Source organism: Arabidopsis lyrata, assembly GCF_000004255.2.
Source record: "Arabidopsis lyrata subsp. lyrata unplaced genomic scaffold ARALYscaffold_2, whole genome shotgun sequence".
Taxonomy (NCBI): Eukaryota; Viridiplantae; Streptophyta; class Magnoliopsida; order Brassicales; family Brassicaceae; genus Arabidopsis; species Arabidopsis lyrata.
In genome coordinates, this window is record NW_003302554.1 from 13,170,594 (window position 1) to 13,308,231 (window position 137,638).

The following is a 137,638-nucleotide window of genomic DNA, read 5'->3' on the forward strand; positions in this document are numbered from 1 at the left end:
AAGAAAATTTGTTATCCGATTGTTAATGAACTACATTGAATGATTACATATGATGCACACTCTATGCTATCTCTTTGCTAAGCTAATCGATTCGATATTGTGGGGTTGGGATAATCCTTGTAAAAAGATAATGTTATTTTCCTTTGATCTTTGTGCTTAAAACGGATTTAGAGGGTTGCGAGATTTTGCTCTATCTTATGCAGAGCAGAGCGATTTCAAACTATCTGCTTAATCTTCAGTGGGCTTCAATAAGTGTAGTTAATGTTATTGGATATCAGTTGAGCTTGCTAGTTTGTATAGCCAAATTAACTAACAAGTGTGTCCATGACCAAGATGATTCTTTGGGGATTTGATCTTAGGTTGTGTGTTAAGTATGCTCTGAAGAAGCATCTGAAATCACTTCCTTGATAACCCTCTTGCGTTGTTATTAACTGCTTAATTAAGTTAAATCCTTCCTATTCAACAGGCATCTTTCATGAAATCAGGTCTTAGTCATCATGCCATGGAAGCATGAATCCGACAAGGTTATCTGAGACGTGTGCCAACAAACTCCTCTGTTCTGCTTTGCACCTCCTTCTTTGGCATAATTTCTGATCATGTAACTGTTCATATATCATTTATTCCCATGTATTCTTTTGGAATGAACTTCCTTCGTTCGATTCTACTTGCTTCTACTACAAATTTTGAGACAGGGCCAAATAAACTACTTGTATCTTTTGATGTTTAGAGTCCATGAACTCAAAATTTTCAGGTGTTTTGTGGGTACTGTTAGTAAGTTACTCATAGTACTACATAAACCATTAAAGCTTAACGAATCTGATATCATCTCCATTTTGTTTTCATTGATCTCCTGATGTTGTAGTAGTTCTAGTTCCCAATTCTGGATTTGGAAGATTTTGTGTCCTCTGTGGTGAGTTAAAAGCGGGTTTGTAAGAAAGGATACATGATTTTGGAATCTATGTGTGAAGGAGAGTCCAAGATTTTTCATTCTAATCCATGATTGTCCCAGGGGACACAAACAAAAACAAATGCAAGTCATCCCAAAACGTCTCAAAACTTTTACATGTATGCAAACCACAGAAAAAGATATAGAAAATTTTATTTGTTCTCCATTACAACATTTTGCATCTATGTAGGCATGTAGCAACTAGCAACGTATCGAGCAAGTTACTGTATCTTGTCTTTTTCCCAAACCTTCCATAATCGTGGGCTCGTGGCGTTATTGCAATAGCCGATTTTGTCGTTTGGTTTTGCAAATGTTTGCTTTTCTTGGATTAGGAATCCACTACATTTTAACCCACACAAAGAAAATAGAGGTGAATGAAGAAAGCATACCTTTTTATGGGAAGATAACGAAATGAAAATTATCTTAAACGGTTAAAATGGTGTTGCTTGAGTTAAACCGGTGTGGGAGTCATTAAAATAAAATAAATGCCCTCATCTCTGAGAAACCAAATTCAAAATTAAAACTGGAAGAACCACCTTAAACCGGTATTGTTCGGTAAGCTTAAAATATTCACAATGGAGAATAATGCGGCCAATGTGTGTACAGCTGTGCAAAGCTAAATCTTCTTTTTCAAATTTTGAATTTCCTTTATAACGGAATCAAATGAACGTTTGAAGAAGAAGAAGAACGTAAAAAAATCTCTCTCATTTTCCTGAAACCCTAAATTTTTCATTTTGCATAATGTCTTTAGAAGTTGAGTACCGATACTTTTTTTTTCCGGCGGTCAAACACTAGAAAGGGCGTGTTCTCTCAGTTCGGCTACGGTTATCGATTCTAAGGTTAGTCAAACTCAATTTAGGGTTCCGGTAATTCTGGTTCTAACAATTGATCTGTTTATGAATTGGTTTTTATTGCTACACGAGCGATCAACACCCGGAACTAGGGTTTCGTCGAGGCAATTACGATAATCCTAAAATGTTTACGAATTGTGTTTCTCTGATTCGATTATTGTTACTATTACTTAATTTATCCCAATCTGTGTGTTAATCCTCCTGCTTTTATGAGTGGAGAGGTTGATCGATTTTGTTATTTGATCGATACCATCTCTATGTTATAGTTTTGTGATTTGTTTGATTTGGTTTTTACAGATCGCGAGAATTGGGGAATATCAAGGGGATTCTGATTCGTGATCTCCAAGGACAATAAATCCTCCATGTGATGCTATCAAAGAGATCATCGGGAAAGAACTTGATGGCCGTAGCTTCAACGTGAACGTGGTGGTTGGTAATGGAAGATAAAAAATGGTTTTGTGCTGCTCTGTTTTTGGTTTAGATTTGTTCTGCATCATTGTGGCTCCGGTTTGTTTCTTGTTCTTGTTCTTATGGTTTACTTTTTTGATGTTGCAGATCATTTAAAGTCTTCTTTGCTTGAAGAAAAGAGACATGTACTGATACACACATACCAAAATGCACACATGCATTCATGCATACATACATGGATTCTTTGATTACTTCATCACTTCTGCTTTCATTTCTTGCTTGCTTCTTGGTTTTCGTTCTTCATTCTTTGATTTGTTTTTATTTCCTAGTTCCTTCTTTGCTTACTTATTTTATGCTTTCTATGCTTGTACACATTCATATTTGCTTCTCTGTTTCTTTGATTTGTTGTTTACTCACTTGATTCCTTGATTCATTGTCTGATCCTTTGTTTACTTATTTTTTCTTTCGTTCCTTACTTACATGCTTACTCTTTTCTTCATTATTTGCTTATTGGTTTGTTTGTTACTTCCTTGTGTCCTTGTTTGGTTAATTAATTACTTGCTTCTGTATTTTCTTCCTTAATTCCTTGGCTAATTTGCTTCATTGTTTCCTATCTTACATGCTTAATTTCTCTGTCATTCTTCCTTAATTCCTTGGCTAATTTGCTTCATTGTTTCCTATCTTACATGCTTAATTTCTCTGTCATTCTTCCTTAATTCCTTAGTTAATTTGCTTCCTTGTTTCCTTGCTTACATACACGCATACATGGATTCTTTGTTTGATTTATCATTTCTACTTCCATTCCTTGCTTGCTTGTTCACTTTCTTCTCTGATTTGTTTTCTACATACATACATCTATGCATACTTGCTTGTACACATTCATATTTGCTTCTCTGTCTCTTTGATTTGTTGTTTGTTTACTCACTTGCTTCCTTGTTTACATACTTGTTACATGCATATATACATACATTTATGCATACTTGCTTGTACACATTCATATTTTCTTCTCTGTTTATGTGGTTTGTTGTTTGTTTACTCACTTGTTTCCTTAATTCATTGTTTGATCCTCTGTTTACTTCCTTGCGTCCTTGCCTGCTTCCTTAATTCTTTGCTTGCTTACTTACTTCTGTATTGTGGTCCTTAATTCATTGGTTATTTTGCTTCCTTGATTACACACTTACTTTCTTACATATTGTCTTTCTTCCTTAACTGTTGAACTATTTTTTTTTTTTACTTTACATTATATCCTTAAATTGCTTCCTTTCATTATACTCCCTGCTGTTATAAGCGTCTCTGACACTATAAGTGAGGATCGTTTTGATGTTAAACATGGAAGTGAAGAGTGGTACAAGAAATTGGATCTCCATTTTAAGTGACTTTTTTTTAGTATCGGATCAGTCCATACTTTTGCAAATGGGGTGAAGGCATGCGTGTCTTGACATACAACTCACCACGACCTGGTATTACAAACCGTCTTTTGATTTTTTATGCACCACCAATATATTTTTTGCGTTGTGTAAGCTGATCATTTTGCTTCACACTCTGAGTTCTTCATTCGCATTCCACTTATTTTTCATAGACGATCATCTGAAATCGGATGAATACATCTCTGATCCAAGGCTTGCGGATTATGAAGTACCATGTAGACAAGTTATAGCAGGGTAAGCATGTGTTGTCCCACTCAAGCTTTTGTAAGTGACGCATGTACCCAAACTAACTTTCTGTTGATGTGCAAGCAGGGATGATTCAAGGAAAGTTACATGTGGAAAGAAGTTAAGATATTGAGGAGTAAACCCCATAGGTACAAAGCTTACTTTTACTTTAGGATGAGGTATCTTAGTGCTTAAATCAATTTTTCATTAGTTTGTGGTAATAGGAAAATTCTAAGCCATTTTTATATCTCATGATCCATCCTTGGTGTAGTTGGTGTGTTGTTTTAGTTGAAATTACTTATTTACAGCTTCTTATAACAATTAGAACTTTTGGCAGCCACTGAATATGGATCACTTTGATAGCCTTCGCTAGATGGCCAATGAAAATTTTGCCTATTCAAGCATAACAAGGATACATAATGTAAGCACTGATGAATAATTTAAAGTTAGATAGCTATTGGTCAGTTCTCGGACTAGCGCTTTAAGTTGTGAATAAACTGCTTTTGAAATTTTTTTCAGTGGTACCAATTATTAGACCATGTTAATATAATGTGGTGTCATCTATCTCCCCTATTATTTGATTTTTTTTGTTTCTACAATGTACCTGGATTGACATTTAAACATAGATAGGAATCCATTTTCGGTCACAGTCGATGATTAGAAAATATCTATTCACTCAATCTGACTTGAGTATTTATATGCAGCAAGAGAGAGATACATTGAGTCCAAGCTTCAGGCCTAGAAACAGGAATCAGTTACCATTGATGCTTATCCCAATGTTTGTGGTAACCATAAAAGGTTTGTGTTTAAAACTGGACTGTTTCCATAGCCCCACCACCCCTTATGTTTGCGTGAATTCCAATATATTCTTGTCTTGCACTCAAAAGTGTAGTTCTGTTTTGCAGCAAATATAACATGGCAAGTGGTTTGCGTCAGATCAGATGTTTTAATCTTTTGAGGAGGTAGCACATGAATGTCATTTTTGTCATTGTTGCGAGCGCTCTTTTACAGCTGAAGAAGAGGATATAGCTTTGTTAATAAGGTTACACAATCTTCTCATGTTTTGCCTTACGATTCAAATTATTTTATGCTTTTGAAATATCGGAATGTCTCTTTATTTGAGTATGGAAATTTCTTTTCAAATACAGCAAAGGAATACCACAAAGGGTAAAGGCTTCAAGCACGGGGGAACATCTTAACGTATTAGCAGTGGAATCTTCCTATGCTCACTATGTATTTCAGCAGCTAGAAAAACTACAGGCAGTTTTTGAAGAATACTCTAAACTAACAAGGAAGTTATTCCTCTCGCTGAGAAAACTTTGCAAGACCTCTGAATGATGTGAGTTGAGGATCACTAGTAATTTTCTTGAATATAACTGATTTGCAGCCCCAAGTTCTATCAGTTTCTTTAGAAGTCTTATTGTTTTCTACTTGCTTTGTTTCCACTAAATCATGTTGTCATGCACACAACCTGGAAAATCTTAATTCCAGTTCATAGCATCTCAAATCATATATGTGTATGTCTACAGGTATTAGAAATCTCTGCCCAGACAAAAGCTGGCAAAGACTCAATTGAAGCACTGGTGCAACCCCTGGAAAATGCTGGCAGGATCTTACAGGAAATCGTATCCTACCAAAAGCAAATTGAAGATCTTGAATATAAGCTCGATTTCAGGGGTCTTTGGGCTAAAACTATGGAAGAAATCCAATCAGAACTAAGTACCCTCCATAGCAGCAAGTAAGTACTCTGAATTTATGCAGGGTATAACATATTTCTCTTCCTTGGATGTTTCTTAGTCTAGCAGACACATTTTTCCAATATTTTCTTCCTAATGTACCCTTAAACAGGGATAAACTGCACGATGAGATGACCAGATTTACATAGAACGTGATATATCATGCCTCTAGGGAAGGTGGCATGCAGTAAGGGAGGAGAAGGTTAAGGCTCGTGTTATGACTACATAATATTGTGGTATGATTCTCTTATTGTTGAATTCATATGTGCTAATTGATTCCCTTATAAATGGTTATTGTGATCGACTTTGTCCTTTTTCAGACTTTTGTGGTGTTAATATCTTATTCTTCTTTTCATTTTTAGCCTACCGAGATGGGTCTCGAAGAGATTGAAAACAGTAGGATCTACTGTAAAACAAGAAACTATATCTCAGTTAAAGAGCTCTGTATGGAAAGAAAAACTTGAAGGTTTGTTGAAGGGCTTGAAGACTCTTTTATTCTCAAATGCTGCTCTCTCCATCACTAGTGCTTACCTCCTTCTATGTTTATCTTTTTGCCTTTTGCTTAAGTGGTTAATCTTATTTTTAAGTGGTTCTTCATCAATTTTCATTACACATAGGATAAATCTGATGTACAAGGTTCCTGAATTTGATATGAAGAACCACTTAAAAATGAGATCAAATCTGCATAAGCATATGTCACATAAGGTCTTTTTTCTTAAGTATTTATCAGTTTGGTGATTATTCTGCATTAAATTGCCGTGCAGGAACTTTGGTTGTGAAAGAAGAGACATGAGGTTTACAAGAACTAGACAAGTCAATGGAAATCTTGTCCGGTTTATTGTGTTCAGTTCCTGGTGGGAAGGAGAAAAATGGGCAGGTATGCTTGTTATTCCGTCTGAAATCTTCTTATATATATTTCTAGAATTATACTCCCCAAAATAATTTAAAGTAGTACATGAGCATATTACTTGGAAATGCAGGTTCATCAACAAGTCATTGAAATCATCACTGACATATCTTCGACTGCGGAAAAGTTTCTAAGAAGTGTGTCGTACTTTGCATTACAGGTTAGGAATATGAAGAATGCTTCAGTTGATGAAAGCTGTCTTCTTACGTTAGTTATATTTTTTCTTGCATAATTAGTTCTTAGCTCATTTTCCCGAGTTTTTGTATTAATTTGCAGGCACTAGTGATCGAGATGAAGATATAAGACGCTAGCCTCTGCTATGAAGTGCCCTATTGCTTTCTGCAAAGCAGTTGGTCCTGATTTGTTTCGAGAGGGTATGTCCTGGTTCGGTAACTTTTCTTTGACTTTTATTTTAACTTGATCACAATGATGATCCATGGCTGTTGTTTGTAGCTTTACAAAATCATGAAAGAGAACAAGAATCCCAAGGTTTTTAGTGAAGGCTTGTTGTGGATGGCTTCGGTAATTGATGACTTTGGTGTCTCACTTCTAAAAACTTTAAGGTTTTGAATTTTTTCTACTCAGAAATTTCCACCCCCTGATTTCCGTGTTTATAAAAAATCTGTAGTATTTAAGTTATTTTCATTATATCTAAAGAGTTTTTTTTTGTCCATTTGATAGATATTAGGAAGGATGTTGTGATGCAATCTAATATAGCTGCCACCAGAAATTCTAGAATCAAACTTTTGGGTGCTTTAAACAAGTTTAATGGTTCAGGTGACTATGAATTCCGTAAGCTGCTTCTGCTTTGTCGAACTTTCGTTTTGTTAGAAGAACATATCTTAATAACTGAACTAAACTGTGTTATTTCTGTTTGCAGATAATGAAAGGTTCCGTAATGATGTCAAACATGCACTACTAAGTGAACTTGAAGCTAAATGTGAGAAAACCCCTTTGGATTGTCTAAATTTTTGGATTTCTTGTTGTACTTATATTCTTTTCGTCAGGGGACTGCGGCTCCAAATAGAGTTGTATTAAGACGTCTGTTTCAACATCAACTTATGCCGTGGAGGTCAGTAGCAAGATTAGCCTATTCCTCTTAAGGGATATGAGAGTCCTGATTGGAAGGTTCTGTACAAATTGGAAATCTTCATTTGTTGTCTAAACTTAAAAATTCTTTTGTGGAGTTTTATTTTAAGCTTTAGATTTGAAACTGAGTCTTGTAAACTTCTGTAGATGCGTTTGGAGTAAATCGAAGCCGTAAATATAATTCTACAGAAGCTAATAAACGTTGACTACCATTGGAGGTGTTGTAATAGCTATGGGACCAGCTATCGAGAAGGCGAGCAAGGTTGGTGATACATGTCAAGCATTAAAAATATTTTTTACACTATAAGATATCACTGCTTGCCAGATTTACCAAATACTTCAGTGATCTACTTCAGGAATGTCCCAGGGACAACTTGAGGCAGATGAGAGAATGCACCTTGACTGCTTGTGATTCATTTCTTGGTGTTGGTAATAATCTTCCTTAGACATGTCTTCTGTTTATCTTTTTTATTCTGTTAATGCATATTCGTAACAAATCGGAGAATGGGAGCAGATGGACGTAAAATATCTTTTTTTTATTGGTGATTGACGAAACAGCTTGCTGGATTAATTGACTTGGTGGACTGGATGCCAAACATTTCTGAAACCTGCAAGCACCGTAATGATGGTGACTTATCTAAAATTGTTATATCGCCTCATCAGCTTTAATCAGTAATGACATCTGTTTGTAATGATATCAATTTGTTATGCTTCTATGAATCTTTCAGGAAAAATCAGCAAATGTGTGAGAAAGAGCGGAATGATGCATGACAGAGATCTTGAGAGTCAGTGGACAAAAAACTGTATGTATTCCTGAGTTAGATTGTTCTATTCATTGGCTAGAATCTGATTAGTCGTGTGCATTTTTCTCAGATTGGAAAGAATATCAGAGATATCTCAGGCTTAGTACTAGCTCTTGTGCTTGACAAAGTAAGACCAAGATTTATTCACGGTAACTCTCCATGATCTGTTTGTCTGATTAACATGTTCTCTCCTCTCCATTCCCTTTTTATGTTCATGCTAATGATGTGTTTTTTTCCGAACCATTTTAACCATCAAAAGCTTTGGCAGGGCCAGAGTGTTAAAAGGTGTTTCAAAGATTTCAAAATCAACTTCTAATGGTAAACTGAAGCAAGGAAATAGGTCAGTAAGTTTCTGGCTCTTAACCTATATAATATATATATATATATTCATGTATTCAATTTGTGTTTTGTAATGTGTTGGCCAAAGATTAGAAAGGTTGATATTTGGTGGCTGAGTGATAGATTTGTTGGTAAAAAAGAAATTGGTATTCAATTCTCTAAATAATTTTGTTAAATCTCTATTGCAGAGGTATAACACTTAAAGATGCAAGAGATCAAATTCAAAGTATGGAATCGTATTCTCGAAGAGTTGGGAGAGGCAAGAATTTCTTTATGCTTCATTTTAAGGTAAGTTGTTCTTCATGTTTCTTTATCTCTAAGAGTGAAGTAATTTTCTCTTTATTTGCTCATAATTGATATTTCTCTTGCTTTATGCATATGTACAGGTCTTTGAAGAGTCAGGTAAAATCTATGTCTCTCTTCTCAGGGTAAAAAAGTTAACACAAACACCGAACACACAAACAACAACAACAACTCACGAAAACTCACAACACAATCACAGAAGAATCGACAAAAATTCCACAAACTAGAACTTCACATGCCACGAAACACAACACAAAAATCGACAGAAACTCCACAAACTAAAAACTTCGCATGCCACCAAACACAACACAAAAATAGACAAAAACAAACAAAACCCACACAAATTAAAATCTTCATATGCCACGAAATCCAACAAATTCACCATCACCTGAAACAAGAGTCTCAAGGGTAATAACGTCAAATATTTTCTTTCTAATTTACTAGAGTTTAATGCTGTCTATTTATAATGCCAATAACAATTCATAAAAATTTATGCATGATTTTAATGCTATATTGGCTCATTTTAATACATTTTTTCCTCCTAAGTACTTTACAACATGTCACAATATTACTTTATTTTTCTCGATGTGATTCAGTGTTTGTAACATTGTTATTATTATTTTTTTATTATTTTTGGTGATATTAGTTGATGAAACAGTTGTAAAATTAACTTCTCTGGATGTAGGATTTTTTTGTAATGTGATATTTGTTAATTAACAAAAACTTTTGTACAAAGAGGTTTATAGTACCTTATATGTTTTTCTTTATACTGCCATCTAAAGAAAATAGATGTCCACAATAAAATGGCAGCTGAAACTTGAAAGACGAATCCCAAAACAATAAATGCTTATTGAGAGGAAGAAATCGAGGTGTAATTTGGAAATCGGAGATGAGTGTAGACGAAGATGAATAAATTGAGAAGAAATTTTCTGATTTCTTATACTAACACACTTTTAAACTTAACCAGGTCTAGCATTACGTTCAAACCAGCTCGAAGCTAAAAAGTGTCTCTGGCAGCTCGAATCATATGACTTTATAAATAAGGACCACACATATTATTGCACAAACCCTTAACTTATTTTTCTTTTGATTCAAAATTGTCATCATTAATATGTCTAAACTCTAAAGGCTTTTTGCTCACTCAAACGACCGTATCCGTTTTTTTTCTATGATGTGACTCTTAAACATAGTGTAAACTTTGGAAATCGCGTTAGTGTTTGACCTCGTACTCGAGTTGTGTTAGCCGGGTTGGTCAAGAATTGAGCGGTACGGTTGTTGCGACGATTGTGGATTATACTCATTGAAGATAGATTGAGGCATTAGATTCGAAGACGAATCTATGTTAGTGGGGGCAGGGGGAGAATTGTAGAGATTCGAGGACGAATCTACTTAGGCATTAGGATATGTATTAGATATTTTGTATTGAATTGTAAAACCGATTGTCTGCAACTCCTTTTTAAGCAAGCTTTTTTCTCTCTTTCAGCCACACTCATCTTCTCTCTTTCTCTCCATGAAGATGGCCACAATATTATGATAAAGAACTAGGGTTTTAAGATTTTATGGTTAAAATAGACTTAAATTTATTTCTGATTCACTCAAATTAAACGAATTAGAATTACCAAAAATATTATATTTCTCCTTTGGTTTAATAATAAACCAATCAACTTATTAAATCAACTAGAATTAAACCGACTCTCCTCCACATCCCTACATAAAACTCAAATTTTTGTTTTCCGAAACACAGACGTTAAAGTGTGAAAACATTTTTGTTGGTTTTACATATATAGTTTAAATAGTAGGCTATATATTTAGTATATTTATACATGTAAATGAAAATTGAGATTTTTTGTACAACAGACAAAGGAAACGATAAAAAACGAAGAAGAAAACAAGAGAAATATTGATGGATTTAATAGTCCAAAATACACATATTTATAAGAGAAATTGGCAAATATAACCAACAAAAAAACTTTATTTAAGAAAGTAACCAAAAAAAAATCCCTTGTGATATAATGTGTGTAATATGTATTAAAGACACAATTACCCCCAAAGCATCTTTATCTCTTCTTTCTTCGTTTCTCCACCTCTTCTCTGTTCTTTCTCAGTTTCTTCCTCTCTCCTGGCCTCCTCCATTTTCTCTCCCTCTCACAAGTGTCATGGGGACTCCCATTTGATTGCTTAAGTGCCTAAACCAGAATCTCTCTAATTCGAATCGACAAGATATTGGTAACTGTAAAAACGTGAATTGGGTTTTGGGAAGTGAGGAACAGACAAGTGAATGACCGATATTGTTTCAATGATCTTTTTAACATTTTAGTTTGAAAACTTTAGTCAAGATATCGCCGTTGTTGGGGTCTATCGTTTGATCTGCAAATGAATTTCTCATTAGTTGATTACAAATAGTATAGATTTTTATGTACATAGTATACTATTTTTCCTTAACTGAAATTTACTATTCGACATCTTGATTCTCCATTATTTGATGTTAACTGGAAGCTTGTGATTCTGGAATTGAGTGTTTCTTCTCATCTCCTTACGCTGCAAATTAACATTGAAGATAAGTAGATAATGATGAACCTATTGGAGTTGAAGTCGCCGCCACCACCGCGACAAGCACCACCAACGCCACATCGTTGCCGCCATACCAACACAATCACCACCACTGTCATTAACACCACCACCACTACAACTCACTCCTTACGCGTACGTCCACAAACTGAAACGAAATCATTCGATCCAAATGCAACCACGAGTGTGTTACTCTCCTCTCATTACACGCGCGTCTTCATCGCTTACAAAATGAAAAGGAGTTTTTCGACTTTTTATCCTCCACTTGTGTTACTTCCTTCATTTGCCTCATTATAGTGCTATATATTTAATAATTTTATCTAGAATGGTTATTCATCTAATTCACCCTATTTATAATTGCATAATATAAAAATACAGCTATAACCAAATAAAAATCAGAAATACAAAAACACTACACAATTATATGATTTCGTCTTATCACTTTTTCTTTAAAAAATTATTATTTTCCATGCTTTTTTTTGTCGGTTATTATTTGCAGGCCCGGTTCTTTACCAATTTTTATGAAACATTTGTGTTGGGCCTCATACTTTTGAGGTCCATTTTGTTGAGAAATTTTTTTTTTTTTTTAAGGCCTCAAAATTAGTAAATAATCCCCAAAATTAGTAAAAGGCTCCATAATTAACAAAAAAAATACTCCATAATTAGTAGAAAATTCTAATAATTAACAAAAAAATGTCTAAAAATTAAGAAAAATTATGAATGTCTCATTTTTAGCAAAAAAAAAATCAAAATAACAGTTTTTAAATTTTTAAAAAGCCCAAAAAAAAAATTTCGTATTTGGCCCTGGATTTTACCGGACCGGCACTGATTATTTGCCATGCTAAGTCTTCTATTCAACTCTTTAAAAATTTCATAAAGGTATCTCCCGAGTAGGCCTGGGCGTTCGGATATTCGGGTCGGGTTCGGGTCGGGTTTTTCGGGTTTGGGTTTTTTGGGTTTAGAAAACTAAGACCCGTTCGGGTATTTTAAAACTTCGGGTTTGGATTGGGTTCGGATCGGGTATTTCGGGTTCGGATTCGGGTTTACCCGAAGTATCCAAATATTAGAAATTTTGTATCCGATTCTATGCAAAGTATTGAAAAATACTCAAAAAAATCTATAAAACCCAAGTATTTTAACCCATATCTAACCCAAAGTAGTTAAAACACCCGAAAATATCTTAACATCCGAATAATTTAGGCACTTAGAGCACCCACAATGGTGAATGTGTTAGTATGGGTGTAAATAATTTTTTAGTATTATAATTAGAGAGAGAGAAAAGAGAGAGATAGAGAGAGATAGAGACAAGAAAATTTTTTCCCTTTTTATAATGCCCACACCCAAATGCAACTCTGCATGTGGGTGTTGTTGAAAAGCCACTTTTTGCATTATTTTTCTATATTAAATTACATACACCCGACGTCTACATGTGCCACTGCGCTTGGTCTTAGGTTATTACAAGTATAAATATTACTAATATATTATAACTATGTATTTATATTTTGGGTATGTTCGGGTACTTGTTCGAGTTCGGGTCGGGTTCGGGTTCGGGTTTTCGGGTTGTGAAATTTAGAACCCGTTCGGGTATTTTAAAACTTCGGATTCGGGTTCGGATCGGATTTTTCGGGTCGGGTTCGGTTCGGTTCTTTGGGTTCGGATATTATGCCCAGACCTACTCCCGAGTCCCGATCAGTATTTTCCACTGTGACAATTCAATATATTGTTATTCTTTCTTCAAGTATCCCTCACCCGGTGTTAAACGAATTGTTCTAGACTATAAACTGAACTATTGTCATAGAAAACTAGTGTATGTTATTTATACCTGATGTGATATTTTGAGTAGAATTTGGATTAAAATCGTCAGATTCTTTGTTCTGGCTGGCGACAATTATATAAAATTATAAATCAATAAATATTTGATTGGGATATTTGAGTGGGATATTTGTGACATCCATATGACAGCATATTAATTACCAGCAATTAATCAAAATTCACGTTATATCAACTATATAGATCAGTGTTTACAAGATAGTCACATTTTTGGTGATATATGTACATACGTAGCTCACAAAAACGTGCAAAAATTCTCTTTGAATGCAGGAAAAAAGGCTAAAAATCACCAAAACTAGCAAAGCAAGAAGAGAGCAGAGTAATTAAATATCCATAACTAGTTTTCTTTAGAGAGCAACACCAATTGAAGATCTCTTCACGAACCTTCCTTTCATGCGAGGCCTTTTCTCTGCATTCAATTTACGTACCTCGTACCGTATCTTCTTGGAGAACAACCTTGTCCTCCTTTTCTCTCGGTATCTCGAAACCCTAGCCTCTCTTCCTCCATCCCCAGCCTCTCCCATGTGTAACCCTAGGCCGCGGAAGTGGTTGTGATGATGAGCTTCTCCACTTTCACCCTTAATATTCACAACACATATAAGTTTGTTAATTAGAGACAATGCTTTCTTCATATCAATATCAAATAGTAATAACAATGGTTGCGGTCCATTGGTAAAAATTTGTTGCTAGTTTGAGATATAGATAGAACAAGGCAAGGAGTGATAGACTTACCAAGGAATGGGTTGGGCAACAAACCATGTCGAGGTCAATTTCAGATGGCTCTCGGTCGGTCCATGGGATCCCTTGGCCATTCCAAGTGGAAATCACAGATTCGTAGTCCAATCTAAGCATAAGAGCCTTCTCCTTATTCTCTTCCTTAATCCTACCACTCATCTCATTCACTCCCACATCCATTCTATTCTTCATCACATCTTCTTTCTCATCTTCTTCTTCTTCTTCATATGTCGTCTTGTGTGCGTACTCGTAGTCAAAGCTTATTTCAAATGGAGATGTCTCCTCAGCCTCATCTAGATCATACACTTCTCTTGTCACAACTCCTTCCTCTTCCTCCACCTCCTCTTTTTCGATCTTTAACACCTCACCTAACCCTAGCTCTTCTATGGAATGAAACTCTCGCTCCATCCCTCCACCGAGTAGAGTCTCCACGTCAGCTGTGAACTGAGCCAGTTCCATGTCGGTTGGGAACAAACCATTCAGACAACTCTCAGCGTTGTCTTCATCTTCTTCGTCGCTGCATTTGAAACTTAAGGGCATCATCGGAAACTCAACCTTTGTCTCCACGGACTGGTGAAAGCATTGCTCCTTAACCATCGGGTTCATCACCGGCACCTCGAAGATGAGCTGCTCTTCCACTTCCACCTCGTAGCTCTCCGCCTGATTCTCTGTGCTCATCTCCGGCACAAGATCATGAAAAACCATCGTGTGGCTCTTCTTGCCACCACGTGGGGTCCGAGCTTTACGTGTAAATCCCTGATGCCACGTAGATTGGTGAGACGGTGAGGAGGAGGAAGCATGGCGATGCTTCCCGGAGCTAGCCGACTTCAAACGAACCCTCTCGTGCCTACGAGCAAGAGGGTTCGCCGAGTGGACCGAACCGTCACAAGCATGACAAAGGAAGGCATCATCAGCTGCGCAATACCAACGTGCCCGCCTCTTCACGCAGCTATCACATGCCCTCGCCGTCTTCCCTCCGACCGCACTAGCCAAACTTTTCATCATATTATACTTATCACCATCAACGAGAAGAAACCTTACTTTGAGTAAAACAAAGTTGCCAAGTCTCAGTTGCAAAAAGAATGTTTTATCGAACTATGAGTTCTCTCTACAAAGGTTTCAGTTTTCGAGAAGTGGTTATAAAAAGAGAGACTACATTTTCTTTTTATGAGGCACTGAAGAGTTAAGTTTAGAGGCGTTGTAGGCTAGTACATGTCCCACACGATGTGAGCTTTTTTTTTCTTGTATATCAAAGTTAAAAACTTGATGCACTTTTTTGTTGCTTATACCCCAAGAGGGCCATGAAGAGGTCTTATCTCGATTCTGATTGGCCGAGTTCTTCAAGTTGATCCTCTTCTTAGTGTTTTGATTGGCCAGCTTCTTAATCAGATGGATATCTTTATGGTCCACATGTCGTTTTCACGGGCCAAATCACTCCTTATTTTTGGATTTTGTTACCATTCATTTTTGCTAGATTTCATTATTTTCCATGGAAAAAGTCGATTAGTGTGAATTATTCTCGTGATTATGTGGAAAGCGAGGTTTTGATTGCTTGTGTCGGTTTACGTTTAAAGATAATGAGTAATGACATTAATTATGGTATGATATGTCTACATCTTTATTTTCTACATGTACATCTTAAAAATTTAGAGACAACGAAACTGTATTAATAACTTTACTGAATATTTTTAAGATATAGAGTAAAAAAGTCATTTGAATCCCCAATTATTAGGAAGCGTAAAAAGATTCAACAAAAACTTTTATTATCTTCTACTTTTGTGTTTTATCGATCCTAATTATACAGATATCTCTTACTATGTTTTTTTATTTGTTTAAAGTATGTTATATGGATACAATTTGGAGTACAATTTAAGCATTTAAGAAAAGAGGGCAGAAAGAGGAATGAAAAGTAGAAACGAAGTGGGCGATAAGTAGAAGTGATAAAACCAGAGGGATAGGAACGATAGTTGATCTCTTGCTATTTTACTTTATAACACCAACTAGACTCAAAATAAATTAAGGATTAAAACTTAATCGATCGATATCAAGATATCCGAAAACGTTTGGTTAAAGGATAAATAAAGACAAACTGGATAACTATGGTTTGTGCTGGACCACATCAATATGCAGAAAACTTCAAAAACAAAGGCATCAACCTTTTTCTTGAGAAGATAAGAGGCTCGATGGATAACATGTACCACTCTTGGCATTATTCGTGTACTTGGGAAATGATATTTATATTTTTTTCATCATTTGTAAACACTAAGATTTCGGAGACTGATTGAATTTGATAAAACATCATTAACCTTAAACTTTTGTCCTGTCTAGGAAATCATGTCTGTTGAGATGTCCTTAACACTACGAATTCATAGTGTTAATTTTGGGTTCAAAATTATCCTCAAAAATAAAAAGCAGAAAATAATTGCATACAATAGTGGTTCATTTTCAATATAAATAACGCGTCTATTTTTTTTATTAATATATACATATCTCATTATGAGTAAAGAGTTCAAGAGTTACAATTTTTTTTTTCTCTATCTTGATATGTCAATAAAAATTAAATAAAATAGAAATCATTAAACTTATAACGTTAAAACAGGATGCTAAAGACTATTAAACTTTTCATTCTATACGATCTATTGGGCCTAGGTCAGTACATTTCCTCGGACGGGAAACCAGAGTATTTTATTTGGTTTTCTCTGAAGCACTATTCGAACAAGCGAATGATCTATTAGCTTTGCATGAGATACTTTACTTATTTTTCTCAAGAGGCCATATGATGCGTTGGTTTGAAGATCAAATCTTTGTCGAAGTATTTCAGACTAATTAAGGCCATCATGTAGGCTGGAATTTCAGGATCACTAATTGATATAGGCCCAATACATTTTGTGGCAGTGTTGGAAAACATATGAATGTACTAGTACTTTAATATTATTCGATAAAATATATGCTCACATTTTTTTTATCATCATGACATCATCATACATTCATTACATATCAATATATCATCATGCAACACTTAGAGGCGAATAGGTCCAGATGATTCCACAACATACAATTTTACATGCACTACAAAATCCTAAAGAGACGCTATCAATGCACCACATTCATAGTATGGACATATTTACTGCGATAGGATATTTATGCAAATTGGATGGATGGTCAACCATTATATGTGTTCGTGTGTGTTCAACGTTCAGACACACACACATACTGTATATATAAATTTGTTGTGTTCAGATTTTTTTGCCTTTATAAACCACATTATTGACATTAAAACCAAATCAAAAGCAATATAGACGGCAGCGATGAAAACAAAGAAATTTATTCTCCAATTTAAAAATAATAAAACAGAGAGAAATATTCTTATTTGATACACCACAAGTTATTAATTACAGCACGAGAAACTAAAAAATACCCCAAATGAAAAGCAGAGATTTAAGTATATGCAGAGCAATTAAATACAAACATTTATGCTTCGCTCTAACTTCCATTTCTCAATCCCCCCTTTAAACCAAATCCCGAGACCAAATAAACCTAAACCGTAACACAAAATCAAACCATTACTAAACCGTTCAAAGACGTTTTCAGTTTAGAGTTTGACAACTTCGGGAATAAAGACAGGGTAACGGTCGATACAATCGGACCATGGTCCGTCCTTAGGTGTCTTAATCGTACGGTTACACTTCCACACGGCTGAGTTACACTTAAAACCGCTTCCAAACGCAATTTGCCAAACACGATCGCCTCTCCTCATTTTCCCTTTAGACTCGATGTAGCTAAGCTCGTACCACAACGATGACGATGACGTGTTACCAAACCGATGTAGTGTCATTCTCGAGGCCTCGACGTGTTCTCCTGATAGCTGTAGGTTCTTCTGGAGCTCGTCGATCACCGCTCTGCCTCCTGCGTGAATGCAGAAGTGTTCGAAGGCCAGTTTGAAATCCGGTATGTACGGTTTCCATTTCGGGTTGAAGATTTTACGTCCGATTAGGGACGTGAGGAAGAGAAGTTGTTCTGACGCCGGTAGTACCAAAGGACCTGTTTCATCAAATTCATATATCAAAACCAAACCGTAGCATAATTCCTAAAACCTAAGCCAAACTAAACTTTACTTTAAAACCAAATAAAATTTCAATCGAACAAAGCTAATTTAATGCAACCGAATTGAGTAACCTAAATTTTCATAGAAGTGAGACATATGCCAAGAAAGTACATTTAACCATAATAACAAAACATATAGAGTAATTATTCTTTTATTTAAAACGAAATTGAAGTCAAACCTAGCCGACCAATAATTATTTAATGCCCACCCCTTGATATAGTTTTCACCGTATATATATCATTGTTAGGGTATATATGTAGGTGAAATAAAATGATGTTTATTATAGTTACCTATTGTGGTGATGTTTGCCTTGAGGGCTTCACCGGCGATAGCCATGAGATCTTTGGACAAGTTGATGCCAACGTGTCCTTCTTTGTCTTCCTGCTCGTAGACACAGTAGAAAGACTTGTCATCAGCACCGCGGTGGGTCCGGACCAGATGGGAAAGCTTGTATTTGGCTCGCCACCGGTCAGACCGGCGGTTTGACATGTGTATAGCTGCCGCGCCCATGCGGAAGAGGCAATTGGGTAACAACATGGCTCTCTCGTTTCCTTGATAGTAATTAGGCGTTATAATCTCCGTGCTGACGATGATTGCATTTGAATTGGGATGAACTTGGAGCAAGTCGCGGGCTAGATCAACTGAGATCAGGCCCGCGCTGCAGCCCATCCCCGAGAGATTGAAGCTTTTGATATTACTCCTAAGCTTATATTTGTTGATGACCATAGCTGAGAGTGATGGTGTGGGAGAGAAAAGAGAGCAATTGACGATAAGGATGTCGACGTCTTTAGGTTTAAGACCAGTTTTCTTGAATAGATCGTCCATGGCCGTGAAGATAACCATCTGAGCCTCACTTCTAGCCGCGTCCATGGTTGGTGTCGGAGGAATATAATGAATAGCCGGAGGGAGACAAGTCTCTTCACCGAGGCCAGAACGTTCAAGAATTCTCATTTGGAACTCAACGCTCTTAGGGTTGTCCTTGAGGTTCAAACGAGAGTGTTCCATGAAAGTTGCGAAGGGGACACGACACGTGACAGGTGGCTTGTAACAAGAATAGTCAACGAGGTAGATGGTACGTGGCTTGGACATGAAGTAAACGGTGGAGATGAAGATGACAAAGAAGGAAGAACATAGAACCTGAACTAGGTCAAACTGAAGTGAGTTCCAAACATTAAGGATCTCTTCAGGACCCATCCGAAGAAGCTCAACGGCGACGATAGCCATGATCGGGATCAGAAGAAAACTCAAAAAATGATTAACCAAATATTGGTAACCAAGTTTCACGTACTTGAGCTTCACCGAGCTAGAGAACTCTGGCATCGGTGCCTGAGGCATCTCCGGAGAGTTTTAATGTGTAATTGTATTATTGTTACAAAATGTGATTAGGGTATTTTTGAAGATGAGTTAATGAAGAAGAGAGAGGGAAGGTGAAGGATATAAAGGCGAACAGAGGAAGGGGTAGATGAGAAGAGTTAATGAAGAGACCAACGTCACCCAACGCTCTTGCTTTGCTTTCTATTTAATTATTTTGTATTATTATGAGAAAAATGTTTTGTAATACTTCTCTTCGATTTCCAGTTGTAACTAGACAAAAGCAAGTGAGGGAGCAAATGATAAGGACTGTCCTCTTTCGATAAAAAATTTTCATCTCTTAAAATTGTCGTTGTAAGAGAAATAAATTAAGAAACAGCAAGACGTGTCAGCTTTTGGGTTTATCGAGATCAAAGCGTTTGGTAACTACTTTGATTTGATGATCACGTTCACGTTCCCCGGTAGGCGCAATATTGGGGCTGTTACTAGGGGTGGACATAAATACTTAGTACTTGTCACGTACCTGTAATTTATTTTATGGCTCTGAAAGAAAAATGGTCGTTATCATAGCAGTAACATAAATCGGATAGTCATAAGTTTGTGTCAAGTAACAAGATTTAAAAAGATTAATATCCGGTTTGTTTTACCCGTTAAAATTAGGAAGTGACATACTAATGATTTGCAAGTAATTGGTGAATAATTTTCAAGTAGCAAGTGGGTAAATAACCCGCAAATGAACTAGTTTTAGCAAAAACTTGAATTTGTTGGAATTCGTTTATATGAAGCAAAGACAAATAATTTTAGTACCCATATAAAGCGATTCAAATAGCAAATATATCTACCTTAAAAAGCATATATTACCTTGTGTCCACCCCTAAATATTGCATCAATTTAATATTTATCCAAGAAAACATATCAAAACTCTATATGCTTCTCTTGTTTGCCTTAACTCTGTCTAGTTCCATAAATGAAAGAATTAGTAATCCTTTTCGTACGCGTAAAATAAATGTACGTTTATACCCAAAAAGACGAATTCACTGTACGTAAACTTACTTTTGAGTTTGGACCTATCACCCATGTACGTGGCAGGTAGCGTGAAAATCAGAGAAATTATAGGTATACATATATATTCGGGTTTAAATGTCGATACATGAATATAGTATATCTACAAGAGTACATGTTTTGCTATTTACAATCGTAATTCATGAAGATTAAAATATAATCCGCATTCTTACCAAAAAAAATATATAATTCTCATTTGACTTAAAAAGTTTGATAATTGTTTATAACTATTGTTGTTTAAGAAACTTTAAATATCAAATAAAATTTAAATTTCACAGATGAGGTTTTGATTAATTGTATGTTTGACACTTTGACTATACCAAAATATAATGATTTTGTGATTTTTATGCTGTTTTGGTGATTCATGTAATAACCGGTCTCTGGTATCTTTTGAAATGGTATACTACCCCAACTGAGTATAGAGATTAGAGAACTAAAAACATAATATTCCATCTGATTCACAAAGAGTGTTATTCTACATTTTTTCACACATATTAAGAAAAGTATTAAAATTTCTATTATATTCCTTATCAATACACTAAACAAAATTATCTTTCTTATTAATACAATTTAGAAATAAGAGTTAAAATTGGATTTTTATTCAAAAAATTTCATTGAAAATACAAAACGATACTCTTTGTGAAACAAAAATATAACTTTAAAACGACACTCTTTGTAAAACGGAGGGAATATTATTAATTTTCAGTTATATTTGTTTGTATCTTCTACCCAATGTTAAAAGATATTGCATAGTCGGAACTTGTAATCTAGTGGTTAATGCCGAAAATGTGCGTTTGTGAGGTATATATATGACAAAAAATTGCATTGAATTGTATCAAAAACGCATGAACAATTCTTTTTATTGTAGAAAGCATAAAAAATTTGTTTCCAAAAGAAAAGTAACATGTGATATTCCATTTATCCCACATGTGATATTCCATTTAACCAAACTAACAATAAATGTATATAAGAAAGAAAAAAAAAAAACTAAATGTTATCAAAATACGACGGTGGATTACCAATTAATCTTTTAATTTTACTATGAAATTCTTCTACTTGGTACTTGGGCCCAATAGTGTCATTTGAAAGAGGGAATACACGACGGAACATCAAACAGTAGTTACTTTATGTTTGACTTGGAAAGTGCAAGAAGACAAATCTTGAGATCCATGAAAATTGAAAAACATCGAGGGAAAATCAAACAGTAGTTACGATGTTTGACTTGGAAACTGAAAGCAGACAAATCTTGAGATCCCATGATTTCACATATAGACACAATCCACCAAAAGCTCAAATAAAGTCCAAATCTTTTCTACTATGATTCTTTTTTGCCAGACATAAGTTTTATTCCATGCTTTAATAAGTTTGTAAGATCCTTATGTAGCAAACATGTATAAAGAACCAGGCTAGTAAAAACTATACAGAAATTGAGATCAAAAGCTTTTAAAGCTATAATGAATCTGCATAATAATAAGAGGATTTGTTTCTAAACTGTAAATGAACATGGTTGAATATTTTTCGTGTTCCATAGTGAGATCATTAATGCCACAAAATTTGATGAAGAAGTTTAGTATGGAACTATCCACTAGATTGACATGTACATTTAATATGTATATAATGTGTCTGTATTTCATTAGCCACACCGATTTCGTAGTCTATGATACCGATCTTCCTTCATCTTCCAGGATAATTAAACATGTAAATGTATTTTCTATTCTTCCTTTGATAAAATGATCCTTTTATGGTTTCCCATTGTATGATAGAATAACATGAATATACTAGTGTGTTAATTTGACCTACTCGTCATTGTTTTTTTTTTTTTTTCTCATATCATTTGTAATAAAGATGTGGAATTGTGAATTTTCTCAAAGACATTCACACCCTAACATTCATTTAGCATTAAAATCGCTTTTATCAAATGTTTTAAAGAAAATTTCAGATTTCTTATGGATTACAATTCAATCATATTTTGCAAAATTTTCATTATATCTAATCCTGCCAGAAGTTCTGAGCATCAATATATTTAGATTCCATCGCTACAAAAAAAAAAGAAAAAGAAAAAAGGTTTTAGTACTTTGTACTTTGTAGTTATTCATAAGTTCTCACTTATTATATTTTCACTTATTTTGTGCAACCATATTATCACTTTTATATTAAATTTATAGTTATTTCGCATAACTACTTAATTACTTGAAATACAAATTATGCGTTAGTTAAAGGAATGTTGTAAGATTAAGGAATTTTGTGTAGAGGATGGTTGGGGCGGACGACTTTTCTCTATTAATGTTTAAAGAACTTTAATTTTGTTGCTTAGGCTTTATTTGACTTGCTCTGTGAGCCAGTCTTCATACATGGTGAACATTGATCATGCTCAATAAAACATGGGAATGGTGATCGATTCTTGATCACACTGATAATGTTGCCGAGATTCACTCTAATTTGGATGAATCAACATTGGCGAGGGGGTTCAGAAAGGACATCAAAATATGTTTTCAGTGTAAACCAAAAATCACATGTTGAGCATTTTGTATCGAAAGTGATATCGAAGTTTAGTCTTATACGATTTTGTATATCAACATTTTGATCAAGTTGTTGTGTTCCTTCCATTGCTTTTCGTTGATTTGGAGCATTAATAAATAATGCATCAATTATATTTTCTAAAATGATTGAAAGCTTTAAGAATTTCAAAGGCTAATACTATATACTTGAGTTAATTTCAATGTAATCAACAAATTTTACGTGAGTAAAACATTGAGAAAATATATAGAAGGCAAATATATAACTAAAGTCATTTTCCCTTGAAATTAACAATGAAATATACATAACATATAAAATCAAAGACATGTTCCCTTAATTTTGTTTTGTTCTGTTAAAAGTATGTTCCCATAATTCAATTGAAACTTTATTAACTCCTTACAATATAACGGTCCCGCACAAAGATAATGTGATGTGATAAAATCAATACACGGGTTGTCGAACCAACCAGCGGCCAACCAACTATTAAGACGTTTAACAAAAATAAATAAATGTATAATTATATGTTATCTCGAATTTTCAGATTGTAGGAATTCGTTGCAACTCTCAACTATTTTATAAGTTGTATTTATTGTGGGAATTGTCCTTATTTCATTGTAATGTCAGTCCACATGCCAGAAGTGTTGTTTCTTTCACTTAATTCATGTTACATGGTAAACTTCGCAATTCTCTTATAAACTTGACAAGCTGTTTTTTGTTTGCTATCTTAAGACAACCTATACAGGAATTACTTTGATTCTGCGCAATCAATTATTTCATCGGCCTGGCAGATTTAACAAAATATGCTTGGAATGGTAGAGCCGCCACAAGCAAGCATTTTTTATCACCATTCATAATTTTCTTATAAAACATAGAGGACATAGTAACTTCATTACTTCAAGTGGGTTAGGTTGTTCTGCAGGTTTTTAACAAATTTTATGTTATTGTATCTGATAACACACTAATTTACATAATATTATGATTTTTAATATGCTCGATAATATACAATTTTACGAAAATATCAGCTCTTGGCTTTACCTAATAAGCCCTAAAAGTAGTAAAAACTAGTTCGGAAATATGTTGGGTAGAAATGCGTTCACCAATACAATTATATTTGTAAGAAAATCATTACGAAAAATAAAAGTGTGCAAAAAAATTAATCTAGTTTGGCAGTTTGTTTTAGTACATTTGTTCCTCACTAACAACATTTTTAAGCATCTACAAACCACCTTTGAAACAGTATTTGTTCGTATAAATTTTACGTCAACTCCTTGTGGCGGTTCTATCACCTAATTATTCGAAGAGGATTAAATATTAGGGATAAAACAAGTGTAGGAAAAAAGTGAAATCCTCTAAGACATCGATGTGGTAGCTTTCGAAGATCCTCTATCTAATGCTTAAAATTCATGTGCTACTTATAGTTAGGGTGGTCAAACTTTTCAGAGGTTATCTTTGTGATTAATTAATATACATCGGATTCTGCTTATTATCATTGAGATTATGTTATAATAGCCTTCATCTTTTGCGGGTTGTTACAATTAATCTAATTGGATGTGGCTTTTAGTTAAAAGGAGCGTTTGAGTTCCTTGATGAACTCTAGAATGTCTTCTGGTCTTGCCGTTTTAGGTATTAGCGTTAGTGAGTTTTGATTTTGGTCTATATTTTAGTTTTATTGATAGAACTTAAGCATTTACTACAAAATCAAAGTTCATTTCCAAATCTTTAACAATTTTCCGAATCTTGAATTGAAAATAATGTTGATTTTTCGTTTGTCCCATTTTAGAGGAAAAATAAATAGTTTAAGTAGCAATGATGAAGTGACGTGTTATATAGTATTGGGTGGTATTTGATAAGATTGATCATTAAGGAGACCATCTTCCCAACTATCTTTATTAATTTTGATTTTGATTTTGATAATATTGTAGTAATATATTTGTGACTATTGGACCATAAGTATTCTCACTATCATATGTTATTTTCGAGTATCAATTATGCAAATGAGCTGAATGATTTGACTATAAGGTTTTGTCACCTGGTGCTAAAATTATGTTTTCACTTTTTTTGTTTTTTCGCAACCCTAGCTTTAATTAGGATGACTAAGAAAAAAACTCATTTGTGATTTTATAAAATTATTTGTTCACTTTCTCGCTTTCTCTTATTTCTCGTTTATGTAATGTTAAGGCGGACTGCTTAACCCGTTCTTCTAGACTGCAACCAATCATGGAGTTATTTTTTTAATGAATGTGTGGTTGATAAAAAAAATATATATATATTTGTTCACTTACACAAACTAGCATCTTCAACGGTAAGAGATTATATGAGTATCTCAAATATATTAATTGAATCTTTTATAATAAATGAGTTATTTATTTAAATTTTAAATAATAAAAAAAAAAGTTTAACCACTCATATGAAGCCAAGTATCAGAAACGTTTCTCAGCGGTTCTCAAACGAAAACCGTTTATGATTGTCTCTCTTACTTTTTTTTTTTTAATCTGTAGATACCCTATCAGAAACCTTCATTAAAAGTGCTCTAAATTTGAATTCGAGTTATGACACATCGACAACACTAATACAAATCATTAGCTATACAAAAATTGCGGAATCTCATTTTGGCGAGAATCACAAAATCAAATTTTCAACAGAAAATCGAAAAAAAAAAAAACGTTTTTACTTTCACAATCAAACTTAATTTATAAAACCCAACAATCTGATCGCAGTCGTTATACTGTACTTCGATCGATGTATAAAAATTGTTAAGAATTCATCTTAGAACTATATCATATTAAGTAGAATCGTTTATATCTTCTAGTTTGATAATCATCACAAACACATGCGACATGGGTGTGTTACATCCCATGCATATGTATTATGGACTTCTAGAATGCGGAAAAAAAAGTTTTGAAAGCTTTGAACCCAATGGGCTTTGAAAATCAACTGGAAAGACCAATGGGCTTTGAAAATCAACTCGAAAGCCCAATGACCTGCACTTCTTTGAAATAAAATAAAATAATTATCATATGTCCAACGTGATGATAGTGAGAGAACACGAATGTGATGAATCACCCACTCTGCTTTTACATCCACAAATTTCACTTTTATTAAACCTAATCACAATCTCTCTGCAATTTCAATATCAAATTTCGTTGCAGAGACAAAACATGTCTGAGTATTTGGTAACTGGAGGAACTGGTTTCATTGCTTCTTACATCATCAAATCACTTCTCGAACTCGGACACACCGTTCGAACCACTGTCCGAAACCCACGTAATTTCCCAATTCTCTAACACAAAAATCATTCAATTCAATCTCTGGGGTTTGATTTGATTTTGTTTGTATTGAAGGTGATGAAGAAAAGGTTGGTTTTTTATGGGAATTTCAAGGAGCAAAACAGAGGTTAAAGATTCTCCAAGCTGATCTAACGGTTGAAGGAAGTTTTGATGAAGCAGTGAACGGTGTTGATGGAGTTTTCCACACTGCTTCTCCTGTTCTTGTTCCACAGGATCATAACATTCAAGAGACTTTGGTTGATCCAATTATAAAAGGAACAACCAATGTGATGACCTCTTGTGCTAAGTCCAAAACAAGTCTCAAAAGGATTGTTCTTACGTCTTCTTGTTCTTCGATACGGTACCGTTTCGATGCCGCGGAAGCTTCTCCTCTCAATGAGTCTCATTGGAGTGATCCTGAATACTGCAAACGTTTCAATGTGAGAACCATTTTCTTCTCTCTACTCTGCTTGATATTGATTCTTTAATTGTAATTTTGGTGATTTGGTTGATTCACAGCTTTGGTATGGATATGCAAAGACTCTAGGTGAGAAAGAAGCTTGGAGGATAGCTGAAGAGAAAGGATTAGACTTGGTTGTAGTGAATCCTTCATTTGTGGTTGGTCCATTGCTTGGACCAAAACCAACAAGTACTCTACTTATGATTCTCGCCATTGCCAAAGGTCTCGCTGGAGAGTATCCGAATTTTACGGTAGGGTTTGTGCATATAGATGATGTGGTTGCTGCACATGTATTGGCTATGGAAGAGCCTAAAGCATCAGGGAGAATCATATGTTCGAGTTCGGTTGCTCATTGGTCTGAGATCATTGAGTTGATGAGAAACAAGTATCCTAATTACCCATTTGAGAACAAGTATAAATCTCACTCTCGTTACATTCACCAAGATTTCATTATTTGGTTGATTGATTCTTTGTGTTTTTTTTCAGGTGTAGTAACAAAGAAGGGGACAATAGTCCACATAGCATGGACACAAGGAAGATACATGAGTTGGGATTTGGTTCCTTCAAGTCACTACCTGAGATGTTTGATGACTGCATCATCAGTTTTCAGAAGAAGGGTCTGCTCTAAATATACACATTTTCATACATCGTATTGTCGATTAATGGATCGATATCAATGGATTGAACTCTGGCAAGTGATAACTGGTTTTTAATTCAATAAGCTGGTTTTAGTCAATAAGTTTGACCTAATTGGAATTACAACTTATACAAGCTCAGGACAGTACCTCAGAAAAGCAACCGTAAATCTCTAGCCTTTCACGATTCTACTAGATCACCCTGATCTTGTTACAGTTGGAATCATACCAGCACTACACTAGGTCTCTCAATTGTTATACTAGAAAAAACTGAAACCCTTTGGTTAAAAACTCTCTTATGCTATGTGATTTACAATGTGTGCGTCGACGCCTATTTATACCCTTAGGTTCAATGCCACAACCAAATCTCCATTCATAGTTATCAACAAAACTGCAACATTTTCATTCAGTTGTTGAATAATGGACACTTAAAATCAAGCAATAAATAATGAAAATGGCCCTCATGTGTCTTGTTTGTTTTCTTTGTCAACTACTACTTGTGAAACCGGCCTTTTAAGCTAGTGGGCTGAAACCTGAAAATCACCTCTTTCTTTTAACCCAAAATCCAATTCATTGAGATAAAAGCACTTGGATTCATTATGTGTATGAATATGAATATGAATATATTCTTATTATATAGTCTTTTGAGAGCTTATCACAAGATCCTCTAACTTCATGTGCATGTCCACCTCTCGTTCTTATAGTAAAGTATCACGGGCTTGAGACATGCTTACCCGTACGTACAGAAAAAAAAAAAAAAAAGAATACTACAAGAGCATGTGCAACCACAAAGCAGTGGGAGAGTGTTGTTACTAATACTATACACTATAACACTCTTCCTTTGACTTTTCCTCAATTCTCAATCACCAAGACACCACCAACCTTTCTTTATTATATAACACATTCAATTAAATTCCAAAATGCGATACAGCTGTTATAAATATTTGGGAGTTGATAAAATAATAAGTGTAAACCTGACAAAACCACACCCCTGACTTGTTGCCACTTCCGTGCAATCTCTTCTTTAATTCCCACTCTCTTTCACTACTAGTACTATTCAACCTTTCTTAAAACAAACAATAACGTAATTAACAAACGCATTATTGATTAAAATTTCATGAACTGCATTAAAAACGTCTGAAAACCATAAAATAAAAAACAATAATGGTGTTTTGTGATGGCGCGGCGAATCAGCAGAGAAACAGTGACCATACCAAATTCATGCATTTGTCATTTTCCATTAGATTCTTAGAATCGCAACACGTCAGAATCTAACGCCCAACTGGTAGGGGCTTAAATTGAAGGATGACAAAACTATAGCGATAAGAACAATGAACAAAAAAAAAACACAATCAAAATTTATAAATTAAACAACTTCTTCCATTAATATTTTGTTTTAACATTAACAAAAAATGAAAGTGGAGAATGATGTAATACAACTGACGATGGATTCATCATCAAGCTCTTTCACTTTGGACGGCTCTTAAAGCACAAAGAAAAAAACCCAAAGTTAAAAGAAACCAGACTCAGCAAAACATCATTCAATATAAACTAAAACTTGATAAAAACTCAACTCCTAATTGCAAAACCCGGCTTTATGTCTTAAGATCTTACTACTCCGGAACACACAGTTTTGTATGTCTTGAATACACTATAACATAAACGAAGTAAAAAAACACTCTTCTCACTTTAACATTAAGGAAAATCCTATGAAGCTGCAAAACTTTTTAATGGGCAAGAGATGTTGAGAGGGGCAAGTTGATCAAGGAAACCGAAACTAGAGTCAGCTAGTTGGAGCTCTTCAACATCTGCAAAGTCGAAATCCGGTAACTCGCTTGGACCGTTATCTTCGAATCCTTGAATGTCATCAAGCAAGCCAAAATCATCAAACTGATCAACAGAGAGGAAACAATCGAAGTCTAGGTCATGTTGCTCCTCTGCAAAGAAACCAAGATCAGGGATTTGTAGATCAGTAAAGTCGAAATCGAACAACACTTCCTTGTTTCCACCAGCAGGAGCATTTGGAGTCGGAGCAACAGAGACATCATCAGGGTTGACACAAGTGAGAGCTGAAGCTGAAGTGTCATCTTGCTCAACAGGAACAACAGGTGAAGAACGAGAGCATTGACTAGTCTCAGATGAAGAAACAACAGTTTTAGTCGACACATTTCCAGAAACAGAGAGAGAAGCAACAAGTGCATCAAACTCAATCTTCTTAGCATCATAAGCTTTAGCAGCTTCTTCAAGAGTATCAAAAGTACCCAACCAAGTCCTAGTTTTCTTAATAGGATGTCTAATCTCAGCAGCCCATTTCCCCCATTTCCTTTGCCTAACACCAACAGGCTTCTTAGTCAACAACCCAGGACAAGCAGGAGAAGCAGACACAGCTTTCTTACTAACAGTTTTAGTACTGTCCTGAGAAGAACTCTCAGAAGGCTGCTCAGAAACTTCCATAGATGGAAAGTTAATCTCACGAACGATACGTTTCATTTTCCGAACCTTAGAAACCTTAAGCTCTTCCTCATCACTAGAGGAATCATCAGTAGCATAAGGATCATTCACAATAATACGGACTTTTCTCAAAGGTTGGGTTTCTTGAGGAAGGGACGATGATACAGAGTTTCTCTTAGCTCTCTTCTTAATCTCGCTACTAGTACCACTCAAAGACTGTTCTTTTCTAACCTCAACCATTGTTGTTAAATAAACCCACTCCTCAAAATACCCAGATAAACAAAAAGAACAAAAATCACTCTCAAAGGTCAAAACTTTTTTGTATCAAGAACTCAAAACTCTCAGCGAACTATGAAAAAATAAAATTTTTGCTGCTTTATGTGAAAACCCCCAAAGACTTCAACACTAGAACAAGTCCTGTAACAAAAATCAAAATCTCAGATCAGAGAAGGTACAAAAATGGAAGATGAGTGAAAGATAAAGAAGAAAAAGATTATACCTTTTGGGTCTTAAGCGCATGGAAAGAGAAGGAGTCTCAAGAACAAGCCTCTGCTTATTAAAGCAGAAGTGAAGAGCGTTGAGAAGACCAGATTTCAAAGAAGACGATGATGATGAAATCGGAGAAGAGATATGAATCAAAGACAAAATCACAGTCGATTCAAATCCAGCCGACATAAATCAGAGCGTTAACAAACGCCTTTTTTCTTGTTGATATTTCAGATCGAAAACCCTAAAAACCGAACCTTTTCACACACTGTTCCTGTTCTTCGAAAAGACAAAACAAACAGTGAGAAACGAAACCAAGAGACGACCAAATAAAACCCAAACAGCTAAAACCCAGAACCCTAGAGACAGAGAAGAAGATAGATAGATGGGTAAGAAATCTGGGGTTGAGATAATTTTGTTATGAGTATATAAAAAAAAAAACGAAGGATCCGTGACAATTTCACAGGGAAAAAAACAGTAAACAAGTGTTGAAATAAATTATATATTAAAAAAAAAAGCTTTGGTTTTTACAAAATACTTCAGAGACGACGCAAATCTCTAGATGAGCAAAATTAAAAAAACATAAAACAAATCACAAGAAGAAGAAGAAGAAGAAGAAAATGACCTTGTTGGTGAGTTTCTTCTGATTCTCTTTCTCTCTTTTTTTTTTTTTTGCTTGTGAATAATAATAATAAAGCTTTCACGCTCTTTATATTCTGATTTTAACATACACTAGTACTGATTTTTTTGCCCTTTTTTCAATGACGGTCAAAAGTAAACAATTCAAAGAAAACGACTAACAAGGGAAATAAAATATACAGAATATAATCATGAACTTGTAACAGCCAATAAGAAACTGTAAATGGTGAAAATTGGGAAACAAATATAACCTTTTTTGCAAGTCATTCCTAATTTATAGCAAAATTCACATTTACTGACCCCAACTTTAAAGATTTAGTTACCATTCAATGTATTGAATTAAATAAATCTTCCGTTTTTAACAAAAATAACAGTATTTGACTGTAGTGGCTCTTTTTGACTTCAATTTTTCTTGCGTTACATAGTTAATTTGGTAGTATTAGAAAATTTTTTTAAAAAAATTTCCATTTGAAGAGACATATAAATAAATATTAGCTGGCATAAAGAAAGAAGTAGGGACAAATATACATTAATGGCGCATGACTCTCTCTTACTCATGCATCTATCATGGCCCGCCTAAGAATCCTAACGCGTGTACCTCACTCTCTTCTTTGCCTTAAAATAAATTATATAATGAAAGTGCAGGTTTTGAAAGAAAAAAAATTTACATGATTAATCCTTATTTTTGGGGTTCGGAATTTTAATTTTTCTGATTTTTTATATTTATTTAAGTTAAAAACTAAGTTGTATGGAAACTCTCTTCGAGGTCCGTTTCCCGTTTCCGAAACGTTTCGGAAACGGAAACTCTTCGGAAATACGAAAAACGTCACGGAAACGCATTTTCTAAAAATCTATGTTTGGAAACACGATGGAAACTCACGTTTCTAAAATGGAAACGCGACAAATCCTTTATATTGACTTTGGAAACTTAATAAATAAAAGTTGAAAAGATTAAGATTTATAATACATATAACTAATTTTGGAAGACTTTGAGTTTTAAGATCTTTTTATAGACAAACTAGATTTGGAGGCATCTTTATATGATCTACGATGAAACTAATGAAAATGAGAATGAAAATGTTGGTCTTAATTAAATATTTGAACTTGAACCTTTTAATTTTATTTTTTTTGAATTTTAGTTAACCTATTTAATATTTGATGTTTTGGACTTGTATTGTTTAATTAAACTATTTTTATAGTTTTATGTTAATGTTATATATATACATATATTATATATGTGTATACGTTTCCAAAACGTTTCCAATCTCTAATTTTAGAAAAAAATCGTTTTCCGTTTCCGAAACATTTCGCTTCCACGTTTCCGTTTCCGTTTCCATGCAACATAAGTTAAAAAGCTATGTTTTTTTAAATTGGGTAAATATCTTTTTATATGTGTGACCTTATTTGGATAAATATCTTTTATATATAACCATATTTGGATAAATATCTAGAAATATTTCAATTTTGATAAAGAATCTTAACTATATTTATAAATAATATCTCAGCCAAATTCATAAAAATCTAACTAAATCTAATTTTTTCCTAGATTTTAATATTATAAAAAAAAGATTGCCACAATTAGTTTTAGATTCTGGTTGAATTAAATTGAGCTAACCAGAAGTTGTTGTAATCTAAGCATAAATCTCACACGTTGAGGTGCTTACTGCTTAGATTGCAAGAATTCTCGCTAAACAAAAAAATATATAACTTTAGAAAATGGTTTAAATATGAATGTTATAATTTTTTAATAAAGAAATTGGTTATCTTTACTATAGTTGTACTGCTAAAATGTAGGTTTATTTACAAACTTCGAATAGTTCTGTTGTCCCGGATGGAACGGACAAGACAAACCAAATTTAGATTTTTTTTTTTTCCTCAACAAACCAAATTTAGATTCTCGACTTAAAAGAGGGACTTTGTAGTTATAATATTGACTAATTATTGAATAATTTTTCCATTTTCTTTTCAAGCAAAAATTTATTAACTTTTCAAATCGAATTGAGGAGATTTTTCTCAAAGTATAAAATTTAGAAAAAGTAAAAAAAAAAATTAGAATATATAAAATATTGAGCGTTGTCAAAAATAATCCAAAATAATGCATGATGTGAGGCTTGACTTTCACTCACTCTATTTTCAAATGTTTAAAATTGTTAATCTTTAAACAATATCAAAGTAGTGAAGTGGTCGTGGAATAAATATCAAAGTAAAAAAATAATCAATCAACAAGCTGTCGATTTAAGGAAGAACATTTAGAGGTGGAACGAAAGTGCTAATTTTATATAGTATTTTTGCTAAGATTTAGCAAAGAATGTTTATGACACATGCGACACGTGTATGAAAAAGATCCTTCCTAAGTTTGCTTCAATCTTACTAAAAGCGAGTTTTAGTATCAATCATCAATCATAACACAAACTCGTAACTGTAATCATAATACCCTTTTTTGTAAAAGTGATAGTGAAATCAGGAATTCACAAAAAAAAAAAAAATTGACTTATGTGTTAAAGTTGTATACAAAACAAATATCGGTAAATAATTGATACTTTCAGTTTCTTTTATTTTTACTGTAAACGTATGTGTATAACCGTGATTGGAAAAATGAATATGGTGATTTATGCCAGTTTTCATTTCATCTTATACAATGCAACAGGTATATATCATAAAACATAACATTGGGTCTTCTTCTTTCTTCCTCGTACTAAGGTATATATATATATATATAAACCTCTATTTACCAAATCATATACTTGTTTTACCAAGACAGAGATTTTAATTTCATATTGCATACACCATTGGTAAAGAGTATCTAGATGTGTGACAAAATTTAATAGGGCCACGAACACGACCCGGTGTGGGTAATAATAACTAGGCCTGGGCATAAAACCCGAAATCCGAAAACCGATCTGAAACCGATCCGAAAAATCCGGAACCGAATCCGAACCGAATAGTCACAAAATCCGAACGGATAATGAATTCTCCTATCCGAATTACCCGAACCGAACCCGATCCGAACCGAAAACTGAAAGGATATCCGAAAACCGGAAATAAAAATTATATATCCAAAAATATTAGTTATATTTAGTTGTAATTTTATAGCAAATAACAAAAATATCCTAAATATCCTAGATTTTGGAAAAAATTTAGTTATATTTGTTAAAATTATACATATTTTTGCAAAATTTAACCAAATTTTAGTAAGATTAAACCAATTTTTATTAACATTGAACTATTTTTAAGTTTTTTTTTTCCCAAAAACCGATCCGAATCCGACACCTATCCGAACCGAAACCGAACCGATGACTCATAAAATCCGAACGGATAATAAATTCTCTTACCCAAATTATCCGAACCGAAACCGAACCGAAAAATCATAAAATCCGAACGGATAATAAACTCTCATACCCGAATTATCCGAATCCGAATATATCCGATCCGAATCCGATTTAAAATCCGAATGCCCAGGCCTAATAATAACTAACAAATAAAGAAAAGTGTATATTTAAAACATGAAAAGGTTTAGGTATAGAATCTAATTGTCTGGCATGTGAGATGCACGTGAGATGAAGATATGGGTTCATGGGAAGACCACGTAGGTGAAAGAAGAAGCATCGGCTCTTCGCCACCTGCCAAGTTCGCAGAAGCAGAAATGTCCTCTAATGGTCCTGCAGCTCTATCACGTGAGCTCCATAAAAGTATTCCCCCACAATATTCATTCCCAAATCCAAACTATTAATATTTTATAACATGAACATGTTACCAAATGTTTTTTTTTGGTTTGGTCACGTTACCAAATGTTCCTTTGGTGCGTGATAAGCCGCTTTAACTAAGATGTGTTAGGTCAGAGCATGCATTCATGTGGACAACTCTATTTGTAGTAAATCAATCTAAGTTAAGCAACCGAGAGCGATTTTTTTCATAGTTCATATAATCTCTGCAATTAGTAATCACTAATCTCTTAAAATACTGCACGTACGTACGTACCTCAACTTTTATTTCAAAAGACGTCAAATCAAAAATATATTTATTTTTTCGACAATAAATAAAGATTCTGGTTCAACTAGTAAAAGACTAGTTCAGTGTAATGCCATAATTTTAGCCATTCTAATACATGATTAATTTTACTTCGAGTAACTTTCGTGTAATTATCTCTGCTCTAAATTTGCAAGACAATTACCATTACACTGAACTAGGTCTGATTGATTTAACACGTCTTGTTCACTATAGTAGCAGGTTTAGCCGATTAGTACACAAATTTTAGTATTTTCCCGTTTTGATGTTTAAAGTTTTTGTACATTAATTAATAAATTATTTATTATTTATTTAATTTTTAACTAAACCATCATTTATTATTTATTTAAACACGATTTAACCAATAATAAATAATTTGTATAGTATAAATCGTCAAAACTAATTTAAAAATTTAAAATAAATCTAATGTGATCAAATTTTTTTTTTAAACATCAAATAAATAAACTGACGATGTAATACATTTTTTTATTTTGTATAATTAAAAGCATGGATACATTTTTAAAAATTTTAATTATTTATATTTAATTCAATTGTTTTCTTTAATATAACATGTTTTTTACTATAATGTAGTAATGTACCATCACACCACTTTAACTTTAAAAATGAAGGCCGAAAATAAATGTTAAAAGTATCAATCACGAGCCCATATTTTTGCGGATAGGTCCAAAGTCGGCTTTGTATAAAGACCAAACTAAACAAATCATTAGTGAGTCATATAATTTTTTTTTTGTATATACTTTCTATTTTAGCATATATATTTTGAAATTTTTCTTCTCCAAAAAAAAAGAGAAAAAACAATAGAAATAAAGAGCTTGGACATAAAGCAAGAAGAAGGAAAGTGGGGCACGCAAGCGGTGGCGCGTGGCTCAAAGCAGCACTGTGCCTGTCCTCTGTTCTCTTTTTCCCGCCATTTAGCCGCCTCTGCTGGGTCCCCCTTTCCCGCCATTATTATTCTTCCCGCCCAAAAAAACTGTCACCACACCTAACCATCTCTCATCTCCTGCCACGTATTAACTCTCGCCACGTGCCCTTTTGTCCTCTGCGATGGTGTCTGTTTCTCCCGTTTCCCAACGTCACGACCTTTATTACAATATATCCTTTTTTTTTTTAACGCAATTACAATATTTTTATTATTGGTAATTTTGTTACTAATTTTTTTTCCTGGTCTTGTGTGAAGATCAAAACCTTAACAATAAAGAAAAAAATGTCTGCTGTGAAACATGGTCAAAACCTTAACAACAAAGAAAAAAAAACATATTTTAACTTGGCTATGGTTAAAAGGAAACTGTTACAATAGTATCTGAAATCAAATACTCTCTCTGTTCCATAAAGTTTGATGTTGTGTATTTTGCACACAAATTAAAGAAAGATAACTTTTATACTTTTTAATTACTATTTTGTTTGTTTAATATTTTCTCTGTTTCTTGAAGTTTGATTTTCTAATGTTTTGAGTTTGATTCACAAAGATTGATTTTCTAGATTTTTTTTATTTTTAATTAATTGATTTTCATAAATTGTAAATTTCAAGATGTATTGATTAACTTTTTCAGATTACTATTGGTTCATAATTTATTAAAAAAATATTTAATAAAAGTAAATAATTAAACAATGATTGTTTTTTAAGAAATGTAAAATCTCTAAAAAAATCAATTTTTTAGAAACAGAAAAAATAATATTAATTTTATTTCTCTCCTCTCTCTATTAACCATACATAAAAAATAATAATAAAATTGATACAAAACATCAATCTTTTGGAGAACAAGAAAGAAATCCAAGTCATCAATCTTTTGTGGAACAGAGGGAATAATATTAGTTTACAAAGTGTGAAATATCTAACAATAATAACGAAGTGTGAAGTATAAAGCCGACAAGTTGAATAAATACACTAGTTTACAAAAGTTGTTGGAGAGTGGAAACTTCTTTCCCATCTCTCACCACGACTATGTACAGTCACTTGTTCTTAAGTAAAAAGGTTTCGCAATTTAATTATTCGTAAATTAACCACAACAACGATTTGTCAGAATAAATTATTGTTTTTCTATAGAATAATTGAAGTTTTTGGATGTGTGTGAGTGAGAATAATTAAAGTCGTAGGGCTTTGAATATTGGATCTTCTGGGCTGGACTTTTCTTCATCTACTAGGCTTTTCGGAATTAGTTTAGAGTCATAGATCTTTGCCTAACTTACTAAAGATCTTAGCATGTGTTTTGAGATAAGGACATCGACACTCAAGAGGGCGACAAGTTTTAAACACATAGGCTTTGATATTAGATGTAAGATTAGTGGTTAGGACTAAGGCATAAACAACTAATTTGAGTGAGAAAAAAAAAAAAACTTTATCATCGACCGTTACATGACATATTCAAGCGATTGCATCATCCTTTGGTACCAAAATGATGACACAACAATACAAGTTAGAACATAACTATGCACGTTTAATGGTGAGTAGGTGACATAATATACAGTTGATGGGTTGATATATGGCGCAATAAATGTTGACATACATAATACTACTGTCAAGTTATTAACGGATTGTTAATTTCGAATGAGTAATCGGGCGATCATTGATCTAATTCTTTGAAAACTAGTATCAAGTCTAAGCCTTGTACGATCGGCTAATACATCTAACTTTATGTGATCGGGTTGGTTATGTAGACTAATATCTTTTCGAGATATTATATAAGGTTTTCACTTTGGTTAGATTACTCATATACTCTGAAATAAAGGTGAACAAAATATCTATGATTCAAAAACTGATCTGAAATTTGATATGTTCCGAAAGATTAAAATCCGAAGTTTGGATGCATATATCTTCACTTTGAAATAAAGATATTCGGATCCCCCCATATATCCACTTTGTATGATAAATATAATTTTCATAAATAGTTTTTGGTATTTAAAAAATAAAAGTGTGATAATTTTTAGAATGTCAAAGAAAATTAATTTGAAAATTTATAGGACCTTATTATTTACATAGTTCCATGTTTTTATTTGATAAAAAATGTTTTTTGTGTAGTCTTTTTAATTTTTTTGAGCAACTTTATCTGTGTTGTACATTGTATAGACATTATTATTTTTAGCTTTTTATATGGATCCAAATTAGTTGATGTCAAATCCTGAAACTCCAAAGTATATGATGAGTGTCCAAACCCTAGCCCAAAGCCCAATCCAAACCTTACTGAAATGTGTGTAACGAACCATATGACTTTTTCGAAAGTCCCAATATCTCTGCATCGATCTCGTAGAAAAAGATGTCGTCAGAAAACATACAGTAAAACCTCTATAAATTAATAATGTTGAGACTAGCAAATTTTATTAGTTTAGAGAGATATTAATTTATCGATAAATTAATAATTATTAATTTATAAAGAGATTTTACTAATTTTGCAATTTCTTAAAAATAATTCTATCTATAAAATAATTTTTTTCTTTATAAGTAATATCTTTTATAAACTAATTACAAATAGAGAAGCAATTATTAAGTTTAAAAAAATAACACAAACTTTTTTCGAATAATAGAGTCATATTTTATTAAATTTTTTACATAGAATATTTTAAATATATATCATAGTAATTGAAATATGACATATATAAATTTATATAATATATATATATTAATAAGTTTATACAATTATTAATTTATGATATCGATAGGACCATATGTTTTTATGAGATTTTCAAAAAAATTATTACCTTATTAATTTATCGATTTATGTCATATTTTATACTGATTCTAACTGAGGACCAGAATAATTTATTAATTTAGAGAATTATTAATTTATAGAAATTTTACTGTATATGGTTCTCTGAAATATTTGGGATTTGGGAATTCACAAAAACTTTTTATCTATCCATTGTCAGGTTTTCTGACTTCGGAGCTAAAGCCAATGAAAAACAAAGAAGTAAATAAATCACAAAACCAAAAGATAATAATAATTCTTCTGCTTCCAATTTTTTATTCAGACTAAAACATCTTCTAATAAAAAAACAGACACAATCTAAAAACCAAACCTCTATTTTTTCTTTTCTTATAATCCGCAATGGAGAAGAATGAAACATAACCTTTTGTTTTTAATAATCTCACTCTCCTCCCCAATAGTTTACCAACTCTCACATGTAAATTAATTGATGCCCATTTTCCAAGACATGTTAAAGTCCTTACCAACAAGCATCTCGAGTCCTCTAACTTCAACCATCACACTCTTGTTCTCTTCTTCATCTTCTAAACCAATCACATAAGTATGTTCCTTCGAGCTTACCTCAATCTTCTTTGTCATTGGACTGCCATTGATTTGAATCTCAGAAGCTTGTCCTGTTCCTTTAAGTCCCAAAACACTCAATTTCTCAATCACCCATCCTTTGCTCAATGCAAACTTACCTTCTTTCACTTGTGACCACATTTTCACAGTCCCGTTTCCAACCGAAGCGTAGAAGTCAACGTACGTGGACTGTCCATTTCCTAGCTTCATTTCGGGAAGCTCGTCTTCGTCTAGATAGAGTTTCCCGGTGGCGTAACCTTCAGAAGCTCCAGCAGGGAAAGTAATGACGAGGCTAAACGGTGTGGTTCTCGCGTCTTTGGAAATCAACCCGCCTTGTTGCATTGGTAAGATAGTGTTTTGGTAAAGATGAACGTTCACAAAGTTCAAAGGAGCTGGGAGAGTTACGCGCTTCCCGTTCTTGGACACAACGGCTTGAGTCATGTCAAACATGTGGTACCAAGAACCTGGTGGGAACAATGCTTCTACTTCGGTCTTGCCTTGTTCAAGAACCGGAGATATCATTAAGCTGCTTCCAAGCAAGAACTGTCTGCTGTTGCCGTAACATTCAGTGTATTCAGGGAATGAGAAGAAGAGCGGCCTAGCGATGGGTGCACCGCTCATATGGGCTTCGTAGTTGAGAGTGTAGAGGAAAGGAAGGATTTTGTATCTCATACCAAGAGCGTTACGAGCTGAGTCTGCAACTGTGTCCCATTGGTAAAGCTCTTGTCTTGGTGAGTAGTAATTGGCGTGGTCTCTCGAAAACGGGTAAAACGCGCCAACTTCGATCCAACGGTTGCAGAGTTCTTCTGTTGGTTGAGGGTAGAATCCACAAATGTCTGAACCAACCATGGGAACTCCGAAGATACCAAAATTCAACATGGTTGAGATAGACACTTGCAAGCTCTGCCATGTTCCTTGATTATCTCCAGTCCAGTGAGCGGCATATTTACCCGAACCCACGAAAGTAGATCGGGATAAAATGAAGGGACGTTTGCCTTTGACATCAAGTAAGCCCTTGTGAGTCGCGATGGTCTCAGAGAACCCGTAGATACTGTGAGCATCGTACTCTCGAACACCATTGTAATGAGTAGCACTTGTGGCAATAGTCTTGAACCCAACAGGAGCTACAACTCCAGTAGCATTGATCTTGTAAGGAGGATCATCCCATCTAGTCTTGGTTATATTCTTGCAGTCCAAGCAACAAACCCAACCAGGTCCTTCCCCACTCGGACATTGCTTCCCCTGTGGGATTGTACACAAACCAGAACAAAAGTTTGACACCTCGTTCATGTCAATCCATAGACCATCAATGGGGACTAAATCATGGAAGCGTTTGATTTCATCTCCCCACCAAGAAACCGTCTTCGGGTTAAGGAAATCAGGGAAGTAAACCGGACCAGGCCACACTTGAGCCAAGAAAGGCTTTCCTTCATACTTGATAAACACATCAGCGGCCATGGCTCTTTGATATGTACCGTAGCTAGCGTTGACACCAATACCAGGATCATTGATCACAATATACTTCATTCCAATCTTGTGGATTTTGTCCAAGAACGCCAATAGCTTAGCACGAGGATAAGCCACAGGATTCAAAGTGAAATCTTTGTGACCATCCATGTGATCATCATCGTTCCAAATCACATCAAGAGGAATCTTAGCCTTTTTGTAATTATCCACCACATCTTCAACAACTGATAAGTTATGATATCCCCATCTACATTGATGAAATCCTACAAACACAAATTAATAAAAACAAATTAGTATAAAGCAAATATGGGCTTATAAATCTAGAACATGGCAAAATCAAGATTTGCATTTATTTTCAACTCAAATCAAGAACCGTGGTCCATGTCTATAATGGTCCAATTTCAAGATCCTATAGGGACCAAATAAAATCGCAATAATCATTTCAATTTTTCAACCGATCAACGAAAATGGAAAGCAAAGACCAATCTCTCATTCTTATCTTTTAATTGGAAACACCATAATTAGAAAGCGACACTTTTCATTATTTTGCAATATCCCACGAAAAAAGGGTAAAGCTTTTTTCTAATCTAAAAGTTGTGTCGGAAAATCAGATACTCTTTACAATGAAATTTTCTCTTCCACCATGTGCCATTTCAACACTAATGGAACATTAATAAAATAGTGATTAGAAACGATACACAAAATCTATATTCACGTGACTCTTCGTTTGACTAACAGTCAAACTCATAGGAACCTGAATCGATACTAATCTCATCATTAAGACACTAACTAATGGAGTACTACAGGACCACAAACATAATCACTAACCTTTTAGTAATTACCACAAAACATTAAGACAAGAGAGACTAAAAACAAACAAAAAAAACAGAGCAATAAATGAACTTACCTAAAGACCAGTACGGCATTGGAGCAGGCCTTCCGATTAACTGAGTATACTGATCAACAACATTTAACGGCGAAGGTCCGGCGATGAAATAGAAGTCAAAAACACCTCCGATAACTTTATACGTCAACGAATCACCTCTATAGAAAACATCCATACCATTACTATTAAGCAACAACACAGCATGAGCATAAGCTTTACCTCCAACGTTTCTTAGATCCATATACATCGGATGCGAACCATAAAGATCAGTGTTAAGATTAATGGCTGAAACATCTTCAGTGTAAAGAGTATAAGGCTCGTTAGGTACGAGTTTGATACCATTAGCTTGTGAGTTTTCACCTAAACCATAGAGTGATGCTTCTTTTGGTAATGAAGTTGAGATCTCTAGGTATTGATCTTTGAAGACTAATGAGCTTGAGGTGTTGAAGAGTGTTTCGTGGTTAGATCTACGTTTCACGGCGAAAGTGAATGGATCTGTTGTGTAACTGAAGATTAGTTCGGATCCGGAGATTTCTTGAACTGTGATTGGAGATTTTCTTGATTTCCCGATGACTTTTCCGACTTGTGGTGGTTGTTCTCGTGGGAGGAGATTGTATGGAACTTCCCATCGTTGTTGTTTCGCGTCTGTGATGTGAACACGAAGACGTGAATCTGTTTCGTGCCTGTGAAAAAGAAAACAAATCCAACGGTTAGAAATCAAGAAGAGTTTGGTAAGTAATGTAGGGTGCGTAACAGAGGATTGGTTTTACTTGACGAAGAGACGAAGAGTGGTGATATCAGAGCCGTAGATTTTGTTCTTTTGTTTGACTTGGAGATAACCAATGAAGCCACCATCTGGAGATTCTTCGATGGAGATCAAACGGTAGCCTTTGCCGATGGTTTTGGAGGATTGGGTGGGTGTGAAACAGAGGATTAAAGCTAGAAGAAGAGAAAGAGAGAAAGCTAGAGATGAAGAACAAGAAGAAGCCATGGCTATAGAGTGAAACTTTTAACACTCTACAGTCTCATGAAGGAGAGAGAGAGAGGGAGGGGTTTAAAGAACAGAACCCCTCTTTAGCTTATGGTTCTTGATAAGTTTTGTGGAACACTAAACGAGGATATAAATAGTAGGAAATGATTTTGCGGTTCTTTCTACCATAACCGATATTTTTTTATCTAACTGTATGAACCGGTTATGATAAAATTGCTTAGTCATTAGAGTTTTATAGGATCTAAATGGTCATGAATCTGGCCAAATTTGGCTAAATTGCTAAATTTGATAAATTTTTAGTAATTTTTTAATTTAATTTAGTTAAATTTTTATATTTCCGAATAGTAACCGCTGAATTTAGCTGGATTTTTATTGTGATGTGTGGAAAAAAATTTCAAAAGAGTTAACGTATTGTTTGAAAGTGACTGAAAGAGTTTTTTTTTGCTTCTTTAAAATTATATAGATATATATATATCTATATAACTTTAGTCTTTTAACATCTGTATATAACTTTAAAATTTATAATTTTAAATAGGAATTTCATCCATATATACTTCCTATTAATTGAGTTAAAACAAAATGGTTCCTTGTGTAAAAACAGATAAATTTATTTGGGGTTTGTGTCCAATAGTGAGATACATAAACAATAGATATAGATTTATAAAACAAATACATATATTTCTCTCCAGTAATGTTATTTAGAATTAAATTGTCAATCAGTTTTTATTTGAGAATTATGTGTATATCTCTTTGAAACATTGCAGACACTAATTTCTTTCGTCATCAATATTTGCCATTCATCAGTAAACTATTAAATATTGTTGTTGTATACAAGAGTAAATTTTTTTTCTTTTTTATGGGCAGCAAAATAAAAAAATTGAATACAATATCTTGAAAATTTATGCTCACATGGACCAGATATCTTTGATATTACGTTGTTTGAGAATTAATGCTGGTGACCAATAAAGCAATAAACTTATTAAAGAGATTGAATTATGTAAAAAAAAAAAAAAAAAAGGATTGATCTAATCAAACAAAGAAAATCAAAGGAGGGGTGATATGTTTCAACGTGGCTCCATACATCTCGGTCTCTAAATTGAAGCGTGATTCTCGCTTCCTAAACTAATTTCCTCTCTGCTCAATTTCCACGTTAATTAAGCCCTTACACAAATTTAGTTTCTTTTTTTCACTACTCTTACAATTTCATTTGTTTTAAATAATTATATTTTAATTTTTCAAATGGATTTAGACCATTGTCTCTTGTTGAAAAATGAAAATACACGGTAACAAAAAAGACCATATCCAAATAAGAGGATCAGCATTAATTTTTTTTAAAATGAACGGTATAACAGAAACACAAAATCTACACTACCAAACGTCCAAACTCAACACTACTCCATTGAAGCAAATAATATGACCTCGACCTCGACCTCGACCTCTTGACTGGAGTTAGCGGTTCCCCCGAAGCTCAAAACTTTTTAATTGGAATAGGTCAGATCAGCGACATTTGTAACCTTATCTCTTGATTCCCATACCTAACAAGAAGAGAGAATTCGAATCCAACCATCCACTTCGACTTTATATCATATAAGGGAATTCGAACTCGAATCGAACCTCTACTCTATAAAATATACCGCATGGTGTTTTTTTACTAATTATATATTGATCCACAAAATATATATTTATATATATATATATATATATTGATCAGAACTGCTTGTTACGCAGAATGCGTTTTTCAACCGTACCGTAGTAAAACTGCATTGCATTTTTATAACAGTTTATCTCGTACTATCCAAAGTGTTGTCAGTTGTCTCTATTCGAAACCTTATTACTTCCAAAATATGTAACTAGTTTATATTCTTAGTAGCATCATTTTCTAATTCAGTGTAGTTTAACAGTTTAAGTCGAAATTACATAGGTTCCGTTTGTTGTATACTGAGAAGGTTTTTTTTTTTTTTTTTTTTTAACGGTATACTGAGATCGTTTAGTTCAGGGGCGGACCCATTCAGGGGAAAGGAGGTCAAGTGACCTGGGTAAAATAATTATACTTGTCTTGTGTATTAGAGTTTTTAAAAAGCAAGCAGCAGTTTTGGTAATTTTATGCTTATTGACACCCCATTACCAATGTTAGATTCCCCGATTTGACATTTTTTTATAAATTTTTCTCATTTCTTTTGTTTTATATAGGTTTTTGTTGGTCGAAAAGTAGTGAAAACCACAATATTTTTTCCAAATTCATTGTATTTGAATAATATTATTATGCGATATACTAAATAATATAGTTTCATATTTAAATGACCCGGATAAATATTTTTTCTGGGTCCGCCATTGGTTTAGTTCATCATATTTGTGTATTAACTGATACTTGTAACTTTGTTTACAATAATGTTATTATTTCACCGCGCCGTATCAATTACAAGAAAATGTTTGTCCACGCATGAACTATTTACTCCGTTACAATGAAACTGTTTTAAACAAAATACAACGAGATGCAAAATCTGAGTTTGGAGTTTTGGATTTTGGACACCCGACAAGTGTAATTAAGGTAGTGGAAGAAAAAATATTAAAAATGAAGAAGATTCCAAGATCGATATTCATACATGCATGTAGCGTCTCGATTCAGGAGTTGCACATTGTCTACAAGTACTATCATCACATTATTTTGTTTCACTATACAAATAATATAAAGGGATATAAGAAATTAATCGCTGTATTGATGTGAAGGATTCACGAGATCCAAATTTGAATATTTCAGATGCATCCATCACCTGGCTTCTTTTTGGTCTGAACATTGAACTCTAAATATAAATATTATAGCAGACAGAAACATTACCCAAATATTAACGATAAGAACAATTTTGTATTTGTTTTTGTTGGACAAAAATGATAAGAACAAACTAAAATATCATTTTCATACAGAGAAAATATATTCTCAACTAAAATGAATTTAGTTTGTTGATCCGATTGGTTATTCAAAACGGTACAGTAAATGATACATAAATAGTAAAAAAAAAAGTAAGATGTAACAGTACAAAATAGTGGTAAGAATAATTTTTTGTATTGTTTTTATACCGATTTTGTAATTAATTAGGATGAAAATGGTACATCCCGTACCGTACGCTATGATAAAAGATAACCAATCAAAACCTGTATTTTTAGACTCAAAGACCATTGGGATTTTAAATCAGTATTTTGATGTGAGTTCACACTCAAAACTCTCTTAAAACATTTCCATTGGTTAAGATACTTAAGACTTAAGAGTATCTTATTAGCAATAAAATAACAATATTTTCTAATAAATTTTAGTTATCTAATTAAATTTAAATTTATTTGAAAATTAAACTAATAAAGGAAAAAAAGAATATTATTGGCTTTTTGCTGTAATATCTAAATATCAAAGCAAAACTCTTTATTATTCGAGCTAATTAAGTGACATTTTAACAATTTTATTTGTTGTAAATGATAATTTTAGTACTGAGGAATAGTTGTTGTAAATGATAATTGCAACAATTCTACGTCTGATGAACGAAAACACCTGGACCAACTCGATTATTTCATGTAAATAACGATTTTATAACATCAATAATTTTGTTTTGGATTGCTCCTATCATAATACAACTTTGTTGGAATAAACACTGCCACTAGATAAATAAAAATCTTTTGTAAATTATTTAAATTAACTAATCTTATAATTTGCATTTCATTCTATCGGATTAACCTTTTGGTTTGTGTCGGCATCATCTTCTTTACTCTCTTATTAAATCTCCACCTGCACGACGATATTGTATATATTTACTACGGTTTTTATTGTTTTCAACTAAAAAGCAAAACCGTATGAAATATAAAATGAAAAGAAGTTGAGATAGACAAGAAACGGATTTATGGAGGAAAAGCATAACTGTGGTTCTCGAGGAATGGCCTCACCAGTCTCTGCCTCGCCTCTTTCTCGATTAAAATAAGACAAATCTCTATTCCAGATCCTCGATCACTACTATCATTTCGTTTTTTCTGGATAGAATCATATACTGTCACAGTATAACAATTTATTCCATTACTAATATCTACTTAAATGTTTTACATTACAAAGATTTCTAGACATTACTTAGAAAAAAATATGTTAATTCAGTAAAGTAGGGGATTATTGTCTAAAATGCCCTTTTAAAAAAAAAAAACTTATGAAAATGCCTTTTTTGAATAGTTTACGGATTTTGCCATTTTTTAACACTTAAAAATATACGTATTTATGATTTTTTTTTGCAAAAATACGTACATTATACCAAATACTAAACCTTAAGAACAAATGGAACCGACTAAACCCAAACATAACGAATGAAACGCATGTTAAATCATATTTTTGGAACCTAAAAAAGGACAAAATCCACAAACTATTAAAAAAGGGCAAAATCCATAAATGCCATTATAAAAAAGGGCAAAATCCGTAATTAATTCAGTAAAGTAGGTAGTGAGAAATTATCAAGCCATTTATAAAAGGGTTATGAGTTGTGACCAATCTACTTACATTACTTATTTGTCAATTAGTTTTGAGTCGAAAACTCATAATACACTTAAATTTAATAAAATCAAATACAAAGATTCTTTTTAAATACTTAATAGCAAAAAAATTCAAATATATTACATAACAAAATTTTAATATAATTTATTTGACTATAAAACATTTGTATAAATTAAATTTTACGTGGCACCAAAATGTGATTATTTTTATCCAAACACCATATAAAGCTACAAACTCATATATTATCAAATGATTTACAAAAAATAACATTTACAGATGGATAGAATAAATTAGTATCAAATTTTTTCAATTTGTTTAAAGAGTTTCACTGAATTTTAAATACGTTTTTAAATTAAGAATCAAGACTTCAAATAACTCAAATTACGTATGAAAGTTACAAATATAGGTTTTCTTATGTAATATTCGAATTCGAATTCAGATGATGAAATGACACTAACATAAACTAATAGATTACTTGTCTAGTTGTCTTGGTCTAAATATAAATTTTATTCCATAATCCAAAGAGACACAACATGGGTGATCTCTCTTTGTTTCTTACACATACAGCCGTTAAATCAGAAGATATTTTTTTGTGCGTCTGACAAATTTTCGAAAAGGAGTTTGTGTGTGTGTGATGATGTAATAAAGGAAGCTAGAGAAGAAAGGGTGGGCCAATAGGCGTGAAGAAAGCGGGCCTTAAACACGTGGGTACGTTCAGGCCCACATCACGTGTACTCTCATGCCATTGCCAATCTCTTCTCCACTCTCGTGACTTCCCTCTGCCTCTTCAACTTTTATAAATTCCATCATGATTGGGCCGTTTTTTTCGTGAAGAAAGATAAAATATTACAACAGTATTTAATTTATGTTTTGTTTAATGTTTGATAAGTTCTCAATTTATTTGATACTCACTCCGTTTAGAGTTAAAATTTTGTTTCATAATAGTTGTCGTTTTAGATTTTCAATGCAAATGTTTGGTGAAAATTCCAGTTTTATCTCTACTGTTTTAATGTTTCGGCCAATGAATTTTTTTATAAAATATATTAATAAAGGATAAAACAGAAAATTTAATGCTTTTATTAATTTGTGTGTAAAAATCTTAAACGACAACTAAAACGAAACGGAGGGAGTACAAATAACAATCAGATTTGTATATAAAAAAGATATAGTTAAATAGAGGGTTGCGGTTAAATATATTATCAGTTGACAAATAAAAAGAGGGTTGCTGTTAAAAATGAAAAAAATAGAGGGCCGAAACAAAAAAGTAAAGGGCCCAAATGTAAACCAAAACAAGAAAATAGAGGGCCCAAATGAAAACCAAAACAAGAAAATAGAGGGCCCAAAGTTGAAAAACAGAGACGTCTATTTATGATCGTTTTTGTTTATAGTGCGGTAGAGACAAGAACAGGCCCCAAATTGTTAAGCAGAAACAATACAAGAGAGTCCAAACTGTAAGAGCATGATTATTGGTGCATCTAAAGTTAGGAATCCAAACCATATTTATATTGTAAATAATGCAAAATTTAAAATTTAGACACTTGTAGAATTTTTTAGTTTTAACATTGTCCAATGTCCAATGGTGGATCCATTATTGAGGATCTAAAAATACAAAAATTTTGAAAAAATGTGTAAAAGTGTTTGGCATACATTGACTCTCAAAACTTGACACACACTCTATAATCTTAAAACTCACACATTCACAAAACTTGACACACAAACTCAAGTGAATCTTCACAAGACCATGGCCTATAATGCAAGAACCACAATTTATCATCAACTGCTACCTTTAAAATGAAACAAGAACCACAAGCTGACGGTATCTCTCTCGTTGAAGCCTCTGGCAAAAAACCTTGCAAGAATCACCGAGAGAGTAGTGTGTGGTGCAGGAAGCTGTTGTTCTGCAATCTCCCTGAAAGCTGCTGCACTATCCTTCCTTCCAGTTTCTAGAGGATAAAATGGAGCACCAGCCTGATAGTTTCAAAGACATGATTAAGCGTTGCAGTCTGCAACAAACCACAAGAGCCCTGCAATTAAGAGAAAGTTATGCCATTACACATACAATCAAAGCTAAGTAATACTACATTAACCATTCAACCATCATGAAAAATAATGACTCGAAATAAATAAGTAAGCTGAGTATACTTGGTCATACAATCAGAGATGGCATACAACAAAAGACAAGACACATCACTTAAATAAGATAGAACGATAATCAAAGCTCTATAAGAAACGTAGCCAAGGACTCACTAAACCACTATAACATGAAAGTAAAAATTCAAACTTTAATCAGTTCACAAATAACATAAGCATTACTTGATCACAAACATTCCATTACACTAACTTCTGAAAAAAAAAACTGATTCAGGAAACAAAAGAAAACATTCAAGCTTATGACAACATGTCAGTGACAAGCTTGTCCTTCAAAGCCATATCTATTTCACTAAGTGGCTCTGTTTTTCCAAGGAGATTCTCCAACATTTTGATCTTGCTCTGCTTCTTCTTCAGTTCATAGTCCTCTTTCTTCAGTTCATGGTCCTGTTTCCTAATCTCCCAAATGCTCTGAATCCTTAACAGAGCATCTGGTCCTTCTTCAACGCCTTTGTTAGACTTTTTAGCTTTGACCTTTGCCGCCTTAACACCTGGTGGACGAGCCATGGCTTCATCTCCATGGCTAGCTGCTTGTGAGCTTGATGAGTGACTAGCAGCTTCAGCTCTATCCCCTACCTTTCTTCTTTTTGACTTGTCACTCTCTGCAGGTGAAGAAGCAGCACACCACTTCTGATCATGGCGAAGCTCTCTCCAACAATGGTCAAGTGTGAACTTGACCCCATAATCCTTTGAGTAGATTTGGTGAGCAAGCTTCATTACATCATTTTCATTTTGTCCGCTTGACTTCTGACTTGTTGCAGCTGCTAAGGAACCAACAAACTTGCAGACCTGATCATTGATCTTCCTCCACCTTTGCTTGCAATGGTCAGGCTCTCTCTTTGGCATCCCAACAAGCGCAGGAGAAGCAGCAAAGTAGGTTGCTATTCTTGACCAGAAGGTCATCTTCCTTTGCTCATTGGCCACCACATGTCTTTGCTTGTGTTCAACCAGGCTGATATGAGCACAACATCTTCCTTTGCTGACCAATTGTTACGTTTTCCTTTTTTTCCCTCAGGTGTGACTTCAGCATGAATGCTCTCTGACCATTGATCATTTTGGATAGGGACTTGGCTTGCTTCATTCTCAGTCCATGGTTGACTATTGAGCAGGTCCAAGAACCCAGAAGATTGAGTAAATGGATTGGAAGAATCCATTACACCACTTCTGGCTGAGATGAAGAAAGAAAGAAAGAAAGATAGCAAAAACAAAGAAAGAAGAGGACAGAAAGAATAAAGAAAGAAGAAAGACTGAAGAAAGAGACTGAAAGAATAAAGAAATCTTGGTGGTTGTTTATATTGATCAGTCGAACAACTTGATCACACAACTAACAAGCATTTATCACTTGAGAGTAAACAACTAACTAGCATTGATCACAATGTAACAAGCATTGATCACACACAAAGCATTAATAAAACATGATGTAGACAGTTACTAAACAACTTACTAAACAACTAACAAGCATTTATCACAACTAACAAGCATTTACTTAATTAAGTCTTTTACTTATTAACGCAGGAAAAGTAATGGAGTTTGTTAACAGAGAATGATCCTTAAAACACCTAGCCAACAATGCTTACTTCAGAATCTTCATTCATTAAGAGAAAGCTGAAAAACACTTAACAAAGACATACCACATTCATAGCGGAAACAGGGAGCCAGCCTCCATGCTGCTGTTGTGCAAGATCTAGAAGAGGAATAACTGCAGACTGCTTGTAATTGGATGGATAGCAAGAGAGTATCTCCTTAACCTACACAAGTTGGACAAAATATTAGAATGTCCAGACATGAAAGATACAATAAAATGAAACCAAATGCACAAAAATGTATTAGTCACAAAATAGCCAGATCAAGAGGCATGGACTATGTTAGTTGGGATCAGACAAAACATTCCAGCTCCAAAACATTTCAACATTATCACAGAAAAAAAAAATGTTCAATCTATAAATCAAACAATCTATACCTAAAATCGTGTTCAATCATGGCTAATCTCGCTATCCCTAAGCACAATCATGACCTATTCGTCTTCAAATAACCCTAATTTGACTAAGAAACCAAGAACCCTAATTTACCTAAAATCACAGAACCCTAATTTGTTACCTAATCAAATTCACAAGAATTTATAGCAAGAGAAAGACGTTCGTACCATGAGAAAGAGTTGATGAAGGTTTCACGCCGATTTGGTGAAGGAAAGTCACGAATTGCTTCAGGAAAAATCGCGGATAGCTTCAGGGAAAGTCGTGGATTGCTTCAGGGAGTGTCCCACGTCGGTGGAGATGATGATCAGGATAGATCAAGTAGTCGGAGATAACGATTTCTCCTCCGTTTGCTTTCGATTTCAGAGAATCTTGACGATTTTCGCAGGCGGCGTTTTGCGAGAAAGAGAGAGATAGAGGAGAAAGAATCGCAAATGAAAAACACGGGAAAATTTTTTTTGGTCTGTAATAGATATGTCCCGACCAACCACATTGCGACACGTCGCAGATCCAAAGCTGTGCAACAAATCCAAAAATAGAGCCGGATCCATTGTTTTTAATCGTTTTGGATTAAATTTTTGGACCCATTGGACCTTGGACTTCTGCTTGGATCCCCCGATAATGATGCTCTAATGTATACAAAGAAGAGGATCCAAATATGGTTCTTAGGCTAAAGGTTTAATTGTTTTCTTTAATACGAGTTAACTTAATGCAGGTGTTTGTAGTTTGCAAGATTGACGAGGATGACCTAGCTAATTGGCTAATTGTGAATTCATTTCTGTTTATAGGTCACGTACACTGTTTTAATCAGCTTATATGTACACTAAAACCTTTATAGAGAACCTACACAATTAAAAATAAATTCTAATAAACAAATTGACAAGCAATTTTTACAGAATTTTCAATATCTTAATATAGTTTTGTTCAAATTTTTTATTTCAGTGTTACTTCTTTTTTTGGGGTCATATTTTTAGTGTTATTTTAGTTTCTAACTTTCAAAAAAGAATCCTAAAATATAAGTCGTTTTTTTGGTAAAAAATATAAGTCGTTTTACTATCTACATTGTGTATTTGTTTTAAAATTACACCATAGATACGGTCGTGCAAATCGCATGTTCTTCATATTACCATAAGTACATTGTACAAACACATATACGAAGTTTATACTTTTAAATGCAATCCGTATTTTATAACCTCTTTCATGTATTTTGGATATGCTATCAAAGGTTTTGCGAATTGTTACGTCGCATAATAATTTTGTAACTGGTGCGATTTATCCTATAGTTTTATGAGGCTTAAAAAGGTCTCATATCTTTTGGGATAACATGGGAGTAGAAGACACATCACATCATCTTCATATCATACACAGAAAAAAAATGGTAAATAAGATTCGTTGATTTCCAAAACGACGAAACGCTTTAATATGTCATTGTTTTTAGGCGTGCACTATGTTCTATGTCGATTTGAAATGGACCGTCAAGAAGAAATACAAATTCACTTTAGAAACTACAATTTTGAGTGGAATGGACAAATCTTTAGGATAATGACATTAACCAATCTTTAAACACCAAAAATCGCAATAATCATAATGATGGGACACGTTGTGTTTTGGTATCGCACTGGTTACGTATTTTCTCCACTTTTTCTCTCCCTTTAAATTTTTTATTTTTTCTGCTTCAAATGATTTAGGTATCAATTCATATCAGATACCAGTCCACGGTAGCCAATCTTTATTGAATTTCCCGTTTGAGTTGCAATTATTGTCGAAACATTTATTGTTGGTAAGATTTCATACAGCATAAAAAAAGCTAATAATTTGTTTGATAAAGCGTTTTTTAGTTATGTTGATTTCATTTCATATTTGGCATTGTAAACACAAAATTTGAAAGTATTTAGAAATACAACGTTACAAAACTTTCGAACTTTTAAAAACAATTTTACATCGCCCAGTGAGTTCCATATTTGGCTAGAAATTGTATAATATGTAATGTGATTTGTCTTTCGCAAAGATGATTAAGTATCAAATTGAGTACAAACCTATATATATATATATATATATATATATATCACAATTTATCTTGATATGGGTCGACAAAGCGAAATGATCTAAAATATTTATTTATTGAAAATAATTATTTTAGAGAAATTTTAAGAAAATATTCTAAATTTTATAAATTTGAAAATACATTTAGTTTTATAGAAATTTAAAATAGGATTTTAAAATGTGAATGTTTCGTTGAAAAATGTAACTATACCAAAATAGTTTTATTTAATATTCAACTAATTATTATTTAAAAAATTTAAAACACTTATTTTATTCTAATTTAACTAAGAAAAATTATATGGATCTCGTACATATTTTGAATTAATTAAAAATAATTTATATCTTAAATTAATTCTAATTTCAAATCTTGATTAAAACAAAAAGAAAAGTCAAAAAGTTAGTTTATTTAAATCTTCATAAACGTTTCTTTCTCCATATAGAAAAGATTAATCGAAACAACAAGGTAGGTATTATGTTATGTATTTGGAGTTCTATTTACTTTGAAACCAACAACTTTTTCTAATATCTATGATCACTAACTCACTCTCTTCCTTAATATTTTTGATTATAATTTAGGATTTATACTTAGTGCATGCATCATCATATAAAAGTTGTAGGAGGGTTCAACTTATATAACAAGATGTTTATGTTTCAAATTTTTATTTTTATGATTCAATATATATGCTTGAGTTCCTATTATTATTACTTTGCTTTATGCATATTCCGTCTCCTATCTTTTCTCAATTTGGTATGGATGATATAACACTATTGAATATATTATTATATGGAACTCAAATTCGTTTCACTTTGAGAACAAAAAACAAAAACAAACAAACAAAAAATGGGAGAAAGATAGGCTTGCCGAATTTGAGATGGGAACAAACGCTGATCATACGTGTGTGGAGGCAAAGAGAGCCAGCTATTATATGTTTATCAGATTTAGAAAGAGGCAATCTCATGTGATCTTTACCAATTCTTCTTCTTCTTCCCTTCCTTTCATTTTTTTTGGTTGATCGTAAATATGTAACTTTTAGCATATAACAGTGGTTAGTTCGTTACTTCATTTCTATTATAATTCAGGTGTGATGAAAACCCCTACAAAAGAGTTTAATATAACTTATAAGCTATAGCCTATATAGACGACAACACTAAGGTTTATGGATTAGTATCTTATTCTTGACAAAATTAAAGATATTAAAATCTTGCAAAAATCAATATGATTATGTATTTAGAGGTAACTATCAGGAAATAATGATAAAGCATACGAAAAAACTTTTAAGGCCATCATATATTTTAATGTACTGACCAATCATGGGAAGAAAATGAAACCCACAGATACATGGATTATTCTAAATTTATATTAGTTGATAAATGCATATTTATGTATTAAAGAATTTGTCCATGATAAGGATATATCCGCATTATAACTTATTATGTAGATGTTGTGATATGCATCTCAAAAGTTCAGTTTGTGATATTGTTGAATATACTTCAAACCTGAGTCTCTCTGACAATATACACGATAACATTTGAAAATTGAAACCATAATCGTTAATTTGCTTTCACTCCAGATGTCCTAAAACCAGTTGAACTTTAAGTGCAATATGGACGAAATTTAATGTGATACATAGAACATGCATTTATTTGTATATGATCGCAAGTTGCAACAGTTGAATTTTAGTAAACATATGCGAATCTTGTGTAATTGACGTAGAGTGGACGATTTGGTCAAATTCTTTAAAAAGTCTCGTGTACCATCTATAGAAACATTCACAAGTTTAAGAAACGTTTAAAGTTCTGTCTTCTGTTTGATTAAAAAAAAAAAAATTGTCTTCTGCTTAATTTAAAAATATGAAAATTATAAGTGTTTAATTTAATTTTATGCGATTGTATTTGTGTATGTAACATTGTTTAATGATTAGACTTATTATATTATCAACATGCATTACATTTCTTTTTTGGGTTTCCCATAAAACGTGAAGAAATGCATGCTCATATACAAATCCATTAGAAGAAAAAAAACATTTCATTATTTGTAATCGTTTCTAGATGAAAGAGACATTACCTCCAGAAAGAAAACATACATTTTTTCTTTCTTTTTTTTTGTTTTTTGGACGTCAGGAAAACAAACCTTTTTCCTCTTTGAATTCGACTACTTTATGATTAACTAACAGTCTAACAGAAATGATAGAGCATCCTGATGTCAGAATGATTATTAGAAAAAAAGTAACAAAATATCGTGAAGGCATTACGACTTAGTTTTATTCACATTATGTTAGTTGATAATATTCATAATTTATAATCATTAACTGAGAGATATTTTTTGGGTAGTAAAAAGAAGAAGAGAAGTCGTATGAAAGTGAAAGTCATTGTGTGGCACTAGAGAGTGGGATTGGTGTGCAAAAAGGGAGATAGAGAGTCCCCACATACATGTGATGTGCATTCGGAGATGATCTGATTCCGCAAGCTCTTTAGTCACTTGCAATCCATTTCTGACGCATGCTAAAATCCTACACGGACTAGCACTCAATTTCAGATTGATATATCTTAGAAACTAGCAAGTATCCAAACTTATTTCTTATTTACGTATAACTACACAAACTCACCATATATTGTTAATAAGTGACAAGAATCAAGTTTAAACCGGTTTGGTTTATACGAATCGGACTAGAACCGACAAGTGAGTTGATTTAGAATTGATTTAGGTTTGGTTCACGATTTTGTTTACGGTTATTGGATTATTGTAGTATAGAGTATGCCTATAAAAGTAGAGCTTAGAGTGATCTTGTGTATGATATGTGTAATCTCGTGTGAGCAATTCTGTAAATGAAAATATAGTGAATTGCTAGTCGAGACGTAGAGATCTCAATCTAGATCCCAACTCGTAAACATCTTACGAGTCTTCTTCTTCGTCGACTTCTCTGTACCATGTTTCCTTTTTTTTTTTCAATCTTTATTTGCGATTGTTCATAAGATAACGAGAGAGTGAGTATGAAAATAAACGATACAAGAAGCTTTTTGGATCGAGTAAGCTGATGCAATAATCAAAACATTTAGTATAAATGTAAGCTATATTTAGTCAAAATGAATCTTCACATCATTTAAATTTTGATGGATTTTTTTTTTCAATTTACATACAGTAAAGATTAAAAAATTACCACACAAAATGAAATGTAGCAGTTTTATGTCATGAACATATGCAAATAATACACAGAGAAACACTTGTCCAAACAAATAATTTATGGATGGTGTTGCACCACAACCACAAAAAATTTGGATTTTATGTTTAACGATATTGATCCGCACAATCTCGTCTTGAAAGCCAATATGATAGACACTATAAAATTGGGAAAATGTGTCTGAACATGATGTAAAAACAGATACCACCACAAACATCATCCAAATTTATTAGATAATCGTGGACCACTTTTTATCATGTTTCATCTCTAGACAAACTTACGTGTATCGTTCACACTACTAGTAAAATCCAAAATTTCCATATACTATATAATATTCATCCACATTCGCCTTTTGGTATCTGCAACTACCAAAAGTAAAACAATAACTTGTGAATCCAAAACCTTTTTTTTTATATATATATATCATAAACTGCACTTGAACACATCTGACACGGTTGATAAAAAAGACCTTCAATAAACCATCAAATTTACATGTAGTTTTTTTTTTTGGCTAAACTACATGTAAAGTTAAAAGTTGCATGTACAGAGGAAGACAAGCTTGATTATAAAGTTAAAAGTTACCAAAACGGTAGATTGGTAAACCAGGACTAGAATGAGTGTCGGTTGAAGCATTGTCCCATCTTCACCATATCAATTCCGAAGATATTTACTAAAGGATGAACCGGAATCTAGAAACTCAATCCGGTCCACCTAAACCAAATCTGGTATAATTCATGGCTAGTAAATTAGTAGACGTCACTGTCTCGTTCCTTTATAGATCTCGTACGGACGAGAGCCACACTATATATAAAGCACTCAATAATTTCTAAACCAAAAAAAAAGCCTATAAATATATGCCCTCCTGGCTAATACCATTTTCAACACTTACAAGTTTTACAACAAACTTAATATATAATACATAACTAATTATTACAAGAAACACTCAGAAACGTCATGGAAGAGCAAAGCAAGAACAAGATCAGTGAAGAAGAAAAACAACTTCATGGGAGACCAAATCGACCAAAGGGAGGATTAATTACCATGCCCTTCATCTTCGGTATGAAATAATAATATATATCCAATATGATTATTATTTGATCTTTTGTGAAAATATGAAGTTGATATATAATCTCTAATGATATATATTCAGCAAACGAGATATGTGAAAAATTAGCGGTGGTTGGGTTTCACGCAAACATGATAAGTTACTTAACAACACAGCTTCACCTTCCCTTAACCAAAGCAGCCAACACTCTCACAAACTTCGCCGGAACTTCGAGTCTCACTCCTCTCCTTGGTGCCTTTATCGCCGACTCTTTCGCTGGCCGGTTCTGGACCATCACGTTTGCTTCCATCATCTACCAAATTGTAAGTTTATATACAAATATAAATTGTCTGAAAAGTCACTGAGAAACAGGTTGAAAAAACCAAAGCTCAGTTTCTTTGGACCAAACTTAGTCTAGTTTACATTTTCTCGATCATTCTATTTTACTAGAAATTTTAAATGGAAATAAAAATACAGGGGATGACTTTGCTTACGATATCGGCAATAATACCAACGTTAAGGCCACCACCATGTAAAGGGGAAGAGGTTTGTGTAGTAGCTGACACAGCACAATTGACTATACTATACGTAGCTCTTCTTCTTGGAGCTCTCGGGTCGGGTGGGATCCGGCCATGTGTTGTTGCTTTTGGTGCTGATCAGTTCGACGAGTCGGATCCTAATCAAACCACCAAAACTTGGAACTACTTCAACTGGTATTTTTATACGTACCTTTCTACGTTTATATCCATAATTAAAACCCTTATATATAATAACTTTTGTTATTTTTTGAAGTGGTTATAAAGGTATCTAATTATTGAAATAGTACTAGGATGACCTAACATGTTTGAAACATATAATACTGTATTTTGTCTTAACCCTATAAGAGACTAATAGCTAACATGACTTTATAACACAACTATTAAGTAAAAAATGTAACTATTAGCTATTGGCCTTTTTTTTTATAATGAAAGTGTTCTAAAAGTCGTAAGATCAATATTTATGTGCAAGTGTTTGATGGTTATACTCGATGCGTTGTTAATAGAGTTTTTTTATTTAATAGTAGAGTTTAAAGAATTCATTATACAGATAGATATCCTTGATAGTTTTCTAATTATTATAACCCAAAATAATGAATTATGTTGATGGGTTTGCATTATAGGTACTACTTTTGCATGGGAGCAGCAGTTTTACTAGCGGTGACGGTTCTTGTGTGGATCCAAGATAACGTTGGGTGGGGTCTAGGTTTAGGCATCCCGACAGTAGCTATGTTCTTATCCGTTATTGCTTTTGTCGGCGGTTTCCAGCTTTACCGTCACTTGGATCCCGCGGGTAGTCCATTTACCCGCTTGATCCAAGTGGGAGTCGCGGCATTTCGTAAAAGGAAACTGAGGATGGTTTCTGATCCCTCTCTTCTCTATTTCAACGATGAGATTGATGCTCCTATCTCCTTAGGTGGTAAACTCACCCACACCAAACACATGAGGTAATTATTCTATTCATGTAATTTTTGTCTAAGTTCTGATTCATCATCTCTATATAACAATATAACATAAACTACGGAATAAATATCAAACTATTTACTATAACACTATAAGATAATGTAAATGTTTGATTATATATTCAGATAGTCATGAGGAGACGTATTAGAATCTGAATCTAAAAATTGATATTTCTGTCAATACGACCTGATGAAGACTACTAAAAATCAATATAGTAAACGTAAACAATTGAGTAATCGTACAACAACTTGTCCACTGGGTGAAACCTGACAAATTAAAAGTAAAACCACAAAATACATCCAAAAACTTACATAATAATTGTAATCGGTGATTCATTGTAAATAAAAGGCAATTCCAAAAGCAAGAAGACAACATATCAAAGTTGTCACTTTTTTTTTTTGGCATATACTATATAGCAATAATTGGATTATTGGACCCATTTCGAAAATAGTAATTAAGATTTAGATAATTATATAATGACTGGCCTTAATCCCTTTTCATCTGTCACTTATTTGTCTTGCTCAATTTGTATAATCTAAAACCTAGAGTGGTTATAGATTTTAAAGGAGTTTTTGGTTTTTAAAAACTAACTGAATCACCAATAAAGTTTGTTTCTTCTAGAAATTTTTAGTAAAATAACCATTATTATTTTTCTCCATCTACCTTTCTCTCACAAAACCACGAGCTATTTTCTTTCGATTCTTTAAACAAAAATTCTATAGCAAATCTAAACTAAACTCTAACACTTAAGCAAAAATCTTAAAAATCTAATAAAAACTGCATCCATCAATGGACTAACATTTCTACCAAATTTTAAAACCAAGCATTAACTAACTAAGAATTAACATTTTCACCAAATTTATTCTAAAATGATTGCACTATTCTTATAATCAACTAACTCTGCTCTTAATATTAGTTTCTTGGACAAGGCGGCAATAGTAACGGAGCAAGACAATTTGAAACCGGGCCAAATCCCCAACCATTGGAGGCTAAGCACAGTCCACCGGGTCGAAGAACTTAAATCGGTGATCCGAATGGGTCCAATTGGAGCCTCCGGGATTCTCCTAATCACAGCCTATGCTCAACAAGGAACCTTCTCACTACAACAAGCCAAAACCATGAACCGTCACCTAACAAACTCCTTCCAAATCCCAGCCGGTTCAATGTCTGTCTTCACAACCATCGCAATGCTTACCACAATCGTCTTTTACGACCGCATTTTCGTCAAAGTCGCTCGCAAATTCACTGGACTCGAAAGAGGCATCACGTTCCTTCACCGTATGGGAATCGGATTCGTAATCTCGATAATCGCCACGCTAGTCGCTGGATTCGTTGAAATCAAGCGAAAAAGCGTCGCGATTGAGCACGGTCTCCTCGATAAACCTCACACGATTGTTCCTATCTCGTTTCTTTGGTTGATTCCTCAGTACGGTCTCCATGGAGTCGCCGAAGCTTTCATGTCTATTGGACATTTAGAGTTCTTCTACGATCAGGTAATGTAAACACTATGCATACTCTGTTATATAAACAGAGAGTTAGTTAAGAGTCTAACTAACTAACTAACTAACAACTTCTCTAACCGAATAACTAACGATTTAATCATTTATTTAATATCAGGCGCCGGAGAGTATGAGGAGCACGGCGACGGCGCTTTTTTGGATGGCGATTTCGATTGGAAACTATGTGAGCACTTTGCTAGTGACTTTGGTTCATAAATTCAGTGCTAAACCGGATGGGAGCAATTGGTTACCGGATAACAATTTGAACCGAGGGAGGCTTGAGTATTTTTACTGGTTGATTACACTGTTACAAGCTGTTAATCTTGTGTATTATCTATGGTGCGCCAAGATTTACACGTATAAACCGGTTCAGGTGCATCATAGCAAGGAAGAGAGTAGTCCGGTTAAGGATGAATTGCAGTTGTCCAATAGGAGTTTAGTTGATGCATGAGTCTTGGGTTGGGTGTGTAATGTAAAATTACTAAATTAGTATAGTTGTAATATGTATTTATCAATCTATATATATAATGGGAGAGTTTTCTCTCCATCTAGGGTATCCACATCAGCATCCATGTCATCATAATTTATTTTTTTTGTGGGCTCCACCTATTTCATTTATTAAAACAAAAACAATTAAACTAAAACTAATTCACACATTAAATAAAAATAATAATTGACAAAAATTAATGAAATATTATGAAAAAACGAAAAAAATTGTATATTAGATCATATACAATATGAAAATTTTGAATAGAGATTGAATAAATATTAGATCATTATATTTTAACATATAATGAGTAAATATTTTTAAATAGTTAGAGATATGAAAAAAGAAACTTATCATATATTTTAATGGTACAAAATTTATTTTTTAAGAGTTACAATTATTTAGTAGAGTAAAGAAAATAAGAGTTAAAAAACCAAATTTAAAGGTTTTTACTTAAAATAGAAAGCAATTCATTTCTGGAAAATAGACATTTAAAATTTGAGTACCGATTAAAAAATAAAAAGAATTTAGAACATATTATTATTTATAATTATAATATAATATATATTAGTATATTTTCTATATTATTAATTTTTTCTAAATTAAAAAGTGAATACCTAAAAAAGAAAAACTAAATATTAATTAGTGTTTAGAAAATTAACATAGATTGAAAAAAATTAAGGTGATTTGCAATAATAAAAAAAACTATCCTGAACTTCAAAAATAAAAATAAAATAATCTTATCGAGTATTAAAACTGTGTAATAATAATATTTGAGAATGCTATTTGGAAATTAGAATAGTAATGGTAGATAGAAGAGTTTTTCATTAGAAATAAGGGAAATTGTTAAAAATACCCCTTTTGGTGTGCCTCTTTTAAAAAATGCCCCTTTTAGATATCCATTTTAAAAAATGCCCCTTTTTAAATCTGAAATTTTTATAAAGTTTTATTAGGTTTATAAGGTACTTATGGATTGTAACTACTACTTGAAGACTCGATCCAAGTATTTATAAAATTTTATAAGGTGTTTTGAAAGGTTTTACAAGTTATTTTAAAGAATTTTTAAGGTTTTTCAAAGGTTTTACAAGATATTTTAAAGGTTTTTAAAAGTATTTAAAATGCATTTATAAGGTATTTTAAAGTATTTATAAGATTTTAGATACATAGAAATGTAGTTTGTGTATGTTTTAATAATATTACATACATATTTGGGTAAATCTTATATTTTTAAGAGCATTTTTTATAAGGTCTTTTAAAAGGGGTATTTTTGAAAAGTGGCATTGAAAAAGTGGCATTTTTGCAAAAACCCCTAGAAATAAAAAGGATTTTTTTAAAAAAAATAAATGTATTTTAAAATTAGAATAATTTTTATGAGTTCGTAAGTGTCACATTAAGAATACTTTCTAGAATCATAATATACGTTAAATTATATATGTAGAAAGAGATTTTTGTATTTTTCAAATGGTCCAGATAAAGTGCAAAATTTCACGTTGAAATCCTATGTTTACGAATAGGAATGAGTCTATGAAATCTATTTTCTATAAAGCAATTTTAGATGCACCAAAACATAGTAAAAAAAAGCTTTATGATAAACATCTCCTCAGATTTCTGTTCACTTTAATAAAAAGATCATGAAACTTATAAAAAAAAAAATTGAGTATCGAATGATATGAAGGAGAAAATATAAATGATCTAAGGAGAAAAGAGAGTAGATGTTGGGAGACGACGAGTGAATCATAGAAGATAACGAAAAATATTGTAGTGAAAAATGTGAGAAACGTTTTACTATGTTGGAGAAACTTTATATCTTACTCATATTTAAACATGAAACTTTTGAATTGAGATTAGAGAAATATAAAATTAGATAATTATATTTTAACATATAATGCATAATTATTTTTAAATAGTTAGAGATAAGAAAACGGAAACTTATCATATATTTTAATGGAACAACAATCACTTTTAAGAATTACAATTATTTAGTAGAATAAAGAAAGTAAGAATTAATAAATACCAAATCTATATATATAATGAGAGAGTTCTCTCTCCATCTAAGGTGTCCACATCAACATCCATGTCATCACATTTTATTATTTTGGTAGGATCCATATATCTTATTTATTAAGAAAAACATATTAAAATAAATTAATTCACATACTTTATATTATTACCCTCCATTTAAAAAAAAATTACAAAAAAATTAAATATGAAAAAACGGAAAAACAAATATAAAACAGATAATGAATAATTATATCTTACTCATATTTAAACATGAAACTTTTGAATTGAGATTGGAGAAATATAAAATAAGATAATTATATCTTAACATATAATGCGTAATTATTTTAAAATAGTTAGTGATAAGAAAACGGAAACTTATCATATATTTTAATGGAACAACAATCACTTTTAAGAATTACAATTATTTAGTACAATAAAGAAAATAAGAGTTAATAAATACCAAATTTAAAGGTTCTTACTTAATAAAAAAGTAATTTATTTCTAAAAAAAAAAAATTAAAATTTGAGAATATATTTGTTAAGGTTAAAGTATCAATTCCTTATACCGGTTAAAAAATAAGAAGGATTGAGTACATATTATTGTTTATAATTATAATATAATATAAATAGTTAAATTAAGAAATTTGTCTATATTATTAATGTTTTCTTAATTAAAACATGGAGGGTTTTATATAAAAAATAAATACCTAAGAAGAAAAACTAAATAGTAATTAGTGTTTAGGAAATTAACATAGAATGAAAAAAAATTAAGGTGATTTGAAATAAAACAAAGACCTATGTTTTAGTAATGCTATATTGAAGAGTTTAATAAAACTGTGTAATAATAATCTAATCGAATAATAAAATTGTGTAATAATAATATTTGAGAATGCTATTTGGAAATTAGAATATTAATGGTATATTGAAGAGTTTTTTAATTAGAAAGAAGAATGATTTTGTTTTTTTTTTTTAAAATAAACGTATTTTAAAATTAGAATAACCGGATTGAGGACGAACGGCGAGGTAGACAATGATTGTGGTTGATTTACTCTTACTTTGTTTTGTTATTTCAGTTTCCCTGTTTTTGTTTTACTCTGTTTCTAGCAAACTCTTTATTTGTTTCAATATTAAGACGACAAAAAAAAAAAAAAATAGAATAACTTATGATTTCGTAATTTACATATTTTAGAAAAAATCAACACTAAGAATACTATCTAGAATCATAATATACGTCAAATTATGTATGTGAAAAGAGAATTTTATATCTTTCAAACAGTCAAGATAAATGAAAAACTTGACGTTAAAATCCGATGTTTGTGAATAGCAATGAGTTTATATATGAGATTTGTTGTATACAAAAGAATTTTACATCCACCAAAACATGGTCAAAAAAACCTTATGACAAAACATTTCATAAAATTTTCTGATGTTCACTTTAATAAAAAGATTATGCAACTTATAAAAAAAGAATTGAGTATTCAAAGATAGGAAGGAGAAATGATATACGATATATCTTGAGAACTAATTCACAATCGAGTATATTATATATGAGTCAATATAAGGCGAAAAGAGAGTAAATATCGGGAAACAACGACTGAATCCTAGAAGATAACGAAAGAAATTGTAATGAAACGTGTGAATTTTTTTTTACTATATTGGAAAGATAATGCACATGAATAAAGTAAAAAATATTAAATTCAAATGATTAGATTTATACTCAAAGATTCGCATTGATAAAAAAAATAAATAAAAATCCCGCGCAACGCGCGGGTACATAATCTAGTTCAATAAAATTAGAAAGAATGACTCTGTCCATTTATTTGCCCAAAAACAAAAAAAAAAAGACTTTGTCCATTGTTGTGGGTTTTCAATACTGATAAACTCATTTAGTCCGATCCGAATTAAATTAAAGCAGCATACGTAAATTTCAAACCAATTTTACTTTGGATTAACACTAGTATATAATATTCAAACAAGTCTGAATCGAAAATCAAAAGAATAGATCATGCATGAATATATTTCTGTTAAAAAATGAAACTAAAACCGTGTTTTTAAACTGATTTCATATATTATATTTGGTTGTCTTTGCTACTCCCTCTGTATTTGAAAAAATGTCGTTTCAACTGTTTTTGGGTGAATTAAGAAAGGACACAGAATTACAAAACTAACCTTATGAGAAACGATTATTTACAATTATATTTTTGGTATATGTAGTTTTGGTAATTTAGACTGATTAATTATGATCAATTAATTGGGGGTAATTTAGGAAATTTTATGCAAAAGTTGTTAAAATGACAACTAATTAAAAACACAGAAAAAAGGGTAGAACGACATTTATTCAAATACGGAGGGAGTAGTATTTAGAAATCTGAAAAATGATTGAAGATGCAATAAGCCATATTGGGCCGAAAGTAGTACAAATGGGCCAAAAGACGAATACATTGATGGTGGAACAATGATATTGTTGATTTGTGAAACCAAAGTGTTGCGAAAAAAATAATACAGTTTTAATTTGAGATTGCGGCCATAAGGCCCAATAACAATTACCATGTTGAATATTGAAAAGTTGAAAACATATCCGCCATGTTTTGTCAACATAAAATGCATTGATTTTATAATCAGTTAAGAGTTAAGACAAATAGCTCTAATGATCTAAGAATAAAAGAGAGACTAATTCTATTTATATAGTTTATATAGATATAGATTGGATCCATATACATTATCCAAACTAAAAAGTACTATACATTAGATATGTCCGAAATTATTTGTTTCCTTTTTTGTGCGCAATCTTTTCATAAACACATCGTTCCATTTACCACAAATCTGAACAAACTTCCCAAAAATTCGATCAAAGTCAAAAGATAAGAATATATATTATTTCTATATTTAGTTTTCTACCAAGATCCAAAAATTAAAATAAATACAAACAGATACTGAAACACCTAAAAAAAGAAAAAAAATCCAAAAAGACGTGATAGCACAGCTGGCAAATAAATAGAACAAGTCTTCTAAAATAAATAAAAACTCCGTAAATCACGCGTTTCAATTTTTATTACACAACTTGTCTTTTGTCCTTTTTTCCGTTTTAAAAATTCCAAAATCGTGACGGAAGCAATAAACCCTCCTCAAGGGTACTATCGTAATATTCTCTGATACTAGAGGATAATACCGTAATTTACAAACTCACGCTCCTTCCGAATCATATACGTGGATCCAATCACAACCCTTAATCTTATCCCCAAATTCGAAACCCTAATCTCCTCCCTCCTCTGTTTTTTTTTTTATATTATTCAAATTCCGCCTCCAAAAATCTTTCTCTTTCTTCGATTTTCTATCACTTCACGCGCATTGAGAGAGACCCAAGAGCTCAAATTAGGTTTATTTTTCTTCCTCCGATTTGAGAGATTCGATAATGGCGTGGTCGTCGGAAACGCCGTCGTATTGCGGTTGGAATGAGCTACATGTGAAAAACACGAAAGGAAAGATGGAGGTTCATTATTACCTCGAGAGGAAAGATGGAATTGCAGATCTAGCTGTTATTGGGAGGTTGAAGAATTCTTCTAAACGCATGTCCTTTAGATACGCTTTGAAGAAGAATCGCTCTGTTTTGAAAAAGCTTAATTCCAAAGATGATGTTGCCAATTGGCTCGATTCCATTGTTTCTGGTAAATTTTCTCAATCTCTGTTTCGAATTCTTCTCTGCCCTTTTTCTAGATTTCGAATTTTAGATCTGGGTTCGTATCAATTTCTTAAATTTCTGAAGAATCTGTTTTCTTTCGATAATTTGATTTTATGGGTATTTAGATGTTAACTGGTGTCGTTGCGCCTTTTGCAGCTAAACCTATTAATGACTTAATTTTGCTGCAGACAGATCCGGTTTCCACCTTTTGGTACTGAGCATGTCTGCAAGAATTGATATTTTCTTTTAAGTTTTGTTTGATTTTCTAATTAAAGATCAACGTTTATTGATGTGTATTGCTGATGTTTTGTTATTGGTTTTCTTTAATTTTTAGGTGTGATGCCTCATGTAGCAGATGTACCAGCTACTGTTATGACTGAAAAGGATGCTGGAGGGTTAAATATGAGCACTTTTATGGTACTACTTTAACTAAATCTTAAGGTTTTTTTTGTTTGTTTTGGAGTATAGAGGGGTTTCTGGTTGGATAATGAAAAATAGTAATCGGTTTTTGTTTTGATTCTTATCAGAATGGGAAATTTAAGGAGCCTATTCAGCAGACCAAAACGTTCTCCTGGATGGGTTCATCTTGGACTTGTAGGAAACGGCGTAAGCATTATCAATCTTTTCTCCGGAATGGTGTTAGAATATCTGTGAGTTTATTTTAATGTTTTTTATTGAAGTTAGCTGGTGTGATTTGCTGTTAGTTTTTTCTTGTGCTAAACCTCAACTATATCTTTTGTCACAAATTAATTGCAGGTGAATGATTTTGTGTATGTTTTAGCGGAGCAAAATAAGAGACTTGTTGCATATTTGGAAGACCTTTATGAGGATTCTAAAGGGAAGAAGATGGTTGTGGTACGATGGTTTCACAAAACTGAGGAGGTTGGTTCTGTTTTACCTGATGATATTAATGACAGAGAGATTTTCTTTTCTCTTTATCGTCAAGATATCAGCATTGAGTGCATAGATTATTTGGCTACTGTCCTCAGTCCTCAGCATTATGAGAAATTTCTTAAGGTGCCAATGCATGTTCAGCCAGTAGCTTTCTTCTGCCAGAAATTATATGGAGATGATGGCATAAAGCCCTATGACATTACACAATTAGAAGGTTACTGGAAACAAGAAATGCTTAGATACTTGAATGTATCCGTTTTAAAATCAGGTGAAGGTGCTCAAGCACCTGGTACTGACCCAGGATTAGGAGCTCCATTGGTTGGTTGTGTTGGGATTAGATCAAGGAAAAGGCGTCGTCCTAGTCCTGTTGGTACTTTGAATCTACCATCCGCCGGTGACATCAAAGGTGACTGCAAATCTAGTCCAGATTCTGTTTTGGGTGCTTCAGATGCTTCTATGTGCAAGGGTGCAGAAGATGGTTCTTCCCATCACATTAAAAAGGGTTCACTTGTTGAAGTTCTTTCTGAAGATAGTGGCATCAGAGGTTGTTGGTTTAAGGCACTGATATTAAAGAAACACAAAGATAAGGTTAAGGTCCAGTACCAAGATATTCAGGATGCAGATGATGAATCTAAAAAGCAAGAGGTACACATTTTAAAACCCACGTTTAGGTTTTGATTTTGGTTCTACTGCCCAGTTTGATAACATGTTGCATGTTTTTGTCGCAGGAGTGGATTTTGACATCTCGGGTTGCTGGTGGTGATGATCCGGTTGGTCTTAGAATCAAAGGACGGAAAGTAGTACGACCAATGCTGAAGCCCGGCAAAGAAAATGATGTATGTGTCATCGGGGTTGGTATGCCTGTGGATGTGTGGTGGTGTGATGGATGGTGGGAAGGGATCGTGGTGCAGAAAGTTTCTGAAGAGAAATTTGAAGTTTACTTGCCAGGTGAGTTAAGACACCGCTGAACGCAAATTTTTATTGCAGATTTGTTGAAGATCTATATATTATTTTGTGGGACTAATTATTGCTGTTTGGGTTGCTTTCTCTCAGGTGAAAAGAAAATGGCTGCCTTCCATCGTAGCGACCTTAGACAATCTCGGGAATGGCTGGATGATGAGTGGCTAAACATAAGTTCAAGATCTGATATTGTGAGTTCTGTCCTGTCTTTGATGAAGAAAGAAGAGGCGGAGGTGAAACAAGATGAGAAGCCATCTGATGTTGGGGTTTGTAATGGTGTGATGTCAGCCAAGGGTGAGGCTAAACGTACCATCTCTCTTCCAGTAGCTACAACCAAAAAGTCATTACCTAAGCGACCAATTCCAGATCTTCTAAAAGATGTCCTAGTCACTTCTGACTTAAAGTGGAAAAAATCATCGAGGAAACGCAATCGAGTTGTCAGTTGCTGTCCACACGATCCTAGCTTGAATAATGGTTTCTCTAGTGAAAGATCTTTGGATTGTGAGAACTGTAAGTTCATGGGAGATGATTTTGGTTCTTCGGTTGGGCAGCCTTTGACAGGTCTATTAATGTCGAGATGATCATCAGCTTGGGGATAAAGTTGCGTTTCTTCTTGTGAGGTACATATTACCTGATGGGCATCTGCTCAATGCGATTTTTGGTTATAGATTACTGGTGACTCGCAAGATTTTGTGGGATGGATTATAGGATTAGCTCGTAATGGCATCCAAATTCGTTTGTGTACTTATGTTGTAACAGTAGGGCATAGAGCTTTAATACAATCAGCAAAATTTTGGATGCATTAGAAGTAGGTAATAACAGCATTACCTTGCTAGTGTTTTAGGCGTTAATCAGTGTTTTATTCTGCTTAGAATTAAGTTATCTTTTTTTCTCTCTTTAGCATAGAGATGATTTGTTTTCTTTTTGTTCTGGTCAGATCTTTCTTTTCATGTAACCTATGTATCATTAAATAAAACCATCTCCTTACCTTGATTTCGTCTTCAGTGTCCATATGATACAAACCTTTCTTACCTGTGTTGAATATTATGATTAGCTGCTGCATTATTTGATACTCGAAGTTGAGGACACTTGATTATCTTAATGGTACGTAAATTAACTATGTCCTTGTCCATGGCCACGTCAATGGCCATGTCCATGTCCCCATAGGGTTTTGTTTTGTGCAGCATCCAAAGGGGACCATTAAATGAAATTGATGCTCTTTGGTTGTAAGTTGTGTAACTAGCTGGTAACAATTGATGTTTTTCTGGAATCTGGGACCATAATTCCTTTTAGATAATTCATTTAGAGCCAGTCTGGTCTGTACAAGACTGTAAGAGTGCTTGTAAGAAACTACTCACACTGACGAAAAGTTGAGTGTGTTATCTTAAACCCATTTTAAACCTTGTAGTACCTAATATCATCTCTTTTTGTGCTATAGATAATTGGCTTACCAAAAGGTAGGGTACGATGAAAAAGGTAAAGCTATTATAAATTTGTTAAGACTAAGTCAGAACTCAGAAGTAATCTTCCAACTTGAATGATTTTGGTGGGGTTGCATTTTGGTGAGTGAAGCATCTTTTTCAAACAATGCAATCTAGAAATAAAGAGGAACCAAAAGGTCTTGACTTTCTTACTCAGATAAATGGACACTAAGTCATGGATCCAAAGCATATATTATATCTGTCTTTGTGTGTTACCATGTCTCTTGAGTCTTTAAAACTTAGTTTTCTCCATAGATTAAAGCAAAAGCAAAGATGGGCTTCCTCTGTCACTAGTTTTGCTAACTCATCCTTTTCGGACAACGACACTCTTCATTTCCCACTCTCGGTTCGGTGGTTTCTTTAGGATTCTTGATTTTTGTTTTATTTATCTATAAGGATTCTTCATTCCTGTTTTATCTACTGTGCAACGAGAGTGTCATGGCTACTCTCTCTGAAATCGTCGAGGAAGAACTTGGAGCATCACTAAGAAGCAAGCTTTCAAGAACAAGTGAAACCAGTCTCGCTTCAGTCGCATCGTTATCCATGCCACTTGTTAGTCACTTACTCTTTCAACACTTTTGTCTTCGAATGATTCTACTCTGTGGATTCTTTTATAGATTTGGTCTGTTATCAGATTCAGGAGATTGTTTTATCAGCAGACATCAGATGTAGTGACTGCCAAGAGAAAGTCGCCGACATAATGTCAAGAATGATCGGTGAGAAAACAGTTTACTTACTTCCGAGATGAGGAGACACTTTTTGTTCTTCTTCTCATGCTTGTTTTCTCTGTTCTTTTGGACCAGAAACATATTCAATATTGGTGAGTGTGTTGGAGAAGAAAGTGACACTGACGTGCACATATTCCGGTGACCGGCGAGTCTCCAAATCATATGGTGAAGCTCTTCTCTGCAAAATCTCAACCATCAAGCGTTTGATATGTCCTTCAAGGAAACAACAACTCAAAATTGCTTGATTTTTTGCTTTTTATTATCATTTCTCTTTGCAATAAAATGAAATCTTTTATGTCGAATGTGATTGGATATATTGTTTAGATAAACAAAAACTCTCAATAGCAATAATAATTATCATAGACAAAGTGAATGAATTCTTTAAATGCAGAAATTAAAAAAAGAGATTATTGTGAAGTTAAATTGCCGCCACTTTGTTGCCAGAGATTTATGATATCAGTGGCTTGGTTAAGAAGAATGATCATCTTCTTCTGAGAGATCCATGGCTTAGCTTCAAGAGTAGACTTAAGCTCTTCCCAAGCATCTTTCCTTGGCCAGAAGAAGTAAGGACTAAGTGGGATTGTGCCATGTCCAGGTACATGTTGGTCCAATCCTAATCCAATGTTCTTCTCCATCCACACAAACTTGAGTACCACTCTTGATTTCTCATCTGGCTTCACCACCTAAAAACAAAGATTTGTGGGTTTTGAAACAAAAGAGACAACAACAAGAAGAAGAAGATTATGTTGTTGTTGTTTTACCTTTGTTGTTTGTTGTGGAGTGTTGTCGGAAGTATCAATTCCGGTGACTGTTTCAGCCGTGAGTGTCTCTGGAGCTGCTAGAGTTATGATTTTACGTTTTACAGAGATGGGTTTGGTTGTTTGGTTAAGGAACAATGGAGTAGAAGCAGTGATAGAGAGTTTGGGATGTTGAGAGATGAAAGAAGAGCAAAGGGAAGCAGAAGAAAGTGCCATTGATGACATCATTTTGTGTTATCTCAGAGAGCAATGGAGATTTTGTGAGAAAATATGGATAAGAAAGATATGGTCACATTTTTGGGTGGAGTTTCAAAGTAGTTTGACCATTGATATATGGGCTTTGTTGACTCGGCCTATTTTTTATTGGGCCGAGTTGATAGAAATTAGTTACAAGCCCACAACAGAAGTCAGAAGAAATAAATATTGGGAAGAAATAGAAGCCCAATTCAAGATCAACTAAAATAAAATTTCATAATAATTTAATGATCATATAAAATCTCAATATTTTGCACCAAAAAAAAAAAATCTCGACATAAGCGTATTAATAAAATGATATTTATTAATTTGAACCACACACACATTAGTGTTGACGAAAAAATAAAAGAACCGACACATTTGTGTTATTCAAAATAAAATGGAAGTAACTCATCTTGTCATTGTTTTGAAATACAGTAAAACCTCTATAAATTAATAACGTTGGGACCATGATATTTTATTAATTTATAGTGATATTAATTTATCTATAAATTAATAATTATTAATTTATAGCGTAAATTAATATTTATTAATTTATAGAAAGTTTTGTTTCAATTGTAAAAACTTTTTTAAAAAAATACGAGCTAAAGCAATGTGATCTAACTAAGATTAATGTTTTGGATGTTATAAATTTTATAGTTTTAGCCTTAAACACTTAATAATTCGAAAAAAATAATTTATTTTGACAATGAATAACAACGATTATATAATTCACATATACAAACGATATACATAAATTAAAATTCACAAAGACATCCATTGTTGTATTTTAAAAACATATACGACTATTAAAAAAAAATTATGCATATTCAAAATTTGAAATTTACAAAAAATTTTGGCTATTTTTATGAAAAACACTAAAACTATTATATATATATATGTATATATATATATATATATGTGAAAATTACATGATTATTAATTTATGATATTATTAGGACTATATTTTTACATAGGGATTTCAAAAAAATTATTATCTTATTATCTTATCGAATTTGGTTAATTTTTACATTAGCCTGACTCGGGACCGGCCAAATTTATTAATTTATCGTGTTTATTAATTTATCGAGTATTAATTTATAGAGGTTCTACTGTATGATGTTATCGGTTAATTAATTCTACATACTTTTTTTTCACAAAATATAGTTATCAAACTATTGCTAGATATTTTCAAAGTATATTTTATAACTAAAGAAAATAAAAATGGGAAAGTGGTTTTTTTTATCACATGATTCATCTTCATTTTTTTATGGGTAAATTTCAAGTTATGGCAGTTGACCAAGTTTTATTTTCAAGTTTTGGCAAAGTGAGAATGAGCTTTCATGTTTTGACATTTTAGCCAAAATCTGACCATTTTACCCCTGCCAGCGTACCGATGTACTGTTCACTGTACGGTTCAGTTATGCGGTTCAGTTATGTACACTGTTCCGGTTTAGTTATGCAGTTCAGTTATGCGATGTACTGTTCACTGTACGGTTCAGTTACGTACACTGTACACGGTTCAGTTATGCGGTTCAGTTATGCGATTGACTGTTTACAATTTTCTTATAATCTTTTGTTTTTTTACATTTAATTTATTTATTGATTTTGTAAATCTAGTTTATATTAGCGTATTTTGAAGTCGAAAAACTAAAATACAAACTCTATAAATATTACGTACACCGTCTCCACAATAGTACATGATATAACTGAAGTACATATCCATTTTATAATCAATACTGTGTATACCGTAAACTACATACACGTAAATAGAAAAAACTCAAATAAGGACATATTTCTACCAAAAATATCTTACCAATTTCATACAAGTTTTCTACGAACTCAATTAAAAAAATATTAATAATTTGTTTTCAGTAAATAATTGAAATCAACTATGATCAACACACAAATTGACTCTAATGAGACACACAAAACTCCAGCTCTGTTACGCAATTTACATAATCATATGTCAAATACGAGAAGCAGTAGAAACAAACCTCACAACTAAAGAAAAACATTGAGGAATAGTATGTTTTAACGTGACACAGAGCCGTGTGTGGTTTGAAAATCTTAAACACTTGTCAGTAGATGATTCGCTTTTCCATTTTATAAATATTTATTGTTTTTATATTTTTAGTTAAAATTCTTTTTTTTTCTATCAGACCCATTTTCATATTTTTATTTCTATTTTAAATAATATTTTATTTATTATTATCGAAGACTATTTACGATTAGCAATATCATATACACATATGTGCGTAACGGTAATAATATATACGTACACGGTAATAATGTGTACGTACACGGTACTAATGTGTGTGTATATATGTACGTAAATATCTAAATAATTTGTATATTTACGTTTCAAATATTTTTTGACTATAAAAACAAAACATTCAAATCATGTATGAACAGTAAAAAAGCAAGAAATTTTTTTATTAAAAATAAAACTTTCACAGAGAGAATTTAATGTATTAAAAAATTAAATAAAAATTAATTTAAAAATAAATATATTTCCACCTCTTTTTTTCACATTTTTTTTCTTTTCACTTTTTTAATTATTTTTTATTTTTTTACTTTAAATTGTAACTCTTTTTTTCCTATAGTTGTATAAGATGTAAAAGCGAATAACATAACAAGAAAACTTACAAAAATCCAATATACATATAAGATTTCATAACACTCGCAGATTAATGTAATGTATGTTTATGTGTCATCAGGGTGACGATGGATCTATAGGGGGAAGTTCCCTCGATCCTACTATAGACGATAGTGAAGGTAGTGGTGAAGATTAAGATTACAACAAGTGGAACGATGTAATTGTAGAAGAATATGGAATAGGGAATGTTGAGGAGGACGTCATTCTCACTCAACAGACTGTTCAACATCTAGGAAAATTCAGTCGTCTATTGGCAGAGTGTACGTACACAAGTCAGCGTGTACCTGGCGGAGATAACATTTCTCATTTGGGTGACAGTACACCAACCGTGACTCCAACATGTACGTGTCGACATGGTTTGTACCAATGTACGTACACTACAGACTGTGTACAAGATACATGCTGCGAAGGTGATTTTGTTACGTACACGGATACCAATTATGGTAAGTATGGTGTTTCTGAATTATTCTTCAGTGCTGCTAAAGATTATAGGGTGAAGGATTTTGAAAAATACTTTGAACAATTAAGGGCTAAGAGACCTGGGTGCGCAAACTACTTAGAGGAAATTGGATTTGAACATTGGACAAGATCTCACTACAAAGAGAAACGCTACAATATCATGTCTAGCAACAACTCGGAGGCTATGAATAATGTCTTAACAAAAGCAAAAACATATCCGATTGTATACATGATAGAGTTCATTCGAGAGGTCCTTATGCGATGGTTCGCAGCCAGGAGGAAAAAAATGGCTAGGTGTAAATCCTTAGTGACGCCTGAGGTTGACGAGCGTTTTCTCCAAGATTTGCCTACCTCCGGGAAATACGCGGTGAAGATGTCTGGACCGTAGAGTTATCAATTTACAAGCAAGTTAGGTGAGCATTTTTATGTCGTTCTCGATGAGTGTACGTGTACGTGTCTTATGTACACGCGGTTAAAAATCCCATGTGAACACGGTCTAGCAGCTGCAATAGAATTTGGAATTAATTTGAAGGTTGTTATCGGTTGGTGCTATAGCATTCAAACGTTTTTTGATTCTTTCCAAGAACCGATTCTACCTATCGCGGATCGGAAGTATGTCGTCATCCCACAAGATATATCGGATATGATACTAATTCCTCCATACAGTAGACGACCACCAGGGAGACCAACCACCAAAAGGATGGTGATACCATCTAGGGGTGAAAACCGGGTAAGTTTTAACATTCTAACATGTGCACTTATTTGCCTATATCTATGTTTAGAGTATAAGATTCGTTGATTGTTAACTTATTGTTGTTGTCACTACAGAAAAAAAGACAAAAAAGACTTTTTCCGAATCAGTGTACAAGATGTAGACAAGCAGGTGATAACAAGAAGTCTTTCAAAAATCCTATTTAGTTTTATGTCCTTGTTTTTTATCACCGTGTAGACAGTGTACGTTTATGTCTGGACCATGTGTACCACATTTTTTGTCGGTGTACGTACGTTTAATGTTTGCCATCGTATAACTATGTACATTTCTGATATATCTGTGTATATACACACATTTGTATCTCAACCGTTGAACCCTTTCGCACTAACCATTACGTCCGTTACGGAAATTTTATTAATATAATTACATATTTTAGTTTACATATTAAATAAATTTATTAATATAATTTTAAATATTATATTCGCCAATAATATAGAAATTGTAAAAACATTTTGTTTAAATATAATAACCAAAATTTTATTAAAAATCGACAACGTATTAAAATGAAACATGCAGTATTAGTTTAGCTTTTTTTTAATTGAAAAATCATAAACTAATATATCAATGATTTTTTAGAACCTTAGAAAATGAAAACAGAAGATATATCGATGATAATGATCATAAGCTAATTCATGGTTGCATAGAAAAGGGAGAATCAAATATGTCCTCAAAAGCAAATATCATCTTCGAATACAACCAAATAATATCTAAATATGAAGAGGTTGATATATGGCTTAAGAAAATCATGAAGAGTAGAAAGTTCATTCAGACATTTGGTCGAACACATGATGTGCAATATATATTAAGCTTTATCTTTTAGATCAAAAGCTAGTGTATCCATCATAACTTCTTCGATAGTGTTCTTCGATAGTGTTTATAAATAAAGAAAAGCAATTTCTGAATTCCAATTACTACATTAACCGAAACATTGATTGCTAACCGAAACTACATAATTTAGCATAATTCCTTTGAAATCAACAACAATAAAGGAGAAGACGCCAACAGAGATGACGTCGACGGAGAAGATGATGGTGACGACGAAGGTGATTGTGTGGTGACTGAAACCGGACTACCATTCGCCGGTGACCCCGTGATTAGGGTCGCCGCACCGGAGCCGTACCGGACTGCCATTCAAGCCCTAAGTAAGAGAGAATATACCCAAATCAAAACATGAATCGGATTTAGAGAGCTCTCTCTCTGTATATATCAAAAATTTTGTTCCTTTTTAGTAAAGAAAGACAGAGTGTTAAAATTGAATCTGACAGCGAAAGAGATAATGACGAAAGTTGGCCAGAGAGATTCTCCGGCTAAAGAAGAAGCTTCGACGATGACGACGCCGGCGACTAAAAAACGATGACGATTTGGTGGGTTTTTGAAGTTTGGGTTTCGGTGACATTAAAGGCGACGGAGAAGGACTGATTCGAACAGAGTATGCATTGAATCTCCATGGCTCAACGAAGCTTTGAATCGAACAACCGTCAATACTCCAAACGACTAACATGAGGAAGAAGACGAGTGCTGTAAGAGCACCAAGCCGCCATTGAAGCAAAGGGTTTGGCCGTAAAAGCACCAATTGGCTCGGTACCGGAGGCAAAATCATTCCTTTCTCCAGCATCTGAAGATCCGACAACAAGAAACAAAACCCCAGAAAATGGGTTTTTGAAGTTGATGACGATTTGTGATCTCTCTCGTTCTTCTTCTTCGTTTTCTTTTAGGTTTCTGGGCAAGAATTTTTTTTTTTTTTTAATTCAAAACCAAACCGTAAAACAAAGAAAAAGTAACTAAACCGAAACCAACTGTGTCATTTGGTTTAAGTCATTAGGGGTATTTTCGTCAGATTTTGGCTTAATTGTCAAAATGTGAGAATCAAATCTCACTTTGCCAAAATCTGAGACCAAATCTTTTTTCTATGCTAAACGTGAAAATAACTTTTTTTTTATCTTCTTTCCCTTTTTTCACAGGTTTGCTGAGACCATAAAGTATATGGATTTTGTATCTCTGAGATCTCAAGCCAAAAACAAAAAGTGACCTTCTTTGGATTTGAAGTAACACTAGCGGGACTCATTTATTTAGTGCACGAGGATGAAACATAATTCTTCCATAAGTAGAAAAAATAAAGGGAATGATTATACTAATTACACTGTAATTTAATCATATATTGTGCACATGATATTTTCTAGTTTCAGCAAATCATAATTAAAATTTGTGGATCGAAAACAATCAAACTTAGCCAAAATACATAAATCATTTTTTGAGAAAAACGTTGGAAAAATCTCATCTCATGTGAGGGTGGGTACACTGGGTACTACTGGGTAGGGTAGGGCTTGGCTTTTGAGCATAGTGAGGAAGTAGTAATATGCGACGCGGTAGTAAAGTTTCAATGATTTTAAAATGTCACATTCACACAAGTCACCACCATGAAACTTGTCGTCTCTTTGATACTTGCAGCTTTTCCAAAACTGTTGGTCTGTAATTCAATTATTAGAGTCTTGATCTTGAAGCGACTTTAAGATATGTGTGTAATTTATTCACCGTCACATTATTGGTCCATTTACATAATTCACAGGTCCACGAAATTTTAATTCTCACGTTGTTTATGCATCTGTTGTTATTTCTTCGACCGTTTTACTGGTCACTAAACTACGTTGATATTTAGATTCAACAATAAAAAAACTTACTAAATCGGGTAACTTTTAACATATAGTATTATGTAGTTGACTCGATATTTGAGCTAAATGCGTGGAAATTAAAAATTTATTTGTAATATTTTTGTTGTATTTTACATAAAAATAAAACAAAAATGTATATAAAAAAAAATTACTGAATACAACAAATAATCACAAAAAATCATATTACCGTTACCGGTCCATTTATACATTACTGGTCCACAAAGTTTAAATTCTCACGTTTTAAATTCTTTCTGTTACAAAAACTTTGGACACTTTTGGTGGTTAAATATGTTAATGATTAGATTTCAACCAAAAACATAAAAGTTATAAATCGGAAAATTATTGAAAATTTTTAATAATGTAGATGCGCCAAAATGGTAAATTCAAAAAACTTGATTATATTTTTAAAGATGATGAATCGAAGGCATGCATTAATTGCCAAGTACAAAACAAATCTTGATAAATAAATAAATAAACATCTTTCAATTCTTAAGGACAACAAGAATCTCTCAGGTTCTGTAGAATTGTCAGAATAATTTCTAATGGGAGGCAAAATGGGATCACTACCGGAGCAAAACAGAGAGAAGCTTCTTTGGCAGTCAAGTGATGTCGCCGATAGCCGTGACTCGAAGTTTCGGTGTTGCTCTTGGAGGGCTCTCTACGAGGCTCCGGCGAAGTTGTATGCGATGGGACATTCTGATCGTCGGAAGCTTTACTTCTCCTTCAAGATGGGGATTGCTTTGGCACTCTGTTCTTTCGTCATCTTTCTCAAAGAACCGCTTCAAGATGCCAGTAAATTCGCAGTTTGGGCGATTCTCACCGTCGTTCTCATTTTCGAGTATTATGTCGGTATTGATTCGTAACTCTGAGCCTTGTTTATGATCATTTGATTGGATCTTTGAGTTTTGTTTTATGTTTTATTGGAATCTTGAACTCAAGACACTTGCACATGTGAAGCAAATCTAGTCAAGATTCTTTTAAATTTTGATGCTAAGACTATTCCCGTTTTTGGATTCAATTTTTCATTTTGATCGGTTAGGATTTACTTATTGAGTTACATTTTACTGTATCATTTCAGATCTTGATATAAGAAAATCACATTTTCAGACAAACTCTTATACTTTATTTGCTTGTTTGTTACTTTAATCGCGAGGTTTCTTGAACTTACTAATTTTGTTTCTTTTTTTTTTTATTGGATTCAATCGTTTTATATTTTCTCTGTTCAGATTTACTTATTGACTTGCATTTTACTGTTTTATTCACATTTTCAGATCAATTCTTATACTGTTGAGTCACTCTTATGTTTAATTTTTCAGGAGCAACTTTGGTTAAAGGATTCAATAGAGCTTTAGGCACAATGTTAGCTGGGGGACTTGCTCTCGGGGTCGCGCAGCTCTCTGTTTTAGCAGGAGAGTTTGAAGAAGTCATCATCGTAATCTGCATATTCCTTGCAGGTTTGCAACATTTCCTTATATCAACAATTCCATTATACACACAATGAGGATACTAAAATTACTTTTCTTTGTCTATATCAGGTTTTGGTGCTAGTTATTTGAAACTCTACGCGGCCATGAAACCATACGAATACGCATTCAGGGTGTTCAAGTTGACATATTGTATAGTTCTTGTTTCCGGGAACAACTCAAGAGACTTCTTAAGCACGGCTTATTACAGGATCTTGCTTATTGTTCTTGGTGCAACCATTTGTTTGCTTGTGAATGTATTTCTGTTTCCGATATGGGCGGGGGAAGATCTCCATAAACTGGTGGCTAAAAACTTCAAGACTGTGGCAAATTCCTTAGAAGGTTAGATAAAAAAACATAATCAGTCATAACTTGGTTAGCTTATAATTTCGATGGCCCTTATTTCAGGTTTTTGTTTTTATCCTTTAGGATGTGTTAATGGTTACTTGCAATGTGTGGAATACGAGAGAATACCGTCGAAGATACTCACGTACCAAGCTTCAGATGATCCATTATACAGCGGATACAGATCCGCTGTTCAATCTACAAGCCAAGAAGATTCTTTGGTATGTTTTGCGCGTAGTAGAGATACAACTTCAAAATAAGAATTATGGTGATATATATATATATATATAGAGCATTAAAAGACCTCTGTTTTTGCAGCTTGATTTCGCTATATGGGAGCCTCCACATGGACCTTACAAAACGTTTAACCATCCTTGGAAAAACTACGTCAAACTTAGTGGTGCAGTGAGGCATTGCGCTTTCACAGTCATGGCAATGCATGGATGCATTCTTTCAGAAATACAGGTTCCTTATTAAACTATATTTCAATAACCCATGACTTTTTTACTATTATTAATAGAAGAAATTCGCTGGTCCATTTTAACAATTGTCTCCCTTTTGCTAAGGTGAATGATTATTAGAAAGTTATAAACATAACTCCATTTTAACAATTGTCTCCCTTTTGCTAAGGTGAATGATTATTAGAAAGTTATAAACATAACTACTTGAGTGTGTATGGTCATAAATGTCTAGCGTACATGTGTGAAGAAGAAAAGATGATGGCAAATGAATTGAATAACCGAGGAAAAAATGTCTACTACACTCCATCCGTATTATTGTAGGTGTCATTAATGTTTTAGCATACATGTGCGGAGAAAATCTAAAGTTTTAATTGTAGGCCCGGTTTCAAATAAGAATGAGGTAAAATAAAACTCTCTCCCTTTTATAATATAAATAGTTTTAGTTAAAAGCACACCGATTAAGAAAATCTACTTTTTAAAAGTTTAACCAATCATAAAAAAGACTACATAACATAAATAATCATAAAAAATTAAAGTAATATATAATTTGCATTGAAACTCGAAAACGACTTATATTGTAAAACAAAAAACTTTATTCAAAACGCCTTATATTATGAAAGAAAGGAAGTAGTTTTTAGGTCCTGATATTTAAATTTGTTAAATATTTTTTTTTAGTCGTGGTTCTCTTTGAACGCTTCACTCGCACTTACTAAAAGACAGTCTCATCCAGAATTTATTGTCTCACACCCTTTTTTACAAATAATTAATCCCTTTGTAAATTGTCTTAAGATTTTTTTCCCACCAAAAAAAAAAAAAATTGTCTTAAGATTTTCCAAAAGTACTTGATGTTTTCAAAATACTCGTCCTAAGGTAGATTCTTACCCGTCCCGAAACGAAATCGATCTTTATCCAAATTAGTGAGACTTTGGGTAGTGAGTTAGCTCTTTCTATATCAGCTTTAATTCCCAGCATTATAATAAGTTGATATATATACTTCGATTGTACTTGTATTGTATGTTAATGTTACTATATATGTTAGATATATATAATGGTTCAATTACTGTTAGTTTGAATGTTATGGGCTGTGTGATATGGCAGGCAGCTCCAGAGAAAAGACATGTTTTCAGTAACGAGCTTCGGAGAGTTGGTAATGAAGGAGCAAAAATTTTACGTTTGTTTGGAGAAAAAGTGGAGAAAATGGAGAAGCTAAGCCTAAGCCTCGGAGAGATTTTGAAAGACGTTCAACGAGCAGCCGAGGCACTACAAATGAAGATAGATAGTAAATCATATCTTCTTGTCAACTCAGAGAGCTGGGCAGCTATTCAAGAGCAAGCTGAAGCCGAAGAAGCTCGAGAAAACGACCAAGAAGCCAAAGACGATGAGACCAAAGTGATCAAATCCTTAAGCCAGATTTGGGATACTAACAACAACAATCATCAGAGTCATGATCAATCTCAGAATTGGATGTCAACAGAGAGTATGATGCTCAAGAACCGAGAAATGTGGCCAAGCATGTCCTTCATTGGTGGTACTGTGGTGAATGAGATTGAATGTAAAGTATACGAAAGCGCGAGTTCGTTGTCTCTAGCTACATTTGCTTCCCTTCTCATCGAGTTTGTTGCAAGGCTCCAAAACATTGTCAATGCATTTGAGGAGCTTAGCACAAAAGCTGGTTTCAAAGATCCTGTTGATCAGATTCCTAAGGTTTGAATGTGTGAAAGAAGTGATACAACGTTAATATTATGAATATGGTGTAATATGTGATTTGTAAGCAAATTAAATTTACTAAAACAAACATAAGTTACTTTATTCTTTTGTTTATTTTCTTGATGTATATTTGTTTAAATCATTTTGATTGTGAGAGCAGAAACAACTGCAATGTTTGGAGGAATGTCTTTAGTTTTTACTTGCTGATAAAAGTATTTACAAAGTTTATGATTTCTTATGGTGGTATGTGATTGCCTTGAATACATTCTAAAATGGCTTTTGGTTTCTGATTTTCAGAAAATCAATTTGTTACCGATTCAAGATTTTGCATAATTAAAACTTGTTCCTAAATATTGAGAATCTAGATTTTCAATATTTTTGTCAATTATTGAACCAAAAAAAAATAAAAAAATGCAAAAACTCATAGAAAGCATTGGCAATAAACTACAACTTATACCAAATTACCATTCAAGTTTTGCAAAAAACTAAAATTTACACCAATAATCAAAAACCAAAAACTGAAAAACTAAAACCAATAACCGAAAAAAAGAAAGCCACTTCAAATACTACAAAAATTCATGTCCTATTTTTAGCAAGTAAATAATTCGGTTTGTATCTTCTGCAAATATGGGTTTAAAATAACAAAAAGGCAGTGAAAAAACAAAAGCAAAACTAAACGAGGCGTCCCTACGTGCTTCCTTGCAGTTCCTGACAGTTAACCCATGAAAAGGTACCACAACATAACAATAATTATAAATATGTGAACACAAGAAAATTAAATATCGTTTTTTCAAAGTTCAAACAGATCACACCATGAACCCTTCCTCCACCGACCAACCAAGCCAAGGCCGTGTCAAGGCCAAGGATTGGTCGACTGATTTGTGTGAATGTTGGATGGACATAAACTCATGCTGCTTGACTTGTTGGTGCCCATGTGTTGCCTTTGGACGCATCGCGGAAGTTGTAGACAGAGGATCCACATCGTGTGGTGTGAGCGGAGCGATGTACATGATCATATTCATGTTGACCGGATATGGAGGGAGCAGTCTCTACTCTTGCTTTTACCGAACCAAACTAAGAGCACAATACAATCTCAAGGAGAGACCTTGTTGTGACTGTTGTGTCCACTTTTGTTGCGAGCCATGCGCTCTTTGTCAAGAGTATAGGCAACTTCAACACAACCACGATTTCGACTTGTCCATCGGGTGGCATGGGAATATGGAACGAAATGCACGACTTGCCGCATCTGCGCCTTCGGCTCCTGCACTTCAACCGCCCATGTCTAGATTGAATTAGATTGGTTTATCTCTATATTAACAATAGGTTACATATATCTCGATAAACTATGCATATCTATTTTAGTTTTTTTTATTACCGTGATGTTATTTATATTCCTTCAAAATTTTCACTCATATGTTGTGTTGGATATTCCGGATTAATAATTAATATTCTCTTCGTGTGTGTCATCAATGTGGTGTAGCTTCCTCATTATTCTTTACATCAGAATCTCTCAGAAGGACAAAAGTAGCCTATATGGGAATTTTCTTTTCTCTAAGAAGCATATTTAAGTTTATTTATTCAGATATTTGAACTTTAGAGATTAATCTTAACAATCTCAATGTTGTTATTAATCTACCCTATTTTTGGGGAACATTACTCAAATATGGAAGCAATTTTTTTTTTTTTGTAAATTATCTAATTCAGACATAAGTTACGTACTACAATTACAATGAATTTTATGTTTAATTTACGTGTATGGAGAAATCTCTGATCAGACCAAAGAAAAAGAAGGTAAATTCTTTCAAAAAATCAAGTAATAGTATTTTGATTGCTACCATGTAAATGAAGCAGACCAGAAGTAAAGTCTATACTATAATTGTGTTAGGACTTTATACACCTATGTGCCACAAAATCAAACTCGTTTTGTCCCACTTTTTTCAACACTATCATCCTCTTATTATACATTATTTATCCCACCTAAGCTCCTTCCTACTTGCCAATTCATTGATTGGCTTAACACAGAAATCACCAATCAACTATCACTACCCATACTTCAATCAACTTTTCATAATAACTTTAACAATTAACAACTAATTTCTCTAGTTTTTTACTAAATTTTGCTTCTAAGCTCTTCATTTCTGTTTACAACATTATCATATTCCCATTTACACAAAAATCTAACATTAACATGAAAGCCTTGTTAAAGAACAACCACCAATTAGAAATGGCCACTAATATATAATAATGAAGCTAACAGTGTGAATTCAACGACTAAACTATTACTAAAACGCAAAAATGTTGAAATGTTTCCTTACGTAAATGATTATATAAATAAAAGAAAAAAGAAAAGATTGGTGCATGAACAATGAAGAACAAAAGTGGGCAATGCATCTTTTTGGTAAGTGCATTTTGACAAAACCTTTCACAACCAATCCCATACTTCGTCTGACTCTATGCCGTTGAAAAGTTGGAGACTATCACCCACCACCACAATCTGTGATGTCCACGTGCCACTTTCATCTTTCCAATATATATTTGTATAATACGATTTGGTGAATGGAAAGTTCAAGAGAATTAATAATATCATCACTACAGTCCATCGACTAGCTCACAACGAAATAGTCACGTTGAATTTTTGCCTCCCACGCTCATTGGATAAGAACAACCCTTTTAAGTCTTATTCACACGTTTCTATTATATCAGCAGTGACGATCGACAATATTCTAAATTAAAGTTTAGAGAAATTAATACAACATAAAGAAAAATAAAAACAGAGATAGGTTGAATTTTATATACTTGTGACTAGATCTTATGGAAGGAAGTTGAACACCTCGAATAGTCAAATTGTTATATTGAATAAAATCACGTGGCATCTCCGGTCCTAGACATTAAAATCAGTAGCCCACAAATTTAGTTTAGTTTCAATTATTGATAGTATTTTGATGCAAAAGTAAAGTTGGAAACATTTTCGACCTTACCCGTCTCTATCACCCTCCATTATACATCCTCCTCCTATATAAGAAATCTCCAAACACATCGATCTCCCAAACTCTAAAAAATAAAAGCTCTCTTTGTGGATCACGAAACTACACAAATCACACATAAAAATCAGAAAATATGGGAGCCACCAAATTGACCCATGTGACCACCATTAACCCTAATAACACCAACATTCATGGACCAGTCGTAGACGAAGTAGAAGGCCTTATTAAAGTTTACAAAGATGGCCACGTGGAACGATCCCAGCTCGTGCCGTGTGTTGGTCCCTCACTACCCCTAGAGCTCGGCGTGGCTTGCTCTGATGTTGTCATAGACAAGTTGAACAACGTATGGGCACGTCTCTACGTCCCGATGATGACCACGACCAAGTCGTCGGTCTCTAAGCTACTACCTTTGATTGTTTACTTCCACGGTGGAGGGTTCTGCGTTGGCTCGACTTCTTGGTCGTGTTACCACGAGTTCTTGGCTAGATTGTCCTCTCGCTCGCGGTGCATGGTTATGTCTGTAGATTACCGTCTAGCCCCTGAGAATCCTCTTCCGGCAGCTTACGAAGATGGAGTCAATGCCATTCTTTGGCTCAACAAAGCAAGAAACGATAACTTGTGGACCAAGCTATGTGACTTTGGCAGAATATTCTTGGCCGGAGATAGCGCTGGAGGCAATATCGCGGACCAAGTCGCAGCAAGATTAGCATCCACCGAAGATCTCACACTGAAGATAGAAGGAACGATCCTGATCCAACCTTTCTACGGCGGAGAGGAGCGTACGGAGAGTGAGAAGCGCGTGGGTAACAACAAAAGTTCAGTGCTTACACTGGAGGGTTCGGACGCGTGGTGGAGGTTGTCTTTACCACGTGGTGCAGACAGAGAGCATCCTTATTGTAAACCGGTGAAGATCAAGTCTTCGACGGTGATAAGGACGCTGGTGTGCGTGGCCGAGATGGATTTGCTGATGGACAGAAACATGGAGATGTGCGATGGTAATGAGGAAGTGATCAAGCGCGTGGTGCACAAAGGCGTTGGTCACGCGTTTCATATTCTCGGAAAGTCTCAGCTTGCTCACACCACAACTCTAGAGATGTTGTGCCACATCGACGCTTTTATCCACCACGACGATCCCTTGAAATAGTTCTGTATTTGTATAAATTATTTTAAATTTTTGTTTGTCTCTTGAGTACTCGCAAAGTTTTTGTGTTGTATACCATATACAATATACAGTTAAACCTCTATAAATTAATAATATTAGTTATATGTTATTTTATTAAATTATAATGGTATTAATATTTATTAATTTATAGGAAAATTTATTTTAATTTTATTTTATTTTTTAAATATGACTTAAACAAATGTGATCTAAATAAAAATAATGCTTTGGATGTTATAAATTTATAGTTTTAGACTTGAACATTTAATATTTAGAAGAAAAAAATGTTTTTTGACTATAAATAACAAAGATTATAGATGAATTCATATATACAAATAATATACATAAATTTAAAATTACGAATAATGACCTTAATTGTTGTATTTGAACCGCTTATACGACTATGGAAATTAAATTATGCATATTCAAAATTAGAAAATTTACGAAATTTTTTAACTATTTTTATGATAAAATTATAGACGATTAAAAATTATAAAAAGTTATCTTTAGTATATATTATAAATATTCGAATTTGTTTTGATTTACTTGAAAACTTTTTAAAATTTTAATAGAGCAGCGTGCATGTTGTTGGATATGAGCCATATCCCATAGAGGTGCATGGCTTGGATAGTTGGATTGATGAATCTATTCTGGACAACACTTTTTACTTTTTAGGTTCAGGAAGTATTAGTATTAAGATTTGAGATCAATTTTGTTAAAAGGTTAGGATTTGAGATTGAAGTTATAAGAATGTGACTACTATCAAGTATCAACTAAAATAATGTCTTAGAATGAATCAGACAATTCTAGTGGCGGACAAATTGTAGACAAAAGCCTAGTTCGTGGTTCGTTTTGAAGGCAATCTCACTTTCTTGTTCTTTCTCCATTTTTACCTCTATTTTTGTATTATTATTCAAATCAGCATTATTATCATTCTTGACTTTTGGAAAACCAGCATTATCAATGTGACAATGTACCACACTAACGTTGACCATTTCTGTTCCTGCCAGTTTTCTCTTGGAAATAATGGAATTGTTGAAAACATTTTGTTAACGTTATATGGTTAAAGATTAGCTAGGTGTTATGGGTTAGGAATTGTGATTAAGAATTTCGTTTTCAGGGTTTATATATTTGACTATTTTGTTTGTAAAATTTAGACTATTTTCCCAACTCTCTCATTTATTTTAATTTTTTTTTCTAAATCACAATTTACATATTTTATATTTTGAAAAGAAGTTTTAATAAATTAAGTGGTAGTAGTTTAGTAGTTTCCACTTGAGAAATAGTGTCATTGATAATTATGCTAGAGATTGATTCCCCTCAATCAAGAATTTTATAAAATCAAACTATTTTTCCGTTGGAGATAGTGTAATGCTTTAGATCTATTATAAAATTCAGTGAGTAGGAACGGCTACACAATCCTATAAAAACTAATCGGGTGGTAAAAGTCCGGAAAAATTCTAGATAAAAAAATAAAAATAAAAAAAAGCTTCACACTATTCTTTCTCTTAATGATTAGAAATTTCGAATGCACTAAACCATATTTTCTCGAAAGCCATCAATCGGCTAGGTCTAGTGAAAGTTCTCTTTCATTTCTTAATTTACTTCTGTGTGTGGGAGGGAATAAACCACTATCATGGACAAGATTCTTTCTTCTTTTTTTTTTTTTTCTTTCTAGAAGCAAATACTTTTCCTAGTAACCCTGAAGAAGCAAATTAATATTGTACAAATCGTAAGAGATTCAACTTCTGTCTTGTCAAAATCTCAAGATTTAAATTCTGTCTGGTCAACTAAATACATCTACGAATTATAAATTATAATGTGGATAATCTTAATTTTTTGTTTGGTTATAATGTGGTCAAACTATCTATCCAACAAACGGTTTTCTATTTTTGTATATTACAACAGCTACTTTCATATTACACACTATAAAGTACCACTACTACATTTAGATAAATCGTTATTAACCATTTAATATCATCTTCGTCTATAAGTGTTTCCACCAACAAATTTGACGCTTAGCTTCTCTATTTTGTGTTGAAGGTTTTTTTGGTGCGAATGTCCAGCTCCAATTGGAAAAAAGTATATATTTAAATAATTTTTTCGTCCATATTTCTCTCACCAGATTCTTAATTCTGTAGGAAACATTAATCTTTCTTCTGCTCAAATAATTTCTAACAAATAACGTCGAGAAAATCAGAGAGTGATTGTTTATTTATTTCTTGTTTGATTTTGGTATATAAATTGTTATTAATAAAACTGAAAATGTACGGGAATGGGCCGGTGTTCAAGGCGGAGGGAACGTCGTTCCGGGATCAACCATACGCAGAACAGCTTCCTCAGGGACTATGGACCACCGGTCTTTGTGATTGTCACGAAGATGCTCACATTTGTACGTACCAAAACGTATATCTCTTCGTGTTTTGATTGATCTTTCTTCTTCTTTGTTGTCTCAAAATCAAATGGTTTCTTTTTTGGATCCATAAAGGTGTTCAGACAGCTATAATGCCATGCGTCTCGTTCGCTCAAAACGTCGAGATCGTAAACAGAGGAACCATACGTAAGAAAAAACCGATAATTAACATTTTTGTAATAGCATTGATTTGTTTTTATAAGAATCTAAAAATTTGAATTTGGGGGAAATGCAGCTTGTATGAACGCTGGTTTGATTCATCTAGCGTTAGGCTTTGTGGGTTGCAGCTGGCTCTACGCTTTTCCAAGCCGGTCTAGGCTTAGGGAACATTTCGCATTGCCTGAGGAACCATGCCGTGACTTTTTAGTCCATCTCTTTTGCACCCCATGTGCTATATGCCAAGAGTCCCGGGAACTCAAGAACCGCGGCGCTGACCCTTCTATCGGTATTCATCTAATGCTTTAAAGAGCTCCTATATTCTTTGAGAAACCTAAATAAACAAACCTAGTACAAGCTATTAAAACAACAGTAAACAACACAAACACATAAAGATCAAGTTTTTCAAGATTCACAAAACATGTTATCTTGTTTTTTCATAATTTTCAGGATGGCTTTCGAATGTAGAGAAATGGAGCCGAGAGAAAGTAACACCTCCCATAGTTGTACCTGGCATGATTCGGTGATACTTTCACGCAATGCAGTCATTATCTCTTTCGGTTTAAAACTTTTCTGTAGATCTTGTAAGCTTGTGGTGTTTCTCAGTTTAGCTAGGGAAAGAAAAATAAAATAAAGAAGATTGATTCTGAATGGTAACGTTCACTACCAACTAAATAAACAGATGATCTAAAGACACTAAAGAGGAGAGAGCTTTGGTCTTTTCAGTTAAAATATTTGAATGTAAAGATCTAAGACCAGAACTATGCTTTTCTTTGATCATGACTACAGGCTTTTAGTCCCTAGGCCGGGCTAACCATAGAGAGCTAAGTGCTCTAAGCCGAGAAATATAGTCATGGATGACCAAAAAGGCGCGAGCAGCTTGTCGTGTGGTAAGAATTCTGTGAAGCTGTTGGAGAGTCTGTTGCCTCAATAGATCAGCCTGCAAAGAAACCTTTTCAGTTGTTTGATTTGTAATGCCAATTGTTGTTGTTATGAACTGAGGTTTTGTTTCTTACCTGGCGAAGAAAGTTTTCGAGAGTGCCAAGTTTGCCCATAGCCATAGCCATATGACCCATATAATCTGCAACATTTGCTGAAGAGTTAGGACCCATTGAAGCAGAGGAAAGCGTCTCTAGAAGCGATTGTTGCAGAGCTTCCATGCCTTGTGACAATGCATCCTCTGCTTGTTGAGACGACTGTTGAAGGTTGCAGATGCCTATCAACTGCTGATCCGTCAACGGATCAACATGGTTCCCCAATATCTAACAACATAGTTACCAATAATGAAAAAAAGATCAAAACTAATGATTGTGAAAAAATGTTTTGAACCCTATCTTTTACCTTAAGTAACTCAGATGATCTAAATCCACCTAACCACATAAAAAATCTCTCAGCAGGCGTCTTCCACATGCCTGAGAGCATATGAAAGACGTCAACTTTAGTGCCAATTCCCTTTAGCCTGAATATTTCATCGTAGTGACTCATCACAGCATCCACTAGCACTCGTAGATCATTGTCACCTAACTGCGAATTCACACCCGATCTTAAGTCGTTGATCAGCTTTTGATGCTCCTCCTTCCAACGTGTATATTCCAATTCAAATGAAAAGGCACCTACAATATCGAAAAAACAAACTTCATCTTTAGTAAGATCACTTCATGTTACCAAAGAGCCAAGTAGTATTATGTGGGATGCTGAAAGTTTTACCATTTCCAGCTGCCAAATGAGTGTGATCCGCTGAAACTCCGCTTTCGACCAAAGATCCCTGCATACAAGAGAAGCCCTTTAATAAAATTTAGTAGAACTTGAAGCTCTCTTCTTCCACAGAGCACAAATTTAAGATGACAATAGTGTTAAGCAGACCTGTTGGCGAGCTCTTTTGAGCTCTTCCTCTAGCTGCGCTAACCTTATTCGACTATTCTCAAGTTGCTGAACATATGCCTATTAAAAGACAATGCAATTCAAAATATAAAGTAAACACAAAGATAGTGAATGATGAAAAAACACAGTTCAATGAATCAGCTACTATACCTTTTTCCTCAATCGACTTTTCCTAGCAGCCTCCCGATTCTGAGCTAGTCGTCGAAGTGTCTGCCAAGAATTTGAAAATGTTAAAGTTCATTCACCCATAAACCAAAAACGTACCCAAAACTCTAATGGTTTAAAACATAAAATCTACCCTTTGTTCACAAGATTTCACCTTGGATTGGTCTGAACAATTAGTAGCCAAAAGCATCCCTTGATGAACTCCATTTAACTATATAACACAAAGCAATCAATATACATCAAAAATAAAGTCATGGGCCATATTATATCAATAAAAAGCAAGAAACTTTACAAGCAACTACAATTTTTTTAAGCCATGGGCCAGTGAAATTTTTCATATCATAACTATAAAAAGGAAGAAACTTTACATGAAACTTGTAAATTCAATAAACCAATCATTCATGGTGTGTCCCATTAAACCAAAAAAAACAGACAAGCTCTTATTGAAACAGACATAATCTGAGCAAACAATATTGATCGAATTCCAAGGTGACATATCAATGAGAAATTTATAAAAAAAAAAACACAAAAGGGACAAAACAAAACTCCAAGTGTAGAAGAAACAAAACAGAAATGAAAGAAAAAAATGACAGAATCTTTTTATCTTATTTTTTGGTTATGACAGAAGAGAAGATTATTGAAGAAGACAAAGGAACAAAACCTGAGTCTTGTCATCAGTATCAATATCTGTGGAAGTGTCAGTATGTTGACTGTTATCAGCCATAGCTGAAACCGAATCACACCAACTGCTGTTCACTTCTCCTCCGACTAATCTTGTCCCTTTCTGATACAATAATTGCCCTGTGTCCAAACACTCCTCTTCTCCTTCAAGTCTCTCTCTCAAGCCACCACCACCACCACAATCCATAACCTAAAAAACAGAGTATACATACATAGAAAGAATGAACAAAAAAAATGGAAACTTTTTCTTTCTATTTTAAAAATTTTGGGTTTGGTGAACTTTTACCGTATCAAACGTCGTGTAGTGTAAGTTGGCTGAAGCAATAGTGACATCTGCAGAAAATCAGAAAATGGAACCTACTTGAGATTCCTTTAACAAAGCTTAAACCTTTTTGTACTTGTTAAGAAAAAAGAAACTAACTTGGACTTAAATCGATAGCTTCTTCATGGTGAAAACCATTAACTGGTTGATGAAACTCTTCAAGGCAACTATCTCCTCTGTTTATTCGTTGAAAACAAAAAAAAAGATTGGTTTTTTTTTTTTGTTGTTGAAGCTTTAAAGAAGAAATAAAGAGAGATTAGAGATGTGTTGTTTGTTACCTGAAGAAGAAAGAGGACTGAGAGTAGAAATCAGGATTGAAAGGAACGGTTTTGAAGCTGCTCTGCATTGTTGTTGTTGCTTTCTTACAAGAAGATGATGACACAAAGAAAATCAGAAAAAGAAACTGAGGTTTCTTCTAGAGTTGGGTTTGTTTTCAGAGGAAGAAGAAAGAAAGTGAAGTTAAAAGGGAGGAGAATTCATTAAAGAGGTGAAAAGATGGCGAATCAGTGTACGGCTAGAGGAGAGGATTTCATCATTAATAAATACGAAATTACTATATTGTGAGAGAGAGAGAGAATCAGAGAAGAGATTTTGAGATTTATATTTATTATGAATAATAAAAGAAAAGTGTAAATGAATTGCGTCTGAGAGGGTGGGATTTTAGTTTCCCAATAACCAACACACACACCCACGTACCCTTCTTTTTTTTTTTCCTATTTTAAAATTGTTAGTCTATTTTTTTTCGTATTTACTAAATATTCTAGATTACTTTGATGATCTAGTTTAATTATTTGTGTGGATTTAATGAAAAATATCAGTTACATTTTGATCGAATCTTGAGCTCTCAAGAACGTTAAATCCTAACCGATCACTCAGATCTAGCCCTATACTAAAAAAGTCCATGAAGCAAAAACTTTAGGAAATTTTAGTTGTATATGACAAATTAGAATTAGTGATCATCGTCTTTTTTTTTTTTTTTTTTTTGGACAAACTAGTGATCATCAAGTCTTCTAAAAGCCAAAATCAAAGCTAGTTTCTTTCTAAGTTTGATCTCGCAATTTCTTTCTGAACACTAGATTGTATAAGTGGTTCGTCTGACAAAAACGTATAAAAAAAATTCAAACACTATATTTACTTAGTAAATCATATGTTAGGACTTATGTGTTGTGGACTTTTTCCGGAGGCGGTCGATAATCTCCACAATTACTGACCCAATCTTCGTATCACGGACCATCTTCGACTGGTTCGCTTTGCTTTGAATTGATCAAGTGATCGGTTTTAGATCACGACTCGTTTGTGCATGGATGAGTGATGACCTAGTTAGATTTCCGAGTAACGACAGACTCTCCGAATAATTCATTTATGTATTGTTCATTATGTTCGTAAACGACTACCCCAGTTACAACTAGATTAGTAGTTAAAAGTTCATTCGTCAATATACGTTCAGTACTAAGATAGCTAACAATGAAATAATATGATTAATCATTTGGTCAGACTACATATGTATAGGTGTATATATATACACATGTTTATGTTCATTTGAGTGTCATGCTAATTTTTAAATCAACAATATGTGTCTAATCGAATTATCGACTTTAGTTTTGGATAATGGTGTTACACGAACACGACACATTAACATTAGTATTTGGAATTACTATGTATATGGTCTTTAACCAAGATATGAAGAGAGAATCGAGAATGACGATAGTTTGGATGCTTGCTGACAAATGTCTCTTGAAATTTGGGAGTATATATGTTCATATCTTTCTCTAATCTTTGATTTATTATTTAACTAAAGATTACTTTAATTTTCTGTTTTTCTATTTTTTCTGTGCAAGAAAGTTTCTTATTTTTATTTGTTTTTAATTTCTATATTATGATTAATGTGTAGGATACTAGGATCACATGGTAAAGAGAGTCAAAACCTATTCAAATTTTCTCTATAACATTTTTTTTTTTGTATTTTCCTATAATTATAAAAACGTTACTCATGGAATAAATGTGTAAAATTTGTATGTATATGTAATGCAGAGCCTGGATAATTCAGATGCAGAGTGTCATTTCCATCTTGTTTTACTGTGTCTGCCAAAGTTGAAAATGGCCTCTCAAGTCTCGACTCTCGACCACTGGCACTCTTGAGTTATTATTTTTTCCCATGCACCAAAGATAAAATTTTATCTAAGTAATTAACATAAATAATAAAGCTTATGACTTCCTCTAATCAATAGTATTATAAAAAGTTGTAATTAATGCACTATTTAGTTGATAATTGGATATACTCATGAATCATGATGTCTTGTTGAAGCAATGTGTTTTTTTATCTCTCCTTTCTCTCCTGTAAAAATGTCAAAACCCTAGCCTAAGCTGTTATTTTCTCAATGAGTATTTTTATTTATTTAATGATTTAACTAATTTCAAGTTAAAATTTTAAAAATCAGATATTAATGAAATCTAGTTACCATAAAGCAGGTAATAGTCTGGCTGGCTGGCTTCTGCTCTGAAGCTGATGTGATGTTGATGGAAAGCTAATTAAAAAAAATCTTACAATACTTTTGATTCTGTTTTATAAAATCATACACAACTAGATGAATTCTAATAGTATCCCTATTTAATGATAAAAACCAAATAATTTTTGCAGTATTATTAACTTTATATTCAGTGGACCGATGAAGAAGAAGAGCATTAAAAAGAAAAGCTTTGCTTGAAAGAAACATCTTCCTCATATAAATGTAGAAACTATTATGAGCTTTGTTTTTTTATGAAATCCCAAATTAAGTCTTAACATTTATTACTGTCTCATATTCTAAAACCAGTAAACTCTCGTTTCTCTCGGAGGCTTTATTGACTTTTCTTTTACCAAATATTCACTCATAACCGGGAATTGTTTACACCAAACCGGAAACGTACCAATAATGAAAATGGTTTTGGACAAGAGAGTGGAGTAGTAGTACATTGGCAGAGTCAATGACGTCTAGGCTCTGTTTAGTCTTGTGGGTATTTTCTTGTTTTTTACTCGTCAGAATCCGATCTTGTCTCTTTCTCTTCTCATATTTCTTGTGAACAATTTGGAAGAAGTAATAATCGTGAGAACATTTCTCTGCATCCTATGTACCATTTTTTTTTCTTTCATAAATAAAAAGGTTAAGAGTCTTGAGTGTTTCTCTTTTCCGAAGATAAATAAATACAGTACAATGGATTGTTACATTTGACCAAAACAAATCTTCCACAACTTCTTATTGATGATTTGACAAGAAGAGAAAAAAAGAGTAATGTTGTTGTTATACAGTTAATTACTTAGCTGTGAGCATAGAGACTATTAGCCATTACTTATTAGCCAAAACAAAAATTACTTGGTCTTAGAGCTTTGGATTCACTAAGGTGCAAAAGGTCTTACAGGGACTACAATTCCCAACAACATTTCTGTAGAACTTACCTAGTTACCTTTATAACTCTGTCAGGAAATTAGATTTTCAGATCCAAGCATACTTGTAACTCGTAAGAAAGTGTACTATGTCGATATGAAACAAACAAGATCATATAGTTCTCATTGGTTTTATGACTATTTAACTATGAGTCTAGAAGAAAGCCCGAAATAAAGATTCGGTCTCATTATTCTTAGTTTCATGCAACTTTGTGGTACTTGTGTGTTTTCTATGTGTTGTTTGGCTAATAGTTATGCTGTTATGGCTTCAATGTTGGATCAATAACATAAAAATCAGAATTGTCAAAGAATACAAAATTGCAAAGCCGTACAATAAACTACTGCACTTGAGCGAAAAAAACGCCAATATAACCAAGAGACGAAACTCTCAAACTTAAAACAGAATTTAGAAAAAGAAGAAAGTAGAAGAGAAGATGTGAGTTTTTCACTAATGAAATTGAAGACATCAGTCTCTCTTAAATAGGCACAAATTCAAGCTGTCCACCAAATATTTCAGTTGTGAAAACCGAGCTCCAAATCCTCCCAATTAATTAAGACCTTACCTTCCTTTTCTTCTTGCTATGTTCAAGCTCCAAAAACATCATGCTTTCGCTAACTACCTTAAAGGGGTGTTGTAACTTAGCCGTCATATATTAATCTGTTGTCCATGCGGACAGACTAATTCATAGTCCACAGAAAAAGAATGTTTCCACATATGGTCCATATAAACGCGGTCAAGACGTCAAGGCCAATGACAACTCTACGACAATCAGCCATTTTCCTCAACTATCATAGCTGGGTTCCATGGGTCCAAGACCAACATAGCAAGACCTTTTTTTTTTTTATGCGGAATACATATTTTGGCCGACAATAAACCAACATCCTCGAATCTAGTTCACCTTCTCGTACGCGACTCGCCGGAAACAGATCACTCCGCCGTGAATTTACCATATTTCCCGGTAGACAATGGGCTCGGTTTTGCAGGTATATTTGGAGAACCTGAGCCAAGTTTAGATGCTAAAGTGGTTATGTTTTATGGTGAGATAATCTAAAATCCTCAAAGCCTTGAGCAACATTCATAATTTCAATATGAAAGTTTCTTTGTTAATTTGGAGAGTTTTGAGCCAATGTTTCTTGTTAATGCTGAAATGGTTACGTTCTTTGATCCAAATCTGTTGACTTTTTAATTTTTAAGTGTCACATGAGCTAACTATTTTTCTCCTTAAGCAGTTTCCATAGATGAGTTAATAATTGTGTGGTAATACGTTAAATGTTTTACTCTGTAACCAGATATTGGCGATGCGTTATCATAGGAGACTTGTATTGGCTGGTTCTCTATCGGCCTTGATTGTAAGTTTTTCTTTGGCTATTCAGTCGTATGAACTCTTCATGATTTGAAAGCTCATGTCTTGCTTATTCTGTTTGTTATGAAACTATCTTATTTGTTTAACGCAATTTGTATATAATGCGGTAATGAGTAAAAACCGATAAAAATATGGATAAGCGAAGCGATCTTGCTAACAGAATACTATACAAGGAAGTGAGGAACATAGATATGCATGAGACAGTTCTAATTTCGTGGTCTGAATTACAAACCTGGGAAAAAGTCTTGAGGGAGACATTTCAACAATAGTATTTTTCACTTTGTTTTTCGTATTTTCCTTGGTCTATTTGTTTACTAACTAACAAGCATTATCATATGACATAATTAAATATATGTAATATATCGGTCGAAGTAAAAGATACTAACCACACGCCACACATCTTATATAATATGAGAAGGATTTCTTCTAACTTTTCCTACCATTGTGACATTTGACACTCTCTTTTGGTGACATGTGTCCTCCTTCAATGCATCAATGTTTGTTTTAATTTATTTAAAATCTTTAGTTTTGAAAGTTTGTGTCTACAATTTAATTCCAAAAAATATATTTCTCTTATCCTATTGGTACATTTGACATGTATTTAAATTGAAATTATATCTAATTTATTTTACCAAAATTATTATCTACTTAAAATCACCACTTATCCTATTGGTACAATAGTACATTTTTTAAACTTCTCATAATATTAGTACATTTGACATCTATTTTTAAATTTAATTGTTTTCCTCATTTTTCTATCTTACATAATATTTTAATATCTCCATAAAATACATTTCTAATCTTTTCTAATTTGTCTTTTTTTTTTCTTCTTTCCAATTTCACTTTTTTTTTGTTTTAATTTTTATAACACCAATTTATTCTCACATGTTACAACTCCAAGTTGGAGTATTTATTTACAATTTTTATTACACAATACATTTAATGTATTTATATAGTATAATATAATTTACAGGAATTATTAAATTTAATATGTCATCCTATTTATTGTTTTATAAATGTCTCAGTAAATGAAATTCTAACTTATCTAACAGTCAATGTAATATCAATAAAGAAATATAGTAACATGCATTATATTAATGTATTGCTCCATGTGTTACGCCTTTTCTCAAAATAAATATTTGTGAAGAGTTTTCTTCTCGAGTAACGCTTTTCATGTGGCTTCTAATACCGAAATATATTCGTGTTTTTTTTTTGTTCTGGAATTAGTTACCCAAAGTAAAACCCACAAATGAACTTATTAAAACATATCTAACGTCAAACAACTCTAAATTGATGCATTAGGCTAGCAGATAACCACAATAACTCTAATTAATTCAAAACATTAAATCCAATTAATTCTTGTATATATTACCCACATGTGAAGCTAAAAAAACTCTTGTAGAGTTTTTGCTTTTTCCAGTCCGTTCTTTTATTTTTATTGACTTTTAGTTGCTTTCTCTTTATTTCAGACTATCATCCACATAATAAAAATATCTACACAAGTTTTCTCATTTGGTGTTCAAGTTAATTAGGTTTGTGATTTTAGCTTCACCAACATCATTAGTTCTACATAAAAGTGTTCTATTTTTAAGTTCTATTTTTAATTGTTTCTCTATTTTTCAACTCACCAATAAGATTTATATACATACATTGAGAATATTTATATCTATTATTATGGTCAGCTAAAGTGTAATTATACATTTAAGTATTTAGATAAATGGCAGTACATTATATTTATTAAATTTTTTTACTCTTATGATCTATTTGTATTCATAAATTTAAAAAACATAAGTTTGTTAAATAATTTATGATATAAATTGAAAAACCATTTATGTAATTATTCTCAACATCACTTATCAAAAAGTTAAGAGTTTGTTTTTTTTTTTTTTTTTAATACGTGAAGTTGTTTCAAGATGATTTTGTTCTTGAATACGTAAAACTAATGGGACCATGAATAAAAAAAAAAATCAAATAGTTTATGTCATTCTTTATTTTTTTTACATAATTACTCAACATTTGAGAGGGATCGACGTTTGAGTTTCGTATATTTCGAGTAAATAGTTTTCTGATTTTTAATATTGTATAACATTTGACTTGATTATGTTTTGAATTCAATTTTTTTTAGTTAATCATACAAATTAAGTAAGAAATAAAGATCATATGAAAGAATATAAAATTTGTATTTATTTTTATCAAAGTTTCCATAAAACCAACCCAATTAAATTCAACCAAAAATTTAAAAAGTTCCACCAAAGGTTTTTTTTTTTAATCTATGCTCATGGGATTTTTGAAACGAATTATGTTTGATAAGGGTAATTGCATAGAATATCATAATTAAGTTAACATGTCATAAAGTATTTAGGTAAACGGCATTACATTATATTTATTAAAGTTTTGTTCTCTTATGACCTACATATATATATATTAAAACTGAACTAAATTTTGTTAATATAAACTTTCAAAAATAAAATTTTTATTATACCATCTGAAATCATTTTCCTAAATTAAATATGATTATAATTAAATGTAACATATATTTTTTTTTGTGCAAAGGCTGAATGAATCGGCATCAGAGTTCTGCAAACGGGGAATGAAACTAAACGAAATAACATCAAAGGTATAACATAAATTCAGGATATCGAAGAGAATCCTATGAAGCTCCTTGTGATGAAGCTCCGGTTTTAAAGCTTTGACTAGCTGTGCTAAGTCAGAAGCGAGAGAGATGTGAAAAACCCAAATTAACATATATAAAATATGTTTTTGCTCATTTGGACCACCTTGCAATTTTATTAAATTTAATCATTATCACAAATTATTTAAATTTCTCTTTAATTTTTAACATATATAGATAAAATTAAGCAAAAAATTAATAAATATGAATATGTTTTACCTTTGATCTCCTAATTTTATTATGGATTATATGGATATAATATGTAAAGCTTATTGTCGAGGGAAAGTAATGAGATTGGGAAGATCTACCTTCTGATGAGATCCAAGGAGGGAAAACGGCCGATATCAACCCCAATTATCAACTCGAACCCACATAAATTTTAATTAACAAACCTGAACTATGTAATTGTTAGCCAATTTTAACATATACCTGTTATTAAATAATGTAACAAACCTGAATTATTTAACTTTTAGCCAATTGAATAAAAAGAATGATTCAGATAATAAAGAACAGATAATTACGACTTTACAATTCTAATCGACATTAACAAATACAAAAAAAAAACTATGTTGAAATTGGATAACAGTTAGATAGTTTAGGTTTGTTTTTTAAAAATGGTCTGAGTTCGGGTTGATAAGTGCTGGGGTCAGAGTTTTGAGTTGAAAAAAGCTGCAGAAAAATAGTTAGAGTTGATTTTGGCCGTTTTCCCGATCCAAGGATCGTGAATCAGCAAACAAGAGACTCTATGATGAAGTATGATATATATATATATATATATATATATTTCCAGAATAAAATATTTTATGTAAATTAAGAAAAAATAGTGGCATATATTTATGTCATACCACCATGAATAAAAAAAGAACAAAATTTATTTTTTAGCAATTCACAAAAGTACTTCGAAAAGGATCATAAAAGTTAATATTTTAAAAAATTCTTTTCAAAAAACTATGTTAATAATCGAACATATTACTTTAATACAAATTTTATTTTTATTCAGAATTAATATTAAATATGTAATCCACGCATAGCGTCGGCAGCTTTCTAGTATATAATATGATCTTGAGTATTCTTCTGCAAAGAACTTTTGTTTATTTATAAGCTAAACAAGCCATATCATACGATGGAGACTTCCTGAATATACAAATATATTCTTATAGAACTTGGTTTTTCCTATTTTCTCTTTGACAAAACTTGCAATTTTTATAACCGTGGAGATATTTGCATTGAATTCGCAATGGCGAGGAAGGTGTTCGTGTGTCAAAACTTGATATGGGCGATGATAGTGTTGGGACATATGCATGGATACAAAAGTTGTGTTGTGGAAGAAAGGAAGGCTTTATTGGAGTTCAGGACATATATGATCTCACACTCAGAGAAATTTCAACCAGACTTCGATAAAACCAAAGTTATCCTCTCTAGATGGAATAATGACACAAAGAGCGATTGCTGCCGATGGAACGGTGTAAAATGCAACAGTACAAGCAGGCGGGTCATTGGGCTTACTTTTATGGGAGATATGTTCCAACCTGCAAGGTCTCTTCTAAAGAGCTCTTTGCTGCACCCCTTTGAAGAGCTCCGTTAGTAGTCTGGACTTTGGACCACAGCGGTTAGGTGGCTTTTTTGATAATATTGAAGGTATACCACGTTTTCCCTAAGCAGTTAGTTTAACATCTTAATAACTAAAGAAAAAACGGAAGTTTAACATCTTGGTATGCGTTAAACTTTGATTTGTCCTTTCGGTTGGATTCTGTTTCTCTAGTGAACCAAGATGGACTAAATCATATTTCATGGTTTTCAATTATGAAAGTTAATCCCATCTGATATATGTTAGAGTACTTCAATTTTTTTTTTCTGTTTCTGCCTTACCTTGCTTATGTATGTGTCCCATGTTGCATACAATTACATCAGACGGCCACTTACATTCCCTTCACAAGTCTTTATCTCTCATAATCTCCATATGTGATTTGAATGAGCTATCTTATCAAGATTCTCGCTTGCATTTTATCTAAAAAACCAAAAATCTCGTTTCCAGGTTATAAAAGCCTAAGGAGGTTTATAAACTTGGAGATTCTGGATCTCTCTTTCAATGAATTCAGTCACAGCATATTTCCCTTTCTTAGTGCTGCTACATCACTTACAACTCTGTTTCTTCGGGGCAACCTCATGGATGGCCCTTTTCCTGTTAAAGGTGTGTTTTCCTAATTGTATCTAGCATGATCGTTTGTTAGATGAATTCAATTTATAGTTACTATTACAACTTTATGTATCTTAAACGAAATTTGTAATTTGTTGGACTCACTTTCAGAATTTAAAGATTTGACAAACTTGGAACTGCTGGACCTGAGTGCAAACAAATTTAATGGCTCCATACCAGTACGAGGTACCACAAAATTTTTGTCCATAGATGCTTGCCTTTCTTTTCTAGTTGGAAATACAGCTCCATGTAACATTTTTATTGGTTTGTGTCATCCTTGAGATCATCATGTGTTTTAGGTAAAGGTGTTTACCTACTGTGTGGTTTTTTCTTCTGGCAGTGTTACCTGCTTTGAGGAATCTGAAAGCTTTGGATATAAGTGAAAATGAATTTTCTGGCCCAATTGATTTGCAAGGCAAGTTTCGTAAAATATTTCACTTTTTGATAAAGAACTGTGATGAATTCTCTAAAATATTTCACTTTTTGGTCATTGTAGGGATTTGCAAGCTGGAGAATCTGCAAGAGCTCGATATGAGTGTAAAAAAACTTGTCGGTCAGTTTCCCTTATGTATAACTAGCATGAGTAGACTTCGAGTTCTTGATCTCTCATTGAACCAATTGACTGGGGAGGTACCATCTGCTCTTGGTAGCCTTATAATTCCATTGAGTACTTATCGCTGTTTGATAATAGCTTCAAAGGCTTCTTCTCATTGAGTTCAATCGCCAACCTCTCAGAGCTTAGGGTGTTCAAGCTTTCTTCAAAATCCAACTCGCTTCAAGTAGTGTTTGAAAGTTATTGGAAGCCAAACTTTCAGTTGAGTGTTATTTCACTACGATGTTGCAACTTGGAGAAAGTTCCTCATTTTCTCTCTGAAAATAAAATTTCTGGAAATATTCCTTCATGGTTGTTGGCTAACAATACAAAACTTGAAGCTTTGGTTCTACGGAATAATTCTTTTACGAGTTTTCGGCTACCAAGATCTTCTCATAGCCTGGTATATCTAGATGTGTCAGTTAATGAATTCAGTCATCTGGTTCCTGAGAACATTGGATGGATACTTCCTCATTTACGGTACATGAATCTTGCGAATAACGGTTTTCAAGGAAATTTGCCATCTTCCCTTGGTAACATGAAAAAGATCGAGTTTCTGGATATATCTCATAACAGTTTCAATGGGAATCTGCCAAGAAGTATTTTACAGGGTTGTTATTCAATGATAGTCTTGAAGCTGTCACATAACAAACTAAGTGGAGAGGTTTTCGCAGAATCAGCCAACTTAACAAATATAGATATATTGTGTATGGACAAGATTGGACAAGGTTTGGGAAACTTGAGATACTTTTTACTGCTTGACATTTCGAATAACAATCTTACAGGTACTATTCCAAGTTGGATTGGGGAAATTCCATTATATGCACTACTGCTTTCAGACAACTCGTTAGAAGGTGAAATACCTGTTTCCTTGTTCAACACATCAAATCTCCGGCTACTGAACCTGTCTGCAAATATGTTATCTGGGGGCATACCTACACACTCCAAATTCACATTTCATGCAGAGCTATTCTTGCAAGACAATAATTTATCAGGGGATATTCCAGACACATTGCTAGCGGATGTCGAAATACTCAATCTGAGAAATAATAGATTGTCTGGCAATATTCCAGAGTTCATCAACACCGAAAGCATTAAAATATTCTTCTCCTGCGGGGTAATGATCTAACAGGCCACATTGCTCACCAGTTGTGTAGCCTGAGCAACATCCACCTTTTGGATCTTTCAAACAACAAATTGAATGGTTCCATACCTTCATGTCTTAGCAATACATCATTTGGTTTGGGGAAAGAGGATATATCCTATTATGATTACGGAGTTACTAGTCATTCTCGCAATAATTACATCTCTATTTTTAGCCAGGATCCGAACTTCTTCTCCATAGACAAAGTTGGTATATATTTCAAATCTCTGCTTATTCTAGAAATGTTTGGTACAGATTATATGGCATCAACAGAGGCTAAAATTCAATTCGGAACTAAACACCGGTACGATGCCTACATGGGTGGAAATCTCAAATTATTGTTTGGAATAGATCTCTCCGACAATGAGCTGAGTGGTGAAATCCCCATAGAGCTTGGAGGTCTGTTGGAACTACAAGCTCTCAATCTTTCTCACAACATCTTATCAGGTCCAATACCAGAAAGCTTTTCGGATATAAAGAATATGGAAAGCCTTGATCTTTCCTTCAACAGACTACAAGGCCAGATTCCACCACAACTAACAGATCTCAGCAGCCTAGTTGTCTTCAATGTATCATATAACAACTTATCAGGAGTCGTTCCACAGGGAAAACAGTTTAACACTTTTGATACTCGAAGCTACTTAGGTAATCATCTTCTCTGTGGACAACCAACCAACAGAAGCTGCAACAACAACACTTTACAAGAACAGGATAATGAAGTGGAAGCTCATGAATCCTCAATAGACTTGGTTTCTTTCTACTGGAGTTTTGCTGCAGCCTATGTGACAATACTGCTTGGAATACTTGTATCTCTCTCTTTTGATTTTCCTTGGAACAGAGCTTGGTTCTACATCGTTGATGCTTTTATCCACAAGGTGAGGAATTTGTTGTGGTAAACCATTGTTAGTGATTAAATTCTTAAATTGTCCCATCTGTTTTTTTTTTCTTCACAAAACCTCCTGCTTTGTGTAACAAAACCATGCCATAACTCATGTTTGGTTCCTATGTACGTGGAAGAAATCAGAAATGTAATGTCTAAAAAATAAATTGTCGTAAAGTATTATTCTTCTCGTCTTGGTAAATTGGTAATGGAGCAGCAATGGAACAATAATAAATGAACAGAACAGCCAGCCTGTGAGTCAACTGTCAAAGCTGGGTTCCATGGGTCCTAGATAACAAGATCTTCGAATCGAATTCTTCCACGTGGCAAGATCTAACCAATGAGAATCTTATTTTCCATATGCTCTCCACACTCCCACCAAACAAATCCCAAGAATCAACCAAAAAAAACATTCACCTTCTCTTACGCGACTCTCGCCGGAAACAGATCGCTCCGCCGTGAGTTTGCCGTTATTCTCGGAAGCCATGGGCTCTCTTTTGCAGGTACGTAACCCAGTAGGAAGCTTAATCTGTTCTCTGAAAATCCAAAGTTCTTAACTTTTGGAATCGAAGCTAATTGATGGGTTTCTTTAGGGTTTTACTAAATCACTCGCCATGACTTTCCTCTCCGAGATTGGTGACAAAACGTTCTTCGCTGCAGCTGTAAGTGATCTTACTCATCTTCTTCCTCTTCAAAGCTCGAAGCTTTAGCAACATTCATAATTTGATATGAAAGTTTCTTGTTAGTGCTGAAATGGTTATGTTCTTTGATCCAAATCTGTTGACTTTTAATTTAGAGTATCACTTGAGCTAATTATTTATCTCCTTAAGCAGCTTCCATAGATGTTTTATTGTGTGCTAATATGTTAAATGTTATTTTTACTCTGTATCCAGATTTTGGCGATGCGTTATCCTAGGAGACTTGTATTGGCTGGTTGTTTATCGGCTTTGATTGTAAGTTTTTTTCTTTTGTCTTAATGCAATTGTTCAGTTCAATGAACTCTTCAAGATTTGAAAAAGTTTATGTCTTGCTTTTACTTTTAGGTCATGACTATATTATCTGCTACACTTGGTTGGGCTGCTCCAAATCTGGTAAGATATTGTGAAATGCTTGTGTTTGTTACCATAGAATCTCTAAGAAGTTGGGACTAGACAGACGCTGATTCGAAATACAATTTGCAGATCTCTCGTAAATGGACCCATCATATAACAACATTGTTGTTCTTTGGCTTCGGGTTATGGTCTTTATGGGACGGTTTTAAAGAAGGAGGGTAAGAGAATTTAGATGACTTGAGGAACAATAGTTATTTCCAAAAATGTTCAGGTAGCATTTTCTCATCCAAATCTGTTTTATATATAGCAGGGGTTCTGAAGAATTGGCAGAAGTTGAAGCAGAACTGGTTGGTACTTTTTCTCTTCTTGTAAATCTTTTTTTTTTCATGTTTAGAGACAATGCTTTTGGGGTTGACACTTGTTCAATGTACTAGGATTCTGATTTGAAGAAGACTAATGATCAATCGAAAAAAGACAGCAGTAAGGTATGGAACTAGATCTTAAAAGATTCAAGACTGCTTGAGGGTGCGTGCGCGGAAGGTTTTTATATTATATGTCTGATGTTGTAGATTGAAGATGAACAGAAAAAGCAGAAAAGACCATTCCTTACTGCATTCTTCTCTCCCATTTTTCTCAAGGTAATATATAAAATCTTTGCAGAATTTCTATTTAAAGAAGTAGTGGACTTGATTCACATTTTTCTCTCTCTTGAAGGCGTTTTCAATTAACTTCTTTGGTGAGTGGGGTGACAAAAGTCAGGTAATTTTCCTTCTACTTCATTCTGCTTGGTTCTACTTTAGCTAGTGCTTCACATGTTCTCATTGTAACTTACTCTATTTCTAGCTTGCGACTATTGGTTTGGCTGCAGATGAAAATCCACTTGGCGTGGTCCTTGGTGGAATTCTGTAAGTCTTCTACACAACGGTTTGTATCAAAGTGATAACTCTATTTCTACTGCTGACTAATCTCTCTGTTTGCACAGGGCACAAACATTGTGCACCACAGCTGCTGTGCTTGGTGGCAAGAGCTTAGCATCTCAAATATCTGAACGAATTGTAATGTTTTTTGATATTCCCTCTTTATTGAAGTAACATTCTACAGTTTTGATCAAATAGCTCTTATGTTGTTGCAGGTGGCTCTTTCCGGTGGAATGCTTTTCATTATTTTCGGCATCCAGTCGCTCCTTACTCCGGTTGATGCTTAATACATCTGTATGGTATCCCCTCAATGTCTTGAAACTGCAGGTTTCTTGGGTTTGAATGCTTTTTTGCCGAGATGAAACCGAAACACGTCACTCCCTTACAATTGCTTAGATACATTCACTTAGTGATTACAGAATCAGAAAGATTCATCTGTTACACCGTTTGAATTCAATAAAGTTTTGTTATTTGCATTATGAAAAACATAAACACTTACCAACAAATCTATGTAGGGCAAGGTTCACTGCATATAGTAAAACAGTCTGGTACCAAATTTCTGATATTATATACAATAAAAGGACAAATTTTTTTTGACTAAATAGAGAGACCTGGGAGGTGGGAAAATCTATACTGAGTTTAATTAGTATCAGCAGCCTCCACCATCAGGTTCGACGGAACTAAGAAGGCCGTTACCCCGCAGCTGCATACAGTGTTGCTCTGCATCGGCCTGAGCACAGACGATCACAACTGCCAAACCGTTGATGTGGGCTTCTTGCATAATGTTAACCGCATTGTCTACAGTCATGCCTGGTATTACCTTCATTAGCACCTGAACAACATATTCCCTCTTGTTGAAGTTGTCGTTGTGTAGTATCACCCTGTAAGGTGGAGCCATCTTCTTTGATTTCCTGAATTAAACCAAAGTAGAACCACAATGAGCATTTCTCGAACTGTTCAGCCTAATTCGTGATCAAAAACTATGTAAAAACCGAAATTGATCAGGCGGATTACAATACATTCTTCGAGAATATGTCTTCAATTAGAGCAGAAGAAAGCAAATGAATTTGGCATTTTGAAACTAAATTCAGATTGTTGTAGGCAATACCTCAAATCAAACTCGGATTCACGACCAGGAGTGGTTTTCTCTATAATCGGTTTGTCCAAGACACCACCTCCTTTACCTAATGCAGCGTATGTAGATAAGGTCATGAGAACACCACGATTCACACATGGTCCTTTCGAGACTAAATGTTTGTCCCCTGTACACATCAAGTAAGAGAGATATCCACTGTTATCAGAAGATATCCATGGAAACTAAATGGCAGGTGATGCAAAAACATGAAATCAGAGGAAAAAAGATCATAAACTCATTCCACATGTTTCTTCAAGATTCAAGTGTGTTGCTGCTGCAATTATAAACTTCCCTAACGCCTTAAGACTTAAGAGTTAACAAGAATCCAGGAAATATAGCTGGAAACCAAATCACAACTAGAAAAGCCACAAAGATTAAAAAGGGTCTGAATCTTTTTAGAAAGAGCAAAACATCAACATGTCTATCAAAATCACTTCAACGACCCAAAATTTATCTGTATGTAAGAAATAGACATAGACATCAAAAACCCTATAATTCTATTCTGTTTTGTTTATTCAAATTCAATTTGCTTTCAGACAAGAGAGTTTCAGACAAGGTAAAAGGCTAAAGCTTCGTTCTTTCTGCGCCTAATTGTCTCACAAATCAATATCAACCAATAAAATCTGTATGTAAATCAATTGGCATGAGCAAATTATACACAGAATTTGATTACTAATTAAAGTTTCCAACTTTGATTCAAAGACTCTGAACAGAACAAAGAGGTGTTGGTTGATACGGAACCAAAGATAGAGAAGAAGAAACCTGATTTAGAATTGAAGAGAGAGGATGGTGCGAGAGCTAATCTCCCACAAATCGCAGTCTCCATTGTCGAGTGGATGCTTCTCAGTTCTCAAGTCTCTCCAAAACACAGATACAATCAGGACCGAACAATTTTAATCACATGAATAAATGAAGAAATTTCAGAAATTGGTGGTTTACGGAATTTTACGTTGCCTCTGCCTCAAACGCTGCGTTTAGCCTTAAAAGGTTTATACCTTTTTGTCTGATTGTCCCGGTTTACCGAACCAAAATTTGAACCTATCAACTATTTCCGGTTTGGTTGCTCTGGGGCCGATACGTTGAAATATGGAGGTGGGTTTAGACCATCTCCAATGGATTACTCTATACTCTATTTTAGAGGAAACTTTATTTTAGAGTAATCCATTGGAGCAAAATCTCCTCTAAAATAGAGGAAAATATAGAGTAATCCATTGGAGATGCTCTTAGTCGTGTTAGGATTGTTTAACACTTGAACAGTCGAGGTTAGTATTGGTTAGAGCCGGTTCAATGTGCTGTGCATATGTATGAATAGACGGTTTATAATGTTTTGATCTAGTTGGTTCTGTCAATTCTATATATAATATAACAAATGTATTTGTTCTTTCTTTTCTAAATAGAAAAGGAGAAGAAATTCCTAAAACTCTAATTAGATTATGCTAAAACTAAATTGGTATCCAAACGTTTTTTATTTTTAATTTTGCTTCGATACTAGTTCAATCGTTTGCTTAATAAAATAAGATACTGATAAATTAATCTAGTTTAATTTTAATAAAACGTTTTTTTTAATCGTTTGTATGTGGATTCAAGCAAAAATATATTTTATCGTTTGTTTTTTTATTTTATTTTATCCCAATTCTTTTTTTTTAAAACTAAATAGTATTTATTTGATAATAATATTTTTATTTGTAGAATTCAGTTATATTTTATTTGCTGAAGATACTGATTAATTTATTAAGATTTTTCATTAATGCTAAATCTCTGTGATATCAAATCATTTACTCTGGAGACGATGTATCGATGATCTCCCAAGCCGTGATTCCGATAACTAAGATCTTACCTATGCAATGAATGCGCCAGCATATTTATGTTTTATCTTCCGATCATCTTCTCCAGGACCGCCTTCTAAATGGTCCATCTGATGATGTTGAGTCTTCAACAGGGAGAAAAAAAATAGTTCATACAGGGCAATCTCTTGCATTAGACACTTTGGTATTAAGTATCTAAAGATGATAGAGAAAAAAAATTATTTCTTGTATTTGACCAAATCATGTGTGGTAAAGAAGGGTAAGAATTGAAAATTGTCTCGTCATTTTTCAAGATTGTTATAATCGTTTATATGTAGCTAGTGATAATTTTTTATCTACTTACAATTGCGGAACGACGAAGAATCTTGATAATCATTAGGATTCTTACGACTTACGAGTTTTTTTGAGGTTAGTTCTAGATTTGAGTTTTGTATTCATTTTATCTAATTTTGCGGGTTTTCATAGTTGGCTTGAATCATTGGATAATCACTATGTTGGAGATAGAGCCGGCTCTAAGTTTTCGAAGGCCACAAGCAAATAAAAAAAAATGGGCTGTTTTGCATATTTATTAAAATATATTTAATAAAGGAAAAATCAAAAATAAATAAATGCTGTAGTCAAGAATCGTACTGCAGTTTGGCACCTAGGAAGGAAGAACCGGAACCACTCCACTAAAGGAAAATTTTGGAAATTTGGGGCCGAAAATTTTATATATTATGAAAGGCCGCAAACAAATACTTCATGGGCCTGTGACATGGGCCGGCTCTGGTTGGAGAGCTTCGTATTTGATCTTTCTCTTTGTTATTTTGCATATTTTAAAGTTTCACCTGAAATTTTAAACTAATATTTTTTATAAAAAAAAATTCATGTCTACATATTAATGAATTATCATGTTTAGTTTGTTCGAAATTGTTGATCGCTACGGATTAACCCACAAAATATGTAGCTTGTGCGCATGTTAAGTTTGTTTGAGATGGTTGCTCGCTATGGATTAATCCAAAAATCTGTATTTGTGCATTACCAATTGACTATTGCATTAACCGATTAACCCGTCTCTTTTTAGCTCTAATCAAAGCCGGCGCTAATATTTGAAAGGCCACAAGCGGGAAAAAAAATTTTGGGCCGAATTTTTGACAGAAAAAAAATAAAAAATTAGCAGCTTCAAAGGTTTGAAGCCAAAAAAGATAAGAGAGCATCCATGTACCTACACCACTAGACTAAAGCCAATTTTAAAAATTGTGGACCAAAATTTTTATATAAAATAATCGGCTGCAAGCATGGACTTGATTAGCCTGTCCCAAGGGCCGGCTCTAGCTCTAATTGTCACTCCAAACTTCTTTATTTAATTGTGGCTATGGAATAGCCATCATGAAGAGAACTCCAATACATGTGTTGGAGATCTTACCTGCATGTAATATTGTTTGTTTTCTTTTCCCATGGAAACAAAATTTATCATGTGCTAATAAAGGTAATAATTGATGGATCTAATCTCGTTTAAATCTTCATGTCCCACACCTCCCACATAAAGACCAAACATGTATTTAGATTCATCTGAACCATCAAAACTGAGACAACAAAGTTCTCTGTGTAAAATTTATATGTTTGTTTTCTTAAAACAGAGAAAATGTGGAGTAATGAATCTGATATTTGCCTATCATGATGATTAACAAGAAACAGTTGATCATTTCAATCTTGCTTCTAATAGTTTCATAAATCATAGGTAGACCCATAAAATAAAATTTTGGTCACCGACCATATTGGTGAATGGTGATTATGATTAACGAAATTAGTCCAAAATCTTGCTGCATCTAAAAAAATACAAAAACACTATCATATGCATTAACTCATTCGATCAAGGAATCGAACCACCAAAGAACCATTTGTTTTTTTTCTTGAAAGAAAAAAAAAATCTAAAAAAAGATAATGACAAAAGCAGAGAATCTGGTTGCGTCAATTGAATATTTTGTCACGTGGGCACGCGCGCTTTGAAGCGAGTGAACATTGGCAAATAAGAAATTGGCTCTTGAGGAATATGAAAGGTCGTTTGGGAAAATGGTAATAATAATATCCGGCGTGGGCAAATGTAATTCTCACACTTCCTTCTAAAAGATTCTTCTTTCTTATTTTTTTTCTTTTGTTTTTCTCGTGATTCTTTCTTCCCTCTTAGAATATTCCTTCACCAAATTAACTCATTTTCAATTCACATTTTTATATTCGTTCAAAAATATCATACATAAAATATTGTAATTAACTTGAGAAATTAACTATCGGAAATCTGGGATATATAAAACGTCAACTATCTTTGAAAAAATATATTCAAGTGTTTGGTTACATAAATGGTGAATGATAACATTTGGAGTTGGAATTAAGATAACATTAGTGATTTATTGTCACTAAAAAAAATCTCTTATGAGAAGATACTGATTGATTTATTTAATGAATGCATATTTTGTTAGGTGAACGTCATTTTTACGATTTTATGGAAAAGACGCATAATAAAAACTAAATCTTTAAATTTGAAATTATAAATTATACGGATGCATTTAATGAATAGATTTGTCCACATAGAACACAAAATATCATTTATTACTTTCTCCGTTTCGTTTTAGTTGTCGTTTAAGGTTTTCTCACACAAATTAAGAAAAACATTAAATTTTCTGTTTTATTCTTTATTAATATATCTTATAAATTTTTTCATTGGCCAAAACATTAAAACAATAGGGATAATATTGGAAATATTACCAAACATTTGCATTGAAAACCTAAAACGACAATTATTACGAAACAAAATTTAAGTCCTAAAACGACAACTAAAACGAAACGGAAGGAGTATGATAGTCTACTATACATTTTTGCAGCAGTTTTTGGGGTACCCAAATCGGGTCAAATTTGTTTAATTTTGACCCAGAAATCTTCAATCGGATCTTTCCTTAAATTTTGGCAAAATTAAAAAACGAAAATAATTAATAAAATCTAAAATATATATACTTTCTCAACTAATTACTATATTTAAACGCTTTATTTATGGTATATTCTCCACGATTTTTATAGATAAAGAAATCAAATATGATGATTTAATGCTAATATAACAAATTTGCACTAATTTCCTAAAACCTCTCTACCTAATTTAAACATAAATATATGATTCTTATTTCACTTTTATTTGATCTTATATTTATATTATTTTAAATTATTATAAAATATATAAATAGTTAGTAAATTTTAGTTTTTTTTTCTGCATATGTTACAATTCAAATTTTTTAAAACGGACATATATTACTCAATCGATGAATAAAAATATGTGTGTAATCTATATTAACATTTTTAAGAACAAATTGAGCATTTAATCATGTCGTTATTTTATTCAGACCCGAAAATTGAGTCATTCGGATCTTTCTTTAATTTTTACAATTATCTAAAATGGGACAGTATATCACGGGTGAAATCCTAATTAGTATTTTAAGATACAATTATAAATTGTTTTTACGGGTTGGTCCAAAAACACACACTAATTTAAAAATATACATGGAAACTATTTGAAAGTAACTTTCAAATTAACTCGAATTATATGACATTTAAATAAAAGTGTTATTAAAAAAATAACAAAATGATGTTTAATTTCATTTTAGATTATATGGTTGGACGGGTTTGGGTCAATATTAATATGAGACAATATACTACAGGTGAAATCCTATAAATAACAAATCAAAATACAATTATACAATCTTAAACACTAAACAAAACAAATACAACTTAAAATTTTTTATTTTAGATACAACGCATGTGACCCGCGGTATACAACAAAATATTATACACAATAAATTCATCAATTTATAAAAATAAAAAATCAAATAATTAATCCGCGGTGTACCGCGGGTCATATCCTAGTTAAATTAAATGAAGGATAAAATCCTTGAAGAAACTCTGGAATTTATTTTTTTTGTAAAATTTATTAATGGGAAAATCTTGTTTTTGAGTGTGAATCTTAATTTGGGGAGAAGAAAAATGGTACGAGTCTTCATTCTTATCTAAAAAAGAAAAAGCTAAAGAGATTGAGAATAGTGACGTCAGTTCCAGCCCATAGAGAGATGCGAACCTATAATCGAATCTGATCCTCTGAATATTCACCCAACAAAACACCACATCCTCACAAAATTACTATTTTACCCTTTCTTACCAGAAAAAAAAAAACACATTTAACTCTCAAAGATTCGTTTAGGTACGCGACGGCCCGACCTCGATCCCCTTCACTTCTTTGTTCCAAAACCTAAACCAAAACTCTCTCTCTCTATCTCTATCTCTATCTCTATCTCTTCAAATATCAAAACATTGGAATCAATTTCTCTATGTTTTGATTCCATTTTAAAGATCCAATATTCCTTCTCCATTTGAAAAGTAAGCTTCTTTGTTCGCTGTCGTCTCTCTGTAGATCTATCTACCCATTTGGTTCTTGGTCCCTTTAGAATAATAATGATGGTGGAGATGGATTACGCTAAGAAAATGCAGAAATGTCATGAATACGTTGAAGCACTTGAAGAAGAACAAAAGAAAATCCAAGTCTTTCAACGCGAGCTTCCTCTATGTTTAGAGCTTGTTACTCAAGGTAATAATAATCCAATCAAAATCTCAAATTTTACACAAGTTTCTTACAAATCACTTTATGGGTCTTGATGGGTTTTTGTTTTTTTTTGTTTCTGTAGCGATCGAAGCATGTCGGAAGGAGTTATCTGGTACGACGACAACATCAGAACAGTGTTCAGAACAGACAACAAGTGTTTGTGGTGGTCCTGTTTTTGAAGAGTTTATTCCTATCAAGAAGAGGTCGTTGTGTGAAGAACAAGAAGAAGATGGTGAACATGAATCTTCTCCAGAGCTTGAACAGATTGGTAATAATAAGAAATCTGATTGGCTTAGATCTGTTCAGTTATGGACTCCATCACCAGATCTTAACCCGAAAGAGGTAATTAAATTTGAGATTTGAAGGAGTTTTAATTCTTGATTACGAGGAAGTAATCTTGATTATGTTTTGTGTTAATCGAATTATAGGAGCGTGTAGTTAAGAAAGCGAAAGTAGTGGAGGTGAAACCAAAAAGCGGTGCGTTTCAGCCGTTTCAAAAGGAGAAAAAACGCGTTTTGGAGACTGATTTGCAACCGGCGGTGAAAGTAGCTAGTTCGACGCCGGCGACGACGACGAGTTCTACGACGGAAACTGGTGGTGCTAAAAGTGAGTTGGTTAAAGTGGGAGAGGAGCAGAGACAGATAGAGCAGCAGCAATCGCAGTCGCAAACGCATAGAAAACAAAGGCGGTGCTGGTCGCCGGAGTTACACCGGCGATTCCTAAACGCGCTTCAGCAGCTTGGAGGATCTCATGGTAATTAAGATTAAATTTAATTACTGGATGGATTATCTTTTTTCTAATTGGCTCATTTGTGATTCGTAATTAAATTAAATTAAATTAATGATTTTTATTTGTTTTTATTGGGCTATTTTGCAGTTGCTACTCCTAAACAGATTAGAGATCATATGAAAGTCGATGGGTTAACAAATGACGAAGTTAAAAGCCATTTACAGGTAACATTAATAATCATTTCAGGTCCTCAATTTTTCCAAACCATTTTGTGTAAATATTCAGACATGATCCAAATCATTTTTATGTTAATAATTTGTGTTATGGTAATTAAATTAATTGATACTCAATTTTTCTGAAAAGCCATTTTGTGTAATATTTCAGAAATATAGACTTCACACAAGAAGGCCAGCAGCAACATCGGTGGCGGCACAGAGTAATGGAAACCCGCAACAACCGCAGTTCGTGGTGGTTGGAGGCATATGGGTACCATCGCCACAAGATTTTCCACCACCGTCCGATGTAGCCAACAACGGTGGTGTATATGCTCCGGTTGCGGTGGCGCAATCTCCAAAACGTTCGGTGGAGAGAAGTTGTAACTCGCCGGCAGCATCTTCCTCTACAAATACAAATACTTCTACTCCTGTATCATAATCATCTCGTGATTTGGTTTTGGTAGGTTTAATAATGTTATGTGAATGTAAAAAAAAAATTCGTCCGTTTTGTTTGTAACCAAGAAATGTTATTTCCTAGGTTGGAAATTTTGAATAAAGTAGACGAATGCTATGTAGTATATACACGAGAGATAAGTAAAGAATCTTTGTTTTTCTAACTTTGGATATATATTTACTAAATATCTATTTGTTTTTGGTGTAGCATTTAGACAGATATCTTCGTGATGAATCTGATGGCATCAAATTCATCACCTTCGCAAACAATTAGATTCACAGAAAGGTCCATGAATCGACCAACTAACCACCATTCACAGAATAGAATACCAAATCTATCATTTTGCATGGCAGTTTATTAAAAAAAATCTAACGTGGCCGGTGGCCGCCTCTGAAACTTACTTAATAGTTAGTTAACCATAATCAAATCATAGTGTATTTAGATTATAGTATCCTTTATTTTTTTCCCCCACAATGTTATGGTGATTGACTAGAACCGGAATTTCTTTAGAAAATTCAGAAACCAGTTTAATAATCCTGCTCTAAGGAGAATAAAAAAGGTCATGTTCGGACTTAGTTTTATAAGTCTTCGTTGACTAAGTCCATGTTGAATAAGTCTTCCTCGATTAGAGGAAAGTGGACGATTAGATTTTTATTAATGTTTTGATTTTATAATGTTATAGAATTTCAGGTCTACATACAAAAATACATCGTGACATTTGCTCTGTTTATAGTAAAAGAGAAAAGTAGGGGTTGGAGATTCTAATAAGCATTAACTAATTGAATTTTGTGATCAGTTAAAAAAAAAAAAAAAAAGTTGAAGTCAAAACTTTCTCTAAGGGTCTAAATGGTAACCGAGGAATCTGGCTGAATCCGGCTGAATTGCTGAATCTGGCTGAATTTTTAGTGGTTTTTAGCTGAATCTGGCTGAATTTTTATATTTTCAAATGGTAACCGCTGAATCTAGCTAAATTTTTTGTGCTTTTCAGCAGAATCTGTCGAAATAATTAAGACTTTAACTGAAATATCGTCAAATAATTATGAATATTAATAGAATAACTAAGGAAAAATATCTAAATAAAATAGATAAAATTATCTAATAGTCTCTATAACTCTTATACCAATAAATAAATACTAGAATTAATATCTTTTTAGCAAAATTGAGTTGTTCTTCCAAATCTAATTTTTGAACTATTAAAAAGATATAATTAATTAATAGAAAGCTTTGTCAAAGTTTTATTGAAAAATTAATTTAAAAATATACATGATAATATAGTATAGATTATCTTATTGATTTTTCATTGTTCTCTAGCAGTTTAAATCCTTAATATGATTAGGATGATTAACAATTTTTTTAATTTGATATTTAAATATTATTTTAGCATAAGTATGAGTTATTTTTGCAAAAATTTGGAAAATTATATTTAAGTATCTAAAATTTATTAAAATTATCTAAAATTATCTATAGATATCTGAACATAAATATGTCTCTTGTCTATTTTGGTAATGATTTTATGTGTATGAATTATTCATATATCGTATTTGTATGTCTAACTTATTTTAAAATATAAATTTGATGTGTAATTTTTAATAGCCATAAATATTTTAATTCGAGTTGTGAATCGCTATAATACAAATTTTTATCTGAAATGTTGGAATCTGTTGAAAAAATTTGATGTGTAATTTAATTCGATGTGTAATTTAATTCGATGTGTAATTTGATGTTTAATTCGATGTTGATGTGTAATTTAATTCGATGTGTAATATAATTCGATGTGTAATTTGTCAAATCCTGAAATATAAATTTGATGTGTAATTTAATTCGATGTTGGAAAAACTGTTGAATCTGGCTGGATTCAGCTGAATTTAGTTTTATGCAAATGGTAACTGCGGAATTGCTGAATCTGGCTGAATATTTTTTTCTTGTTACCATTTACACTCTAAGTTTTCTCAGATACATCTTCTTGTGCCGTGTTGATTTATTTTAAGCTTTAACTATCACTTTAGAATATATTTATAATTTTTTTTATAATATTATAATATGCTAATATACTTAATATTTACGGGTTGGATAGTAAATTAAGTAATAAGTCGGAAACAAAAAAAAAATATTTGATTTTCAAACTTTATCCATATTTAATAGGATTATACTCTCTCTGTTTCATAATATAAAGCGTTTTAGATAAAAATTTTTGTTTCACAATATACGTCGTTTTCGAGTTTCAATGCATATTATATATTAATTTAATATTTTATGATTATTTATATTATGCAGTTTTCTTTATGATTGATTGAACTTTTAAAAAGTAAATCTTCTTAATCGACGTGATTTATCTAAAACGATTTATATTATGAAACGGAGGGAGTAATAGTTTTTATCGGTTTTTAAAGTCACAAATACTTTTTGGGAAACGAATTATGAGTCGAATAACTGATCAAATGCAAGGAGCAAGTTAGATTCGCTCGTCTCTCATTAAGATTGACACATAGAGCTCTAAGAGCTAAAATCACATGAAGATGAACACCCCAATCACATATTAAATTAAATTGTTACAAATTTAGGATTGTAGCTTCAAAATGATATTCAATAAACATATAAAGAACCGTCTATAAATTTTTTTATACAAGATCTATAACTTGTCTTGGGCCGATGATCCAGGCCCGTTTATGAATTATGATCAAGGATTCCTTATAACTTTTTTTTTGAAACAAAAATATTAAAAAAAAATTTTTTTTTTAAAAAAAGAAAGAAATCCCCAAATTGAATTGCGAAATCGCAATTAGGGATCTCTCTGTGAATCGTGATGGCGTCGTCAAGCGATCCATCAAAAACAGTAATGGAGAGGAAGAAGAAAGGAGCTCCGATCAAATTCTTGGTCCCTCTCATCTACGCGCCTGCTCTTCCTTTGATTCGGTTGTCTTTGAGACATAAACCAGTTCTCAGAGACCGTCTCTTCGGTCTTGTCCTCGCCGGTGCTTTTGCTCATGGCTTCTATCTTGTGTATCCTCTTTATTCACCGCTTTCTTCTGTGATTGATATCATTGTGGATTGTTGAATTAGTGAACTTGCATGTATATATAGCTCCTTGTCTTATTTAGGGGTTTAGGGTTCAATTAGTTCATTTGCATTTCCATTGGATTGGTACATGTTGATTGTTTATTGGAACTCTTAGCTTATATAAATTAGTCGACTTGTCTTGTCCATTTTCATCATTTATGTTGAGGATTTGGTAAGCAAAATGCATTTTAGACTTTATCATTTGCAGTGAAGAGTGATGTAAATTGATACTAGTTAGTAATTGTTTGAACTGATACTTTATAGAAATTTCTATTGAGATGAGATATGTGTAACTGTGTAAGTATAGGGACTATAAGGCAATGAATCCTGACTTATGTCGTATAATCGCAGCAAGTAATATATGGTTATGTGTTTAGAAAATTTACCATTTTCAATCCGTGTGTGTCTCTTATACATTTTATTTGTAGAATTGAAACTATAGACCATCTATATACCAAACTTAGGAATCGATGAAAGTTTGCTTGTAGTTGTTGATTCAGGTAGTTTTAGGTAGTGATCATGCTGATGAGTGATGGCACATTGGAATAAAATGTAATAGTTTGGTAGCTTAAAGAACCTCAGATTCCTGTTAGTAGTGAGAGCAAATATTCAACATTTCAGTGATTGAGATGAAGTTGTTGAGAATAGTTTGAGCTGGTGTTGTTAAGCTTTGATTGACATGAGTATTATGTGGATTTATGCATTTGTAAGTGTTGATAATCTCTTTTGGAATGTTATTTTGTTTTGATTGTTCCTTATAGAGAAATCACAGAACGGATATATATGATGCAGAGAGCAAATGAAAAACTTTGGAGTTGCAGCCATTCAACAAGAGCTCAATATTTCTCACATTTCTGTCTTTTAGATAAATAAATTTTGCTTTTGGGTTTAAACCTCTTGATACATTCTTATCCATTAGTCATTGTTCCCTAAGAAAAAAAGTGTATCACCTTTTACATTTTTCAATCCCATTCTTGATTTTCAATGTCTTGAGTGGAGAACAAAACCAGTTTGACATAATATGGCATCCACATGAACACATGTCTATGATATGATCATATGGATAAGGAATATATTTCTATTGGTATATTATAAAACGAAGTCAATATAGCAATTGTGTTTGGAAATAGTATCTAAGTGGAGACAGCAAGAGGTGGCAGGTGTTTGTGAATTACACCTCTTGTGCAATGATAGTGGATCAACAAGTGCGTTCACTCGTATGATTATAATTGTTTTTAACGTCAAGATCCTCACTTAGCTCTCACACCACATGTCCAAGTAAATAGAAAAATTTAAATATTTTCTCTCTTCTTTTAAATTAGGACTTGTTCACAAGTAATGATGGAGAAATGGCACGTGGTGAGATAGGAGTGAGAGTGTTGTAAAACAACAACAAAAGAAGAGTAGTTGGAATGTTTTGGGATCACGGATTAGTGAATGTTCTTGTGGGGGTTTTAAGGTATTGACGGCGACACGTATTTCATGTTACTCTCAAGTGTCTCTCCCTTTCACCGTTGGCCGTAGCACTTTCTTTTCTTGTGGAACCTTTTGCATTTGAGATGGATCTTCCGGACCTACACCCATAGGAGCATAACTGGTCCCTGAGTTTGTGAGATCAAAAACATTTACGATTTTTAAGACCGATGATCAATATATATTCTTTAGTAAACAACATTACCACGATCCAACCGTCTGCTGAATCTCCGAAATTCCCACTTGAATATATTATAAGTTTATAACATAGATAATGTGAGTTAGTTTATAATTATGTGGCAAATGCTTGTATTCAAATTTTCATTATTTGTTGGTTAAACACGTGTTTTATATTATCTAACACACTATCCAACCTGAAATATTCCTCATTTTTCTACCAAAAATATTTGGACCGTTTCAACATTAACTTTTCCATCTTATTTTTGTTGCCCAAACTGATGTGTAGTGTTCGTTTATGTAAAGATTAGCGTAAAGACGACCCGATGATGACATATGTGCTCTCATCACAATCTTTGAAGTTAGAAGAATGAGGTCCTTAGACATTTTTTTCTTTCTAATTTATAAATGTACTCCCTCTATTATTTTATATAGTTTTGTCCTTTAGATTTCATGTGCTACAAAATGAAAGACCTACTAATATTTTGATTGTATAAAAAGATATATATATATATATATATATATATTGCAACCGAGAATTTAAAATTATTTTTTTTTGCGGTCAAGTCAAACACATCTTGGAACATATTGAAAAAGTCAACTTGAGATAGTTCACAGAAAATATTAAATATGTAAATATTAGAACCACATTTCAATATAAAATTAACCGCCATTACTATAGAGCAAACTACTTGTCATTAAAATAATACACAACTTAATTTAAGAATCAATTTAGCCTGAGATTGTACTAGAAAAAATAACACCAAATAACTCCATCTTGAAATTATAAACACTAAAATTATTTTCCTATTCCGATTACTACATGAACTCCATAAAAAATTTGAGCTTCTTTATAACTCAAACCTAAATTTGATTTTCAATCTCTAAATTATCAAGCTACATAATTAAAACAAGGATCAATATAGTGTTGAATATTATAAATATTGTTTTATTAAAACGATATGTACTGAACAAATTAACTCACTATAAATTCAGCTAATTTTCAAAGTTCTTTTTTTTCTTAGGTATGAAAATCTTCGTATATTAAATTGAATTTTTTTTTTCAACACACAAACAAATATTAAATTGGTTTTTCATTTTTTTTGCTTATGAGCACCGATCTATTGATGACAAAGCGCGTAAAAGCTTAAATAAAACAAAACAAATATATTTATTAAAATAAAAAGGTTACGGTGAAATTTGTAAAGTAGCTAATTTGATATTTTGTTCGGTTATGGAAACAAATTGAATTCATTTCCTTAAAAACAATTAAAACTTTCAATTTCTTTGACCGTTGATTTAACGTAGCATTGAAGCATTCCCAGAGAGTAGAGAAGACGCTGGAATACAAAAAAAAATCTCAGAAATTAAACTTTCAAGCTCAGAAGAAAGTGAAAAGAATGAAACTTTGATTCTTTATTACAGATTCAAGATTCGAAGTTGAAGAGAAGAAGAAGCAGAAGGGACAAGACAAAGCTCCTTACTTGTGTTTTTGCTCTGTTCTTCAATGGCTGAAGTTTTATAACGGAGATGTTTCCGTTATGAGATCTGAGGTTATTGCATATTCAATCAAATTGGGTAATCTCAGTGATCTGGAATTTTGGTTGGGGCAAGCAAATTTCTGTGTTTTTTTTCCTCGGCCGATCTGGGTTTGATCTATTACATCATCGTCTTCTCTGTTTTGTCTTGAAGCTTGGTGTTTTTGAGTAAATTAGGGTTTAATCGAAGAAAATTAGCTGTGCTGTGATTTCGAAAGTTTGCTACTTCTTCACGTTTAGTGTTCTTAGTTGGTAAAGTTTGGTGCTTTCAGGATACTGTCATACTCAAAAGTCTGGGACTTTTAGGTTTTTGGTTCTTGATTTAGTGATTGATCTGAATCTTTGAATCTCTGATCGTTTCTTGGAGGAAAGATTTTAAATTTTTGGATGAGAAGTTGATTTGGTGATCGGAATTGAGATGGCAACGACACCGGTACAACCTCCGGTTTCAAATTCTCCACCGGTGGCTTCGCCGCCGCCACTGAATAATTCTACTCCAAGTAACAATGCTTCTTCTCCGGCCATACCACCACCAGTGACATCTCCGCTTCCTCCGTCAGCACCGCCACCAAATAGAGTTCCTCCTCCTCCTCCGGTTACTACCTCACCACCACCAGTTACAAATGGAGCTCCTCCTCCTCCACTGCCAAAACCACCTGAGAGCTCTCCTCCACCACCACAACAACCAGTGATCCCTTCACCTCCTCCTTCAATTTCATCGCCCCCACCACCAACGGTACAGCCACCTCAAGCCTCTCCTCCGCCTCCACCACCTGCATTAGTCCCACCATTACCTTCTTCTCCTCCACCTCCTGCATCTGTTCCTCCTCCACGGCCATCGCCTTCACCACCAATCTTAGAACGCTCCCCTCCTCCTCCTCCGCCTTCAAATCGTCCCATTCAATCTCCTCCTCCTCCATCACCGCCTCCAAACCGCCCCATTCAATCTCCTCCTCCTCCTTCACCGCCTTCAGACCCTCCCACTCAATCTCCTCCTCCTCCTTCACCGCCTTCAGACCGTCCCTCTCAATCTCCACCTCCTCCACCAGAGGATACTAAACCCCCACCTCCCAGGAGAAGTCCAAATTCTCCACCTCCAACATTTTCTTCTCCTCCACGTTCTCCTCCTGAAATACTTGTCCCAGGTTCTGATAATCCACCCCAAAACAACCCTACTCTTAGACCTCCTGATAGCTCAAATTCTACTAATGGTAGCGGAATTGGTACTGGGGCTGTTGTTGGTATCAGTGTGGCAGTGGCACTTGTGGTGTTCACTCTTATTGGTATTTTTGTCTGGTGCGTGAGAAGACGAGAAAAACGACTTTCAGCTGTTAGTGGTGGCGATGTTACGCCATCACCAATGAGCTCTACCGCAAGATCAGGTATTAGTTTGATAGGAATCCTTAAAACTGTTTCATTAAGATGTTAAAAAATTTTCTTGTGTTTGTGTTTCTTGATTCTCACTACATTTTGATATTCTTATGTCCAGATTCAGCTTTTTTTAGGATGCAGTCATCTGCACCTGTTGTAGGAGAAAAGCGTTCGGGCAGTCATCAAACATATTTCTCACAATCACAATCTGGTGGCTTAGGCAATTCGAAAGCATTGTTTTCCTACGAAGAACTTGTGAAGGCAACAAATGGTTTTTCACAAGAAAATCTATTAGGTGAAGGAGGATTTGGTTGTGTATATAAAGGGATATTACCGGATGGGAGAGTAGTTGCTGTCAAACAACTAAAGATCGGTGGAGGACAAGGTGACCGGGAGTTCAAAGCCGAAGTTGAAACTCTTAGTAGAATTCATCACCGCCATTTGGTTTCAATTGTGGGACATTGTATCTCTGGTGACCGCAGATTACTTATCTATGATTATGTCTCTAACAATGACCTTTACTTCCACCTTCATGGTAAGTAAAAAACATTTCCGAGATTACATTTCATATATACACACGCCACTGCTCCTCAAACTATCTACTATGTCTTAAACAGGAGAAAAATCTGTTCTGGACTGGGCAACACGTGTTAAAATTGCAGCTGGGGCGGCTCGTGGACTAGCTTATCTCCATGAAGATTGTAAGTTATTGCTTAACCTTTTCAGTCATATTTCTTACTTTGGATGGTTAATTCCATATTTCTTAATGGTACACTCTAAACATTTGTCTATTGTCAGGTCACCCGCGTATCATTCACAGGGACATTAAGTCGTCTAACATTCTTTTAGAGGACAACTTTGATGCTCGGGTACAACATTAGTCTGCTATTCTAGATTATCAAGGTTTCAGTTACATTGTGACTTAAAGAGTATTTGATCTCTCATTTTTTGTAGGTCTCTGACTTTGGTCTTGCAAGATTAGCTCTTGATTGTAACACTCATATCACCACACGGGTTATCGGAACATTTGGGTAGGTGCTTGCCTTGTTTGATTAGATGGTTGCATCTTTTGGCATCTAGTTGATATTTTTCATTCATCTACTTTAGCTACATGGCTCCTGAATATGCATCAAGTGGAAAATTAACAGAGAAATCAGATGTATTCTCCTTTGGTGTTGTTCTGCTCGAGTTAATCACTGGACGTAAACCGGTGGATACATCGCAACCACTTGGAGACGAGAGCCTTGTTGAATGGGTACGCCCTCTATTCCAACTTTTCTTTCATATCCTCAAGAAGTTTGATTTAACCTTTGCATTAATTGTTTTTTCAGGCCCGGCCTCTGATAAGTCATGCCATAGAAACCGAGGAATTTGATTCTTTAGCAGATCCCAAGCTTGCGGGAAACTATGTCGAATCTGAAATGTTTAGAATGATTGAAGCAGCGGGAGCCTGCGTGCGCCATTTAGCTACCAAGAGACCTCGGATGGGACAAGTACTAACATTTTCTTTTTTTCTTTCCTTGTTTAGAGTTTATTTGCTTAAAACTTGAAGGAATCTTGATATATATTTGCAGATTGTGAGAGCTTTTGAAAGTTTAGCTGCGGAAGACCTCACCAACGGGATGAGACTAGGCGAAAGCGAGGTCTTTAACTCAGCTCAACAGTCAGCAGAGATCAGATTGTTTAGGAGAATGGCATTTGGTAGCCAAAATTACAGTACAGATTTTTTCACACATAGTAGTTACAATAGCAGAGACGAAAACGTGTAAATATCATACACAGATTGTTTTTTTCTTTCTCTCGCCATTAGTGGCAACAACCCATCAATAATATCCCAGTTTTGTCTCAAAAACTCACCATCTTTCGCGCCTCAAACCCGCACATCCTGTTCATATCAAAGCAGAACCTTCTCAGAGAGCTTGAAACAGTAAGAATCTCCCTCTGATGTTTTTTTGCTTTTTCTTGATTTGTGTTCATGTTTTGTTTCCCTGTGGTGAAAACTAAAGAGACTACCAAACCAATTTTCAGAAACAGAGGATTACAGAGGAGCTAGTGGTTACACAGAAAGATGAGAAAAAAAAGGATAGATGGGTAAATACTTATGTTCTAGCACAAGAGAGGCTTTGTTTCTTACATGAGATTGCTTTTGTATCTATTTTTTTAATACTTATACGTTCAAGTTTGAACATTCTGTGACATTACTTGTGATAAATCAATAAGGCTCAATTTGTCTCACTGTGTCAGTTTCTAGATGCAGAAAGACTGATTTGCCATTATGAATTACCGTGTTGGAGAGTAGTTGAATACTTGAATCAAAGAAAACTGTTAGTTGTTTTGACGTCCAAGCTTTCCTAAAACAAAGCTTCTAAGAGGGTCTCATAGCACATGTGATTCTGTAATATGTGTAAAAACAAACACATGGGTGTTGCTTTGCGTTGCATTTGTTGATACCAATATTGGCAAGGAACATATTCCTTTGACACAATCTAATGTCACCTCTTAACTTCTGTTTTCTTTCATTTCCTTCCTTTATAACTTTGTTGTTACCTTAACAGTTTTTTTTTTTTTAATGCATCTTTGAGTAATAATGAAAGAAGATTGTGGTGCTTTTGCAGCGGATTGTGTTATCTTCTGTTGCTGCTGCGAGTGCTTTATACTGCAAGTCTTTATGTTTGCTTTCTTTAAGGTTCCTTATAAACTTTCTAAGAAGATGAAGAGATTTGTTACAAGGAAGAGGTTTCGAGGAAAGAAGAGAAGAAACGCGGAAATCGTCCTACCCACAAAGGAGGATGATTGCAGAGAGGAGCATGGGTCGAGATATAGTTGCATGGAAGATATTGAGGAGATGATGCAGGAACTTTCCATGCAAGGAGAGTTTGTGTTTGGTAGTTTCTGGAGACAAGGAGACTCTGCAAATGATGTGGATTTCGGAAATTCACAATACGAAATAGCTAAATACAGCAACAACCATCATTCTTTGTCATTGCTCATTGCACAAGATGTCTTATTGGATTCAAGAATCCAAATAATGAAGCGTTAAGAGGAGAACCGAAGGGGGTATTTAACTTCCCTATCTTTGCATTCTCCATGTTCTCTAAGATTGAGAATGACAGTAAAAAAGTAAAGGACTAATGGCAATCTTGGAAGAGAAAATGAAGAGAAAAGACAATTGGAAATCTCTCTACTGAGACTCCGATGTATAATCATCTTCAGCTGTTCTGTAAACACAATTCACTGGACTTAACTGTAAGATCTCCTTTCGTAACCAGGCAAGGCCGCAAGAATCAGAATGTACAACAACTGGTTGGACAGCCTTTATCGATCCAGTCTGAAGCAAGAAAGCTTCTTACTTCCATATATTTATGGTTCTATTTACGTTCTGCGAGTCAGTTGAATATGAAAAAAACCATTCAAGAGGAGACAGGTTGATGTTTGGTTAGTTTCCGTTGTCATGATGCAGGCTCAGAGATCCTCACTGATCTCTTTTTAGCTTCTAATCTTGCGGTGAACCCAACTGTTGTAGGCCTTATTGATCTTTGCCTTACCATATCACAGTACTCAGGGTCATTACACTGACCCTCGTACCTTAGCCACTGTATCATACCATGGTACATTGGGAAAAAACTCATCTGAAGTGCAGAGTAGATGAAGTATGGCATCAATGTCGCTACAACCACAAAGAGGGTAATGAGCCAGTAAGAAAGTGAAGGTGCGAGAGCTTCAACAAAGACTTTATATGCACCGGTTGATATTCTTGATGGAAGTTCTCCGTACACCATGATGAAAAAGTACCAAACGACAATGGAGCTCCAAATCACAATGTGCTGGATCAGAGTGAAGTAACTGATAGCCAATGCCATCTGCAAATTCACAACCCAGACAATGCATGTGTACATTGTCCCGCCTAGTATTTCTCTTCCCGGGGTTTTTCCATCGTGGTTAAAAGCTTGAGATTGGAGAGAACTTTTGCAGAGGAAGAAAATGATAACTGCACTGTAAAATCCGTTGAACATCCAGCCAAGTATCCTGCGCCAGCTGAACAAAACATTTTGTACACCTTCTTGGTATAACAGCGGAAACTGCAAAACCAAGAAAAAGGAAGAAGTTGACACAAATTGTTTGACCGGTGAGAAGATAAAGATGTTGTAATGCAATGAATAAGTTTACCTTTAGACAATACCGTGCAGAGACATCCTGGTCGAAGACACCAAGAGCAATAACCGGAAGGGACGAGAAAAAGACATTATAAAGAGATAGAAACCAGTCGTTGTAGGCAGGTGTCGATGAGAACGTTGTGTATGTTTCATATAAGAAGAGTGTGAAACCGAATGTAATGTTCTTGTAGAAGAAGTAGCAAATCTGTGAGATAGGGAAAACTAGTCAGGCCAAAAGTATTGATTATGTCAAGACTCATGCCACAAAAGGTTGGTCTCAATCTGAAGATGTAGAAATATATTTACCATTGTCGAGATCCGCCTGTAACACCAATGTCCATGGACTAGTAACAAACGTTCCAGATATCTGAATTGAGCAATCGCAATGTCGCTGGACATAACAGCCTGAGAACAATGATCAGGATTAAGCCCACACAAAAAAACAAACACACAACGAAAAGCATCAAATGATAGTTAAAGCAACTAAACTGAACCTGCATTCCTTCCACACCGCTAATACCAACACCTATATCTGCTTCCTGAAGCATCCCAACATCATTTGCACCATCACCAATTGCTAATGTCGTTTTACCGTTTCCAGATTTTACTAGTCTTGTCACCTACATTGCGATTTACATCTTGTGAAAATCTTGACAGCATCAAAAGGCCAATAGTAGACTGAAGAATAAGTAAAACAAAAACTAACCAGGGCTTTCTGTTTTGGTGATGAACGGCAGCAAATGACAGACGCGCAACCAACAGCTAGCTCCAGGAAGATGTGCTTTATATCATCATCCAACGCGTAAGCAAGTGATTTGCCATCAATGATTAAAGCAAAAGCATCAGAGTTCCCACCAGAATACTTTAACTGAGCCTTTCCATTAATTATCTGCGACAAGACATTTTCTTTTGATACCTGCAAGATAAAACTAGCCACATTGATACATTCATATAATATAATCATAAGCTAATACTATTCCGCGAAATATCAATGCTTTGGTTACTTTTTTACCTTTGCAATGACATCTTTTTCTCCGGTTTTTTCTAGTGAATGGATTTCAGGGGTCTCCAAGTTGATTATGATCTGCTTCATGTCTTGTCTGAGCAAACTACAAGCGAATCTGTCAAAGACATACATACAAAGAGTTCATAGAGTGGAAATATTGAAGAAAAACTGTATGTAGGAACATATGAGTAGATAATATATAGGGTGATACCCAGAAATTGATACCCAATATTGATAGCAGTCTCCATTTTATCACCAGTCAAAACCCAAATCTTTATTCCTGCCTGAGCAAGCTTGTCAATGCAATCAGGGACCTGAAAGAAATTATGGATAAAGGGAGAAGATAAAACATTTCAATCTACCAACTATAAATTGATTATATGAATATCATCAGTGGTTTGCTTACTCCATTTTGAAGTTTATCTTCAACAGCAGTAGCTCCAAGAAGAATCAAGTCTTTCTCGATTTTCTCGGTGACTTCCTCTATCAGCGATTCTCGATCAGCACTCACTGAACTCTTGGCTGCACTGATTCTTTCATTGAAAACTTTGTATTCTTTCTCATCAAGTTCACGATATGCAAGTATCAAAGTTCTCAACCCTGCATCAGCATACTCGTTCACATGGTCCCGTGTTTCCGCTTCAAACTCTCTACCATTCTTGGAAAGTCTTTCAAACATAACACTAGAAAACGAAACAAATCGAACAAATAAGTTCAAAATCTATTTGAAAAGGTTTTCTAAAGTCAAAGGTCACTTACTTATCTGCTCCTTTACAAAGTAATAAGAGTTTTCCATCTTCATCCTGCACAACAACTGACATTCTTTTCCTCGTGCTGTTGAACTCAAGAACGTTCAAGACTTTGTACAACCTGAATCACAAAACCATTTCACTCAAGTAAGTTTAAACCGATAAGCTTTTGATAGCATAATACAATAAAGTAGAGGAGATAGACCGACCTTTCAACTCGTTTGCCGCTCACCAGATCGAGCTCTCTTACCGATATGGTAGTTTGAGTTCTGTTAAAAAATTCAAACCCAAGCTCCCTTGCTGCAATAACGAATGCTGCTTCATCGGGCGACTCAGCTTCATAAGAGATCTTCTCTGTATCTTCATCCACTTCAGGTATCACAGTATGACATACCGCAAGTAATCTGAAAAACTTCTGAATGACATCAGCATGAGTTTCAGTGACCCAATTTCCATTCATTATCCTTTCATCTCTAAAGTTGAATCCTTTCACCGTCGATTCTTCAGTAATTGCCTCTTTACTATATTCCATATCATTCTCATCGCTTTGAAACACCAAAGGACCACCTTTTCTCGTCCCCATAGCCATCTCCACCTCTGTAACACCACGACCATAAGCTGTCCCTGCAACAGAACACTTGATGAACTCCATGGAGTTACACGTCAATGTTCCCGTCTTGTCTGAGAGAATTGTATCCACTTGCCCAAGCTCTTCATTCAGGTTAGAGGTTCGCGCACGAGCTGGCTTGTCAGCTTCCTCGTAGTACATGTGAATATCCTGGTTGATGAAGATGCTCTGAAGAACTTTAACAATCTCTATTGAGACATATAAGGATATAGGAATGAAATAACTGTATAGCATAATCGCGGTTAGAAAATGATAGACCGCAGCAACGGGAGCCCTTTTGGGGTCAAAGAAGATCCTGGAGCTATCTGGTCTCAAGTACCATCTCTTCATCACACCATCCTTGAAATCATCTCTTGTTGTAACTCCAAAGATAACAGAACCAATAAATGCCATAGTAACCACCATGAAGAACATTAGGTAGATAATCTTATCCATCTTCTTTTCAATCATGCTTCTCTTAGATGGAGGATCTGTTGAATTCTGAATAACCTTTGTGTCATGACCCGTGAAGATAACCGCTCCAAAGATGAAATCTGTGTTCCTGAGTTTTGAGTCTCTCAGAAGAAGCTGTTGCAGTGAGAGAGGGTATTTGGCTCCCCTAAGCTCCATGGTTCCAACAAAAGAATACAAATTAGCATTTGGATCCTCGCATTTGACAAAAGCCTCAAACCCCTTGAAGTTAAACTCGTCACGCAAGGACGAAGTTACTTCAAGTCCTTGCTTAACTTTAAGATTAGTCTCCCCATCAAGGTTCATCGTCTCTACATAGCAAATAGCATCTTCATAGCTAGAAGAGAGCAACACAAGATCCGCCGGGAAAAACTCGTTCTTCTCTACCTTCACTATATCTCCAATACTCAAAGTCTTCCACTCCTTCGAATCGAAACTCCCATCGCCTCTATGCACTTTAACTTTCCTATTATTCACCTCATTATCCTAAAAACCACATACACAAAAAATCTTCTATATTCAGTTTCAGACCAATGAAACTCAACTATATCTACTAGCTAACAACACATAATCTAATCCAGCTCTAATCACAACCACAAGAACATCATAAAAAAAAGTTACCTGCTTTTGGCGGCGCCAATCTTCAACACCTTCTTTAACCATAGTAGCACCAATAACGAAAAGAAGAGGAACAATAGCACTCGAAGCAGTATAAGGAGCAAGAGGAGTAAAAGCCAAGATCCCAGTAACCAAAAAGTAAAAATTGGCAACTCTCCTAAATTGCTCAAACAGTGATTTAGGTAAAAAAGTAGCAAGAGTATACTTAGTAGTCCTCACATAATTATCACAGTAGTTTCTTGAATCAGCTTCAGGTGAATCAGGTTCATTACAATACACAACACGAGAGAAACCAGGTCCTCCGATTTGAGAATGGTCTTGCTTAAAACATGCTTGAGCACATGTTAGTGTATATAACTTACTTAGTTGTAATCTTCTTCTTCTTCTCTTTGTTCCACCTCCTACCATTGAAAAGATCTTTCACTGTAGAAGAACGGAACCCAAAGTTTGAATCTTTTTTCACTGAACCAAAAAAAAAGAAAAACAAACAAATTTCAGATTCTTTAGATATTCAAGAAACCCTGAAATTATATAAAAACGAATCTTTTTTCTTTTGTTTTTTTTCAACACCCGCGAGAACAATTTAAAACGAAGAAACCAAGAAAAAATGTTTTTTATAAAGTGGAAAAAAAAGAAAAAGAAAAGAGATAAAAAGACAGAACCGTGAAACTAACCGAACAGAGAAAAAAGCAGAGAGAAGACCGTGACTGGTCGGTTTATATAAATCCGACCTCGTTTTCTGCAATTTTCCGGTTACCTAAAACTTTTCTTATTTTCTCGGGAAAATATCAGAGATCGGAGTGAGTGAGAGCTGAAGGGTATCTAAAAAAAGTTATGATCTTTGAGAAAGTTGAGATTTTTGAAGCTATGAGAGATCTTTGAGTGAGAGATCTCATAAAAATTTTAGATTGACTCTGTTTTTTATAGAGAACAAAAATTTCTCATCTCATCCAAAAAAATTGGGAAGACAAAGACGAAGAAGAAAAAAACACAGAGAAAGTGCCAAGATTCGGACAAGTCATGGTTTCTTTGGAATAACAGCAAATCAAAATGCTGAAACTTTTTTCCCAAACAAACAATTCTTTTTGGGAATTTGATGATCATGCATCAAAGGTGAAACCTTTTAAGTTTTGTGTGAAGAAAGAAACAAAAACTGGACTGTGGAAAAAAAGAGACAAGGACTAAGGATTGATCTGACAGTTTCTAATCTAGGATGATTTTACTGTCAGATAATCAGAAAGAAAAAAAAAAAAGTGAGAGTTTTGGTTTGGAGAGAAAGAAGAATCGATTGGAGGAACATTAGATGCGCCGTCATGGCGGAGAAGGTGACCAAAACACAAAATGCGGGTCAAAACACATATAAATTAGATGCATCAATCAATCAATATGCATGATTTCTCTCTTTTTTTTAATTTTTTTTTATTATTTGACATTGATTTACTTATATGAGTATATGTTTAATTGATGTATACGTTGAGGGTAACCATAATAAGAGTGTTAGTATTCACATTTTTGATTAGATAAATTAGGTGATATAATCTCTGTTTAAAACATGATTTGTCCATGTCTAGTATCCGTACACCAAATATTGGCTATGAACAAAGTACATTCTCCTGAAATTAGGTTTTAGAAATGATTTTAGGCTTAAATAGTAAAATAAATAGTAGAAAGTGGCCGAACCAAGTCGACCCAACTGGAACCATGCATGTTGGTATTTTCTTCATTATTCTTCAAGCTTTTTTTTTGGTAGGCTTCATTATTCTTCAAGCTTCATGCATCTTAAAGCTACTCCCAAACATGTAAATGAAAAAAATAAATAGACGAAAAAAAAGAAGAAGGCAGAGACAAGTTAGGACATCTAAATTGCGTCAAGACTAATTATAAATTAATTCAACAAAAATGCAATGAAAACACAAGAAAAACAGAAAGAAAATGATGAAAACAGAAGAATCAAAAGCGGTAAAAATCAAGAATAACAGTTGTTTTACATTACAACAATTATCTTTCAAAAATTAACATTTTTGTATTTAAGAAATTTTTTTAACTTCCAATGTATATAAAGTTTTTCAAATATATAAATCTAAGCTTTTAAAAAAATACAAACGTAAATATTTTCACTTAGAATAACTAAATCGTAATATTAAAACATGTTTAAAATATTTTTTTGTGTGAAGGATTTTAAATATAATTTTGTCTAATGCTAACCACAAAATTGAGTTTGGGTTGGTAAATGACACACTTGGTTTTAGCGCATTGTTCTCAGTGGTAATGGAGTTTGGTGAATTACTTTATAACCTCTAGGATTTTGGTATGGTTATTAGAGGAACTTTTACTTTAATGCATAAAACATGGCACCGGCTTTGTATAGTTTGGTGAACATCATTTAATGCATGAATTTTGCTCTCAAGTTTCTACTACATATACTACACGTTCACAAGTACCGAGTGGTTAACATATTACCGGTCATTTCATAGGAGAGATCTACAAAAATGAGAAAATTGAACCTCATATAGGTTCTTAATTAAGGGAAATTTCAACCACAAAACCAAATTTGGTGTTGAAACCACACTAAATTTAGTGGTCCTTTTTTTATCCACAACATAACACAAAAATTTACATTTAAAAGAATTTTATTTATTACTAAATTATTAATTTAAGATTTTTTTTTTCAATAGTTTTGATAATTACTAATTATTCTTATCACTTAATTTGTTTTTGGTGAGATATTCCTATCACTTAATTAATAGTATAAAATTACGATCGATAAATTAAAAATAATATTAAAAGTGAAAACATATGAAAATATTAAAGGTATATTTTTTTTTTATAGTTGGTACTAAATAACAATTTATTATATTACTTACATAATAACAATTTATTATAACAATTCACAAAACACTAATTTCTTTTTCATACCATTGTTAATAAAGTCCGATTGGAGGACTTTTCACACCAAAAATAGTGATATCCCGTTTCATTGGAGAAGCACTAAGGCCATGTCCAATGGAACGGTAAAACGTCATTTTGCCGTAGGAGTGTTTACTTTTTCACTCCAACCACACGTTATAATTTGCACAGTATATCACTATATTTGGTGTATGACTGTAGCCACGACAAATATTAAAATAATAGTTTTTTGCTTTGTTTTAGTATTATTATATATTAAAATAGTTTATTTAGTTAGTAGATAAGATATGATTTGTAATATTGTTTAATAATCCAATTAAATTTGACCATATCTGGAATTTGATGAAGGATATCTAAATATTAGTATTGTCATAGTATTTTAATTTATGTTATATTTATGTGTTTATGTAATTTTATTTTCATTGTGTTACTTTATTTGTATTAAATTAGTTTAATCTAATATTTTGTTGTATAATATTTATTTTCAATACTATGTAATATTTTAGTAATATCAATATATTAGTTTAATCCTATTATAATAAATCACAAGTCACTTTCCAAATAACTGCATATCTCTCCATTTGACACATGTCTTAAGTTTAAAATTTTACTCTTTTACCTTTTTTTTTTTTAACACCAATTTACGACAAAAAAAAATTAAAAAACTGTTCTTCTTCACTATATTCCCCAGAATCTCTACAATATCTTTTTGAAAAATCTTTTTGACTGAATTTATATACAAAATACTGTTACACAAATTTGTAACTAATTGCTAAAGAAAAAAAATACAATTTGCTAATCATTTGAGTAAAAAATAAATTTCTACACTGATTTAACCGCGCAAAGCGCGGGCTATTAAACTAGTAATATAATAATAGAGAATATTATTTTTAGTGTGACATTTGGTGTTGTGGTTGGAGAAGGAAAAAGTTTTAGTATGAAAACTACACCAAATATAGTGTTATTTTAACACTAAGGGGGTATTATTCAATCATGGAGTTAAAGTCAATTCTTTTAAGGTTTAGATTTGCTTTCTGATATTGCTTTTAAGAATCTGTTTGTGTGGATTTTAAAATCTCTATTGTATATCTTGGATTTTGATTCTAATAATTTACTCATGAAACTCTAAAGAGGTTTCATTTCAAATGATTTAATATACAAAGATTTTACAAGTCTTTTAGTTCTGAATAACACTGAATTTTAATAAAGTATTTTAAATTTTAGTTGAATAACACCAAACTTTTAAAATCTAATGAACTATAAAATCCAATAACACTAGATTTTAAAGTTAGATTTAGAATCATTAGTTGAATAACATTGGATTAGTGTTGGATTTCAATTCTATTAAAATCTATATATCATTGAGTAACACCACCTAAAATGGTGCTATGGTTGGAGATGCCCTAAGTCGCTAAATTTGTTAGGATCTGACTTCTAAGTTTTAACAATTACTTAACTACTGACTACTGTTTATTGGCATCACGTATAAATTGAACGTTCTTTTTTGGTTTGTTTGTAGCCTTGTAGGCTTTCTCCTGGTTTGGTATACCAAAAAAAAAAAAATGACAAGTTCGTAAAAACGTGTTTATACTTAAAAACTGCTAATTAAAGATCAGTATAAATTTGTATTTGTTCATGTATATCGTGAATTTGAGTGAACTTTGATTAAACTCTTAAAAGCCTAAACACGAAGAAAAACGAGTTGATGTGTATACTTTTTTTAACGTTTTAAGAGTTTTTTGTTTTTATTGTGTGAATAAATAGACAACTAATACAAATACAAATAAAAATTAAAAAAACATGAAAATCAATGCATCCAATTTTTTCTTATAAGGCCATATGAAGAATAAATACATTTTGCAATGTTTTATAACCTGATATCTAATTCTTTGGTCGTCAGACTCGTATTTTATTCTAATATGAAATACTTCTATTTAATAAAATTTTAATTGCATGGCTTATCCGAACTTTTGGGAGTCGTTATAAAAAGTTTTAGCAATTAGATTTTAAATCTATATATAATTCATGTACCTAATAAAAATTTTGGGCTTTCTCATAATATCTACACTTGGATTTTTTTTTATAATCTGGATATCATAATAACAATTCTTCTTCTTCTAGTATGTATGACTACCATGACAACATAATACATTGCACATGTCACTTTATCCATACATGACAATATCAGTTTTGGTGTATTTTAGTAATTACTAGATCGAAATCCGCGCTACGCTGCGGGGTTTTTAAAAAAGATTTTTTTGAAGAAATTATTCAATAACAAGTTGTTTTTATAAAACAACATGCATCAAGTGAATTTAACAAATAATTTAGGTCTCAAGCAGTTTTTGTAAATAAAATGTTTTTTAATATAAGAATTTATGGTAGAAATTTAAAAAGTTTCACGGATTTTGTATTTTACCTTTACTCGTACATTAGTTGCTTTATTTTATAAGTTTATATATAACTACATTAGTAAATAACTTTTCTATATTACTTTACGGAATCAATTTATCTTATAATCAATTTTTGTATTCGTTTTTTTTTTTTATTTTACGTTTTATTATATGTTTAAATTTTTACAAGTGTTAGATCTTTTATATTGTGATATATAAAAATATTTTTTCAGCGACTATTATAAAATCATTTATGATACACAAGCAATATTTGAATCCTACTAAAAGTATTTTAATATACCTTTTCTTTTAATAAATAATTTTTTTGACCATTAAATCAAAATAATTAATACGCTAAGTTCTTTGTTTTTCGTTAGAAGCTGAACACTATGAACAAGTTTTTAACTTTAAAACAATTCGATTTTTGAATTAGATCAGATTAATATTATTATGGGTGGACATTTTAACCGAACGAAATCAAACCTAGCAAACCAAACTCAAACCGATCCAAACCAAACCATAACTTACATTCATACCATTCGATTATATTTCTTCTCAACCCGAACCGATAACCCAATATATTTATTTATTTAATTAAATAATAATGTTGTAAATACTAATATGTAATGTTTTATCAATGTTGCACTTGATTTAGAGCGTTAGATATTTTTTCATTTTAATTAATAAAATAGAAAAATTAGATTGATTTTGTTTAAACATCTCTACCTTTAAATTTTTTTAAGAGTACACAACTAAAACCAAAACAAACCGAGCAGAATATAAATCGACTCGAACACAAGCCAAATCATATCGAGGAGTTTTATAGTTCAAGTTTTGATCATTTTGTTAGAAAAAGTCTTTAAAAGATCATATTTTTTATGATATACATATAAATGTTTTTTTTTTTAAAGTTTAAAACTTTTGCTAAACCCGATAGTTAGTATTTGGATTGTCTCTTTCTAGCATTAATAAATATCTAACTATCAATAAATATTATGAAAAAACTACTCCTTTTAAATTCTGAAACAAAAGATTAATGACTTGAATGTTTCCTTTCTTTGAATGAAATGAGAGTTTTATTATTTGTATTTGTTGTTGTATTTCTGAAATTATGTACACTAAATCAACAAGTGAACCTTTAGTCGCTTCAAGTACATTCTATAATTCCAAACTCCAATTTTTTTTTTTAATTATTATTCAAATTAAACTATATAAAGTCTAAAAGAACATGGCTGCATGTGTTTGATTATTTATCGTGCTAATTTTTTTTTTAATTTCTAAGAAGCTCCAAGAGCTTCAATCAAAACCCGTGAGCTATTTTTTAGATTTTTTCACTCTTTTTAGTAGACCTGAAAACTTTGAATAATGATTAAAAATCTAACTTTGAGTATAAGTAAGCAAACTTTCTCCAACCCATTTGCCTATTAGGTCTCTTCTATATCATATTCTTAATTTCTTCCGAATCTCAGCCTTCACAAACCTTGTTTCACCATTCCTCATGATTCTCTCTTTTTTCTTCAATCGATCACTCATATTTTTCATCAATTGATACTTAAAGCTAAAACTACCGGTGAAACAAAATATAGATATTTATTTACTTTAAGACGAAAAGTAGATGTACTTTTGAAATTTTTTTTTTATTTATTTTCAAATTTAAATATTTTTTACGAGTTTTTTTTTTGTAATTATTTTTTGGTATATGCCTCCATTCTTGAAGCTATCAATTTTTGTTTTTTTGAAGAAACAATGTTTTGCATTTAGAAAAAAAATTATGTT

General features: G+C 33.2%; 21 protein-coding genes, 4 long non-coding RNA genes and 1 pseudogene across 41 annotated transcripts; 15 read left to right on the plus strand and 11 right to left on the minus strand.

Moving 5' to 3' along the window:
• Positions 1-1,546: 1,546 nt before the first annotated feature.
• LOC9323252 lies at positions 1,547-10,746 on the plus strand. 12 transcript variants are annotated; one of them, XR_002334174.1, is made up of 27 exons: positions 1,548-1,785; positions 2,095-3,665; positions 3,785-3,866; positions 3,945-4,006; positions 4,195-4,278; positions 4,562-4,655; positions 4,763-4,899; positions 5,006-5,196; positions 5,387-5,595; positions 5,706-5,829; positions 5,956-6,059; positions 6,358-6,470; positions 6,574-6,660; positions 6,777-6,874; positions 6,954-7,063; positions 7,182-7,277; positions 7,381-7,440; positions 7,508-7,628; positions 7,737-7,851; positions 7,946-8,018; positions 8,148-8,217; positions 8,318-8,392; positions 8,463-8,541; positions 8,661-8,732; positions 8,920-9,019; positions 9,118-9,133; positions 10,249-10,746. It is a non-coding gene; the product is annotated as an uncharacterized LOC9323252 (long non-coding RNA). The 12 variants fall into 12 exon arrangements; XR_002334175.1 differs by lacking the exon at positions 10,249-10,746 and adding an exon at positions 10,002-10,230; XR_002334178.1 differs by lacking the exon at positions 10,249-10,746 and having other exon boundaries at positions 2,095-2,250; positions 2,353-3,665; positions 9,118-9,732.
• A 2,826-nt stretch (positions 10,747-13,572) lies between these two features.
• LOC9323253 (zinc finger protein CONSTANS-LIKE 6) lies at positions 13,573-15,407 on the minus strand. Its single transcript, XM_002888623.2, has 2 exons — positions 14,165-15,407; positions 13,573-14,010 (listed from the first exon to the last, which is right to left on the minus strand). The coding sequence occupies exons 1-2, from the start codon at positions 15,170-15,172 to the stop codon at positions 13,780-13,782; spliced, it is 1,239 nt and encodes a 412-aa protein (XP_002888669.1). The 5' UTR covers positions 15,173-15,407; the 3' UTR covers positions 13,573-13,779.
• A 2,069-nt stretch (positions 15,408-17,476) lies between these two features.
• On the minus strand, positions 17,477-19,681 carry LOC9324733 (3-ketoacyl-CoA synthase 6). Its single transcript, XM_002888624.2, has 2 exons — positions 18,563-19,681; positions 17,477-18,208 (listed from the first exon to the last, which is right to left on the minus strand). The coding sequence occupies exons 1-2, from the start codon at positions 19,605-19,607 to the stop codon at positions 17,760-17,762; spliced, it is 1,494 nt and encodes a 497-aa protein (XP_002888670.1). The 5' UTR covers positions 19,608-19,681; the 3' UTR covers positions 17,477-17,759.
• Positions 19,682-26,204: 6,523 nt separating this feature from the next.
• LOC9324734 (tetraketide alpha-pyrone reductase 2) lies at positions 26,205-27,624 on the plus strand. 2 transcript variants are annotated; one of them, XM_002887142.2, is made up of 4 exons: positions 26,205-26,426; positions 26,504-26,868; positions 26,948-27,300; positions 27,375-27,624. In XM_002887142.2, exons 1-4 carry the CDS (start codon positions 26,321-26,323, stop codon positions 27,514-27,516), a joined length of 966 nt encoding a protein of 321 aa, XP_002887188.1. In that variant the 5' UTR covers positions 26,205-26,320; the 3' UTR covers positions 27,517-27,624. The 2 variants fall into 2 exon arrangements, with proteins under 2 accessions (XP_002887188.1, XP_020890586.1); XM_021034927.1 differs by having other exon boundaries at positions 26,206-26,426; positions 26,513-26,868.
• Positions 27,625-28,889: 1,265 nt separating this feature from the next.
• On the minus strand, positions 28,890-31,172 carry LOC9323254 (ethylene-responsive transcription factor ERF118). Its single transcript, XM_021034926.1, has 3 exons — positions 31,086-31,172; positions 30,474-30,734; positions 28,890-30,391 (listed from the first exon to the last, which is right to left on the minus strand). Exon 3 carries the CDS (start codon positions 30,212-30,214, stop codon positions 29,231-29,233), a length of 984 nt encoding a protein of 327 aa, XP_020890585.1. The 5' UTR covers positions 30,215-30,391; positions 30,474-30,734; positions 31,086-31,172; the 3' UTR covers positions 28,890-29,230.
• Positions 31,173-39,034: 7,862 nt separating this feature from the next.
• LOC9323255 (alpha-xylosidase 1) lies at positions 39,035-42,880 on the minus strand. The gene is made up of 3 exons (XM_002888626.2): positions 42,508-42,880; positions 41,759-42,420; positions 39,035-41,114 (listed from the first exon to the last, which is right to left on the minus strand). The coding sequence occupies exons 1-3, from the start codon at positions 42,726-42,728 to the stop codon at positions 39,247-39,249; spliced, it is 2,751 nt and encodes a 916-aa protein (XP_002888672.1). The 5' UTR covers positions 42,729-42,880; the 3' UTR covers positions 39,035-39,246.
• Positions 42,881-46,267: 3,387 nt separating this feature from the next.
• On the minus strand, positions 46,268-46,853 carry LOC110230752. 2 transcript variants are annotated; one of them, XR_002333920.1, is made up of 2 exons: positions 46,656-46,853; positions 46,268-46,500 (listed from the first exon to the last, which is right to left on the minus strand). It is a non-coding gene; the product is annotated as an uncharacterized LOC110230752 (long non-coding RNA). The 2 variants fall into 2 exon arrangements; XR_002333919.1 differs by having other exon boundaries at positions 46,631-46,853.
• A 4,070-nt stretch (positions 46,854-50,923) lies between these two features.
• Positions 50,924-51,744, minus strand: LOC110230753. Its single transcript, XR_002333921.1, has 3 exons — positions 51,536-51,744; positions 51,024-51,140; positions 50,924-50,951 (listed from the first exon to the last, which is right to left on the minus strand). It is a non-coding gene; the product is annotated as an uncharacterized LOC110230753 (long non-coding RNA).
• A 5,685-nt stretch (positions 51,745-57,429) lies between these two features.
• On the plus strand, positions 57,430-61,190 carry LOC9324736 (protein NRT1/ PTR FAMILY 3.1). Its single transcript, XM_021035173.1, has 6 exons — positions 57,430-57,644; positions 57,738-57,955; positions 58,110-58,345; positions 58,792-59,115; positions 60,048-60,624; positions 60,749-61,190. The coding sequence occupies exons 1-6, from the start codon at positions 57,542-57,544 to the stop codon at positions 61,079-61,081; spliced, it is 1,791 nt and encodes a 596-aa protein (XP_020890832.1). The 5' UTR covers positions 57,430-57,541; the 3' UTR covers positions 61,082-61,190.
• A 5,052-nt stretch (positions 61,191-66,242) lies between these two features.
• On the plus strand, positions 66,243-69,643 carry LOC9323256. Of its 2 annotated transcripts, XM_021034299.1 has the most exons (7): positions 66,244-66,782; positions 66,953-67,007; positions 67,131-67,213; positions 67,324-67,446; positions 67,553-68,335; positions 68,419-68,638; positions 68,744-69,643. In XM_021034299.1, the coding sequence occupies exons 3-7, from the start codon at positions 67,136-67,138 to the stop codon at positions 69,229-69,231; spliced, it is 1,692 nt and encodes a 563-aa protein (XP_020889958.1). In that variant the 5' UTR covers positions 66,244-66,782; positions 66,953-67,007; positions 67,131-67,135; the 3' UTR covers positions 69,232-69,643. The 2 variants fall into 2 exon arrangements, with proteins under 2 accessions (XP_020889957.1, XP_020889958.1); XM_021034298.1 differs by lacking the exon at positions 66,953-67,007 and having other exon boundaries at positions 66,243-66,782.
• Positions 69,644-69,870: 227 nt separating this feature from the next.
• LOC110230715 lies at positions 69,871-71,227 on the plus strand. Its single transcript, XM_021034300.1, has 3 exons — positions 69,871-70,683; positions 70,766-70,847; positions 70,935-71,227. The coding sequence occupies exons 1-3, from the start codon at positions 70,570-70,572 to the stop codon at positions 71,102-71,104; spliced, it is 366 nt and encodes a 121-aa protein (XP_020889959.1). The 5' UTR covers positions 69,871-70,569; the 3' UTR covers positions 71,105-71,227.
• Positions 71,148-72,010, minus strand: LOC9323257 (30S ribosomal protein 3-1, chloroplastic). The gene is made up of 2 exons (XM_002888627.2): positions 71,621-72,010; positions 71,148-71,542 (listed from the first exon to the last, which is right to left on the minus strand). The coding sequence occupies exons 1-2, from the start codon at positions 71,843-71,845 to the stop codon at positions 71,267-71,269; spliced, it is 501 nt and encodes a 166-aa protein (XP_002888673.2). The 5' UTR covers positions 71,846-72,010; the 3' UTR covers positions 71,148-71,266.
• Positions 72,011-76,635: 4,625 nt separating this feature from the next.
• On the minus strand, positions 76,636-77,653 carry LOC9324737. The gene is made up of 2 exons (XR_002333768.1): positions 77,005-77,653; positions 76,636-76,879 (listed from the first exon to the last, which is right to left on the minus strand). It is a non-coding gene; the product is annotated as an uncharacterized LOC9324737 (long non-coding RNA).
• Positions 77,654-78,781: 1,128 nt separating this feature from the next.
• LOC9324738 (aluminum-activated malate transporter 5) lies at positions 78,782-82,528 on the plus strand. Its single transcript, XM_002887146.2, has 6 exons — positions 78,782-79,259; positions 79,727-79,864; positions 79,946-80,215; positions 80,303-80,439; positions 80,537-80,683; positions 81,778-82,528. Exons 1-6 carry the CDS (start codon positions 78,953-78,955, stop codon positions 82,387-82,389), a joined length of 1,611 nt encoding a protein of 536 aa, XP_002887192.2. The 5' UTR covers positions 78,782-78,952; the 3' UTR covers positions 82,390-82,528.
• A 474-nt stretch (positions 82,529-83,002) lies between these two features.
• LOC9323258 (protein PLANT CADMIUM RESISTANCE 11) lies at positions 83,003-83,852 on the plus strand. The gene has a single exon (XM_002887147.2). The coding sequence runs from the start codon at positions 83,200-83,202 to the stop codon at positions 83,680-83,682; it is 483 nt and encodes a 160-aa protein (XP_002887193.1). The 5' UTR covers positions 83,003-83,199; the 3' UTR covers positions 83,683-83,852.
• Positions 83,853-85,088: 1,236 nt separating this feature from the next.
• LOC9323259 (probable carboxylesterase 6) lies at positions 85,089-86,634 on the plus strand. Its single transcript, XM_002887148.2, has one exon. It carries the CDS (start codon positions 85,504-85,506, stop codon positions 86,512-86,514), a length of 1,011 nt encoding a protein of 336 aa, XP_002887194.1. The 5' UTR covers positions 85,089-85,503; the 3' UTR covers positions 86,515-86,634.
• Positions 86,635-88,395: 1,761 nt separating this feature from the next.
• LOC9323260 (protein PLANT CADMIUM RESISTANCE 12) lies at positions 88,396-90,385 on the plus strand. Its single transcript, XM_021033963.1, has 4 exons — positions 88,396-88,921; positions 89,018-89,089; positions 89,178-89,387; positions 89,549-90,385. Exons 1-4 carry the CDS (start codon positions 88,795-88,797, stop codon positions 89,623-89,625), a joined length of 486 nt encoding a protein of 161 aa, XP_020889622.1. The 5' UTR covers positions 88,396-88,794; the 3' UTR covers positions 89,626-90,385.
• On the minus strand, positions 89,739-92,833 carry LOC9323261 (transcription factor PERIANTHIA). 2 transcript variants are annotated; one of them, XM_021033960.1, is made up of 11 exons: positions 92,426-92,833; positions 92,247-92,323; positions 92,112-92,158; positions 91,806-92,015; positions 91,278-91,355; positions 91,130-91,189; positions 90,962-91,039; positions 90,806-90,863; positions 90,440-90,711; positions 90,115-90,360; positions 89,739-90,038 (listed from the first exon to the last, which is right to left on the minus strand). In XM_021033960.1, the coding sequence occupies exons 1-11, from the start codon at positions 92,491-92,493 to the stop codon at positions 89,892-89,894; spliced, it is 1,341 nt and encodes a 446-aa protein (XP_020889619.1). In that variant the 5' UTR covers positions 92,494-92,833; the 3' UTR covers positions 89,739-89,891. The 2 variants fall into 2 exon arrangements, with proteins under 2 accessions (XP_020889619.1, XP_020889621.1); XM_021033962.1 differs by having other exon boundaries at positions 91,299-91,355; positions 92,426-92,713.
• Positions 92,834-102,876: 10,043 nt separating this feature from the next.
• On the plus strand, positions 102,877-104,533 carry LOC110224213 (annotated as a pseudogene).
• A 262-nt stretch (positions 104,534-104,795) lies between these two features.
• LOC9324739 (GDT1-like protein 5) lies at positions 104,796-106,893 on the plus strand. 2 transcript variants are annotated; one of them, XM_021035471.1, is made up of 12 exons: positions 104,796-104,919; positions 105,010-105,078; positions 105,310-105,369; positions 105,460-105,507; positions 105,598-105,686; positions 105,776-105,815; positions 105,903-105,953; positions 106,038-106,106; positions 106,183-106,227; positions 106,312-106,373; positions 106,451-106,523; positions 106,601-106,893. In XM_021035471.1, the coding sequence occupies exons 1-12, from the start codon at positions 104,902-104,904 to the stop codon at positions 106,670-106,672; spliced, it is 696 nt and encodes a 231-aa protein (XP_020891130.1). In that variant the 5' UTR covers positions 104,796-104,901; the 3' UTR covers positions 106,673-106,893. The 2 variants fall into 2 exon arrangements, with proteins under 2 accessions (XP_020891130.1, XP_020891131.1); XM_021035472.1 differs by having other exon boundaries at positions 104,797-104,919; positions 105,779-105,815.
• LOC9323262 (ATP-dependent Clp protease adapter protein CLPS1, chloroplastic) lies at positions 106,876-108,515 on the minus strand. Its single transcript, XM_002888630.2, has 3 exons — positions 108,283-108,515; positions 107,494-107,647; positions 106,876-107,296 (listed from the first exon to the last, which is right to left on the minus strand). The coding sequence occupies exons 1-3, from the start codon at positions 108,344-108,346 to the stop codon at positions 107,035-107,037; spliced, it is 480 nt and encodes a 159-aa protein (XP_002888676.1). The 5' UTR covers positions 108,347-108,515; the 3' UTR covers positions 106,876-107,034.
• A 4,795-nt stretch (positions 108,516-113,310) lies between these two features.
• LOC9324740 (transcription factor HHO2) lies at positions 113,311-115,506 on the plus strand. Its single transcript, XM_021035999.1, has 5 exons — positions 113,311-113,928; positions 114,026-114,285; positions 114,372-114,696; positions 114,820-114,896; positions 115,057-115,506. The coding sequence occupies exons 1-5, from the start codon at positions 113,796-113,798 to the stop codon at positions 115,324-115,326; spliced, it is 1,065 nt and encodes a 354-aa protein (XP_020891658.1). The 5' UTR covers positions 113,311-113,795; the 3' UTR covers positions 115,327-115,506.
• Positions 115,507-118,071: 2,565 nt separating this feature from the next.
• On the plus strand, positions 118,072-119,485 carry LOC9323263. Its single transcript, XM_002887152.2, has 2 exons — positions 118,072-118,341; positions 119,171-119,485. The coding sequence occupies exons 1-2, from the start codon at positions 118,145-118,147 to the stop codon at positions 119,199-119,201; spliced, it is 228 nt and encodes a 75-aa protein (XP_002887198.1). The 5' UTR covers positions 118,072-118,144; the 3' UTR covers positions 119,202-119,485.
• A 1,814-nt stretch (positions 119,486-121,299) lies between these two features.
• LOC9323264 (proline-rich receptor-like protein kinase PERK9) lies at positions 121,300-125,237 on the plus strand. Its single transcript, XM_021034560.1, has 9 exons — positions 121,300-122,968; positions 123,076-123,492; positions 123,575-123,658; positions 123,756-123,826; positions 123,912-123,988; positions 124,065-124,212; positions 124,289-124,450; positions 124,532-124,884; positions 124,986-125,237. Exons 1-8 carry the CDS (start codon positions 122,005-122,007, stop codon positions 124,724-124,726), a joined length of 2,118 nt encoding a protein of 705 aa, XP_020890219.1. The 5' UTR covers positions 121,300-122,004; the 3' UTR covers positions 124,727-124,884; positions 124,986-125,237.
• Positions 125,238-125,279: 42 nt separating this feature from the next.
• On the plus strand, positions 125,280-126,014 carry LOC9323265. The gene has a single exon (XM_002887154.2). The coding sequence runs from the start codon at positions 125,545-125,547 to the stop codon at positions 125,995-125,997; it is 453 nt and encodes a 150-aa protein (XP_002887200.1). The 5' UTR covers positions 125,280-125,544; the 3' UTR covers positions 125,998-126,014.
• LOC9323266 (putative phospholipid-transporting ATPase 9) lies at positions 125,914-131,911 on the minus strand. The gene is made up of 12 exons (XM_021034559.1): positions 131,237-131,911; positions 130,566-131,024; positions 129,076-130,430; positions 128,877-128,987; positions 128,524-128,800; positions 128,343-128,431; positions 128,124-128,232; positions 127,818-128,027; positions 127,606-127,731; positions 127,418-127,516; positions 127,125-127,316; positions 125,914-127,036 (listed from the first exon to the last, which is right to left on the minus strand). The coding sequence occupies exons 2-12, from the start codon at positions 130,968-130,970 to the stop codon at positions 126,407-126,409; spliced, it is 3,603 nt and encodes a 1,200-aa protein (XP_020890218.1). The 5' UTR covers positions 130,971-131,024; positions 131,237-131,911; the 3' UTR covers positions 125,914-126,406.
• Positions 131,912-137,638: the final 5,727 nt, after the last annotated feature.

Excerpts from the sequence above, each read along its gene's own strand:
- LOC9323253 (XM_002888623.2), bottom strand. The coding sequence starts at position 15,172 with ATGATGAAAAGTTTGGCTAGTGCGGTCGGAGGGAAGACGGCGAGGGCA. Across the intron at positions 14,011-14,164 it reads GTTGCCCAACCCATTCCTTG|GGTGAAAGTGGAGAAGCTCA; the intron begins GTAAGTCTATCA and ends GTGAATATTAAG.
- LOC9324733 (XM_002888624.2), bottom strand. The coding sequence starts at position 19,607 with ATGCCTCAGGCACCGATGCCAGAGTTCTCTAGCTCGGTGAAGCTCAAG. Across the intron at positions 18,209-18,562 it reads GGCAAACATCACCACAATAG|GTCCTTTGGTACTACCGGCG; the intron begins GTAACTATAATA and ends TTGATGAAACAG.
- LOC9324734 (XM_002887142.2), top strand. The coding sequence starts at position 26,321 with ATGTCTGAGTATTTGGTAACTGGAGGAACTGGTTTCATTGCTTCTTAC. Across the intron at positions 26,869-26,947 it reads AATACTGCAAACGTTTCAAT|CTTTGGTATGGATATGCAAA; the intron begins GTGAGAACCATT and ends GTTGATTCACAG. Across the intron at positions 27,301-27,374 it reads AATTACCCATTTGAGAACAA|GTGTAGTAACAAAGAAGGGG; the intron begins GTATAAATCTCA and ends GTTTTTTTTCAG.
- LOC9323254 (XM_021034926.1), bottom strand. The coding sequence starts at position 30,214 with ATGGTTGAGGTTAGAAAAGAACAGTCTTTGAGTGGTACTAGTAGCGAG.
- LOC9323255 (XM_002888626.2), bottom strand. The coding sequence starts at position 42,728 with ATGGCTTCTTCTTGTTCTTCATCTCTAGCTTTCTCTCTTTCTCTTCTT. Across the intron at positions 42,421-42,507 it reads ACTCTTCGTCTCTTCGTCAA|GCACGAAACAGATTCACGTC; the intron begins GTAAAACCAATC and ends TCTTTTTCACAG. Across the intron at positions 41,115-41,758 it reads AATGCCGTACTGGTCTTTAG|GATTTCATCAATGTAGATGG; the intron begins GTAAGTTCATTT and ends TTGTGTTTGTAG.
- LOC9324736 (XM_021035173.1), top strand. The coding sequence starts at position 57,542 with ATGGAAGAGCAAAGCAAGAACAAGATCAGTGAAGAAGAAAAACAACTT. Across the intron at positions 57,645-57,737 it reads TACCATGCCCTTCATCTTCG|CAAACGAGATATGTGAAAAA; the intron begins GTATGAAATAAT and ends ATATATATTCAG. Across the intron at positions 60,625-60,748 it reads TAGAGTTCTTCTACGATCAG|GCGCCGGAGAGTATGAGGAG; the intron begins GTAATGTAAACA and ends ATTTAATATCAG.
- LOC9323256 (XM_021034298.1), top strand. The coding sequence starts at position 66,530 with ATGGCGTGGTCGTCGGAAACGCCGTCGTATTGCGGTTGGAATGAGCTA. Across the intron at positions 67,214-67,323 it reads TAAATATGAGCACTTTTATG|AATGGGAAATTTAAGGAGCC; the intron begins GTACTACTTTAA and ends GATTCTTATCAG. Across the intron at positions 68,336-68,418 it reads ATGAATCTAAAAAGCAAGAG|GAGTGGATTTTGACATCTCG; the intron begins GTACACATTTTA and ends TTTTTGTCGCAG.
- LOC110230715 (XM_021034300.1), top strand. The coding sequence starts at position 70,570 with ATGGCTACTCTCTCTGAAATCGTCGAGGAAGAACTTGGAGCATCACTA. Across the intron at positions 70,684-70,765 it reads CATCGTTATCCATGCCACTT|ATTCAGGAGATTGTTTTATC; the intron begins GTTAGTCACTTA and ends GTCTGTTATCAG. Across the intron at positions 70,848-70,934 it reads CATAATGTCAAGAATGATCG|AAACATATTCAATATTGGTG; the intron begins GTGAGAAAACAG and ends CTTTTGGACCAG.
- LOC9323257 (XM_002888627.2), bottom strand. The coding sequence starts at position 71,845 with ATGATGTCATCAATGGCACTTTCTTCTGCTTCCCTTTGCTCTTCTTTC. Across the intron at positions 71,543-71,620 it reads CTCCACAACAAACAACAAAG|GTGGTGAAGCCAGATGAGAA; the intron begins GTAAAACAACAA and ends CTTTGTTTTTAG.
- LOC9324738 (XM_002887146.2), top strand. The coding sequence starts at position 78,953 with ATGGGAGGCAAAATGGGATCACTACCGGAGCAAAACAGAGAGAAGCTT. Across the intron at positions 80,440-80,536 it reads CAAGCCAAGAAGATTCTTTG|CTTGATTTCGCTATATGGGA; the intron begins GTATGTTTTGCG and ends CTGTTTTTGCAG. Across the intron at positions 80,684-81,777 it reads GCATTCTTTCAGAAATACAG|GCAGCTCCAGAGAAAAGACA; the intron begins GTTCCTTATTAA and ends GTGATATGGCAG.
- LOC9323258 (XM_002887147.2), top strand. The coding sequence starts at position 83,200 with ATGAACCCTTCCTCCACCGACCAACCAAGCCAAGGCCGTGTCAAGGCC.
- LOC9323259 (XM_002887148.2), top strand. The coding sequence starts at position 85,504 with ATGGGAGCCACCAAATTGACCCATGTGACCACCATTAACCCTAATAAC.
- LOC9323260 (XM_021033963.1), top strand. The coding sequence starts at position 88,795 with ATGTACGGGAATGGGCCGGTGTTCAAGGCGGAGGGAACGTCGTTCCGG. Across the intron at positions 89,090-89,177 it reads CGTAAACAGAGGAACCATAC|CTTGTATGAACGCTGGTTTG; the intron begins GTAAGAAAAAAC and ends GGGGAAATGCAG. Across the intron at positions 89,388-89,548 it reads CGGCGCTGACCCTTCTATCG|GATGGCTTTCGAATGTAGAG; the intron begins GTATTCATCTAA and ends CATAATTTTCAG.
- LOC9323261 (XM_021033960.1), bottom strand. The coding sequence starts at position 92,493 with ATGCAGAGCAGCTTCAAAACCGTTCCTTTCAATCCTGATTTCTACTCT. Across the intron at positions 92,016-92,111 it reads ACTACACGACGTTTGATACG|GTTATGGATTGTGGTGGTGG; the intron begins GTAAAAGTTCAC and ends TCTGTTTTTTAG. Across the intron at positions 90,864-90,961 it reads TCAAAAGAGCTCGCCAACAG|GGATCTTTGGTCGAAAGCGG; the intron begins GTCTGCTTAACA and ends TCTTGTATGCAG.
- LOC9324739 (XM_021035471.1), top strand. Across the intron at positions 105,687-105,775 it reads GACGGTTTTAAAGAAGGAGG|CAGGGGTTCTGAAGAATTGG; the intron begins GTAAGAGAATTT and ends TTTTATATATAG. Across the intron at positions 105,954-106,037 it reads CGAAAAAAGACAGCAGTAAG|ATTGAAGATGAACAGAAAAA; the intron begins GTATGGAACTAG and ends CTGATGTTGTAG.
- LOC9323262 (XM_002888630.2), bottom strand. The coding sequence starts at position 108,346 with ATGGAGACTGCGATTTGTGGGAGATTAGCTCTCGCACCATCCTCTCTC. Across the intron at positions 107,648-108,282 it reads TCTCTTCAATTCTAAATCAG|GGGACAAACATTTAGTCTCG; the intron begins GTTTCTTCTTCT and ends TGATGTGTACAG. Across the intron at positions 107,297-107,493 it reads GAATCCGAGTTTGATTTGAG|GAAATCAAAGAAGATGGCTC; the intron begins GTATTGCCTACA and ends GGTTTAATTCAG.
- LOC9324740 (XM_021035999.1), top strand. The coding sequence starts at position 113,796 with ATGATGGTGGAGATGGATTACGCTAAGAAAATGCAGAAATGTCATGAA. Across the intron at positions 114,286-114,371 it reads CAGATCTTAACCCGAAAGAG|GAGCGTGTAGTTAAGAAAGC; the intron begins GTAATTAAATTT and ends ATCGAATTATAG. Across the intron at positions 114,897-115,056 it reads AAGTTAAAAGCCATTTACAG|AAATATAGACTTCACACAAG; the intron begins GTAACATTAATA and ends GTAATATTTCAG.
- LOC9323263 (XM_002887152.2), top strand. The coding sequence starts at position 118,145 with ATGGCGTCGTCAAGCGATCCATCAAAAACAGTAATGGAGAGGAAGAAG. Across the intron at positions 118,342-119,170 it reads GCTCATGGCTTCTATCTTGT|AACGGATATATATGATGCAG; the intron begins GTATCCTCTTTA and ends GAGAAATCACAG.
- LOC9323264 (XM_021034560.1), top strand. The coding sequence starts at position 122,005 with ATGGCAACGACACCGGTACAACCTCCGGTTTCAAATTCTCCACCGGTG. Across the intron at positions 123,659-123,755 it reads AGCTTATCTCCATGAAGATT|GTCACCCGCGTATCATTCAC; the intron begins GTAAGTTATTGC and ends GTCTATTGTCAG. Across the intron at positions 123,827-123,911 it reads AGGACAACTTTGATGCTCGG|GTCTCTGACTTTGGTCTTGC; the intron begins GTACAACATTAG and ends CATTTTTTGTAG.
- LOC9323265 (XM_002887154.2), top strand. The coding sequence starts at position 125,545 with ATGAAAGAAGATTGTGGTGCTTTTGCAGCGGATTGTGTTATCTTCTGT.
- LOC9323266 (XM_021034559.1), bottom strand. The coding sequence starts at position 130,970 with ATGGTAGGAGGTGGAACAAAGAGAAGAAGAAGAAGATTACAACTAAGT. Across the intron at positions 128,432-128,523 it reads AAGATAAACTTCAAAATGGA|GTCCCTGATTGCATTGACAA; the intron begins GTAAGCAAACCA and ends AATTTCTTTCAG. Across the intron at positions 127,517-127,605 it reads GCGGTGTGGAAGGAATGCAG|GCTGTTATGTCCAGCGACAT; the intron begins GTTCAGTTTAGT and ends CATTGTTCTCAG.